Consider the following 144,179-nt stretch of genomic DNA (forward strand, 5'->3'; position numbering starts at 1 on the left):
GTCGACGTTTCGGGCCGAGACCCTTCGTCAGGTCTAACTGAAGGAAGAGCTAGTAAGAGATTTGAAAGTGGGAGGGGGAGGGGGAGATCTGAAATGATAGAAGAAGACAGGAGGGGGAGGGATGGAGGAAAGAGCTGGACAGGTGATAGGCAAAAGGGATATGAGAGGATCATGGGACGGGAGGCCTAGGGAAAAAGAAAAGGGGGAGGGGGGAAAAACCCAGAGGATGGGCAAGGGGTATAGTGAGAGGGACAGAGGGAGAAAAATGAGAGAGAGAAAAAGAATGTGTGCATACAAATAAATAAATAAATAAATACCAGACGGGGTACGAGGGGGAGGTGGGACATTAGCGGAAGTTTGAGAAGTCAATGTTCATGCCATCAGGTTGGAGGCTACCCAGACGGAATATAAGGTGTTGTTCCTCCAATCTGAGTGCAGCTTCATCTTTACAGTAGAGGAGGCCATGGATAGACATATCAAAATGGGAATTGGATGAGGAATTAAAATGGGTGTCCACTGGGAGATCCTGCTTTCTCTGGCAGATGGAGATAGGTGTTCAGCGAAATGGTTTGTCTGCCAGAGAAAACAGGATCTCCCAGTGGCCACCCATTTTAATTCCACATCCCATTCCCATTCTGATATGTCTATCCACGGCCTCCTCTACTGTAAAGATGAAGCCACACTCAGGTTGGAGGAACAACACCTTATATTCTGTCCGGGTAACCTCCAACCTGATGGCATGAACACTGACTTCTCAAACTTCCGCTAATGCCCCACCTGCCCCTCGTACCCTATCCGGTATTTATTTATATACACACACACATTCTTTTTCTCTCTCTCCTTTTTCTCTCTCTGTCCCTCTCACTATACCCCTTGCCCATCCTCTGGGTTTCCCCCCCTTCTTTTCTTTCTCCCTAGGCCTCCCGCCCCATGATCCTCTCATATCCCTTTTGCCAATCAACTGTCCAGCTCTTGGCTCCATCCCTCCCCCTCCTGTCTTCTTCTATCATTTCAGATCTCCCCCTCCCCCTCCCACTTTCAAATCTCTTACTAGCTCTTCTTTCAGTTAGTCCTGACGAAGGGTCTCGGCCCAAAACGTCGACTGTACCTCTTCCTAGAGATGCTGCCTGGCCTGCTGCGTTCACCAGCAACTTTTATATAGACGCTGGCAATAGCAGGTCAGGTAGAGTATGATATACCTTCTAACTCAGCCACGTCTAAGCCATAAGTCAAGGCTATGACTGAATATTATAAATCTGCGTCATAGCGACTTTAAATATCTGTGCAGTTATAACATTGGAGTAACAGAGAATATAAAATATATAGGAGTACTGCACAGAAACAGACTCTTTGCCCCATGATGTCTGTTCCAATTACAATGGCAATTTAAATTGAATCAATCTGCCTGCATATGATTCATACCCCTCGGGTCCCTGCATGTTCTTGTGCCTATCTAACTGTCCCTGAAATGCTGATATCATGTCTGCCTCCACCTCCTCCCCTGATAGTTTGTTCCAGGTACCAATCACTCTCAGTAAAAATCTTACACCTCACACCTCCTTGTAACTTTCCCCTTCTCACCTTAAAGCTACGTCCGCTCGTATCTGACATTTCCAACCTGGTAAAAGGACTTTGAGTACCACCCATGTCTATGCCTCTCATTATCTTATAAGCCATATCAGTTCTCCTCTCGATTTCTGACGCTCCAGAGGAAACAGTCCAAGTTTGCCCAACCTCTCCTTATAGCTAATACGCTCTAGTTCAGGCAGCATCTGGGTAAACCTCCACAAAGCCTCCACATCCGGTCTGTAATGAGACAATCAGACATTGACGCAATACTCCAAATTGGAATAGCACAGAAGGAGCTTGCAAGTTTACTTCTCTCCTTGAAAAGAAATGGCATATTTTATATAATTCCCTATAAAGCAGGGTTCCCAACCTTTTTATGCCATGTACCAACACCATTAAGGAAGGGGTCCATGGACTGCTGGTTGGGAGCTCCTGGTATAAAAGAATTTCAGTGATTTCAGTCAGACAGCTACACTGAGAAATGTGAGGCACAGTGTGACTAGTACAGAGGATATATCCAGGGTATCAGTGTAAGGAGTGGACCAATTCGGACTGCAGTCCCTGTAAAAGTTTCAGAATCAGAATCAGGTTTAATATCACCTGCATATATTGTGAAATTTGTTAACTTTGCAGTAGGAGTACAATGCAAAGCTTGATAATAGAAAGAAAAAAATTGTGAACTACAGTAATTGTGAACATCTGGAGAAACTTCTGAAATGCCCGCTTTGCTGCCGCTGCTACTGTGTGGTAACCCAAATCTCCAGAGCAGAAGGCCTCGAATCCTCGGTTTTGCTTGTTTCAGCGGCCAGGGCGAGGTCGAAGGCGCTCAGCAGAGGTTGGCGCTCAGGAGGCTATATTGAAGGGGCTGGTCAGAGGCTCGAAGTTTTTGGATGGACGGACTCAGTGTCAGCTGTGGTCGGCTGCTTCCAAGGCATTAGCAAGTTGACGGTGCCTGGAGGTTTATGGCTGGGAGTTTCTCCCTTTTTCCGCCTGCTATTGGGGACTCGGGAGTTGATCGACTCGGGGACTTTCAGACTTTTTTTTACCGTGCCCATTGTTTGTTCTTTATCAAGTTATGGTATTGTTTTCCACTGCTGTAACTATATGTTATAATTATGTGGTTCTGTCAGTGTTAGTCTTTGGTTTGTCCTGTTTTCTGTGATACCACTCTTGAGAAACATTGTATCATTTCTTGATGCATGTATGCATTTCTAAATGACAATAAAAGAGGACTGAGTGTTCTCATAATCTAAGGAAAGTATATGTATATAGATCTGTAAATTAAATAGTTCAATTAAATAAGTAGTGCAAAAGAATAAAAATAAAAACAGTAGTGAGGTAGTTTTCATAGGTTCAATGTCCATTCAGGAATCAGATGGAAGAGAATTGTTTCTGAATCTTTGAGTGCGTGCTCTTAGGCTTCGAAATCTCCTTCCCTGATAGTAGCAGGAAGACGTCCTGGTCATCCACTGCGCCTAGTCCCATCTCCAGCCGCCTCGACTCTGTCTTGCCACTGGATCCAGATGGGAATTGGGAAGAGAGAGTGCGGCTGATGCTGCGCAACTCTCCCTCACTTAAATCCAAATCACGTGCTGGTCTCAACACCATCATAATGGTGTCAAGGTCCTCATTGATGTCGACGATGGACGAACACACAAAAGTAATGAGAACAGGGCATAACCTGGGTGGAGGGAGTCATTAATGATGGACGGCACCTTTCTGAGGCACTGCTCCTTAAAGGTGGCCTGGATATTACGGAGGCTAGTGCCCATGATGGAGCTGACTAATTCTAGAACTCTCTGCAGCTTACTTCAACCCTGTGCTGTAGCCCCATGGCCCATGCATCATTGTGCAGTATGACAGGATGTTTATTGAAGAACACACAAAGCAGGGAGATAATGCTACTCTAAATTGACTCAGGTACTTCCACCGTTGTACATAACTGCATACTTAGAGCTATCAAACTCTCAGTTTAACCTAAAGCTTTCAGGAATCACATGCTGAACTCTAATTAATTTAATTAGACTAAAATCTCAGATATTGCAGCAAGCAGCCAGGGAGGAAAATCACCAAGGAATTTAAAAGATCAGTGAGAAGAAAATAAACCACTCAGCTGGCGGTCAGTAATTATCCAATCAAGCAGTCCGTGTTTCCCATCTGGTGCGGTAAGATGGTGTGCTCCGAGATTTCATGGTATCATATCAAACCAGAGCAGATGATTCTGGACTCCTGTCACCAGAGATCATCATGGGTGATAAAAAAGATCAGTGATCCTCAAGACTGCCACTAACCAATACCGGCCCTGATTACCATGCCCAATACTATACCTGAGAACCTCAATCAACAGTATCCCTGACCACAATGACCAACACTGCTTCTGAACACTTCAGTCAATTATATCCCGAACAAGTATTTTATGCTACCCCTGATTATCTAGGCCAGCAGTACAGGTTGACCACTGTGGTCAGCTCTACCCCTGAAGACCATGGCCAACATTATCTCTGACTATAATAGCTAAAACTAGAGTTGACCACTGTGGGCAGTGCTATCCTTGATCTCTAATAGATGCTTAGATTGCATGGCCAGTTCTGCTTTAGCTCATCAAAGTAAATGCTACCCCGATCACCATCGTCAAGAACCTTCGAGGACCCAAACTCATCATGACCAATGTGCTTGTCATCATCATGTCCAACTCTAACCTTGAGTACAAGGGCCTAAACTATCTCTGATTAGCACAGGCAATACTATCCATTATCGCTATGGACAACGAAACTCATTATGAACAATACTATCAAAATACAATGGGCACAACTAACTCTAGGACTGATACTATTTCTTATCACCAAGGTCAGTGCTACATCTGACTACCATGCAAGGCTCTTGATATGATACAATTGGTAACAGTACATTTAAATAGCAATGGGGAAAACAAAACCTCACCAGTACTGGAATTGTTGCCACGAGGGTGTTGGAAGCCAGGTTCCTAAGGTTGTCATAGCTGGCGGTGGTAGTGAGAATAAGTTCCCACTACCTATCTAGTGCTCCAAATGGCGCGCAGCTCTTATGGTCTCTGACGATCATTTCCAACTCTCGGCCTTCACGTGTGGCTTAGCTACTAGGCCCAGCAGAACTGTTTCTACTGACAAGAGAAGGGGCAAAGGCGGACCACTGGCACCTCAAAACCAGCTGCTTCGGGCAGCAGCCTGCTTAGGAGAAAAAAACTCTGATTTTAAACCTCCACTGCCTTGAGGCCTTACCCACCCATGCAAACGGCTTTGGGAGTAAACTCCGAAGAAGAAATTCGGAGCCGGGCTCCCTAAGGCAGTTTGATGTTGTTTACAACTTCACTCTGGCAACCTCTGCGATGACACTGGTGCCAAGCTGTGTCAGCCCTTGCCCTTCCCTTAGACTACATCAGCGACGTGGAAAGGGGGAGCCCACTACATGGGCAATATATGGTTCTTCAACTCTTCCTGCCCAGGCTTGCACCCTGGAGAGGACACTTCAGCGTCGCTACTCGGCGTTGACACAACACAGGAAGAAGCAGTTATCGGTGATAGCCACTGCGCTCAACTGGCGTAGAGTGAGGCATCAGGAGCTGCTTCTAACAGTGGGAGAGGTCCTAGGACCTCACTGAGCAGCTACCACCCCCCTCAAGTTGGGCAGCCCCCAGTCAAATCGGTGCTGTCTTGCCATGGTCCACTTGCTCCACTCAGTGTGTGGGACTCAGGGAACCCCCGACAGGTAGATCGATAACCTTACACCTGACAAAAAAAGGAAACGTCAAAAGTAACCAGCCCTCAAGATAGGTACTTGGAATGTATGGACCATGGCACCAGACCATACAGAAGATCTGCAAGATATGAACAGTGCCCGCAAGACCACAGCCATCAACAACAAACTGAGCAGACTGCAGCTGGACATCGTCGCCCTTCAAGAAACAAGGCTCTCTTACTCTGGAAGCCTTCGAGAGGAAGACTTCTCCTACATCTGACATGGAAATCCACCAGAAGAGCCCAGGGAGCACAGTGTTGGCTTCGCCACAAGAAACCGTCTAGTTGGCACCATCATACCACTGACTGAAGGAACTGAAAGGCTGCTCAGGATGCAGCTTCAAACGTCTGTGGGTCTGGTTAGCATTATCAGTGCTTATGTGCCTACATTAACCTCTGCCCAGGAAGCTGAGGACAAGTTCTATGATGAACTCAGCGTTGCCATCAAAGAAGTCCCTTCTCAAGAGCCACTATTCATTCTTGGTAACATTAAGGCAGGAGTTGGCAGCAACCACCACAGCTGGCCCTCCTGTTTGGGACAGTACGGAACTGGAAAGATGAATGAAAACAGCCAGCAGCTCCTTGAACTCTGCCGCCAACATGACCTCTGTATCACTAACACTTCTTCAACACCAAGTCTCAGCACAAAGTGTTGTGGAGACATCTGAGGTCCACCAACTTGATCTCATCCTCACAAGATATAGCAGTCCTCATGCTGTCAAGGTGACGTGCAGTCACCAGAGTGTAGATTGTGACACTGACCACTCCCCTGTGTGCAGCGAGGTAAAACTTCAGCCGAGAAGACTTCATCATTCCAGAAGGGAGGGGAAGCCACGCAGTGACACCAGCAATACTCGTGACCCTGTAAAGATAGCCAAGTTTGTGCAAGGCCTGGAGGACGATCTGCCTGGCTCACCCAACACCAATGTTAGCAGGAGATGAGAAAACCAGCGGGACACCATCTACAACACTGTGATATCCACCTTCCAAAAAAAGACAGTCAGGTCTGCTGACTGGTATGAGGCCCACTCTGAAGTGCTGTTGACTCTGATTGAGGAGGAGAGAAAAGCTCTGACAACATACAAGTCCGCTCCTAGCGAGAAGAACTTGCAAGTGTTCTGGTCTGCCAGGAACAAGGTTCAACAGGCTGCCAAGTGGTGTGCCAGTGAATACTAGCTCCAGCTCTGCTCCAAGATCCAGGAGGCTGCTGACACTGGCAACAGCAGAGGAATGTACGATGGAATCAAGCAAGCCATTGGTCCATTACAGAGCAAGACTGCCCCACCAAAATCATCAACGGGAGAGGTTATCAAGGACAGAATACAACAGATGGAACGCTGGGTAGAACATTACTCTGAGCTGTATGCCAGACAGACTGTTGTTACAGAAAAAGCTCTGAACATCATTGAACCTCTGCCCACCATGATCAAACTGGATGTAGATCCCACACCGGAGGAACTCCAGCAAGGCACTGGAAGCACTTTCTTCTGGGAAGGCACCAGGAAAAGATGGCATCCCTCCTGAGGTTCTCAGATCTGCCAAGGGCACCCAGAGCTGCACCAAAGCCTCTGCCAGTGTTGGAGAGAAGGCAGCGTACCCCAATGCACGAAGGATGCAAACGTCATCACTCGCTACAAGAACAAGGGTGACGGGAGCAACTGTAACAACTATCGCAGCATCCCCTTCTCGGCGTTGTGGGCGAGCTTTTAGCTCGAGTCGCCCTGAAGAGGCTCCTGCTGCTCACAGAAAGGGTCTATCCCAAGTCTCAGTGTGGGTTTAGAGTTGAGCAGTCCACCACCAATGTGATCTTCTCCCTCAGGCAACTGCAAGAAAAGTGCAGAGAACAGCAGAAACCACTCTACATCGCCTTTATCGATCTTACTAAGGCGTTTGACCTTGTGAGCAGAAAGGACCTCTTTGAGATCCTTGCCAAGATTGGCTGTCCTCCAGTCCTACTCAGGTTGTTTCACAGCGACATGACGGGGACCATAGTGTTCGACAGCTCCACAGCAGAGTCCTTTAACATCTTCAGCGGGGTAAAACAGGGGTGTGTCTTCGCTCCGACGCTGTTTGGCATCTTCTTTTCAGTTCTACTCAAGTCTGCCTTTGGGGAGGCTACTGAGGGCATTTATCTCCGTTCAAGATCAGATGGACACCTCTTCAGACTCTCAAGACTCAGAGCGAGGACCGAAGTACAGATAAGGATCCTCAGGAACTTCCTGTTTGCCGATGTCGCAGCTGTGGCAACTCACTCACTGCAGGAGCTACGAGATCTCATGACCGGCTTTGCGGAAGCCTGCAGAGAGTTCGTCCTGACTATCAGCCTGAAGAAGACACAGGTCATGGGGCAAGACACTGACAACAAGCCATCCATTAATATTATGGATTATGAGCTAGAAGTCGTCCACAAACTCACATAACCGGGCTCCGCAATCTCAGATAGCCAGTCACTCAAAACTGAGATCAACAAGTGCATCAGAAAAGCAGCCACGACCTTCTCAAGGTTGACTAAGGGAGTCCGGGCCAGCAAAGGACTCACCATGAACACCAAAGTCCAGGTGTACACAGCCTGCGTGCTGAGCACTTTTCTCTACACCAGTGAAATTTGGACCCTGTGCACAAAACAAGAGCAGCGACTCAACGCTTTCCATATGCGCTGCCTCAGACGTATACTCGCTAACATCTGGGAAGACAAGATTATCAACAACACAGTGCGTGAGAGAGCAGGCGCCACCTCCATGTTTACCTTCCTCAAACAGAGGCGTATGCGCAGGCTAGGCCGCGTCTTGCGCATAGCAAATGGACGCATACCAAAGGACCTTCTCTTTGGGGAGCAGGAGACTGGAAAGGGGCCAACGGGAAGACCCCAGCTGCACTACAAGGACACCTGCAAGCGCGACCTCAAGGCCTTTGGTATCAGAACCAACACGTAGCAGTCACTCGCCTCAGACAGGTGTGCCTGGAAGCAGGAGGTGAAAAAGGGTCTCTTGAGGTATAAGACCACTCTGATGTAGCAAGCAGAGGGAAAGAGACCCCACCGAAAGCCCTGTGCCCAAGCCGCCCAAGAGGTCAGAACTGCCTCAGCATTCTGCTACACACAGTGTGGCAAGGACTCCTGCATTGGACTCCAGTCACAGCAGACGCTGCATAACCCAGTCCACCAGAGGCACAAACCCATGATCCCCTGGGATCGACAGCTGCCTACTACTACTGGCGGAAGCCAAGTCATTGGGTGGATTTAAGGCAGAGATTGTAAAGGGATTAAGGATTAAGAGAATGGAGTTGAAAAAAATTCAACCATGATTGCATGGCAGAGTAGTTTCGATGAGTTAAATGGACTATTTCTGCCCTATATCTTATGGTATATGGAATGCTACACGACAACCTTATTCAACACTACTACGGATCACCATGGTCAACATCACCACAGATCCCCATCGTTCCACTGCCTGCCATATCCCTGAGCTAAATTAGATTAGATTAGATTAGATTCAACTTTATTGTCCTTGTGCCGAGTACAGATACAAAGCCAATGAAATGCAGTTACCATCGGACCAGAAATGAAAAGAATAGTGTTATTTACAAAATAACTGTGAATAAGAAGTGCTACAGCACACAAATATAAAAGTACTGAGACAGTACAATATGGGTGCAATACTGCTTAGTGCTGTGATGTGAGGTTCAGCAGGGTCACAGCCTCAGGGAAGAAGCTCTTCCTGTGCCTGCTGGTGCGGGAGCGGAGGCTCCTGTAGCGCCTACCGGATGGGAGGAGAGTAAAAAGTCCATGGTTAGAGTGAACTGCATCCTTGATAATGCTTTTTGCCCTGCCAGGCAGCATTTATGGTAGATGTTCTCAATGGTAGGCAATTGGGTGCCGATAATCCACTCGGCAGTTTTCACCACCCGCTGGAGTGCTTTGCCGTCCGATACGGACAATTGCCATACCACACTGAGATCAAGTTGGTGAGTATGCTCTCAGTGGTACAGCTGTAAAAGTCCGTCAGTATCCTGGGACAGAGGTAAGCTTTCTTGATGCTCCGCAGGAAATAGAGGCACTGTTGCGCCTTTATGATCAGCATGGAAGAGTTCAGGGACCAGGTGAGATCCTCGGAAATGTGGACACCAAGGAATTTGAATCTTGATACACACTCCACTACAGCTCCGTTGATGTAGATGGGGATGTGAGTGTGGCTCCTAGCATGCCTAAAGTCCACAGCGATCTCCTTGGTCTTCTGGGTGTTAAGGGCCAGGTTTTTGTCAGCACACCAGGTGGCCAGGTGCTGGACCTCATCCCTGTAGGCCGTCTCATCATCCCCTCTGATCAGGTCAATCACTGTGGTGTCATCTGCGAACTTGATTATGGAGTTAGAACCATGTACAGGAACGCAGTCATATGTGAAAAGGGAGTACAGAAGAGGGCTCAGCACACAGCCTTGAGGCACGCCAGTGTTCAGGGTGAGAGTGGAGGAGGAGAGGTTGTCTAACTTAACTGATTGGGGTCTGTTAGTCAGAAAGTCCAAGGTCCAATTGCAGAGGGATACGCTGATACCAAGCTGGTGAAGTTTGGCAATCAGCTTGGAGGGGATCACAGTATTGAATGCTGAACTAAAGTCAATGGACAGCATTCTGACGTAAGAGTTGGGGCTGTTCAGGTGGGTCAGGGCAGAGTGAAGTGCCGTGGAGATGGCGTCCTCTGTTGACCTGTTGGTGCAATAGGCAAATTGATGGAGGTCCAGGGTAGTGGGCAGACAGGATTTCAGATGTGATAGAACCAGTCTCTCAAAGCACTTTGCAATGATGGTGGTGAGTGCAACCGGGTGGAAGTCATTCAGGCCAGCGGCAGTGGAATGCTTCGGCACTGGCACGATGGTGGCGATCTTGAAGCTTGTTGGGACAACTGCCTGGGCCAGGGACAGATTAAAAATGTCTGTGAAGACCCCGGCCAACTGCCCTGCACAGACTCTGAGCACATGGCCAGGTATTTCATCCGGACCAGCTGCCTTCCGTACATTCACCCTGCTCAGGGTGGCGCAAACATCGGAGGTGGAAAGTGAGAGAGGCAGTTCACCAGGTGGGAGATCCGCTTTGAGGGTGACCTCCTTGTTTTCACCGTCAAAGCGAGCATAGGAGTAATTGAGCTGATCAGGGAGGGAAGCAGAGCTGGAAGGGGGCACAGTACTAGGTGGTTTGAAGTCTGTAATGACCTGTATTCTATGCCACATGCGCTGGGGGTCTGAGGAGTTGAAATGCTCCTTGATTCTCTGTTTGTACATGTGTTTAGCCTGAGAAATTCCCCTCCTGAGGTTGGCCCTGGCTGAGCTGTAACCCTCCTGGTCTCCAGACCTGAAGGCTGAATCTCTAGCATTGAGCAGGAGGCAAATCTTACCAGATCATCGTGGAAAACATCATTAGTGATCATGGCTGGTGATATTACTCCAAATTCAACATGGCACCACTGCCATTTCATCAACTTAACCATCAGTACTCTGACAGCCAGCTTTCAGCCAGAGTAAAAGAGGTGAATGACCTCTTTCTGTTTTGTATGAGAATATAAAAGAAACTTAAGCTGCAGGCAGCACTGCTGGCCGCATCAGAAGTAGGATGTGGAGACTATTGAGTAGGTGCATATGCTGGTACCTTTTTCCCTAAGGTTCTAATGACTAGAAGAGATGCAGTTAATGTGAGGGGAGATAAGTGAAGCAATTTTTTTACATAGAGAATGGTGAGTGCCTGGAATGTGCTGGCAAGGGTGTTGGGTAGGTGTTATGATAGAGGCATTTTAGGAGATCTTATTTCAAGAACATGTGTATGCAGGGAATGGGAAGGCTCAGACCATGTGCAGGCAGAGAGTATGAATTTAATTAGCTTAGCTATTCAAAACAACAATGTTCCTATTCTATACTGTTCTATGTAATGGTGGAGTCTTTAAGGTGATTGCATCCCTTGGATATGATGTACTCCATTTATGCTATCAATGATACTGCAATCCATTACCAACTAGTCCTACCTACTCCTATAGGAGCGTTCTACCTTCAGGTGCAAAGCCCTTCTTGTAAAGAGGATCTCCCTGTGGCTGTCCCAGGCTATCAATGGGTATCTGACTCAGGCAGATTCCCTTAAAGGTAGCTGAAAACTGAATTTCCTTCGGGCTTCCCTGAATACCAGCCAGGCTTGCAAAGTCCAGCCAGTTCAAATACTATCTCTCCCCATCAGCTACCATTCATCCACACCAACCAATCATTGCAGGCTTCCTCCTGCCCCCAACCCCCACCCAGCCATCCCGACCTCCAGGATTCAGCCATTGCATATCTTCCCCTTCAACCCATCCCCACAGACTGGATCATGACCCAGAAATAAATGGAATTTCTCATGTTCTGCATTTATGAAGGGAACATTTTACTTCTCCTTCGGCTGGCTCAGTACTGCTTGGCGCCCCTGTTAGACCTCCATTTGGTAGCCTATGGCATTGCATTGCATGTCCCTCCATTCACTGTCATAAGCACTAAGCAACTTCTGAATGAATATTTTAATAGAAATGATGTAAATACTGCTTCACATCATATATTAATTTTGATATATTGAACGCACAAACACAATATGATACCACATGCTTCTGATAAACTGTTGAGTTATTTACTGATCCAACAGCAAACTGTTTTACAACAAATACCATTATTTGTATAGCCTAGCACATCCCACCACCTTACTAGTAGAAACAGATTACACAGATTTAGAAGAGTAATCTGACTTTAACTGCTAATTGACGGTGTACATTAAGTCATTTGGTCTCACTCTATGTTTCCTTTCTTCCATCCATCTCTCCCCACCTTCCCTACTACTGAAACCTGTTTTTCCCTCTCTTTCCCAGTTCAAGATGTGATATCAATTGCAATGCACACAAAATGCTGGAGGAGCTCAGCAGGTCAGGCAGCACCTATGGGAATTAATTAATGTTGGTGTTTTGAACCAACACCCTGCTTCAGAACTGAAAAGGAAGGGGGAAGACATCAGAAAAACAAGGTAGGGGGTAGGGGAAGGTGATAGGTGAAGACAGGTGGGTGGGAAAGATAAAGTGCTGGAGAAGAAGGAATCCGCAAAGAGAGGAGAGTGGACCATAGGGAAGGGGAGGAGGAAGGGACGTAGGTGGAAGTGATTAGATTATTAGATTATGAGGACACGCAGTCCTCTTTTATTGTCATTTAGTAATGCATGCATTAAGAAATGATACAATGTTCCTCCAGGATGATATCACAGAAACACAAGACAAACCAAGACTGAAAAACTGACAAAAACCACATAATTATAACATATAGTTACAACAATGCGAAGCAATACCGTAATTTGATAAAGAACAGACCATAGGCACGGTAAAAAAAAAGTCTCAAAGTCTCTCGAAAGTCCCATCATCTCACACAGATGGTAGAAGGAAGAAAAACTCTCCCTGCCATGAACCTCCAGCGCCGCAAACTTGCCGATGCAGCACCCTGGAAGCACCCGACCACAGCCGACTCTTGAGTCCGTCCGAAAATTTCGAGCCTCCTACCAGCCCTCCGACATCGAGCACTGAGCATTATCTCTGCCTAGCGCTTCGACCCCGCCCCGGCCGCCAAGCAATAGGCAAAGCCGAGGATTTGGGGCCTTCCCTTCCGGAGATTCTCGATCGCACTTGAAGGGCAGATGAAAAGAGGTAAAAGACCAGAGTGCGGAATAGCAGAAGAGGGGAGAGGGAAGAGGGAAGGAAACATTGTGCCAGAAGGGGAAATTGATATGCATACAATATCAATTATATATACCTTCAGTTAGCTATATCAATACATCATTTACCTGTCTTTTTCACATGCAGACAGGTTGATAATTTGCTTGCATCCTGTGCTCATTTTCAGTGCCTTCCGCAGACCTACACTAGCTGCTCACAGTGATACACAAACTCTCAGTTGGTCTCTGATCCATTACCAGGCACACAGCAGGTTTATTTGCTTTCCAAATAAGCTCCCTATCATGATGTCTGTGTTTATCAGAATGTCCTTGTCCCAGTGAATGAGAGAAGCTTTCCTCACATTTACAGGGGCCACTTCTCGACAGGGATTCTTAGTTTGCTGCTGGTTGAATGCAACCATTCATCACTTCCTCCAATTAAATGCACTTGAAATGCATGAAAAGAGCTTTTGTGATAGGAACATTCTGATTGGCTGGTTTCATTTCAGGCATTTTTTCCAGAAATTACTTGTCATGAAATTTGAATTTTGATGAAATTTGTATTTTGGCACATTAAAATTTATCATTCATTTGAAAGAATAGAGAAACCTGGCTCTCATTTCTTGAGGCATTCTCTCTTGTTGCTAAATGGTAAACGACAAAATCAGAATCAAGTTTAATATCACCAGCATATGTTGTGAAATTTGTTGATCTTGCGGCAGCAGTACAATGCAAAGCAAAATAATAGAGAAAAACTGTGAATTACAGTAAATATATATAAAATAGTTAAATTAAATAAGTAGTGCAAAATAGAAATAAAAAAGTAGTGAGGTAGTGTTCACGGGTTCAATGCCCATTCAGGAATTGGATGGCAGAGGTGAAGCTGAATCACTGTGTGTGTGCCTTCAGGCTCCTATACCTCCTTCCTGATGATAGCAATGAGAACAAGGCATGACCTGTGTGCTGGAGTCCTTAATAATGGATGCCACCTTTTTGAGGTATTGCTCCTTAAAGATGTCCTGGATACTACAGAGACTAGTGCCCAGGATGAAGCTGATTAAGTTCACAACTCTCTGCAGCTTACTTCCATCCTGTGCTGTGGCCAGAAAGTCAGAAAAGGATTATTGGCAGATGACCAAATCAATAATTGAATATAGACACAAGAATAATTGTTTATTCACAGGAGTTTTAGCAGACAATGTTTGACACTAAACCAGATTAGGAGGTACAATAAGACATGTGACTAAAAGCTTGGTCAAAGTGCTGGGAGTTAAGGAGCACCTTAAGAAGAGTGAGCTTAGAAAGAGGATTCCAAAAGGTCAGAACATGACAGTTGAAGGCTTAACAACACATAGAGGAGTTAGGTCTCTTTGAGGATCAATGTGGTGATCTATGTCTGGAACAACAAGAAATGGTAGAAGTTCTAAATGAATGCTTATTGTCTGTATTTAGTGTGGAAAGAAGGTCATGGAAGCCAGTGAGTTCAAAAGACAACAGGTAAAGGCACCCTGGAGTATACCTACAGAACGACGGAGGAGCTATTGGAGGTCTTGAAACACATGAAGGTAGATAAATGCCTGGTGCCAGGTCAGGTCTATCCTGGAATGCTATGGAAGCAAGCGGGGAGATTGCTGGGGCTTTGACAGAGAGTTTCACATCTTCTTTAGCCACAGTTGAGCTATGAGAAGTCTGAAGGATAGCAAATGTTGTGTCTTTATCAAGAGGGCAGAATGGATAAGCCTGGGAACTACATGCTGGTGAGCCTTACAGCAGTGGTGGGAAAGCAGTTGGAAAGGATTCTGAGAGACTGGATTTATTTGCATTTGAAAGGCAGGAACTGATCAGGGATAGTCAGCATGACATTGTGTATGGAAAATCATGTCTTACGAATTTGATTTAGTTTTTTAAAGAGCTGACTAAGGGTAAACATTGTCTACATGGACTTACTCAAGATCTTTGACAAAATCTCCCACTTTGTTGACTGATCCAATCCCCCTAAAATCATCATTCCTACCCCACTATAGAACCAAGTCTTGACTTCCCTGTCCCCTGAATTTCTAGTTGCGTCTCTTGTTTTCCAATACTTTTGATGTTTGGAAGTCTTAAAAGAAGTTATACAAGTGGCTGTTTGCAATTGAAGTACTTTCTAATTGTACACCTCAGCTGCTGATGACTACCTCGGTGCAAACCCTGGACCTGGCTCCTCTTCTTGCTCCTCCCTGGCCTGCCTTGGTCCACCCTCTGCAAACCTGAATCCACAATTTATTATTTATTTATTTAGTGTGAGTCGGCCTTTCTTGCCCTTTGAGTCGAGCCAACCCCACTAACAACCCCGATTTAATCCCGACCTAATCATAGGACCAATTAACCTACCCAGTGTATCATTGAATTGTCGGAGAACCCAGAAACCAGAACTGCTTACAGACAGCGCCATACTGGAACTCCAAACTCCAACACATCGAGCTGCAGTAGCGTCGCACTAACCGCTACACTGCTGTGGAGCCAAGTTGTGCTTCCTAGATGTTATACTATGTTAGAGATGATTTTTAAATTCAAGTTATGGAGTCATAGCATCATCGTTTCATAAAGTCACCTAACACAGACACAGGCTCAACGAGTTCATGTTAACCAGGATTCCCATCTAAGCTAGTCCAAACTGCTCACTTTGCCCCATATCCCTTTAAACCTTTCCTGAGCATTTACCATCCTTTTACCTTTTAAATATTGTTAATGTATCCTTCCTCAACGACCTCCTCTGGCACAAGTTGGACTTGTTTAGGTAAAATCTACTGGGACCAACTGCTTTACCTAGTTCCCGGGTCATAAATATGAAAAGCTAGAGTTGCCCTAAGTACAAAAATCATAAAAGCCCAAGTTACAAGTTATCTGTAGAAAGGCAGGATCATTTTGCTATTGTTCAGAGCTTAGCTGAATACAGGTAGCTAGGAAAAGAGAACATCAGAAAATCAGCTCAATATTGACCTCCCCAAGCCTTTGGCAGCATTTTCTAGTCACCCTCAGAAGGCAACTGGAGATCCCAGAAAACAGGAGGTATGATCTCAGTTGTGACTGTGAACAGTCACCGGAGTGACACTGAAGTTAGTGGATATCAAAACCTTAATTCAGCAAAAACAAGCAGCAGGCATCATGTTCAACACAATCTTGGAAGAAGAGCCCTTCATGACCCAATATTGCAGACATTGTTATATGCTAAAGATCAAAGGTAACAGCAGGACAATTCTATAGTTTCAATGTATCTACGATGTTTCCCTCGAATTACATATAACTTTCAAATACCTCCTTTATCATACCCACACTCCAGACACACAAAATGAACGTTAATCAGCGTTGTCTCTCTCCAGCTGCATTCATGCATATGCAGACATCTCAAGTGAATGGGTGTTTCCTGGTTTGCAAGCAACCCCAATCTGCAGCTCCAGGAAGACCATAGTTCAGGGTTGGATTTTAAATTCAATCTACAATCCACACTCAAATTTGAAGACTGTTGAAACTTGCTTTGCTATATACCCTAAATCCAGAATATGGCCTAACAATCTCCATCTTAATACTGTGTAATTTACAGATGGCAGGCGGTTGAGTACTGAGAATCATCATACAAGGTCTACTTAGGAAACAGCTGCAATCTGTGCTGTCAGGAACTGTTTCTGCTGAAATATTTCTAACATTGGAGTCTATTCTGCCATTCCATCATGGCTAATTTATTATCCTTCTCAATCCTATTCTCCTGCCTGCTCCCTGTAATCTTTGATGCCCTGACTAAACTAGAACCCCCTCCCCCTCCAACTTTCAAATCCCTTACTCACTCTTCCTTCAGTTCGTCCTGACGAAGGGTCTCGGCCTGAAACGTCGACTGCACCTCTTCCTAGAGATGCTGCCTGGCTTGTTGCGTTCACCAGCAACTTTTATGTGTGCTGCTTGAATTTCCAGCATCTGCAGAATTCCTGTTGTTTTTGTTTAAACTAGAACCTATCAACATTCGCTTTAAATACACCTAGTGACTTGGCCTCCACAGCAGTCCATGGCAGTGAATTCCACAGATTCACCACCCTCTGGCTAAAGAAAGTCCTCCTCATCTCTGTCTAAGTGGACATCCCCCTATTCTCAAACTATGCCTAGATTTCCCACTATAGGTAACATCTCTCCATATCCATCTATATCCAGGTCTTTCAATATTAGATAGATTCCAATAAGAACACACTTCCCCATTCTTCTAAACTCCAGTCAGTACAGGCCCTAGTCATCAAACATTCTGCATATGTTAATCCTTTCATTCCATGCCTTTAAGGTTGTAAACCCCCTGAACTTCGTAATGGAAGTGCTGGCAAACAGCATTATCAAACGGGCACAAAAGGTTGGAGTTTACGGAGAGTTCTAAAGGAAGAAACAGAGAGGGAGAAGCAGAATGAGTGAGAGAGGGGAAAAAGAACGTGGTTGGGCCTGGAAACATTCAAGTCAATTGCAGAGAGAAACCAGATTACGGTAACAGTAGGTGGTGACTAAGGCTGTTGTCCAGGAGACAGAATTATTTTCAAAGCTATCTAAGTTATGAAGCTATTTCTTCAGCTGCTGTCTGACCAGCTGAACATCTCAGCACTTCCTGTTCGCATTGCCACTCCGAATGCATTTTTTTTCCATATCTGTAGGAACCTTGAGCAGTGGACTGGGTGCTCCTCACCAGACCAACAACCCACTGCAGTCAGCATTGATCTCAGCATCCACAGTAAGCACCACCTCAGCCTTTCTGTAGGGTAGGTATCTGAAGTGACCCCACCATTCCACAACAGAGCAGAGGAGGTGGCAGGAGTAGAAGAATACTTGCAGTCTTCGAGCTGAGAGGCCAGCCCCCATTGCTTATCAGTATAGAGGAACAATCTGTGCAAAAGCCTTTCTACATCTTAGAGGGAGTGTCAAAAAAGAAAGAAATAACAACTAAAGCTCTGTTATATCTGGCACCAATCAGTTTTAAAGTTCAAAGTTCAAAGTAAATTTATTATCAAAGTACATATATGTCACCATATACAACCCTGAAATTAATTTTCCTGCGGGCACACTCAGCAATTCTTTAAAATAGTAACGGTAACAGGATCAATGAGAGAGCAGAAGACAACAAACTGCAAATGCAAATACAAATAAATAGCAATAAATAATAAGAACATGAAATAATGAGATAAAGAGTCCTTAAAGTGAGATCATTGGTTTTAGGAACATTTCAATGATGGGGCAAGTGACTGTAGGTATCCCCTTTTATTCAAGAGCCTGGTGGTTTGAGTCCTGAGGCTCTTGTACCTTCTGCATGATGACAGCAGTGAGAAGAGAGCATGACCTGGGTGCTGGTGATGTCTGATGATGTATGCTGCTTTCCCACAACAGCATTTCATATAGATGCTTTACCCATGATGCACTGGACTGAATCCACTACTTTTTGTAGGATTTTTCATTCAAACTCATTGGTGTTTCCATACCAGGCCATGGTACAGCTACTCAATATACTCTCCACTAAACATCTATAAAAGTTTGTCAAAGTTTTAGATGTCATGACGTTTGCCTCAATAATTGGCACTTTGGAGGGAGTTCAAGTGCTCTCACTGGGTCAGTGCAGAAAGAACATGACATTGCATCAGGGTAGCAATGATGGAGCCCCCAAACCAATAACGGGACAATTCCAGGGAGTGCCTGCTTTGACGGTGAGACAACACTGAGCAATTGAACAGACTTATAAGGAGCTAAATGGTATGGTTAACTAATAGGCACTAGTCAAGCCTGCCGCCGGTGAGCTTTCCCCATTGTAGCACCTGGTGCCTTTCATAACCTTGACATTCTAAATCAGACAATGAACGACTTTCAGAAGTGGAGGAAATTCAGTGTCACTTTTCACACATCAAGATTCCACCAACAGGAAGGATGGAATCAGAATAAGGTTTACAATCATTGATTATGTTGTGAAATTGGTTGTTTTGTAGCAGTAGGACAGTGCAATACATAAAATATAGTACGTTACAAAAAGAAATATATAAACATAAATCAAAACGAGGGCAAAATACTGAGGTGGTGTTCATGGGTCACAGACCATTCAGACGTCTGATGGTGCAGCTGAAGAAGCTATTCCTTAAACATTGAATGTGTGTCCCCAGACTCCTCTACCTCCTCCCTGATGTCAGTAAAGAGAGGAGAGCCTGTCCTGGATGGTGAGGGTCCTTAATGATGGATGCTGCCTTCTTCAGGCATCACCTATTGAAGATGGAAAAGACCCAGATAAACTATGTCAGAGATTTTGGATTACAGATAAATTCTACGTAGGAAAATTCAAGCAAACAAACCTCCCAATTCCTTATTAATAACAATAGGGTAGACACCTTATGAGGGTAGACAAGATTTTAGTTTAGCATATGCTTAGAAAGATGGCATCCAATGAGGATGTACAAAATCTGATGCTGTCCACCTGATATTATGTGAGGGTTTCTCATAAAAGGAAAAGCAAGCCAATAGCTCCACACATGGATGGTAGCACCTTATTGGGAAGGATGGTAATGCTGGGAGAGGAAAATGGTGAATATTGAGTAGGGCTGGAACAAATTACAAGAGGAAACTAATGGGCAAATAATTGGTAAATGAAGTTTGACACAAGTAATGCTGAGGGAATACACTTCAGGAGGAAAAATAAGATGGTTCCATTTGTTGAGTTTAAATGGGGACGGAAGGATCTCAGAAGATAAAAGTACGAGTACTAAAGATTATACCATCGTCATCATCGTCGTAGCTATCCCTCGAGGTTGAGGATGATGGTCTTTGTTCTGTTGATCTATTTATGGGCTCTCAAGTGGCTAGAAGTGGCCCACAGAGCGAAGACGCCTGTGCGTGTATTTGCTTAATGTGTACTTGATGTTGCACTCCAAGAAGCACACGATACTTCACAAATCAACCAACTGATTCCAATGGCATGGAAACCACAATGATTGGAGCTGATGGATTTGTTGCAGCCTTCATCTGCCTTCACAGCCGTTGAGTTCGAAGTAACTTCATCCACCGTTGAGGTTTTGGTTGGATTGTTCTTTGCCAGGGACTTCACCCTCGACCTTACCGCCATGGGTGACCCTACCAGGAGCATAGCTCCAGATGGCATTGCTCTCGGGATCTCAGGACCGCGACAAGGTGACAATCCACAGAGAAGGAAGATTATACCTGAAGTTAGCGAAATGATAAATCAATCAAGCCATGCACTAAGGTTTACAGTGAAAACTAACAAAGTTTTGCTAATCTCTATCAAAACTTGGTTGGAGTACTGCATTAATACTAATACTGTGGCACCAAAAAGGTTATGGAGAAGATTTGAAAGCAGGATGAAAGCTGGATCTCTTTTCCCTTGCAAAAAGGATGTCAGTGGGTGATCTAAGATGATGAAAGATTTTGATGGAGTGAGTGCAGAGAAAATGTTTCTTCCCGTGGAGAAGAACATTACTACTGGCCATCAATAGCAGACAGACTGTAAAAGATACAATTAAAAGTTGATGAAAAATGCCGTCACATAAAAGGAAATCAAAATGTGGACTTTGCTACCACAGCCTGTGGTTGAAGTCAATAATATAGGGCCACATGGCAACAGATTGAACAAGTTTGTAAGGGAGAAGAGATTAGCCGATTATACCAAGAGATGCAGATGAAGAAAGGCAGAGGAGACTTGTGTAGAGTACAAGTTGCAGCATGGACAGGTTGGGCTGAATGGCCTTTATCTGTTCCATATATCTGATGTAATCCAAAGTAATCCACTTTGTTTTGATACACTTTAAATGTTGCGTGAACATACAACTGAAGGAAACAGGATTAGGATCCAAGTTTATGGGATTGATAGTTTATTTATTTACTTACTTATGTCTGGCAGTGTATCGAGAAGGAACGGCGTAAGTGCCAGAACAGTAGGTGGGACTTTGTAATTGGCGATGCAGTGTGAAACTCTTGACAGCGCTTCTAGTTATCCTGCTACCAGATGCTGGCGAAAGCAAAACAACACATTCAGCTCGTTTCATTTGTTCCAGCATTGGCTGACTCAGAACCTACTGGATTTCAGCCATCTGTTAAGTCTACTTCCAAAGTTCTTTTCTGATTTATTTTTTTCTTAGGGATCTGGACATCACTGACAATGCCAGCATTTATCACCCATCCCTAATGCCCTTTAACTGAGTGAGTTACCGGACCAAATAAAAAGTCGGACCTGCTGGGTCTGGAGTCACCTGTAGACAGTGTGAATCGCAGTTTACAATGCTTGGCAGTCCATAGGAATTTGTTTGACATTTGTGGGGTTGGCACAGTGGACCAGCTAGTGGGGCTGCTGGCTCACAATGTAGTGGCCAGATTCAATCCTGACCTGTGGTTCTCCCTGCGCCCACATGAATTTCTTCCAAGTGCACTGGTTTGCTCTCTCCCTCATGTGTAATCTATATTGCAATTGTTGTAAGTTCAAAAGTCAGTTGGCTGCCAAGCCCTTTGCGTCAGGTCATACTTGTACTGTGAATGGCGCTCTGCAAATGTAATTGATTCCAGGACCTTGTTGCCTCTGGAACCAAGAGTAGAAAATAGATAACAGTGTTACCTGTCCCGTGAGTATCTCGTGAGCATGATGTAATTGTCTTGTAATATTGGCATGATGTAATTGTCTCATGATATTGGCATGACGTAAGTGTCGTGATAGTGGTTTGATGTGATGTCACGTGATGGCATGTTCCAACCAGTATTAAAGGGGAGACCACAGTTTGTGGCGTAGTTGTTTTGTTGGTGGTTACGTAATCGTGGAAGGAGAGAGAGAGAGAGAGAGAGAGAGTGAAGAATTACCAGCTTCGTAGGAACCCAATAAATCAATGGCATTCTGTGATTGACGTTTGGTATGGTCCATACGGGTACTGTGGCACACACTTTTGGTTAACCCCTGCATGGTCTTGGGTGTTGTGTGGTAACCACCTCCGGCGAAAGATCAGTTACTGTGATTGTTACTGTAATCCAGGGAGCGGGAAGCGCAGAATCAAATATCGCTGTGATGATTGTACATTCTAGTATCAATTGTTTGGCGACAATAAAGTATAAAGTTACTGTGAGAAATCTTATTCTTCGTGATCTCTTCAGACAAGGCATTTCTCGGCTGGGATCTGCGTCAACAGTTTCGTCTTTTCTTCATCGCTGGTTCGGGAAGTCTCTCCTCTCACGTATTTCATAAATCACTTGGACTCTTTGAACTACCACCTTAAGACTGTGTTTGAGTAAGATTTGTTAAGAATTGTCTCTAAGTTCGACTGTTTGATAACTATAGATGCATAACACTGTTAACTTCCGTTTCAGTTATTCGTTGGTTTACTTTTCTATGTTTTTGAGTAGAGGTTAATAAATTTTGTTGTTAATGTATGAAAACCGGACTCAATTTCATTTCTATTGCTGCTGGTGCATAACAACAGTAACTGGAGCTCCAGTAGCTGGCTGGCCAACTCAGCTATTAGACACTCACAGTTTTCAAGAAGAAAGGGACAGCTTTAGCCTGTGCAGTTGAAGTAGCTCTGAAGGCAGTTCCAACAACTTCCGTAAACTGGATGAAGAGCTCCTGCGTTCGTCCTCTTCCTGAAGCAAAACACAGAACCCTGGAGGAACTCAACAAGTCTGGCAGCATCAATGAAGGAAAATGGACAGTCAATATTTTGGGTAGAGACCCATTTGCTCTCTTCTTTCTTCAAAGTTCAAAGTTAAAAGTAAACTTTAATATCAGAGTACACATATGTCACCACACACAACCCTGAGATTCTTTTTCCTGTGGGCATACCCAGCAAATCTGCAGAATGGTAACTACAACAGGATCAATGAAAGATCAAGTAGAACATAGAAGACAACAAACTGTGCCAATGCAAATATAAATAAACAGCAATAAGTAAGGAGAGCAGGAAATAACGAGCTAAGGAGTCTTCAAAGTGAGATCATTGGCTGTGGAAACATCTCAGTAGATGAGTGTAGTTATCCTCTTTTGCTCAAGAGCCTTATGGTTGAGGGGTAATAACTGTTCTTGAATCTGGTGGTGTCAGTCCTGAGGCTCTTGTACCTTCTACCTGATGGCAGCAGCGAGAAAAGAGCATAGCTTAGGTGGTGAGTATCTTTGATGATGGATGCTGCAGGGCAGGATGGAATATCCATTGGAACCTGGCAAGGTCACTCTTTGCTGGTTAGTCTGTGGTGATGCAGTTGGAGCCTGACTATCACCTTACGTTTTGGCGAAACAGGGGATGATCCCATCCAGGCAAATGGAGTGAATGCTGAATAGCTTCTTAAGACCGAAGATCGACTTCATAATCTGATGTCCCACCTGCCTGTTCATCAGATCCAAACTGAAATCCATTCTCTGACCTGGTGGAATGTTTGATGGAAGAAGATCGTGCAAGCAAACAACAAGACCAAGGCTGACATCCTCCAGACAGTTCACAAAACTACTTCTTTCACTTCTTTTTTATTTCTAATGAGATTCTGCTGTTGTTGGAGCCTGTGATTTACATTTTGGTGGAGTGTTATCAGGCTGGTTGAGAAATCTGACTCTTTTCTGTCTTCCAGGGTGTTCTGGAAGGCTTCAAACAACGTGTGCAGCCTCAAGGCCAAGAAGCCTGGAGACGTGGTGCAAGCCCATGATTGACTCCATTTCTCTACGATCTCTCCAACCAAGGTGCCGTAGAAGATTGACGTCATCAAGGCGAGTGTAGGAGGCATGAGGGTGTTCAGCCTCTCACTCACTGCTGCCAGAGAAAGGTATCTGTGTATGATGGTCTCTCTCCCTCTCTTTCGCTGCTCCCAAAAGAAAGTCTCTGCTGTTGTGTATTTAATATTTCAATAATACTTGAGTAATCTTGTATATATATTGTGATGGGAGTCCTTGATGAGGATGGTTTGAACCCAAATGTTGGAGTATCTAAGCGAGGATCAAGACACGGTATCAAACTAGATCAAGAATCTGAGCACAAAACAAACACTAGACAATATCACTAGTAGAGTTATGATTGAGCACCGAATCTCAGGTGCTCTTTAAGTACTTGCTTCTTGGTGCCCAAAACATGATTGCCAATTAGCGGGACCATTCTACCCTCTTAAAGGGACCGCGCCAGCTATCCATATTCTGGAGAGTTTGAGCATCTAAATCCTGGAAGCTGGCACAGTTGGGAGGGTCTTGTAACAGGAACACCTCCCCTACGGCTGACTCCTGCCAGCCCGGGCTGCTCGGAGAGGCGGTGATGGTAGTTGTGGATGAGAGCTGGATCCAAGATGTCTCTTTCAGGCTCCCAGCACCTCTCCTTGGGTCCAATTCCTTCCCAGTCCATGAGGTAATGCCGAACACCCAAACTGTATGTGAGTCCAAGAGTCTTCTCACCGTGAAGACCGGTTCCCATCGATAAACCTGGCTGGCAGTGGGCTGACGGTGGTGGGGCTAAGGGACTAGTGCTGACAGGTTTTAATTTAGAGATGTGGAAGGTGGAATTAATCTTAAGGTTCTTGGGGAGCTGCAAGGTGTAAACCACTGGGTTTACTTTCCTCAGGACTTTGAGGGGTCCAATGAACTTGGGCACCAACTTTTTAGACTCCAACCGGAGAGGCAAATCATGAGTGGACAGCCAGACCTGTTGCCCAGGCTGCAAAGCAAGTCCCTGTTTTCTCCTTCAGTTTGTCTTGGTCTCCATCTTCTGGGTAGAGGCCAGAAAAATTTCTCTTGCCTTAATCTATTTTTGCCTGCAACGGTGGATGAGATCTTCAGCTTCAGGGACTCCACCCTCTGCTCCTGTTTCAGATAGAGAGGCAGAGGATAACCAAACTGGCACTCAAATGATGATATCCTGTGTGCCGAATACTGTAAGGTGTTGTGGGCAACTTCTGCCCACGTCAAATGGTTGCACCGCTCTTTAGGTCCTTCTGAGGCCAGGCATCTCAGGGTCTGTTCTAAATCTTGTTTGGACTGCTCCGTCTGGCCGTCGGACTGTGGGTGAAACCCAGAGGAAAGGATTGCTGTTGCCCCTAATGGCTTACAGAACACGCTCCAGAAATGTGATGTGAATTGTGGACCACGATCTGAGACAATGTCCACCTGGAATCCATGGATACTGAAGACCTGGTCCAGGACAACTTTGGCTGTCTCTGCCGCAGAAGGTAGCTTCGTCAAGGCAATGAACTCGCAGGCTTTCGAAAACTGATCAATAATTATCACGATGACTGACTTCCCCTTGGATGGATGGAGATCTGTGACAAAGTCCATGAAGATGTGTGTCCATGGTCTCTTCAGAACAGCTAAGGGGTGGAGGAACCCTTGAGGTTGATTACAGAGCTCCTTGTTCCAGGTGCACACCTTGCAAGCTTTCACGTACTGCCAAACCTCTTTCATCATTCCAGGCCACGAATATCTACCCCACTGGATCCATGTTGCCTTAATCATACTGTGATGGGAGTCCTTGATGAGGATGGTTTGGACCCAAAAGCTGGAGTATCTGAAGCAAGGACCAAGACATAGCATCAAACTGGATTGAGAACTCAGCACACTGGTAGGATTAAGATTGAGCACTGAAACTCAGTTCAGGTGCTCTTTAAGTACCCAATTCTTGGCACCCAAAACATAATTGTCAATTAGTGTGACCATCCTGAACCCTTAAAGCGGTCGTGTCTGCTATCCATATTTGGAGAGTTAGAGAATCTAAACCCTGGAAGCTGGCGCGGTTGGGAGCATCTCATAACATACTGTATATATTGTTAAGCATTTTTGTTCAATTAAATAATTCATTACGGGTCATATGTAAAACAACATTAATTGCATACATAATTACACTACCACGTGATACATGTGTGCTTTGCTTAAAGTAAAAGATGAACTGCATCCGTATTTCAGACTCCCCATGTCTTCTTGGAATTACTTTCACGTTTTGAAGTTGCAAAACATAACACTTGCATTCGAATTGTCTCTCTCTCTCTCTTTCCCTTGATGCTGTCGGAGGATGGTGCCGGAGTTCTTAAGCAAGGTTTAATCGATGTGGTTTGTGGTTTGGACTCTGTAGTTCACGTTATGATGTGTTTCTGGTTTCTGGACACTCTTGTTTTTGTTGCTATTTTGGGCGACTTTGAATCGGGGCGGCCTGCAGATAACAAACCTGGAGCTGAACTAAGTTATGTCTGGACTTCTTCAATTTTGTTACTTTATATTTGGTGTTTATTTTTACATTTGTTTTTTTTTGGGTTTTATTTGCATGGGGGAAGGGGGGTTTGCTGCTTTTCTTTGAACGAGTTCCATGGTTTTCTTTGTTTCGAGACTATCTGTGGGGAAGATGGATTTCAGGGTTGTACACTGCATACGTACTTTGATAATAAATATTCTTTGAAGCGTTGAATTTTTGTTGGGAATTACTGATGACCACATGGCTGGCTGTCTCCTCTCACTAGCTTTATCCAGGCACTTGGATGAGGTCCTAGAGTAATTCTTGGCCCTGATTACTTTGTTATCATGCTGTCTAGCTGTAACAGTCTGGCACTCAGCTTCAGGTAGAATCCATGGTTCTGGTGCCTAGTATCAATTCCTTAATCTTTTAAATCCATTCGCTTATTGCGTATCACACACAAAGTGTTGGAGGAACTCACCAAATCCTGATGAAGGATCTCATCCCAAAACATTGGCTGTTATTCCCCTCCATGGATGCTGCCTGACCTGCTGAGATCCTTCAGCATTTTGTGTGTGTTGCTCAAAGTTCCTTGCATCTGAAAAATCTCTGGTATCTACACTTACCCTATATGGTCTGCACAGGTGCAATTAAAATGCATTTTTGTTATTTATCTTAAAATAACAGCCAACTAAATGGAAATATTGTTGCTCCAACCTTGCTAAAAATGCTGCCATGGTAAGTGAGCCGAGCTTGAACAGAGTGCACGCCCGCTGATTGCACCAGTGAACCCACAGTTTATAGTAACCACAATCCTTGTCGCGTACTTTAAATAGTGCATTTCTGAAAAATAATTAGTGCGATACAACCCATTTACAGAATAAAGGAAGAGACCTGTCACAACAATATGTCTCCCAGAAAAAGCAGGCTCAATTCACTTGGCATTTCCAACAGTTTAATTATATAGTACTGGCAGGAACCGCAACTAGATAATTAGTGAGAAACAGCAGGAACTTCAGTGTAAAACACACGTATTCTTCTAAAGCACTGCGTGCTCCACAGTGCCAGACTGATTCGGATCAAGGTTCCAACTACAAGGGCCAAAGGCATAAACTAATTAAGAACTGTCTGGTTTAAACATACATGTTTCGAAATGGGATCTGTTGGCACCTGCTCCTTATGAACAAATCGAGCATGAAGGCAATTTACCTGGGTTCGACTGCACCAGCAATCATACCCAGGTGATATTGTGCATATTGGGAGACTGGACCAGGCAATGTTCATGTTACAGTGTCTGACATTTCTCTGGGACTTGACAAGTGTTTAATATTGTTACTGTTTACACTACACCTATACCACTAAAAACGGATATGATCTTTGACGAATACTGAGCAACTTCACTTCAGTTAGGGAAACAACATACCGCTTCTTTATTCTCTTCATTATTGAAGAAGATGTTCCTCTGACATAGAAAGAACTGAGCAGACCTCATCAGAACTGACTGCAGGCTGCTCAATGCCATATCGTGTCCTCAGAGCCTCTTACAACTAAATTGGTTCGTTAGAGTCACATGTACCAGGGTACAGTGAAAAACTTTATTTTGTGTGACATCCAGATAGATCATCTCATCGTATCAGGATCAAAAGAAGTTACTGAAATTTGTAAAATTAGTCAGCTCCATAATGGTTACTAGCCCCTGTAGTTTCTAAGACACCTACAAAGAGTGGTACCTCAGAAAGGCAGAGTCTATTATTAAGGATCCCCATCATCCAGGGGATGGGGATCCTTCTCATTGTTACCATCAGGTAGGAGGTACAGAAGCCTGAAGGCACAAACAGTGGTTCAGGAACAGCTTCTTCCCCTCTGCCATCCCATTCCCAAATGGACATTGAACCTGTGAACAGCACCTTACTTTTTTATTATTTCTGTTTATGCACTTTTTAAAATTTAACTATTTAACAGCGTAAGACCACAAGATACAGGAGCAGAATTAGGCCATTTGGCCCATCAAGTCTGCTCCGCCATTTCATCATGGCTGATCTAATTTTCCTCTCAGCTTCATTCTTCTGTATCCCTTCAGGCCCTGTATCCCTTCAGGCCCCGACCAACCAAGAATCTATCAACCTCTGCCTTAAATATATACAAAGATAGCATCCACAGCCACCTATGGTAAAGCATTCGTCAGATTTACCACTTTCTGGCTCAAGAAATTCCTCCTCATTTCCATTCCAAAAGGATACTCCTCTATTCTGAGGCTGTATCCTCTGGTCTTAGACTCTCCCACCAGAGGAGCCATCCTCTCTACATCCACTCTATCAAGGCCTTTCACCATTCGATAGGTTTCAATGAGGTCACCCTCCTTCTTCTGAATTCTAGTGAATACAGTGCCAGAGCCATCAAACACTCTTCATAAGACAAGCCATTCAATCCTGGAGTCATTTTCATGAAGAACTCCTTTGAACCCTCTCCAGTTTCAGCACGTCCTATGTAAGGTAAGGGGCCCAAAACTGTTCACAATACACAATACTCCAACTGAGACCTTCCCAGTCCTTTATAAGGTCTCAACATTACATACTTGCTTTTATATTTTAGTCCTCTTGTAATGAATGCTAACATCACATCTGCCTTCCTCACCACAGACGCAATCTGCAAATTAACCTTTAGGGAATTCCGCACAAGGATTCCCAAGTCCCTTTGCGCCTCGATTTTTTGTATTTTCTCTCCATTTAGAAAATAATGAACCCCTCATTTCTCTACCAATCCTGATGTTGTATTCTATCTACCATTTCTTTGGCCATTCTCCTAACCTTCCTAAGAGCATCTGTAGCCTCTTTAGTTCCTTAAAACTACCTGCTGCTCCAACTCTCTTCATATCATCTGCAAAGTTTGCAAAAAAGCCATCAATTCCATCATCTAAATCTTTGAAATACAACCTAAAAAGAATCAGTCCCAACACAGAACCCCTGTGGATAACGACTAGTCACTGGCAGCCAACCTGAAAAGGCTCCCCATCGTCTTATTTTCACCATGGATACCCCATCGTCTTATTTTTACCATGGATGTCCAGTCCCTATACACCTCCATCCCCCACCAGGAAGGTCTCAAAGCTCTCTATTTCTTTTTGTATTCCAGACCCAACCAGTTCCCCTCTACCACCACACTCCTCCATCTAGCGGAATTGGTCCTTACTCTTAATAATTTCTCCTTTGGCTCCTCCCACTTCCTTCAAACTAAAGGTGTGCCATGGGCACCCGTATGGGTCCCAGCTATGCCTGCCTTTTTGTTGGCTATGTGGAACAGTCCACATTCCAAGCCTATACTGGTATCCGTCCCCCACTTTTCCTTCACTACATCGACGACTGCATTGGCGCTGCTTCCTGCATGCATGCTGAGCTTGTTGACTTCATCAACTTTGTCTCCAACTTCCACCTTGCCCTCAAATTTACCTAGTCTATTTCCGACACCTCCCTCCCCTTCCTTGATCTCTCTGTCTCTATCTCTGGAGACAGCCTATCTGCTGATGTCTGCTATAAGCCCAAGGACTCTCATAGCTACCTGGACTATTCCTCTTCCCACCCTGTCTCTTGCAAAAATGCCATCCCCTTCTCTCAATTCCTCCATCTCCGCTGCATCTGCTCTCAGAATAAGGCTTTTCATTCCAGGACGAAGGAGATGTCTTCCTTTTATAAAGAAAGGGGCTTCCCTTCCTCCACCATCAACTCTGCCCTCAAACGCATCTCTCCCATTTCACGCACATCTGCTCTTACCCCGTCCTCCTGCCACCCCACTAAGGATAACGTTCCTCTTGACCTCACCTACCACCTCACCAGCCACCGGGTCCAACATATAATTCTCTGTAACTTCTGCCATCTCCAATGGGATCCCACCACCCAGCACATCTTTCCCTCCCCCCACTTTCTGCTTTCTGCAGGGATCTCTCCCTACGTGACTCACTTGTGCATTCGTCCCCCCCATCCCTTCCCACCGATCTCCCTCCTGGCACTTATCCTTGTAAGCGGAACAAGTGCTACACATGCCCTTACACTTCCTCCCTTACCACCACTCAGGGCCCCAGACAGTCCTTCCAGGTGAGGCGACACTTCACCTGTGAGCCTGCTGGTGTGATATATTGTGTCCAGTGCTCCCGATGTGGCCTTCTATATATTGGTGAGACTCGACGCAGATTGGGAGACCGTTTTGCTGAACACCTATCCTCTGTCTGTCAGAGGAAGCAGGATCTCCCAATGGCCATACATTTTAATTCCATGTCCCATTCCCATTCCGATATATCAATCCATGGCCTCCTCCACTGTCGAGATGAAGCTACACTTGGGCTGGAGGAACAACACCTTATATTCCATCTGGATAGCCTCCATGAACATTGATTTCTCTAACTTCCGTTAATGCCCGTTCTCCCCTTCTTACCCCATCCTTTATTTATTTATTTGTTTGTTTGTCTGTTTGTTTATTTATTTTCTCTCTTTCCCTCTCACAATAACTCCTTGCCTGTTCTTCATCTTCCTCTGGTGCTCCCATCCCCCTTTCTTTCTTCCAAGACCTTCTCTAGCCTTGTATCCCTTTTTCCAATCAACTTCCCAGCTCTTGGATTCATCCCTCCCCCTCCTGTCTTCTCCTATCATTTTGGGTCTCCCCCTCCCCCCCCCCCACTTTCAAAGCTCTTACTATCTCTTCTTTCAGTTAGTCTTGACGAAGGGTCTCGACCCGAAATGTCAACTGTACTTCTTCCTATAGATGCTGCCCAGCCTGCTGCGTTCCACCAGCATTTTGTGTGTGTTGCTTGAATTTCCAACATCTGCAGATTTTCTCATGTAAGGCTCCTTTTATTCCCACTCTTTGCCTCCTGTCAATCACCCACTGCTTTATCCATGCTAGAATCTTTCCTGTAATACCATAGGTTCATAGCTTGTTAAGCAGCCTCATTTGTGTCAACTTGTCAAAGGCCTTCTGAAAATCCAAGTACACAACATGAACTGATTCTCCTTTCTCTATCCTGCTTGTTATTTCTTCAAAGAATTCCAACAAATTTGTCAGGCAAGATTTTGCCTTGAGGAAGCCATGCTGACTATGGTCTATTTTTTCTTGTACCTTCAGGTACCTTGAGTCCTCTTCCTTAATAATCAACTCCAAAATTTTCCCAAACACTGAACTTAGACTAACTGGCCCATAGTTTCCTTTCTTCAACTTCTCTCCTTCCTTTAAGAGTGGAGTGACATTTGCAATTTTCCAGTCTTCCGGAACCATTCCAGAATCTAGTGATTCTTGAAAGATCATTGCTAAAGCTCCCACAATCTCTTCAGCCACCTCTTTCAGAGCCCCGGGGTGTACACCATCTGGTCCAGGTGACTTATCTAATTTCAGACCTTTCAGTTTCCCAAGAACCTTCTCTCTAGTAATGATAACTTCACACACTTCCTGACTCCTAACCCCTGCAACTGTTAGTGTCTTCTACAGTGAAGACTGATGGGAAATACTTACTCAGTTCCCATTGAAGATGGCAGAATTTGTCATCAAAACATTGGTTATGGTTGATACCTGTACCCGGCTGGAAGCCCAGGAAGAGTTTATTCATCATATACACTGGGAAAGCACTGGATTCCTTTTCACTTACCTTTACAGGGAGAAAGTTCACTGCAATATACATTGATTCATCCCTGATGAAGATGGTGGAGTTTGTCATCGAATCTTTGGTTATAATCGATACCTGTACTCGGCTGGAAGCCCAAGAAGAGTTTATTCATCTTATTCAGTTCATCTGCTATTTCGTTGTCCCCCATTACTATCTCTTCAGCATAATTTTCCAGTGGTCTGATATCCACTCTTGCCTATCTTTTACACGTTATCTATCTGAAGAAACGTTTGGTGTCCTCTTTAATATTATTGGCTAACTTACTTTTGTATTCCATCTCTGCCTTCTTAATGACTTCTTTAGTTGCTTTCTTTTGGTTTTTAAAAGCTTCCCGATCTTCTAACTTGCCAAAAATTTTTGGTCTATTATATGCCCTCTCTTTGGCTCTTACATTGGCTTTGACCTCTCATATTAGCCACAGTTGTGTCATCTTGCCTTTAGAGTACTTCTTCCTCTTTGGAATGTATATGTCCTGTGCCTTCAGAATTGCTTCCAGAAATTCCAGCCGTTGCTTCTCTGTTGTCATCCCTGCCAGTATTCTTTTCCAATCAATTCTGGCCAACTTCTCTCTCATGCCTCTGCAATTCCCTTTACTCCACTATAATACGTTAGCTTCTCCTTCTCAAATTTCAGGGTGAATTCAATCATATGATGATCACTTGCCCCTAAGGATTCTTTTACCTAATGTCTCTAATCAATTCTTGTTCATTGCACAGCACACAATCCAGGATTGCTGATCTTCTAGTGGGCTCAACCATGAGCTGCTCTAAAAAGACATCTCATAAGTACTCTTGAAATTCCCCCCTCCCCTCCCCCCCAGAATCTACCAATCTACCTGCATATTGAAGTCCCCCAAGACAATTGTAGCATTGCCCTTTTGACATGCGTTTTCTATCTCCCACTGTAATTTGTAGGCCACATCCTTACTACTGTTCAGGGTCTGTATACAACTGCCATCGAGGTCTTTTTACCCTTGAAATTCCTTAGCTCTATCCACAATGATTCAACACCTTCCAACCCTATGTCACCTCTTTCCAATGATTTGATTTCATTTTTTTACCAGCAGAGCAACGCTGCCCCTCTGCCTTCCTGCCTGTCCTTTCAATACAATGTGTATACTTGGACATTAAACTTCCAGCTATAATCTTCTTTCAGCCATGATTCAGTGATGTCTCCAACAGCATACCTGCCAATCTGCAACTGTGCTACAAGTTCATCTACCTTATTCCGCATATTGCGCACATTCAAATACAACACCTTCACTCCTGTATTCACCCTTTTCAATTTTGTCTGCCTTTTATGTTTCAACTCACCCTGTTGACTGCAACTTTGCCCTATCAACAGCCTCTCCTCACTACACATTACCTCTGTTTGTAAACCAGCTACCTCATCTTCAGCAGTATCATCCGCCTTTCCTACGATATTTCTTGCATTGAAATATAGACAGCTCAGGACACTAGTCACACCATGCTCAACCTTTTGATGCCTAACTTTGTCTGAGGTCTTACCAACATCTGCCTCTACACCTTTCCATTAAATGCTCTGGAACTCTGATTCTCATCCCCCTGCAACTCTCGTTTAAACCCCACTGTGCAGGATTAACAAACTTTACCACTGGGATTTTAGTCCCCCTCCAGTTCAGGTGCAAAACATCCCTTCTGTACTCTCACACCTTCCTTTGAAGAGAGCCCAATGATCCAAAAATCTTATATCCTCCCTCCCTCCTACACCAAATCCTTAGCCACGTACTAAACTAAATAATCTTCCTAGTCCTGGCCTCATTAATATGCCGCATGGGTAGCAATTCTAGGAACACAACCTGGATGTCCTGCCATTTAACTTAGTACCTAACCACCTGAACTCCCTAAGCCGAATTTTGTCACTTGTCCTAGCCATGTCATTTGTACCTACATGGACCACGACTTCTGGCTGTTCACCCTCCAATTTAACAATGCTGAGGACTCAGTCTGAGATATCTCAGACCCTGGCACCCGGGAGGCAACACACCATCTGGGAATCGTGTTCTCACCCACAGAACCTCCTGTCCATTCCCCTGACTAATCCCCTCTCACCAGAGCCTGCCTCTTCTCTCCCCTTCCCTTCTGAGTCGCCAAGCAGACTCAGTGCCAGAGACCTGTTATATCACCCGCTCCACCCCGACCAACAGTATCCAATGTGATATATCTGTTATTGAGGGGGATAGCCACAGGGGTAGTCTTGATTGGCTATTTAACCCCTTTGACCCTCCTGACTGTCACCCAGCTTCCTGTGCCCTGCACCTTGGGTGTAACAACCTCTCTATAAGTTCTATCTTTCACCCACTTGATCCGGAGTTCATCCAGTTCCAGCTCCAACTCCTTAATGAGGATTGTTAGAAGCTGCAGCTGGATGCACTTCTCGCAGTTGTAGTCGTCAGGGGCACTGGAGGTCTCCCTGCCTTCCCACATCCCACAAGAGGAGCGTTAACTCTCCTGCCTGGCATCTCTACTATGCTAGCTGAGCAGATATAAAGAAGAGAAGGGAAAAAAACTTAACCTTGTGCCTCAAGATCACCACTCTGACTGTCTATTCAGACCACAGATACTACAACAATGGCCACTGCACTTGCCTTTAATTTGCTCTTGCTAGTCAATTCTCAAATGCTAATTGGTTGCTGGTCAAAGCTCTTTTCGTTGTAGCAATCAGCTGCCTCCTTTTGTACTTGGGTCATGGACCTGATTGAAGTCCCCTCCTCTCAAAACTTCTGATGTCCAGACTGACCGCTGGTCAAATCTCTTTTTAATATACGTACACTTACTGTCATTTATTTACTTTTTTTTCTATATTATTATGTTTTACGTTGTACTGATGCTGCTAATTTAACAATTTTCTTGACATATGCTGGTGACATTGAAACTGATTCTGACATCAATACATCTTCAGGAGTGATGCCTCAGAAAGGTGGCATTCATGAGAAAGATCCCCTGTCACCCAGCTCATGCCCTGTTCTCATCAGGAAGGCGGTACAGAATGCACACACTGAACAATTCAGGAACAGCTTCTTCCCCTCTGCCGTCCAATTTCTAAATGGAAATTTAACCCATAAACACCACCTCACTACTTTATTTTGTTCCTATTCTTACACTACATACTTAATTTAACTATTTAACACATATATACTTACTGTTGTTCATGTTTTATCTGTTATTATACAAACGTTTGTATATTGTATTGTACTGCCGCCACAAAGACAACAAGTTTCACAATATAGACTGGTGATATTTAATTTGATTCGGATTCTGCTCAGGGTGCTACAAGGAAAAACAAGAGTGCAGGATGAAGTGTTAAAGTGCAGTGCAGTAAGATGTGAGGCTATGATGAGGTGGATTATGAGGTCTAGACTGATCTTATCATACTAGGAGGCCATTTATCAGTCTCGTAACAGAGGTTAGGAGCTGTCCTTCAGCGTAGTGGTATGTGCTTTTTCAGGCTTTTGAATCTTCTGCCTCATGGAAGAGGAGCGAAGTGAGAATATCTGTGACAGTTGGCGATTTTGATCATTGCACCGTAGCAGCTAAAAGAATACATTGACAGTATTCCCTTCTGCAATGCCTCAGTGGTGATACTTTTGACAGCTCAATATTATTGGAGAGGTCATTAAGGCAGCAGCGGGTCAGTTCTTTGGAGCATGAGGAAGAGTGATATTTACAAATGTAACCCTCTCACCTGGCTCACATACAAACTTGGCTCATTAGTCAGCTCTCCTGACAGCCACGTGACTCAGTGGTGAGAAGTCCACCTTTCGTAGACAATATACGTCTAGAGATGGTATGATTTGGGGTTCAACCAAACAGGAACATTGTGATGTTCCAGTGAAAGAAACCTCGATTTGAGCAAATGCTGTGTAAATATTGCCCATACACAATTATCGGTCAGCAAGAAATAACAGATGGTACACTACGTAAAATTATAAAGAAGGTATATTTACTAATTTCTGCTTTATCACACAAATATTAAGAGAACAGGAAAATAAAAGAGCATTACAGTTAGACCAGTCTAAATAAGCACATAAACATTGGAGTTCATATCTTCCAAAACTGGGTATGCACTGGACCCACTGCCTGCGTGAAAACACCTACCACCTTTTTGAACTTCCCTTGAAAACCATCTAGAGCAAACTGGCTCTCTCTTTCTCAGGAGAATTGTCCTTCCTCCTTGTCCTTCACTCATCTGCACAAAGCACCTCTTGCAACAGGGACTCTCCTTGCCATGGCGTTCTGTGGCATCTTCCTTCCTGTCTTCCCCACAGCTCCCGCCAAAAAGACCCTGGACCAGACTACTGTCCGTCACAAATCTCTCTCTGCCCCACTCTCTCTAGGATGTTTTCCTGATTCCGCCTTCCTGATTGGTTGACACAACATTTCTAAGTTGAACAGTGGGGTTTCTTATCTTTAGCCGAAACCCAAACATTCTATCAGCAGGTCACACTGCTTTTGCAGAAACTGCTAAAATGAAATACCTACAGCAAAACATAGAAACATAGAAACATAGAAAATAGGTGCAGGAGTAGGCCATTCGGCCCTTCGAGTCTGCACCGCCATTTATTATAATCATGGCTGATCATCCAACTCAGAACCCCGCCCCAGCCTTCCCTCCATACCCCCGATCCCCGTAGCCACAAGGGCCATATCTAACTCCCTCTTAAATATAGCCAATGAACTGGCCTCAACTGTTTCCTGTGGCAGAGAATTCCACAGATTCACCACTCTCTGTGTGAAGAAGTTTTTCCTAATCTCGGTCCTAAAAGGCTTCCCCTTTATCCTCAAACTGTGACCCCTCGTTCTGGACTTCCCCAACATCGGGAACAATCTTCCTTCATCTAGCCTGTCCAATCCCTTTAGGATCTTATAAGTTTCAATCAGATCCCCCCTCAATCTTCTAAATTCCAACGAGTACAAGCCCAGTTCATCCAGTCTTTCTTCATATGAAAGTCCTGCCATCCCAGGAATCAATCTGGTGAACCTTCTTTGTACTCCCTCTATGGCAAGGATGTCTTTCCTCAGATTAGGGGACCAAAACTGCAGACAATTCTCCAGGTGTGGTCTCACCAAGGCCTTGTACAACTGCAGTAGTACCTCCCTGCTCCTGTACTCGAATCCTCTCGCTATAAATGCCAGCATACCATTCGCCTTTTTCACCGCCTGCTGTACCTGCATGCCCACTTTCAATGACTGGTGTATAATGACACCCAGGTCTCGTTGCACCTCCCCTTTTCCTAATCGGCCACCATTCAGATAATAATCTGTTTTCCTATTTTTGCCACCAAAGTGGATAACTTCACATTTATCCACATTAAATTGCATCTGCCATGAATTTGCCCACTCACCCAACCTATCCAAGTCACTCTGCATCCTCTTAGCATCCTCCTCACAGCTAACACTGCCACCCAGCTTCGTGTCATCCGCAAACTTGGAGATGCTGCATTTAATTCCCTCATCCAAGTCATTAATATATATTGTAAACAACTGGGGTCCCAGCACTGAGCCTTGCGGTACCCCACTAGTCACCGCCTGCCATTCTGAAAAGATCCCGTTTATTCCCACTCTTTGCTTCCTGTCTGCTAACCAATTCTCCATCCACATCAATACCTTACCCCCAATACTGTGTGCTTTAAGTTTGCACACTAATCTCCTGTGTGGGACCTTGTCAAAAGCCTTTTGAAAATCCAAATATACCACATCCACTGGTTCTCCCCTATCCACTCTACTAGTTACATCCTCAAAAAATTCAATGAGATTCGTCAGACATCATTTTCCTTTCACAAATCCATGCTGACTTTGTCCGATGATTTCACCGCTTTCCAGATGTGCTGTTATCACATCTTTGATAACTGACTCCAGCAGTTTCCCCACCACCGACGTTAGGCTAACCAGTCTATAATTCCCCGGTTTCTCTCTCCCTCCTTTTTTAAAAAGTGGGGTTACATTAGCCACCCTCCAATCCTCAGGAACTAGTCCAGAATCTAACGAGTTTTGAAAAATTATCACTAATGCATCCACTATTTCTTGGGCTACTTCCCTAAGCACTCTAGGATGCAGACCATCTGGCCCTGGGGATTTATCTGCCTTCAATCCCTTCAATTTACCTAACACCACTTCCCTACTAACAAGTATTTTGCTCAGTTCCTCCATCTCACTGGACCCTCTGTCCCCTACTATTTCTGGAAGATTATTTATGTCCTCCTTAGTGAAGACAGAACCAAAGTAATTATTCAATTGGTCTGCTATGTCCTTGCTCCACATAATCAATTCACCTGTTTCTGTCTGTAGGGGACCTACATTTGTCTTTACCAGTCTTTTCCCTTTTACATATCTATAAAAGCTTTTACAGTCAGTTTTTATGTTCCCTGCCAGTTTTCTGTCATAATCTTTTTTCCCCTTCCTAATTAAGCCCTTTGTCCTCCTCTGCTGAACTCTGAATTTCTCCCAGTCCTCAGGTGAGCCACTTTCTCTGGCTAATTTGTATGCTTCTTCTTTGGAATTGATACTATCCCTAATTTCTCTTGTCAGCCACGGGTGCACTACCTTCCTTGATTTATTCTTTTGCCAAACTGGGATGAACAATTGTTGTAGTTCATCCATGTAACCTTTAAATGCTTTGCATTGCATATCCACCGTCAATCCTTTAAGTGTCATTTGCCAGTCTATCTTAGCTAATTCACGTCTCATACCTTCAAAGTTACCCCTCTTTAAGTTCAGAACCTTTGCTTCTGAATTAACTATGTCACTCTCCATCTTAATGAAGAATTCCACCATATTATGGTCACTCTTACCCAAGGGGCCTCTCACAACAAGATTGCTAATTAACCCTCCCTCATTGCTCAAAACCCAGTCCAGAATAGCCTGCTCTCTAGTTGGTTCCTCGACATGTTGGTTCAAAAAACCATCCCGCATACATTCCAAGAAATCCTCTTCCTCAGCACCTTTACCAATTTGGTTCACCCAATCTACATGTAGATTGAAGTCACCCATTATAACTGCTGTTCCTTTATTGCACACATTTCTAATTTCCTGTTTAATACTATCTCCGACCTCACTACTACTGTTAGGTGGCCTGTACACAACTCCCACCAGCGCCTTCTGCCCCTTAGTGTTACGCAGCTCTACCCATATCGATTCCTCATCTTCCTGGCTTATGTCCTTCCTTTCTATTGCGTTAATCTCTTCTTTAACCAGCAACACCACCCCACCTCCCCTTCCTTCATGTCTATCCCTCCTGAATATTGAATATCCCTGAACGTTGAGCTCCCATCCTTGGTCACCCTGGAGCCATGTCTCTGTGATCCCAACTATATCATAATCATTAATAACAATCTGCACTTTCAATTCATCCACCTTATTACGAATGCTCCTTGCATTGACACACAAAGCCTTCAGGCGCTCTTTTACAACTCTCTTAGCCCTTATACAATTATGTTGAAAAGTGGCCCTTTTTAATGCTTGCCCTGGATTTGTCGGCCTGCCACTTTTACTCTTCTCCTTAGTACTTTTTGTTTCTACCCTCACTTTACACCCCCCTGTCTCTCTGCACTGGTTCCCATCCCCCTGTTGTGAACTAACCTCCTCACGCCTAGCCTCTTTAATTTGATTCCCACCCCCCAACCATTCTAGTTTAAAGTCACCTCAGTAGCCCTCTCTAATCTCCCTGCCAGGATATTGGTCCCCCTAGGTTTCAAGTGTAACCCGTCCTTTTTGTACAGGTCACGCCTGCACCAAAAGAGGTCCCAATGATCCAAAAACTTGAATCCCTGCCCCCTGCTCCAATCCCTCAGCCACGCATTTATCCTCCACCTCATTTCATTCCTACTCTCACTGTCGCGTGGCACAGTCGAAAACTTAACGAAGACATTACACATTACACATTATATTTCCAGAGGTACCATATCCCTTCTAGATTTGTCCAATGAAATAAAGGGGCCTATAATTTAAATCTGAGAAGCTTAGAAATTTCTTTTCTCTGATGGTGACAAATTTCTGGAATTCTCTGTCCTCTGAAGGTTCAGCAGACCAGATCATTGGATAAACATTTGAAAGATTGAGAAATTGAGGGTTATGGGGAACTGACACAGAAAAGGAGTTGAGGCCAGTATAGATCAGCCATGTTTACACGCAGTGCTGGGGCAGGCTTGAGGGTCTTCGTGCATTCTGGTGAACAATATATTTACAGATTCAACTTTTCCATGGTTGTCATGGCTGAGATATGTGGTATTTTTCAATTGCTTAATGATATACCTTTGGTTAAATAAACTATATATACAAAGTGTAATTGCTTACATTCCCAGTGTAAATGCTTGCCAAAGAAAAGCAAGTATACAGAGTGCTGTCCTCCAAGAGGACCACATCCTTGTTGTGGTTTGGTGGCCCGTGTGCCTCAGTGACCAGGAGAGCTTTCTTCCCTGGAGTCAGGGCTTTATGCTTTGGCTCTTGTAGAGTCACCCATGCCAAATAGGCCAGACTAAGAGTGGTCCACCAGTCCTCCAGGTTTGGGGGTTCAGCTCAGGGCTAACAACCCTGACTGGTCAAACAAAACTGTTATTAAAATAGCAATGAACAATCCTTCTACATCTGAGTGGCCAAGGACAGACAGAGATGGAGCACCTTCATTGCTGCCCTAAATGCCTAAATAGCGGGCAGCGTGCTGTTACCAAATATACAGAGCAGCAACAATCTCTTCTCAAGTGATTTGCCTGAGTAAGTGCTCATTGGAATAAAAGTTCAAGTGTACTGAGTAGAGTACAGCAGTGTACTCTGGGTGTCTGGCAGCTCTGAAAATTTCTATAGCGCTCAATACCCTCGACACTACTGAAATCTTCTGGCCAACCTCCATGGTCAAAATGTGCCATCAAGAATGAAGAGGGAGAGCGAGGCCTGATGAGAGTGTGGGGTTGGGTTGTGCATCAGATGAGAAACTAGAACTAGAGGTAGGATGATCATCAGACTACAATACACAGGAGTAGATAACTCATAATGTTGTACGATAGGGAACAATATATGTTTGTTTTCAAAGAGTGGTAAATGAATAAGGAGGGATTTAGAGGGATATGGGCCAAAGGCAGGCACATGGAACTAGCTTGGATGAACTTCCTAGTCAGCATAGACTAGTTGGGCTGAAGGGTTTGCTCCCATGCTGTAACATTCTAAGGCAGCCAGGGACATGAAACTTATGATTTATACTCTGGCTCAGTTCCTCTGCTGGAACTTGAGACAATACTCATGCAGCATAAGGACTAGCAGATCATTGCACTACTGCCATCAGGTCCCCTGGCCGGTTGCCCAGCCTGAGCACACTGATATTCGCTCCTCATAATATTAAATCCCTGCTGAACGTGGCTGTTTGGGCATCTCTCTCTCCATGACCCCACTGCCAGCTATCCCAGACTTCTCTTTTAGTTAGCTTTGGCCGGCAGTCTAAAAGTGGTCCACCCACAGCAAAGGACCTTACAGATCACTAGGGACACCTGTGTGGACTTAAAAATAGCAGAACCAGGCCATTCAGCCCATCAATTCTGTTCCATTGCTGATTTATTTTCCCTCTCAACCCATTTTTCTTGCTTTTTTTCCATAAGCTGTATGTGCTTTGTTCCTTTGGCCAACTCCTAGGTTTAATTAAGATAGTTTAACTACCTGGAGAAGGTATAAATAGAGGAAAAGCAAAGAGAAGTAAGGTGACACAGTTACAGAGTACCAGCAATCATCAATTGGGATTTGATTCCCACTAATGTCTGTAAGGGGAATTGGCATAAGCAGCGGCCTGATGAGCCTATAAGGCTCGGGACAGACTTTAACTTTAACTAATGTCTGTAAGGAGTTTGTATGTTTTCCTCATGACCACATGGGTCTTCCTCCTGGTGCTCCATCTTCCTCCCACATTCCACAGAAGTCTGGGCGTGTATCATTAGTGAGTTGTGGGCAGGCTATATTAGCAACAGAAGTGTAGCAACACTTGTGGGCTGCCCAGCACAAACCATGCTGATTTGATTTGACGCATTTCAAACCATATTCAGGGACTTCAACCAGACTTGATTGAAGAAATCCATCAGCATATAACTTGTAGCACCAGAGATCCCAACTTACTAGACCTCTGTTCTACTACAATAAGGAATGCCTTCTGTTCCATGCACAGACTACATTTCGGTAAATCTGATCACTTGGCTGTCTTTTCTTACCTACATTCAAGGCAGACGCTAAAGAGCAAGGCTCCAGAGATTAGGCAACAATGAGGTGGTCACAGGAGGCTATGGAATATCTATGGGATTGCTTTGAGTTGATGGACCAGGCCATGTTCCAGGACTCATTTGTGTATCTGAATGGTTGTCATGGACTTCATAAAAACAGTTGTAGATGAGTGTGTCCTCATAGAATCATTCAGGGTCTTCTCCAGCCAGAAGCCCTGCATGAAGCATGAAATCCACAATCTGCTGAGGGCAAGATCAGAGGCTTTCAAGTCTGGTGACCAAGGAAGTTACAAGTGGTCCAGGTATAATCTCCAAAAAGTCATCTCACTGATGAAGTGGCAATGCCGGACTAAACTTGAATCAACAAAGGATGCTTGACAGCTGAGGCAGGGCTTGAATGCTATCACCTGTTATAAAGTAAAATAAAGTGATAACAGGGCTTCACTTCCAGATGAGCTCAACACCTTCTATGCTCGCTTTGAACATCAAAACATGGAGGAACCATCATGAACGGCCACAATCCCCGATGATCCTATGATTTTAGTCTCTGAGTCCTTCAGGATGGTGGATCTCCGAAAAGCATTCAGCCCAGACAGAAGACCTGGCAAGTACTAAAGACCTCTGCTGATCAAACTGGCCGGAGTCTTCACTAAGATCTTTAACCTCTCACTTCAGCAATCTGAGGTATCCACCTGCTTCAAGCGGGCTTCAGTTATACTGGTGCCTAAGAAGAATATTGTAATCGACCTCTATGACTAGCATCCAGGAGCAGTTACATCCATGGTGATAAAGTGTTTTGAGAGATTTGTGATGAAACATACCAACACCTGCCTGAGAACTTATTGGTATCTGCTCCAGTTTGACAACTGATACAACAGGTCCACAACAGGTGCCACGTCATTGACTCTTCATTCAATCCTGGAGCATCTAGAAAGAAAAGATGCATACATCAGAGTACAGCTTGGTATTCAATACCAATCAATACCTCAAAACTAATCAATAAGCTTCAAGACCTTGGCCTCAAAACCTCCTTGAGTAATTGGAGCCTTGATTTCCTCACTTGCAGACCCCAGTCACTTCAGATTGGCAGCAACATCTCCTTCACAATCACCATCAGTATAGGTGTACCACAAGTCTGAGTGCTTAGCCTCCTGCTCTACTCGCTTCACACTTATGACTTAAGTAGTTAAGCACAGCTCCAAAGACATATTCAAGTTTACCAACACCACAACTGTGGAAGGCCGAATCAAGTGCAGTGTTTCTGCATACAGGAGGGAGATTGAAAATCTGGCTGAGTGATGCCAAAACAACAACCACTTACTCAAGTGAAATCAAGAGCAGATTATTGACTTCAGGAGGAGGAAACCAGGGGTCCATGAGCCAGTCCTCAATAGTGGATCAGAGGTGGAGAGGGTCAGTAACTTTAAATTCCTCGGTGTTATTATTTCAGATAACTTGTCCTAGGCCCAGCACATAGGTGCAATCACAAAAGAAGCACAGCAGTGCCTCTACTTCCTTGGGAGTTTGCGTAGATTTAGCATGACATCTAAATCTTTGACAAACTTCTATAGCTGTGCGGTGGAGAGAATATTGACTGGCTGCATCACAGCTTGGTATGGAAACACCAATTTCCCTGAATGGAAAATCCTACAAAAAGTACTGGATGTAGCCCAGTCCATCACAGGTAAAGTCCTCCCCACTTTTGAGTACATCGACACAGAGCGCTGTCACAAGAAAACAGCATCCATCATCAGCGACCCCAACCTCCAGAACAAGCTCCCTTCCACTGCTGCCATCAGGAAGAAGGTACAGGAGCCTCAGGTCTCACACTGCCAGGTTCAGGAACAGTTATTACACCTCAACCATCAGTCTCTTGAACCAAAGGGGATAACTACCCTTGCCCCATCACTGAAATATCCCCTTAACCTATTGTAGCCCCCGGTAAGCCTCAGGCTCGCTCAGCTCGCTTCCGTCGAGGGGGAGCAGCCTTCAGCCCCGCCAAACTGGGTAATCAAGTTTGTGTGGATGCTGTGTGATGTACCCCACCCCGCCAAATAACAGACATTATACCATATGCGATTAAATGATTACCCTTTATAGATCTTACTGGAACTATGTAATTAATAGAGATAAAATATAAAAGGAAAGTAAAAATCGCCAAACTTATCAAAGTTCAACCACTTTGTGGACAACAGTTGGAGCTCAATTAACAGAGACTTCTTTCCACCATTTGATCCCCTCCGATCCCCTCGACCCACCGCCTGGGACCCACCACGGTGGTCGACCAGACGCTCCACACAAGTCTGTCTTTGTCTCCTCTCCTCGCCGAAGACCCTGGGCCTCGGACTCCCGCTCAGGGTCCGTTCTGCCGCCCAGCTTACAGCATTGAGTCTCCTCTCCCTGTCCCCATTGCGCCTTCTCCCCCAAAGCCTGCTAGAAACAATAGGTTACAGACACACGAGAATGAATAACATCTATTCCAATTGGTTTGTTCTTTCTCTATCAAGAATATAACCCAAACAAGCAGAGAGAGAGAGAGAACTCCTTACATCGCAGTTATTATTACAGAAAAGCCATTTCTATTATAACATAACAAAGAAGCCATTTTGTTAGCCTTTGCAATAACATAAAAGAAGAAACACACTTTGGACTCAGTTTCAAACACTCTTCCTCTCAGGTTTTCGATATACATTGTTACTTATTTATTTGTTTGTTTCTTTGTTTATTTTTTTATTTATTTTGGCATTTACACTGTTTGTCGTCTTTTGCACATTGGTTCAGCGCCCAGTCGGTGCGGTCTTTCATGGACTCTATTATGGATTTATTGAGTATGCCTGCAAGAAAATGAATCTCAGTGTTGTATATGGTGACATATATATATACCCTAATAATAAATTTACTTTGAACTCTGATGCAAAATGATACATTTCACTACATGTTTCAATGTAACGTACATGCGATAAATAAAGCTAATCTTTATCTTCAAAGACTACTGATTTGTAGGTAATAAACAGAGCAGTTGTTAAAGAACTGAATTAAATTGCTGGAAAAGTTTAGAAGGTTGTACAGAATCCATGGAGAGAGGAAAACTGAATCAATACCATAATATCAGAGCAGGCTAGAGCTGATATAGACGGGAAAAGCTGATTGTGTGAAATTGGCAATTTCAATATTGTGGCACCACAATCTGTTTAGTCAAAAGACAAGCTGCTGTTTCTTCAGCTGGTGTCAGGCAGTGTTAGAGGCCAGAGGGGGCTGTGGTGGGAATGAGATGGAGATTACAGTGACACACTTGTCTGCAAACATGCATTGAAATAGATAGCAAAGACGACGATCCCAAAGTTCCAAATCAACCATTGGTTTGTTCCTCCAGCAGACTGTGTTTTCACTCCTGCCTCCAGCATCTGCAGTCTCGTATGTCTCCAACAGAAGTCAGTGATGGGAATAAATGTGCATTGGTCAAGCACTTCAACGGGAAGATGCACAGCGGTTGATCTGCACTGTTAAAGAACTAGATAAAGAGAAATTGCTCTGCCTTATGGCCTTTCCAGTGTCATACTCAGACGCCTGAGAAATGCAGAGCAGGGGTATCAGATAATGGGTTTGGTGGTGGGGGGGGTGCGGTGGTAGGTGTTGTTATTTTTAGTTTGGAGCTGAGGAACATGACTGAAATTGTTGTTACAACATGTGCATGCAATGTGTGATTCTGGATGCTGATGCCAGTGGTCACATAGAGTGTATAACATTCATTCACTTACACACTGCAGTTACTGCATGACACGGAGCCTGCACTGTGGTGGGCAGCTGAGCTCTACAACAGGTAGTTAAAATGGTCCAATGCATCAATAGCAGCAGCTTACCTGCCATCAAGAATAGACATCCAGAAATGTGCCAGCAATATCATAAAGGATCCCATCCATCCTGCTCATGGACTGCTTGTCTAACTCCCATTAGGTAGCAGGCTACACAGCATCAACGCCAGGACCTCCAGACTCAAAAACAATTACTTTCCCCAAGCTGTAAGGTTGATCAGCACCTCCACTCATTAACCCACCCTATCACCACTAATTTATCATTTCCTGTGTTACGTACCCCGTAACTGGGTTCCCAAACCAGCAGAAATGGATCACTCAGTTGGAGTCTGGATTACTAGAACTAAGAAAGTTTTATTAAAGAAACAAGCAACACAGTAATCGAAAGGATAATAAATGCAACAGTTCAGCAATGATAACCACACATGTGCACAGAATTAAGATAACAGCATCAATCAAGCTCTATCGTTGTCTAGGGGTAAATGACCAAATTTCAAAGTGCCTCAAAGTTCAGTCCAGTTTAGTAGTTCAGTTCGTAGTAATCGTTGCCATGGCGATGGACAACGTGGGGGGAGAGAGAGAGAGAACAGGAACAACTGATCACTCAGACACGGCTTCACTCACAGACCGGCGAGACGGCTCACAAGCAGCTTTTGGGTGGGTCCTTGGTGATGTCACCTGAGGTCACCGACTGTGACCCCTCCTCCTCCAGATGCGGTCGATCCTCTGCAGTGAAGCCGGCACCCAGGCAAGGGCGGACACACACCGGGTTCCCGCTGATCGTACCTTTCCACCCTGGCCGTTGTCTGGTACTTTCCACCGACTCGTGAGAAGCGTACCGCTTCCAGGGTCTCGTTACCTCGGGTGGCGTGTGTCCTGCCTTAGCGAACCTGTCCCTTTTTATCCCCCTGCTGGGGCATCGCCTGTCCATCACTTCAAACAGTTCAAGGTTCAAAGGGGGGGACCGCTCCAGACAGCTCTCTCTCCCACGTTCCTTCATTACACATCTCCAGACGCTGCTCCATTGTTCCTTATCTCTCCTTCCCCTGAGGGCAGGTGGCAGACCACTTGCTGATGTCACTGATGCTAACCCAGGCCAGCAAACCTCTTAATTTTATGTGTATTCTCGTCACACCTGTCAGTCATCCTATGTGCTGAGATTCCTGTACCTAGTATCCCTTTATGGACATACTATCAGTCTTTGTATATAAGCTAATCTTATGTGTTTATATTTATTATTTTATTGTGTTCTTGGTGGTTATTGTGTTTTTTTATGCTGCTTTGGATCCGGAGTAACAATCACTTCGTTCTCCTTTACACTTGTGTACTGAAAAATGACAATAAACAATCTTGCATCTTGAAAAATTTTATTGCTCAGGCAAGGGTAGCCACAACCTCTAATTGGCATCTTGGGCCTATTATTTAAAGGGCATCATCCATCCTGTAGAGGAGATTTTTTTGGCATTTGGTAGTGACATCTTTATCTTTTGCTTATCTATGACTGTGACCTTTCCCCACACGGCCAATATCCAACACCCTCAACATCTGCTCATCTCCCTCCATCATCTCCTGAAGTGCTGCCCATCATTATCTCTCCATCCCACGTCCCAATTGTTCGTCCAACACCCAACCCATAGCCGTACCCCCTTCTCACTGATTGCCCCGCCAATGACACTGCCTCTGCAACCTCCAGCTCCACAGGGCATCGCAACAGAGAAGTCAACTGAAAACAACTTTTTTTTAAACTGCAGCTGCTGAACATCTGGAATAAGAAAAGGATGTGCTGGAAACACTCAGCATGTCAGACAGCAACTGTGGAAAGAGAAATAGTGACACAAGGTTTCATACATGAATGCTCTCTGATCTGCTGAGTGTTCCCTTTATCTTTACTACCAGGTGCAGTGCCTTTTGGTGATAGAAGATGCCAGTGCTGGAGAGTACAAGACGTCATTGTCCCTGCTATTGAAAAAAATATGCAACTTAATCTTGAACATCTTTTCAATTTAAGCCGTGATGATAAAGATAGGATAAAATGGCTTAAACTAACACAATGTAATGATAAGACAGATGTAAAGTATCAGTCTACCAGCATGTGGGATGCCAATTCAGCTGTACGAATGGACGCAGTGACAATGGCGCCATTTCAAAGCTCAGAAGTTCAAAGTAAAATTTATTACTAGAGTACATACATGTCACCACATACGACTCTGAGATTCCTTTGTCTGCGGACCTGCTCTGCAAATCTATAGAACAGTAACTGTAAACAGGATCAATGAACAACAAACTGTGCAAATGAAAAAATAAATAAATAGCATTAAATTGGGAGAGCATGAAATAACAAGATAAAGAGTCCTTAATGTGAGACCATCATCAGTTGTGGGAACACCGGAACTAGAGTGAGTGTAGTGATCCTGTTTTGTTCGACAGCCTGATGGTTGAGGGATAGTAATTGTTCCTGAACCTGGTGGTGTGAATCCTGAGGCACCTGTACCTTCTACCTGATGGCAGCAGTGAGAAAAGAGCATGCCCTGGGTGGTGAGGATCTTCGCTAATTTTTTCTCCGATAATGTTTCAGGTAGACATGCTCAATGGTTGGGAGGGTTTTACCCATGACGTACTGGGCCAAATCCTCAACTTTTTGCAGGAATTTCTGCTCAAAGGCATTGGTGTTCCCATACCAGGCTGTAATACTGCCAGTCCATACATATCCCACTACACATCTATAGAAGTTTGTCAAGGTTTTTGATGTCATGCCGAAACTCTGCAGACTCGTAAGGAAGTAGAGCTGCTGTTGTGCTTTATTTGCAGTAACATTTATATGATGGGTCCAGGACAGATCTTTTGAGATAGTGAAACCCAGGAATTTAAAGTTACTGATCATTTCCAGCTCTGATCCTCCAGTGAGTACTGGCTCAGGGACCTCTGTTTTCCCTCTCCTGAAGTCTACAATTAGTTCCTTGGTCTGATTGACATGGAGCGAGAGCTTATTGTTATTATTCAGCCAAATTCTCAATCTCCCTCCTGTACGCTGATTCATTGCCACCTTTAATATGGCCCACAACAGTGGTGTCATCAGACAGCTTGAATATGGTCAAGAACAACTGAACACTGGTGTCTAAGAATCTCTGGATAGATTGATTTGAATGGGGATAAGTGGGTTGCCTTGTAATTAATTTTCTTGTGAACTTGTAAATTGACTATACCCCTCACTCGAGGGAGATTAGAACCCAAGCAGTGACAAGTTCAGAACTGAGCTTCACTGCGGTGGTCTACATTGTCATTACTGGCAATGTTCACACATCCACAGCAGGTGGTTCAGCCGACAGATGTGGAAAAGTCACAAGGCAGGCCTGAGCATGCAGATGCTAGCGCTGGGGGGAAAGCCAACTAACATCAAGCATTAACATTGTCAGAGTTCCAGTTTTATAGGGTGGCCAGTGGAATAGGTACGCTGCAGCTGCACCAAGTATTTCAGCTTGTCCTTTGTCTCTTTGCAGAACATGAAGCAAGGATTGGCAGGTGGTTGTTGCTAGCATTGCGAGTTGTTAACTGGGACTGATGGACTTTCTCCAAGAGCCGGTATAGACTTGATGAGCCGAATGGCCCCCTTCTATATGTAATAAAAAGTAGGAGATCTAACGGATTGTAGACACGTGGGTGTAGAACATACGAGGGGTGATTGATAAGATTGTGGCCTAAGGTAGAAGGAGTCAATATTAGAAAACCTCGCACATTTATTTTTCAACATAGTCCCCTCCTACATTTACACACTTAGTCCAGCGGACATGGAGCATACGGATCCCTTCTTTGTAGAAGTGGTCCACAGCAGGGGTGATTGATAATTTCGTGGCCTAAGGTAGAAGGAGATGAGTTATTAACTTCAAACTTTCTGCATTATCACTCAAAGAGTTGAACTGCACATGCATGTAACGAGAGCACCTTGGACCTCCAGGTGGTCCACAGCAGGGGTGATTATAAGTTCGTGGCCTAAGGTAGAAGGAGATGAGTTATACAGCTCTCGTTACATGCACATGCAGTTCAACTCTTTGAGTGAAAATGCAGAAAGTTTGAAGTTAATAACTCATCTCCTTCTACCTTAGGCCACGAATTTATCATTCACCCCATGCTGTGGACCACTTCTGGAGGTCCACGACGCCAACTTCTACAAAGAAGGGATCCGTATGCTCCATGACCGCTGGGCTAAGTGTGTAAATGTAGGAAAAAGAAATGTGCTAGGTTTTCTGAAAGTGACTACTTCTATCTTAGGCCACGAACTTATCAATCACCCCTCATATGTCCTTCTGCTGATCCTATCGAGTCAATGAAGTCCTCACTGCCAGCTTTAATAATGACCAGCCTGAACATAACAGCATTTAGACTTTTGCTGTTTGCACCACAGTGCATATACAGAGCAATAACCTATTTGAGGTCTCCAACAGCATATGGTTAGAAGCTTAGAAACAGATGGGTGAGACTTAAGTGGCCTCCAGACTCTTCCCTGCAGCTGCTGTTAGTGGTTTTACTGGAGAAACCCTGTTTGAAAGTGTGCTGGTGCTCATAACCAGAACGGCATTACAGACTCTTCCTGGCATCTGAGAAAGACCATCTGTGTTTGTCGCCCGAAGGCTGGTTCACAAGCAGATCCACTGCAGCCAAATGTAACAGTAGGATTCCGTAAGTGTCACCGAAAAACTGTTGAGGCTTTATTTCTACCCGAATTTGTAGCTAAATAACTTTGTATGAAAAGGAACAGTGGTTTTAGTATTTGTTAATTATTGTCACATGTCCCAAGATACAGTGAAAAGCTTGTCTGGCATGCTCTTTATATAAATCATATCAGTACACAGTTTACTGAACTAGAACAGAGGTTACCAACCTGGGGTCCACGGAGCCCTTGCTTAATGGCATTGGTCCATGGCATAAAAAAGGTTGGGAACCCCTTAGCTAGGATCAGATAAAACATTAACAATTTAGAATAAAGCATGAAAGCTACTATTAAAAGTGCAGTGCAGGTAAACCATAAAGTGCAAGATCCTAACAAGGTAAATAGTAATGCCAAAAGTCTATCTTATCCGACAGGAAATCTGTTCAAGAGTCTGAAAACTGTGGGATAGAAGCTACCCTTGTTTGCCTGTGCTTTCAGGCTTTTGTATTTTCTGCCCAATGGAAAAGGGGAGAAGAGAGAATGTCTGGGGTGGGTGGGGTCAGAGAGTCATAGAGAATTAGAAAAGTACAGCACATAAACAGGACCTTTGCATCATCTAGTTGTCGCTGAACTATTTAAACTGCCTTGTCCCATCAATCTGCACCCAGACCATAGCTATCGATACCCCTACTACCCATGTACCTATCGAAATTTCTCTTAACTGTTGAAATCAATCTTACTTGCACCACTTGCACTAGCAGCTCATTCCACACTCTCACAACTTTCTGAGTGAAGATGTTTCCCTTCATGTTCTCCTTAAACTTTTCACCTTTCATCCTTAATCCATGACCTTTTGTTGTAGTCCCACCCAACCTCAGTGAAAAAAGCCAGCTTGCATTTATCCTACCTATACCCCTCATAGTTTTGTATACCTCTATCGAATCTCCCCTCAGTCTTCTCCATTCCAAGGAATAAAGTCCTAAATTATTCAATCTATCCTTATAACTCAGGTCCTCCAGTCCCAGCAACATCCTTATAAATTTTCTCGACACTCTTTTGAACTTATTTCCATCTTTCTTGTAGGTAGGTAACCAAAACTGCACACAAATGAGTCCTCACCAACATCTTATACAACTTCAACAAAACATCCCATCCTCTGTACTCAATACTTTGATTTATGAAGGCCAGTGTGCCTTCATACCTACCTGTGATGACACTTTTACTGACTTATGGACCTGTATTCCCTGATCTCTTTGTTTTACCGCACTCCTCAGTGCCATATCGTTCACCGTGCAAGACCTACCCTGCTTGGTCCTACCAAAGTGCAGCACCTTGCACTTGTCTGCATTAAATTCCATCTGACATTTTTCAGCCTATTTTTCCAGTTGGGCCAGATCCCACTGCAAGCTCTGATAATCTTCCTTGCATCATACCCCCAATCTTGGTGTCATCCATAAATTTGATGATCCAGTTAACCATTTTATCACCAGATCAGAGATATAGATGACAAACAACAATGGACCCAGCACCAAATCCTGCGGCACTCCACTAGTTACAGGCCTCCAGTCAGAGAGGCAACCATCCACAACCACTCTCTGGCTTCTCCCACAAAGCCAATGTTTAATCCAATTTACCACCTCATCTTGAGTGCTGAGCGACTAAACCTTCTTGACCCATCTCTCATGTAGGACATTGCCAAATGCCTTGCTAAAGTCCATGTAGACAATCTCCACAGCCTTGCCTTCATCAACTTTCCTGCTAACTTCCTCATAAAACTCTATAAGATTGGTTAGACACAACGTACAAAGCCATGCTGATTACCCCTAATCTATCCCTATCTAACCTGTCCCTATCTATCCTAATACAGTCCCTCAGATTACCTTGCAATAACCTTCCCATTACTGATGTCAGGCTCAGCCGCCTATGATGTCCTGGCCAATTTTATGAACCTTTCTTAAACAGTGGAACAACATTAGCTGTTCTCCAATTCTCTGTTACCTCACCTGTCGCTAAGGATAATTTAAATATCTCTGTTAGGGCCCCTGCAATTTCTGCACAGGGTCCAGGAGAACATCATGTCAGACCCTGGGGATTTATTCACCCTAAATTTGCCTCAGGACAGCAAACACCACCCACTTTCCCTGTAATCTATGACCTCACTGCCTCTCTGCCTCACTTCTATAGACTCTGTGTCCACTTCCTGAGTAAAAACAAATGCAAAATATCCATTTAGGATCTCCTCCATCTCTTTTGGCTCCATGCATAGATTGCCATACTGATTTTCCAGAGAACCAGTTCTGTCCGTTGCAATCCTTTCGCTCTTAACATATCTGTAGAATTCTTTAGAATTTTCCTCTTTCAGGTTGTTTGCTAGAGCAACTTCATGCCTTCTTTTAGTTGCCTTAATTTCTTCCTTAAGTGTTCTGCATTTCTTATACTCTATAAACACCTCATTTGTTCCTACCTGCCTGTACGTACTATGCACCTCCTTTTTTTCCTTAACCAAAGCCTCAACATCTCTTGAACATCAGAGTCTTTGATTATGTTGCCTACTTTGCTGAGGCAGCAAGAGATATGGAACCCATCAAGGGGATGCTAGTTCATGTGGGGTGCTGTGCTGTGTCCACAGTTCTCTGCTGTTTCTTGTTGTCAGTTGCAGAACCATCCCAAGCTGTTATGAATCCAGATAGAAAGTTTTCTACTGTTTATCGCTAAAAAATGAAAATTGGTAAGAGTAAGAGCAAAATTTGGTTTAAAAAAGGAAGATGAAAAATATGCAAATCTTGACTTCAGTAACTCTGGACTTAGTAATAATTGCATGTAAATGGCTCCTTGTCAGGACAAAATGGTTTGATTGTTTCCTCCAACAATGTGTGTGAGCTTGCTACTGCAAGAACGAGTGGGAGTCATTATGTTTGCTGGCCATCCTCCCAAGAAGATCCGGTTCTAATTAAGTCAAATCCTGTTTGGCCAGGCTATGCTTGTTGAAAGCATTCACATCTGAAATTCATTTTGCTTTGTCACTCCAAGAATTATCAAAGCAGGAGAGCTTTGATCACTCCTAAAGAATGCCATTTTATCATCTACCGTGCCACCTTGGACTTCAAAGAAGAGACGAATCACTGAACTGTTGTGTATTCTGTTCCTTGCTCTGTTGTACCATTTAACAAGGTGCAGCTGGGAGACAATCATTAGGATTCACTTCTCAGAGAATCTGTGGACAAGTGTACATAAATTGCTGATGGAATTTGTAGAATCTGGTATCTTTATTGTTTTTGAAAGAGATCTGATGAAGATATCTTTTTTTTAAGGATTTAAAGTGCATGTTATCAATAGTGCTATCGAATGTGGTGCCTCCTCATTTGTTGGCCTTCTGACGCCTGATAACGAAGACCATAAGTTCAGATCCCACTCCAGAGCCTTCGGTACAGAAGTCTAGGTCGAACCTGTCTGGGGTATTGTAGGATTGTTGGATTGTTGAATTAGTGAAGGTGCTTGTTATTTAATTAAGCTGTTAAACCAAGGTCCCATGTGCTCTCTCTCTCAGCAAGATGCAGGAAAAGTTGAAGAGCAGATGTGTACCAATGTGACAATCAGGCCTTCTACAATGCAACAGGGATAACCTTTTGACAAGAATTTAATTGGCCTGAGGTGCATTAGGGTGTCCTGAGTTCGTGAATAGTACTGAAAGGATTCTTTTTTTAGTTTTATCCCTAACTGTTATTGGAAAAGCATCAATAATCCTGTTCTTTGAGTTGGTGCACACCATGTTGCTTTGGGACCCTTCTTTTTCTGTATACTTAGCAGCTCCAGTGACAATGAAGGAATGTCAATTACAGTTTCATAAAAGGATGGCATGGAGCTTGGACTGGAAATCACTGATAAAGTAGTGCAGATAAATGACCTGTGTTATTGCCCTGAAGAAACCCTGCACCAGTCCCGAGGCAGGGAAGATAGGCCCCAACTAACCACAGCTACCATCCTTAACAGGGGTACAATTCCGGCCATTGGAAAGGCTTTCCTCATAATCCAATTGCAACAACATAGGAAACTGATGAAAAGTCCAGGATTTTTTTTGCCTTTACCTTACTACCTTAAAAGTTTACTTTCAACTGAAACATGAAATTAGAAGATAAACCTACAAAATATGGTCAATCAAACGAATTCAAGAAATTCTACAGTAGTAATAATTGAAAATATTGTGTATTTGCATATAGAAATCCCATGATTGATGTCTGACTGCTTCATCTGATAAGTTCTCTGAATACACTGCCACTGTTTTTGGCAGAAATCTCAGGTTGTGATGAGAACATTTACAGGAGCAAAATAGAGTGGAGTTGCAATAGTGACCTCATCAGCAAGACCTAAAAAATGATTGTAGACTCAGGAAGGGGAAGTCAGGGGGACGCACACCAATCTTCATTGAGGGGCCACCAGCAGAAATGGTGAGCAGTTTCGAGTTCCTGCCTGTCAGCATCTCAGAGAATCTACCCTGGGCCCAATCTATATTGATGCAATCACAACAAGGCACACCGCAGACTATACTTCATTTAGATCTTGAGGAGGTTTGGTATGTCTCGCTTCTACAGATGTACTGTGGAGTGAATTCTGACAGGCTGCATCACTATCTGGTGTGGAGGCACTGGTGTACAGGTTTAAAGGGTAGTAGGCTCAACCAGCTTTAACATGGGCATAAGGCTTAACAGCTTCAAGGACATTTTCAAGAAGTCAAAATCCTTCATTAAGGACTCTCACCAAATGCGACATACCCCTTCTCATTACTACCATAGGAAGGAGGTAGAGGAGCCTGAAGACCCACACTCAGTGTTTTAAGTACAGCCTTTTCCCCTCTGCTATCAGTCCATGAACCCAAAAACACAACCTCGCCATTCCTCTTTTACAATATCTGTTTGTTTATTTTGCTTGTTCATTTGTAAATTATAGTAATTTGTTATGCCAGCGCTGTACAGCTGCCACAAAACGACAAATTTCACGAGCTACATTAGTGACAATAAACATGATTCTGATCCTCAACTTTAAATAGAAGGTTTAATACTGTTCCCCAAAATTAGTCAGATTAATATGGTGCTTATCAGAATGAATATTATAGTTCAAACCTGAATTGCAACATTTCATTTAAAGTAATTTAGTCTGCAGGTGAGACGGGTACTGAGAAACTGAGTGTCTTCATCTTGTGGGAATTCATTGTTCTGTCTCACCACATTTCACATAAAGACTACAATAAAGAAAGAGATATTTCAGATATGAAACCATTCTTGTTTCCTTTCAAAACATAGCTACCCAGACAGGAAACATATTTGTTCCCACCAAGTGCACGTTAGCAGACCAATGATAGTAAGCAGATCATCAGATAAGACTTCCTGAGAAATAGGTCAAGCTAATGCAATGAGGGATCAAGTATCAATCAACTCCTATTGCTGTCAATAGGTAGATAGGTGACTGACAAGCTACAACTAAACACACTTTGCTTGGTCCAGTTTCTGCACGTTGAGAGCATTGCTTCGTTCCATGCGCAAGTTAGAATATCATTTACGCTGGCTGCATTGTTCTGGTTAATGGTCTTCTCTTGAGGAAGTTACTATTTTGTGTAGCACATTGAATTCTTCTCCAATTGTTCAACTGCAATCAACAGGATGGGCATAAATGCATTGTATGCTGTGGTTCTAAGTACTGTTGAACTGGAGGTGGTTAAGCTGCAGATGGATAGGCTTGAGACATTGCACTTCCATAGTTGGCATGCCTAAAGTTCAGGTATTCCTAGAGCTGAAGGCACTCAATGCTCTCCACAAGTCAACCACACTCCAAAATTGCAGTCATCTTCATTATCATTACCCATGGGAGAATCTGAATGTGCCCGGGAAGACGGCACACCACAGGCTATACTGCATTAAGAGTTTGGGGAGATTTGGTTTGTCAGCCAAGACCACTAAGTTTCTCCCAAAGTACTCTGAGAGAGAATTCTGACTGGCGTCGAGGTGCCAGTGCACAAGTCTATAGAAGGCAGAAGGTTGTAGGCTCAGCCACCTCCAGCGTGGGCACAAGCCTTACCAGCATCAAGAAGGAGGCATCCATCATGAAGGAGTCTCTCTGCCTGGGACATGCCCCTTCTTGTTACTACCATCTTGAAGGAGGTACAGGAGCCTGAAGACCCACACTCAATGTTTTAGAAACAGCTTCTTCCCCTCCACCATCAAATTTCCTCACAGTCCATGAACCCACAAACACAGCCTCACTATTCCTCTTTTGCAATATTTACATGTTGGTTCCTTGTTAGTTTATTTTGTTTGCTTGGTTGTAAATTGTAGTAATTTGTTATGCCAGCACTGTACTGCTGCCACAAAACAACAGGTTTCAAGATTTACATTAGTGACACACACAAAATGCTGGAGGAACTCAGCAGCAGCCATGGGATAGAGTACAGTTGACATTTCAGGCCGAGAGCTGATAGGCGAAACTGGGAGGGGTGAAGTAAAGAGCTGAGAAGTTGATTGATGAAGGAGATACAGGACTAGAGACGAGGGAGTCCTATAGGAGAGGACAGAGGGTCATGGAAGAAAGAAAAATGGGGAGGAGCAATAGAGGGAGGTGATGGGCAGGCAAGGAGAAAAGCTGAGAGAGGGAAAAGGGATGGGGAATGGTGAAGGGGGGGCATTGCTGGAAGTTCGAGAAGTTGATGTTCATGCCATCAGGTTGGAGGCTACCCAGATGGAATATAAGGTGTTGTTCCTCCAATTTGAGTGTGGCCTCATCACGACAGTGGAGGAGGCCATGACATGCTGAGTTCCTCCAACAGCTCGTGTGTGTTGCTTGGATTTCCAGCAGCTGCAGATTTTCTCTTGTTTGTGATTTGATTTACATTAGTGACAATGATCATAAACATGATTCTGATTCTGATTCTGAGAGCCCTAGGAAGTTAAATAAAAACAGAAAATACACTTTGCAGTCAAGCAGTATCTGTAGAGAGAGAAAAAGAGTCCAATGGGTCAGTTCTGTGAGTGATTTGGTGGATATTGGCAAGGAAGACAGTACTAGGCAGCTGTAAGAAGTTGTCCTAATTGTTTCCCTGCTCTTATTTATCTACAATGTCATCACATGTCCTGATGAGTCCTGAATCCTGGTGAGGAATCTCAGCTTGAAACGTTAGCTGTTTAATTCCCTCCATAGATGCTGCCTGGTTTGCTGAGTTCCTCTGGCATTTTTTGTGTTGCTCAAGGTTTCAAGATTGTAGAATTTCTTGTGCTTATGAAGAAATCTAAACCCAATTTCCCCCTGCTACTGGGTCCTCTGGTATTCCAACTAGCCCTTCTGCCCCGCCTCCTACCACCCCCTCTCCCACCCATCTCCCCGCAATCCCTACTGCCATGAAAGGAGATGCAAATGTGAGAATAGGGCAGTATTCTGCTCTGAAGAGTAGGGGGTTTCTATGATGTTTTACGGGATGACACTGAGGGAGCTCAGTGAATATATTGGCTTGGACAGAATGCTGCCAATCTATCCATCTCTGATGACTGTAGCTTAACAGGAAAGATTCTCCTGGAAGTTATAAAAGGTTTGGAGGTGGCATTGTTCCTCTAGTTGCTTACTGTTGTTAGGACCTTTTGTGCCAAATTTATTTCTGGAGGAAGTTGTGTGATTCGCAATGAGGAGCGAGCACCAAGTGGATAAGAGTTGGAATAAAAGATATGGAAATGTGGAATCACAGGAGCTGTGGAGTGAGTTAAATCTAAGCCAATGAAAAGCAGAAGTGATTGCCCTGCAAGTTGTCTGACTCTTCCTGGAGAAGCAGTTAGGCTTTTTTTCTTGCATTGTTCTGCAGTGCTGCCCAGGAGAGAGTTGGTTCTCAGTGCTAATGCCATCTCTTTATATTCCTGACAGATCTTTTTTTCCGTAGATTCCCTAACAACATCTCGGGTCTTTCCATCAATTAAGCTTTGTGATCTTCTTCAGATTGGGTACCTCCATTGCTCTTTGACTGGAATGGTTCTTGATTGATCAAGCAAAGCACTAACAATGTTGTAGATGAATTTGCTATACATTGAGAGGAATTATTCAACATTCCTACCAGTTATAGGGGTCTACTACCGAAGACAGCTGGCTGCAGCATTGTTCTAATAGATAGAAGGCAATTCCACAACTTACACTAGTTTTAGTCCAGTTTCACACTTGACTCTGCATTGAAAGGAATGCAAAGGGACCATTCTGGAAATACGTGTATGGTGCCCTCTACAGGGAATTGTCAGCTTCTCCATATTCAAAAAGCATCTGATTGAGTGTGGCAATCCATCTGCAATAGGGATGAGGTCATAAGGGAGGCAGGCACTACTAATAGAAGTCAGTATTGATGAGGAACAATTTAGTTCCAGGCTAGATACTGAGATGACTCCCAATGAGGTTCAGAATAGGAAAGATTGTGTCTGAGATGTCAGGACAATACTCCAATAGAACAGTGCTGGTTTTGGATTCAGAGTTGGCACAGAAATCGCAGATCTAACCAAGGAAACAGACGTTTAAAAAAAACAGAAGTGTGCAGCATGTCAGGCAGCATATGTGGGGAAAGAAAGAATTCATGATTCAGATTGCTGACCATTCATCAGAATTGGGAAATGTTGGAAACTAATCAAGTTTTGGACTCCAGAGAAAGGATGGTGGGATAGATGAAACAAAGGGGACAAGTCTATGATAGAGAGCAGACAAGGAGAGATTGGTGCTGGCTGAGACATTAATAAAGATATACTTGCAGAATATGTTATTAGGACATGAATGAGAGATACAGTCTAAAATAGCTGAAAAGGTCTGGAAGGTCAAAATGAGAATGGTGTTGAGAGGAAAAGTAAATCAGCCTTGATCAAAAGATGAGCAGACTCAAAGAGCCAAATGACCAAATTCTCCTACTATGTCTTCTGGCCTTATGCAACGTGCTTAGTTGGAAGATGAGGTGCTATTTCTTGATCTCACCCTGAGTTTGTTGGACCATTTGTAGGAGATTGTAGGAGGTCAAAGATAGCAATATCAGAGTGGGAGTGGGATTGAGAACTAAAGTAACAGGCAATCGGACCCCTTATCTAAGAAAAGATATGCTGTCATTGGAAAGGGTTCAAGGAAGCTCACAAAAACTATTCTGGGATTGAAAGGCTTATCATACAGTATGAGGAGCATTTGATGGATCTGGGCCTCTACTCACTGGAATTCAGAAGAATAAGGAGGAATTTCATTGAAACCTATCAAAGGTAAAAAGGCATCAATAGAGTGGATGTTGAGAGGATGTTCTCTATGGTGGGGGAGTCTAAGACCATAGGACATAGCTTCAGAATAGAGGGATGCCCTTTTAGAATGGAGATGAGGAGGAATTTCTTTAGGCAGAAAGTGACAAATTTGTGGAATTTGTGGAATTTGTGGACAACATGAAGGGAGGAGGTAAAGGAGCTGCTACTATAAGACCTTAGACCTTTGAAGACGTTGCTGTGTGAAGAGTGGTCAAGAAGATTGCAGAAAGACCAGTCCCTTCAGAAGGCAGAAGGGTTAGCGAAGTTAAAGTTGAGTCTTGTTGGAGTTGATGGAAATTGCACAGCATGATTGATTGAATGTGGTTTGTGATGTGGCTTCACATCTCCATACTTCCCTGAAATTCCCCTGTCCAAAACTCTAACATGATTTCCACCCCGATCTCTTGCCTGTCGAATTAGTGGGGCCGTTATCTGTTGATTCAGTTGTTAGTGCTGGAATTACCTTTCTAATTCTCTCCACTTGTCTCTTAACATCCCCATTAAATATATACTGGTGATAAACTGTTAATTAGCTGCCCTGTTTTGAATCATAATTTGCTTAATAATACTCCCATGAAATATCTTGTTTTATTTGTGTTAATAGTCTGTTTAAACCAAGGTTGTTATTGAGACTAAGAAGTACCTCTGTCCCAAAACACCTTCCTCGTCTTTAATCAATGCCAAGAAACAGTCTACATTAGGCTTAACCATCAGAAACTGTTTCACTTTCTACAGCTACAGATTTACTATCACCGAACTTTTATGACATGAAATTTGTTGCTTTGTGACAGTGGTAAAGTGTAAATTATTATGAATTGCAAAGAAAAATAGAGTAAAATAAAAATGAATAATGAAGCAGTGTTCATGGGTTCATCAGCTGTTCAGAAATGTGATGGTAGAGGTGAAGAACACTGTTTCGAAACATTGTATGAGAACAAAGACAAGCGTGGCCAAAGGTGTTATAAGAAAATGCCACAAAACGCACCAACACAAATGCAAGCCATTAAAATGGCCAGATAGCAACTAGGTCACTCGATACTTCACTCTCATAAGACGCTACAACAGGATGAAAGATATACATCTGTACAATGACTGCCAGCAGCTTCTGGCCCACATTGACCATCAGCAGAATTGAAGCAGACATGTTTAATTAACCCTGCTATCTGCCAGCTGAACCTATAACAATAATGCCTCCCTAATAGATGTTTTCTGCTATGGAAAGATTATGGGATTTGAATTATATTTTGAAATGAAGCATATTACCATCACGGTTACAAACATTTAGTTCACTTATTCTCCTGTCCAGAAGCATAAGACCACTTATTCTTCAGTGCCAACTGTAACAGTTTTATTCTGCCTTCAGAATATTAGAGGTTCATGACGTGATGTTGGCAAAAGCAATTTCTGGCTTCGATATGCTAGACATTTTAATATGCTGTTGTTAAAGGTATTTAAATCAATTTTATGCTCCAGTAACACAGTTTGAGATAAAATTTTACCAGAATTTCTAATCTTTATTTGCACATGTGCACGTTTTACACATTTTTTTTTTGCAAATACACAGTCTTCCATAACAAAATACTGTTTCAGATAGTTCTGCTGAAAAGGAGCCACTGTCACTCTCGATATCACACAATAAAATAGTGCACAAGAGGGATGAGAAAAGCTGCTGCTCTTTTATTGAACTTTCCTTGGAGGAAGTGTACAAGTGGAAAGGGGTGGCAATTTCTGGACATCCAGAGTGTTGGGTATCCTAAGTTTAAATAAGTGGAATATTACCAAGTGTTGCAATTGAAGCATTTTATAAAAATATGGAAATTACTTCATTTCCTTTATCCATTCTTATATTTGTGTCAAATACCCTGAACATATGGGCAATGCTGGTTAGTTGGCAGAGTGACAGCAATAGGAAGGTTTGACATAATTTCCATTATTTATGTTTTACTGTACTTTAATTTCTGACTGATACAGAAGGAATGGTGTGCTGAAATATTTATTTCACAGCTGTGTGATGAGTCATTTGAAGCTTGGAGTTGTATCATTGTTGTTTCAGCAAGCTAGATAACGACCTTCAATTTTTGGTTTTATGATCAAGTATTGTGGCTGGCTGCTGTGGATGATTAAAACCCACTTTTGCAGTTGAATTAAAACAGCTCTTTGCTTTATACACGTTCCCAGTGACAGGTTATGAGAGAGAAAAGGAATATGTGCAAACATCAGAATCTCTGATTTACTGGGAGTAAAACAGCAGAAGACCAGATAACAGCCAAATCTCTCTCTCTTACCTAGTCTGAATGGCATTTAGTCATATGGTACAAAAGCAGGCCCTTCAATCCATTCCCTCCATGCTAACCATCAAGAGCCCATCTACACAAATTCCATCTTTTTCCTGTTGAACACCCATCAACTCCATTCTACCTCCACCCCACACTACTACACTGCAACTCCCACCAACAATTTTACTTCCAGCATCTAATCCAGCCAATTAGCCTACCAACTCACACCTATTTGGGATGTGGGATAAAAACAGAACACCCAGGGTAAAATCCATTGTGTTTCTTTATCCTGCTGCTTGGATACAAAGAGGTGTGTATTCCCTAGGCCTCCTGTCCCATGATCCTCTCCCTTCTCCACCCTTGTATCTTCTTGCCAATCACCTTTCCAGCTCTTGGCTCTGTCCCTCCCCCTCCTGTCTCCTATCATTTCAGATCTCCCCCTCCCCCTCCCACTTTCAAATCTCTTACTATCTCTTCGTTCAGTTAGTCCTGACAAAGGGTCTCGGCCCGAAACGTCGGCTGTACCTCTTCCTATAGATGCTGCCTGGCCTGCTGCATTCCACCAGCATTTTGTGTGTGTTGCTTGAATTTCCAGCATCTGCAGATTTCCTTGTGTTTGTGTATTAACTGTAAACGATTTTACCATACCAAAGTTAACAGCATTAAAATATGCAAAGCCTCTTCCACATTCTTCAGTTTGCAGTAGTTTAAAACTGCACTTTAATTTTTCTTTGTTCCTTTAAAAGATGTGGATATTGCTCAGTGCCAGAATGAAAAAAAATACAAAATGCCCCTGAACTACATATCTTCTTCAGCTATTTCAGAGGGCAGTAGTAACCCCACGTTCTTTGTTGGTCTCAAGCAGGAGTTTCCAACACATACCCCTCAGTTAATAGTAGGGATCCTTAGCATAATAAAGGTTGGGAACCCCTGGTCTAAAGCAACAATGTAACAAAACTGCTTCTGAGTTCCAGTGACTTGAGGTTAATCCTAATCTTGAATTGTGCCTGAGTGGAGTTTGCCCATTTCCCCTGTGATTGATCTAGTTTAAATGGGAGCTCCAGTTTCCTCCCACATACCAACGACATGCAGGTTGGTTGGTTAATTTGCCACTGTGAATTGTTGCTAGTGTGTAATTGGTGGAAGGAAAATGGGGGAAACTGGGTGGAGTTGTTGGGAAGAAATCAGGTGAGCATAAGAATTCATAGTTAGCATCGATGTAGTGGGCTGCAGGCTTGTTCCTGTACTGTATACGTACGGGCATGTAATTTAGAGACAAATTTCTGGAGGTAACTACATTTGTGGAGGGTACCCACAATCACACAAGATGATGGAGTCACCTGGGTATTTATAAGGTCGAGAATTTTCATGTACAGTGGTCAGGGCTGTTCCCTGCATATTGTTCTGCATTGTCACACAGTGAAGATCATTCCCACTGGATGGATGGAATCCTTGGGCACTGGGGAGGCAATTGATGACAATCCAGCAGTAAATTTATCTCTGTCAGACGGCAGAAAGACCTCTCTGCAGTCAGATTAGTCCCCTGCCCAACATCAGGCTTCTGCAAAGTGACTCAATTGCAAGCTCTTTCGCAGAAGAGATCACCAGGGGATGGAGAGAGGAAAAGATTGCAAGATATTCTCAAACCCTTCTTGAGTAAGTGCAACATTTCTACTGATTCTGAGGAAGTTTTGGGCCATGAGCAATCGGATTGGAGAAAGTATATTCTGTGATTACTTTGGAAACAGTACTTTGAGAGTTCACTGAAGCAAATGGTGGAAGGAGGAAACCAACCCATAAACTACTTACCTACCTGTCTCATGCTCCTTGGAAGATGGAGTCCATGGCTCCTACATCAGCCTCACCTCAGAATCAAAGTGGAATCAAATTATCCACCACCCCTATGAGAAGAACACAGGCTTGGTTAAAATGATAATACAATGAAAGACATATGTATCTTTTCAAGGCTACCCAGTAGTTTTATATCCAAGCTTACCTCAAACTATTTCTCTGATTACTTGATTAAAACTCTCATTCAGATCAATAGTCCAGCCGTAGAATGATTACTTCAGTAATTTCACAATTTAGAGTATAATGCGCTGCAGAAAAGTGTAAGTGAAATCGTGGAACTTGTGAACCATGCACTAAGGTTAAATCACCTATAATGCCAGCAACTGTGCTCCTAGTTCCAGGTCTCCTGTCCCTTGGTTCATCTGATACACTGGAGCCCTTATCTTCTTTGTCCTAAGATGTTACAGGCTGAGACAGGAGAAATTACATCAGAGGACAAGAAAATTGCAGAGAAATCAAACAAATATTTTGTGTCCATCTTCATGGAAGACACAGAGGATCTCCCAAAAATGCTGTCGGACAACAGAGTGAAAGCAAATGAAAATAGAAGGAAATTGATGAACTGGTAAATTGAAAGCTTAGTTTATTGTTGTTGCAAGCACCAAGGTACAGTGAGGAACTTGCCCCTGATATAGTCTACACAGATCAATTGATTACAGCAGTGCATTGAGGCAGGACAAGATAAAGCAATAACAGAGTGCAGAATGAAATATTACAGGTACAGAGAAAGTACAGTGCAGGTAGGCAGTAAAGTGCAAAGTCACAATGAGGTAGATTATAAGGTCAAGAGCCCATCTTGTACTAGACAACTACTCTATAGTCTCATAACTGCAGAATGGAAGCTGTCCTTGAGCCTGGTGCTACATGCTTTCAGGCTTTTACAGCTTCTGCATGATGGGAGCGAGGAGAAGAGAGAATGTATGAGGTGGGTGGGGTTTTTGATACGGCTGGCTGCTTTACCAAGCTGTGAGAGATGTAGACAGAGTCCATGGAGGGGAGGCTGGTTTCCATGATGTGCTGAGCTGTGTCCGCAATTCTATGCAGTTTCTTGCAGTTATGGGCAGAGCACTTACTGTAGTCACGATGGTGCATCAACAAAAACTGGTGAGGATCAAAGGGAACATGGCAATTTCTTTAGCATCCTGAAGTAGAGGTGTTGTTAAGTTTTCCTGGCTGTGGCATCAACGCGGCTGGATGAGGGATAGCTAACTGCATTAGTAAACAATTAGCACAAAAAACTAATCTGAACATAGGTGGTAGATTCCCAAGACCTAACATCCTGCACCCTAAACTTTTGAAGGAATTGGCTATGGATCTATTGGCTGTCATCTTCCAAAATTCCGTAAATCCTAGATCTGCTCCCACAGATTGAAAGGTAGCAAACATAACATTTCTATGTGAGAAAGGAGGGAAAGTGAAACCACGGAACTACAGACAAATTCGTCTGACACCAATGGGAGGGAAATTTTGAAATCAATTATTAAAGAAGGGCTTCAGCATCCAAAACATGCTAACAAGGCTGGGCAGGTTTAATATGGACTTCTGAAAAGGAAAAGTATTTGACAAATCTGTTCAGGTGTTCTGAATTTATAATGAGCAGATACGTGAGGGCAAAGTTGTTGATGTTGCATATTTAGACCAAGAAAAACTTTGATAAAATGTCATAGAAGAGATTATTGAGCAGATTTATAGAGTGTGAAATTAGGAGTAAGATATTGATTTAGACTAAGGATAGGTGTATAGGCAGAAAACAGGGAGTAGGAATAATAAGGTCACTTTTAGAGTAGGAGGTTGTTACCACAGAATCAGAATTGGGTTTGATATCACAGATATATGATGTGAAAGTTGTTATTTGCGGCAGCTGAACAGAAATCACTGCCAAATTTCTCACTGTTTACAATCTATTACAAAGACTGAGGTCATTTTTTTTGTTATTATAGGAATTAAGAGATAAGATTAATGCAAGTTGGCTGGTTGGCTGGTGGCACAGTGACATCAGCGCTGGACTCCAGAAGGGATGTTCCCAGGTTCAAATCCAGTCGGGCCGCTCCCAAGTACGCTTTCCATCCATGCCGGGTTGAGTGTTGAGCTCGCAACTCAACCTCGTAAAATAAAGAAAAATACTGTGAAATGTCTGTGCGAGGGTGGCGCCCCACACAGCCTTCCGATCCGCGCCTTGTAAGGCATGAAAATGCCCAACACTGGCCTCTCAAGCCTGAGTCGATGTCATCATCATCATTAATGCAAGGAAGTAGTGCTAAGTTAAAAGATCAGCTATGAATCGTTGACAAAGCACAAGCTGCTGATTCCTACATTGTAATGAGAAGGTGCTCTCAGTTTTCCACATCCTGGAAGTGTGCCCCTTGTAGAACATAGAACATCGAACCGTTCGGCAAAATATAGCTCCTTTGGCCCATGATGTTATTTTGACTTTTCAATCTACGCTACAAACGACCTAACCCTTCCCTCTGACATAGACCATAGTCCTCCATGATGTCCTTCCATGTGCCCAGCTAAGAGTTTCTTCAGTATCAGCCTCGGCTATCGCCCCCCACCCCAGCAGTGCATTCCAGGCATTTACCACTCTCCTTGTAAACAACTTACCTCTGACACCTCCCCTAAAATTTCCTCCTCTCAACTTAAAAAAAAAGTCCTCTGGTATGAGCCATTCTCACTTTGGATAAAAAGTACTGGCTATCCATTATATTTTTCTTTCTTATAATCTGATACATCTCTATGAAGTCCCCTCTCATTCTCCTTCACTCCAAAGAGGACAGTGCAAGTTTATTCATAAGACATGCTCTCTAATCAAGGTAGTATCCTGGTTAATCTCCTCTCCACCCTCTCTCGTGTTTCCACATCCTACCTATAGTGAGTTCACAAGAACTGAATGCAATACGCTTGGTCCAAGGATATGAGCAACACGCGCACAAAATGCTGGTGAACGCAGCAGGCCAGGCAGCATCTATAGGAAGAGGTACAGTCAACGTTTTTGGCTGGGACTCTTCGTCAGGACTAACTGAAAGAAAAGATAGGAAGAAATTTGAAAGTGGGAGGGGGAGGGGGAGATCCGAAATGATAGGAGAAGACAGGAGGGGGAGGGATGGCTCTAAGAGCTGGAAAGTTGATTGGCAAAAGGGATACCAGACTGGAGAAGGGAGAGGATCAGGACAGAGTGAGAAAAAAGTGAGAGAGGGAAAAAAAGGCGGGGGGGGGGATATATATATATAAATAAGGAATGGGGTGTGAAGGGGAGGAGGGGCATTAACGGAAGTTAGAGAAGTCAATATTCATGCCATGAGGTTGGAGGCTACCCAGACGGAACATAAGGTGTTGTTCCTCCAACCTGAGTGTGGCTTCATCTTGACAGTAGAGGAGGCCGTGGGTAGACATAGCAGAATGGGAATGGGATGTGGAAATAAAATGTGTGGCCACTGGGAGATCCTGCATTCTCTGGCAGACAGAGCGTAGGTGTTCAGCAAAATGTTCTCCCAGTCTGCGTCGGGTCTTGCCAATATAAAGGCAGCTGCACCGGGAGCACCAGACACAGTATATCACCCCAGCTGACTCACAGGTGAAGTGTCGCCTCACCTGGAAGGACTGTCTGGGGTCCTGAATGGTGGTAAGGGAGGAAGTGTAAGGGCATGTGTAGCACTTGTTCCACTTACAAGGATGAGTGCCAGGAGCGAGATCGGTGAGAAGGGATGGGAGGGACGAATGGACAAGGGAGTCGCGTAGGGAGTGATCCCTGCGGAAAGCAGAAAGTGGGGGGAGGGAAAAATGTGCTTAGTGGTGGGATCCCATTGGGGGTGGCAGAAGTTACGGAGAATAATATGTTGGGCCCGAAGTCTGGTGGGTTGGTAGGTAAGGACAAGGGTATTTTCATTTTCAACAAAGATGAAGTTTAACACTATCATTTGTAACATTTTTAACTTAAGATTGTTGGGTGAATGTTTAAGATCATTCCTCTACCCTCACCGCTCCTTCACCATTCCCCATTCCTGATCCTTTCACTTATCTCCTTACCTGTTCATCACCACCCTCTGGTGTTTCCCTTCCCCCATTTCTCTTTCTTCCATGGTCTTCTGTCCTCTCCTATCAGATTCCCCCTTCTCCAGCCCTTTATCTCTTTCCCCAATCAATATCTCAGCTCTTTATTTCAACGCCTCCCCCTCCCCCAGCTTCACCCATCACCTGCCAACTTGTACTTCTTCCTTCCCTCCCCACACCTTCTTATTCTGAATTCTCCCTCAAATTTCCTATCCCGATGAAGGGTCTTGGCCTGAAATGTCATCTGTTTACTCTTTCCTATAGATGCTGCTTGGCCAGCATTTTGTGCCTGTTGCTTTGGATTTCCAGTGTCTGCAGATCTTCTCTTGTTTGTAATTGATTAAGATGTTGAGTGGATAACTATTCTCCGCCTACACCTAACATCTCCAACATTGAACAAACTCATTTCTGAGCTAAGCCAGTTCACTTCATGTGACATAATAAAGTGATTGGGAACAATGGACATATGGAAGAATGCAGAATATGGAAGCATACGGCTGGAGTGCAGAAGACACGAGCTGTAGGACTTGCAAAGCAGTTCCAGTAGAGTGACAACATTGGCATCAACCCAAATGTTTGGTAAATTGCCAAAAGTATTCACTGTCCACAAAATGCAGAAGAAATCCCGTCTAGCTAGTTATTACCTCATCAGTCTACTCTCAATCAGTGGCAAAGTGATTGGAGTTCTCGGTGACTGTGCTATCAACTGAAGAGTGTTCAGGGGCATGATATCATTCCAGACACAGCACTCTATGCATTGCAAAGGAACCACTTCCTGAAGAATTACTCCATTACAGCCCAAGTGTGTTCCCTCTTCATCAGGCACGTAGCCACATGAGGACCTTTTTCAGAAGCATCTTCCAAGCACGCAAGCCCTACCACCTAGCAGGACAAAGAAGCCATCAACAGAGCCAAGAACGGAGATGCAATCAATGGCAGAGTGGGCATCCTCCATCACCGTGACCAACCACAGCAATGTAGTCAAGCCAGCCTTGCTACAACATGTGACTCAAAAGAAGATTAGAAGGCCACATTCCCACTGAAACCTGAAAGCTCATCGCTGACGGGCTTCGGTCATGAAGCCACAATCTCATCACTTAAATGTGGTTGAAGAAATCTCAGAACTGGAGAGTTGACAAGTGAAGCAGCAGACAGCTGGAGGAAGTGGTTAACTAGCAAGGGAGTGAGGCACAAATCCAAAGATAGGAATTGGAATTGGCTTCCATTGTCATATGAAATGAAATACAGCGAAATGCTTGTTTTGCCTTGTCCAAAAACGAACAACGTTTCAGAAAGGAAGCAGAGTAAGAAAGAGGCAAAGGAACCAGAAACATTCAAAACATGGAGAGTGGTAAATCAATTAGATTTTAGATTAGATTAGATTAGATTATGAGGACACGCAGTCCTCTTTTATTGTCATTTAATAATGCATGCATTAAGAAATGATACAATGTTTCTCCAGAATGATATCACAGAAACACATGACAAACTGACTGAAAAACTGACAAAAACCACATAATTATAACATATAGTTACAACAAAGCAATACCGTAATTTGATAAAGAACAGACCATGGGCATGGTAAAATTCTCAAAGTCCCTCGAAAGTCCTATCATCTAGAGCAGACGGTGAACCTCCAGCCCTGCAAACTTGCCGATGCAGCATCCTGGAAGCATCCGACCACAGTCGGATGGTAGGAAGTAGGAAGTTTTAAAAAAGATTAAAATAATTTCCCTTCCAATGAACCATTTCTACAGGAGAAGAAAACTCCTGGGAATAGAAACATAGAAACATAGAAAACCTACAGCACAATACAGGCCCTTCGGCCCACAAAGTTGTGCTGAACGTGTCCTTACCTTAGAAATTACCTAAGGTTACCAATAGCCCTCTATTTTTCTAAGATCCATGTGCCTAACTAGGAGTCTCTTAAAAGACCCTATCGTATCTGCCTCCTCCACCATCGCCGGCAGCCCATTCCACACACTCACCACTCTCTGCGTAAAAAAACGTTTCCCTGACATCTGCTCTGTACCTACTTCCAAGCACCTTAAAAATGTGCCCTCTTGTGGCAGCCATTTCAGCCCTGGGAAAAAGCCTCTGACTATCCACACGATCAATGCCTCTCGTTGTCTTGTACTCCTCTATCAGGTCACCTCTCATCCTCCATCGTTCCAAGGAGAAAAGGTCGAGTTCATTCAACCTATTCCCATAAGGCATGCTCCCCAATCCAGGCAACATCATTGTAAATCTCCTCTGCACCCTTTTTATGGTTTCCACATCCTTCTTGTAGTGAGGCGACCAGAATTGAGCACAGTACTCCAAGTGGGGTCTGACCATGGCCTTATATAGCTGTAACATTACCTCTCAGCTCTTTAACTCAATCCCACGATTGATGGGATTCACCGTATGCCTTTTTAACCACAGGTTCAACCTGAGCAGCAGCTTTGAGTGTCTTATGGACTTGGACCCCAAGATCCCTCACGAAGAGTAGGGATACCAGAACAGATCCCTGAGGCACACCACTGGTCACCAAACTCCATACAGAATATGACATGTCTACAACACACTTTATCTTCTGTGGGCAAGCCAGTTCTGGATCCACAAAACAATGTCCCCTTGGATCCCATGCCTCCTTACTTTCTCAACAAGGCTTGCATGGGGTACCTTATCAGATGCCTTGCTGAAATCCATATACACTCCATCTGCTGCTCTACCTCCAGCAATGTGTTCAGTCACCTCCTCAAAAAATTCTATCAGGCTGGTAAGGCACGATCTGCCTTTGACAAAGCCATGCTGACCATTCCTATCCATATTATGCCTCTCCAAATGTTCATAAATCCTGCCTCTCAGGATCTTTTTCATCAACTTACCAACCATTAAAGAAAGTCTCACTGGTCTATAATTTCCTGGGCTATCTCTACTCCCTTTCTTGAATAAGGGGAAAACATCTGCAACCCTCCAATCCTCCAGATCCTCTTCTGTCCCCATTGATGATGCAAAGTTCATCACTAGAGGCTCAGCAATCTCCTCCCTTGCCTCCCACAGTAGCCTGGGGTACATCTCGTCCAGTCCCGGTGACTTATCCAACTTGATGCTTTCCAAAAGCTCTAGCACAATCGTCTTTCTTAATATCTACATGTTCAAGCTTTTCAGTCCGCTCTAAGTCATCCCTACAATCGCCAAAATCCTTTTCCGTAGTGAATACTGAAGCAAAGTATTCATTAAGTACCTCTGCTATCTCCTCCGGTTCCATACACACTTTTCCACTGTCACAATTGATTGGTCCTATTCTCTCACGTCTTATACTCCTGCTCTACACATACTTGTAGAATGCCTTGGGATTTTCCTTAATCCTATCCGCCAAGGCCTTCTTATGGCCCCTTCTGGCTCTCCTAATTTCATTCTTAAGCTCCTTCCTGCTAGCCTTATAATCTTCTAGATCTCTGTCATTACCTTGTTTTTTAAAACTTTCCGTAAGCTCTTCTTTTCTTCTTGACTAGATTTTCAACAGCCTTTGCACACCATGGTTCCTGTGGCTTACCATCCTTTCCCTGTCTCATTGGAATGTACCTATGCAGAACTCCACGCAAATATCTCCTGGATATTTGCCACATTTCTTCTGTACATTTCCCTGAGAACATCTGTTTCCAAGTTCCTGCCTGATAGCCTCATATTTCCCTTACTCCAATTAAATGTTTTCCTAACTTGTCTGTTCCTATCCCTCTCCAATGCTATGCTAAAGGAGACAGAATTGTGATCACTATCTCTAAAATGCTCTCCCACTGAGAGATCTGACACCTGACCAGGTTCATTTCCCAATACCAGATCAAGTACAGCCTCTCCTGTTGTAGGCTTATCGACATGCTGTGTCAAGAAACCTTCCGGAACACACCTAACAAGCTCCACCCCATCTAAACCCCTCGCTCTAGGGAGATGCCAATCGATATTTGGGAAATTAAAATCTCCCACCACAACAACCCTGTTATTATTACAACTTTCCAGAATCTGTCTCCCTATATGCTCCTTGATGTCCCTGTTACTATTTGGTGGTCTATAAGAAACATCCAGCAGAGTTATTGACCCCTTCCTGTTCCTAACTTCCACCTACAGAGACTCTGTAGACAATCCCTCCATGACTTACTCCTTTTCTGCAGCCTTGACACTATCCCTGATCAACAATGCCACGCCCCCACCTCTTTTGTCTCCCTCCTTGTCCTTTCTGAAACATCTAAAGCCTGGCATTCGAAGTAGCTATTCCTGCCCCTGAGCCATCCAAGTCTCTGTAATGGCCACAACATCATAGCTCCAAGTACTGATCCATGCTCTAAGCTCATCAGTTTTGTTCATAATACTCTTTGCATTAAAATAGACACATTTTAAACCATCGGTCTGGGCACGTCCCTTCTCTATCACCTGCCTATACTCCCTCTCACTCTGTCTCCAAGCTTTCTCTGTTTGTGAGCCAACCCCTCTTCCTCTGTCTCTTCAGTTCAGTTCCCACCCTCCCCCCCCAGCAGTTCCAGTTTAAACTCTCCCCAATAGCCTTTGCAAACTTCCCTGCCAGTATTTTGGTCCCTCTGGGATTCAAGTGCAACCTGTCCCTTTTGTACAGGTCACTCCTGCCTCAAAAGAGGTCCCAATGATCCAGAAATCTGAATCCCTGCCCTCCGCTCCAATCTCTCAGCCATGCATTCATCCTCCACCTCATTCTATTCTTATACTCACTGTCGCGTGGCACAGGCAGTAATCCTGAGATTACTACCTTTGAGGTCCTGCATTTCAACTTCCTTCCTAACTCCCTATAGTCTGTTTTCAGGACCTCTTCCCTTTTCCTACCCATGTCGTTGGTACCAATATGTACCATGACCTCTGGCTGTTCTCCCTCCCAGTTCAGGATATCGTGGACGTGATCAGAAACATCCCGGACCCTGGCACCTGGAAGGCAAACTACCATTCATATTTCCTTCCTGCATCCACAGAATCACCTGTCTGACTCCCTAACTATAGAGTCCCCATCCCTGCTGCCGTCCTCTTCCTTTCCCTACCCTTCTGAGCCACAGGGCCGGACTCTGTACCAGAGGCACGGCCACTGTTGCTTCCCCTAGGTACACCATCCCCTCCAACAGTACTGGAGTAGGAGTACTGATTTTTAAGGGGGACAGCCGCAGGTGTACTCTCTAGCATCTGACTCTTGCCTTTCCATCTCCTGACTGTTACCCACTTATCTGTCTCCCATGGCCCCAGTGTGACTACCTGCCTATAGTTCCAATCTAGCACCTCCTCATTCTCCCTAACCAGATGAAGGTCATCGAGCTGCATCTCCATTTCCCTCACGCTAAGGGGCTGCAACTCGACGCACCTGGTACAGATGTGGCTGTCTGGGAGGCTGGGAGTCTCCTAGGCTTCCCATATCTGACACTGAGCACAGAACAATGGCATCACACACATGCTTCCTGTCTGTATTCTACACAGGCAATCTCCCTCTCCTCAACCCATTATCGCCAAAGCCCCGTTGAACCAAAGCTTTCCTACTCTGTCTCCTTCTACTCTGACGCCCATTTTATAAAGCTGTCTCCTTTTAAACTCTTCTCGCTGTTCTAATTGGCTGATGTCCACGCGCTTGCGCAGTCGTGCCCCGATCAAACCGCTGAAGAAATAACCATCTCCTTTTAAATCCTTCTCGCTGTTCTAACTGGCTGACGTTCACACGCTTGCACAGTCATGCCCCGATCAAACCGCTGAAGAAATAACTGTCTCCTTTTAAACTCTTCTCGCTGTTCTAACTGGCTGATGTCCACACGCTTTACAGTCGTGCCCTGATGAAACCGCTGAAGCATAATTCCACTGGATGAAACATCATTCCTACAGATCTGGTTCACTTCTTCTAGATGTGATGTTGAGTGGTTCCTACAGATCAGATTCAGATTCAGATACATCTTTAATCAATCACATGTACATCAAAACATGCAATGAGATGTGTTGTTTGGAATAACAACCAGCACAAGCTGAGGATGTGCTGGGGCAGCCTGCTAGTGTCGCCACACACTTTTGCGCCAATATAGCATGCTCACAATGCTCACTATAAACAACGACAACTGCAACAATACACAAAACAAGCCCTTTACCCACACTCCCACCCATCCACTCTCACACACACGGACAGGTGTCCAATCCTAGGTCAGGCCACCTCCACGCCTCCGACCACCAGTCCACGGCTCCTGACTCTCAAATTCACAGACACTGGGCTTCTGAATTCTAATCCCTGGCTTGGACTCGCAGATGTTGGACCTCCAACCTCCAGACACGCCAAACCAGAGGCTTTGACGTTAGGGCCTCGACCTATTGGCCTTGCTGACTTCAGTCTTCAACCTTCGGTCTTTGAACTCCAGTATCAACCCCAGGACTCAGCGATCATGGGATTTTCAACTCTAAGCCTCAACGTCCGGAATCATATGGACCTCCAACCCCAGGCCTCACAAACCAGCCGTTGTGCCTCCAGCCCACTTGAACTAGATTTATAATTACAGACCAGGAACAATTGTTCTGGTTAGGATACATCCCACTATGGCCGAAACCTTTCCATTAGACTGAGAACCCTACCTTTAGGTTGGCTACCATTCCTCCAGAACAGGAAATGCCTTTTCCAGCCACAAAACTTTCCACCAGACCACATAACACTTGGCCAGATCAGAACCAATTCCTTGTGTCCAGGAAGCAGAGCTCCAAATGAGGAGCAGGTCTTCCAGTACAGGAAACAGGCACCTATGCCAGGATCTCTGCATCCACAAAACATTCCTACAGACCTTGCTATATTTTACTGGGCACATAAATGTTCCATTAGGCTAGGAAACATTCCTACAGGTTACACACCACTCCAAATGATCAAGAACAATTGCTTCAGCCAAGAAACATTTCATTCAATCAGGAAATGAACCTCCAGAGCAAAAAATCATTGCAGCAGACAAGAAGCCCTTCTGTAAGTCTATAAGACCATAAAACATAGGAGCAGAATTAGGCCATTCAGTCCATCGAGTCTGCTCTGCCATACAATCACAGCTGATCCCAGATCCCATTCAACCCCATACACCTGCCTTCTCGCCATATTCTTTGATGCCCTGACCGACCAGGAAACTGACAACTTCCACCTTAAATATACCTGTGGACTTGGCCTCCATCACTGTCTGTAGCAGAGCATTCCACAGATTCACCACTCTCTCGCTGTAAAAATCCCTCCTTACCTCCATTCAAGTAGTCACCCCTCAATTTTGAGACTATGCCCTCTAGCTCTGGAGTCCCCTCACTATAAGAAACAACCTCTCTACATCCACCCTATCTAGTCCTTTCAACATTTGGTAGATTTCAATGAGATCCCCCCGCATTCTTCTAAATTCCAATGAGAACAGGCCTAAAGCTGCCAAATGTTCCTCATATTTTAAATCCTTCATTCCCGGAATTACCCTAGTGAACCTCCTTTGAACTTTCTCCAATGACACCACATCCTTTCTGAGATATGGTGCCCAGAACTGTTGACAATGCTCCAAGTATGGCCTGACCCATGTCTTATAAAGGCCTAGCATTATCATCTTGCTGTTTATATTCTATTCGCCTTCAAATAAATGCTAACATTGCATTTGCCTCTTTAACGCAGATTCAACTTGTAAATTAACCTTCTGGGAGTGTTGCACGAGGATTCCTAAGTCCCTCAGCACCTCTGATGTTTGAACCGTCTATCACTATTGTTCCTTTTACCAAAATGCATTGCTAAATGAAAAGTGCAGGGACATCTCCTTCAGACCAGGAACCATTTCTCTAAGTAGGGATAATTCCTCCTTTCTATGAAATATTCCTTCAGTCTGGGAACAATTCATGATGCAAGGAGTTGTTCTTCAGGTTGGACTCGTTCAGACCGAGAGAAGTCACTTCAGGTTAGAGACAATTCCTCCATTCCAAGAAACATTCCTTCCCCAGGCAAAGAATCAATCTTAGGAGTAGGCTGGCTCCTCCAGAAGAGGAGCTATTTCTGTAGGCCAGGTACCATTCCTGCATCTGCATTTCATCAAATATTTCAGATCCGGATATATTCTTTTAGGACAGGAACTTTTCTCATGTCCTGAGGGCCATTCCACGGCCGTAGCATGCGCTCCTCCAGACACTGGGATTCATTCTTTCAGGCTGGGATTGTTTATTGAGGCTATGAATCATTCCTCAGGAGCAGCGTGCACTCTTCTGGGCTAATAACCACTTCTCGGTAGTAAGATTCATTGTTCCAAGCCAGGAATTAATCTGCCATACAGAGACCGGTTCACCACATCACCATATTGAACACTCTCTTGGCCTGCAGGTAAGAATGACAACTGCAAACTGAGCCTGCAATCCAATCCGGCGCTGAAATTAGTCCAAAAACATTACTTGGCTGGAAAGATTTCAATCCCTAGAGCTCTAGAGCATTTTGACTGGTTGCATCACCGCCTGGTATGGAGACTTTAATGCACAGCATTGCAAAAAGCTGCAGAATGTTGCAGACACAGCCATCTCCATCATGGGCACTAGTTTCCCTACCACTGAGGTGATTCAAGAAGGTGAATCATTAGGGACGCTCACCACCCAGGACATTCCCTCTTCTCACTACCTCCATTAGGGAGGAGGTATGGGAGCCTGAAGACCCACCCTCAATGAATTCAGCGTAGCTTCTTCCACTCTGCTGTTTGATTTCTGAACAGTCAATGAACCCAGGACCACTACCTTGCTATTTTGCTCTCTGTACGCGATTTATCGATTTTGCTTTATAATTCTTTTTGTAACTTATAGTATCTTTCAGGCATTACACTGCACTGCTGCCACAAAATAGCACATTTCTTGGCATGTTTCAGTGATAATAAACCTGATTCCAATTCTGATTCCCATTCTCTCTGGGCCTTGGCATGAGCACAAGCCTGACTTTGCGGAACATCGGTGGTAAGTTTGGGAGAGAATGCAAACCTTACTCAGTGGCTTGCAGAATTCAGAGGTCACTGATGTTGGTCTGGAACAGAGTGAACATGAAAATGAAGAACTCCGCACTTGGGCAACTTGGAGTGTAGCAGTCCTATGGCTGGTTGTGGAGAATGGGTTGTTCAGGAGTGTGGGGAAGCAAGGGTCAGGGATAATAAGGTGGTTTAAATTCCAGAAAGAGGGGCCAAGGCAGTGGGAATTCCAGACAACATTGTTTCTACTTGATCCAGATCTCCAGCAAAATACAGCACATAGCACTATAAATTTCATAATGGTCAAAGTCTATGAGCAAGACGCCAACCCTAACAGTGATTCCCATCCCCTGAGTACAAGCACAAGGGAATCCTACCAAGGAACGTTAAATTAATACAGTTAAAATGCAGTAACTTCAAATTCAGGTTTATTATCATTGACATACATTATGAAATTTGTTGTTTTGCAGCAGCAGTACAGAATTAATCATAAAAAATTACCATAAGTTACAGAAATAAATGAAAATCACTAAGTCCTGTGTTACAGAATTTGGCTGTTAACTCAAGCAATTGCCAAGGAAAAAAGAGATGAAAATGTTAGGAAGCATCCTGGAGGTACTTGAATGTAGAAGATAATCGTTCGAACAAGAACCAGCCTTCAGTTCTTATTCTAAATGTAAGTAAGTTCAGGAAGCTTGCAATCAACTTTCAGTTCTTATTGTAAATCACAGCCAGTAAATTGAAGTTAAACTGACCCACAGACTGAGAGATTGCAAATGCAACAGCCAAATGAAAAGGCAATGGGGTTGTGTTAATTGGCCTGCATCAAACCAGGCAACATGACTAAGTTATTTGCACCCTTGTGACTGAATTCACACTGGCAGACCAGACTGATGTTGTCAGTTAGCGTATCAAACATGTTCACAGGTAAAGGCAATCAATAATTTTTGGGTACTCAGGGTAGTTGTGTAGTCAGGGACAGTCCTGACAATATTAATTGTGAGTGTCTAGCTTTGTCTTCAGAAGATTTTAGAATACTTGTGTCAGAAGGAGTGTATGAATATTCCAAGTTGTCTCCCACTGTAGATATGTAATTCAAAGGAAGAGCTTTCAACCCAAAATATTGAAGTAAACAATATCTCTGTAACCATTGAGATTGTATGGATCACTTGCTGTTACCTTTGATCTTAAAGGTATAAAAATGTGCTGTATATATGGAGCGGAGAACTTCCACCAAGAGTGTCTTGATGAGAATGTCTGCTTGTTGTGATGAAAAGACTTCTATATCTCCAGCTTCCATGCCTCTCCAGTGACTTCAATCACAGTCACAACAAAATGACGAAGGTAATTACCATCAATCTGAAATAGACCTATGAGTAGAAGATCGGGAGGCGCAACCATATTGAATCTCAAAACATTAAAAGGAAATGGTGGTGAGAAACAGGAAAGCTAAGTCCCCTGCCAGGAAAATGTCAAATTAACTTCAAACATTGACTTAGGCCCTTCAGAGGAAAGTTCTGGAAGCATTCTTTCACAAAAAATGTAATGGAATTCTTAAACTCTCTTCCCAGTGTTGGAATTTTGAAGATTGTGACTGTTTTTGTAAGTTTAAATCATCAAGCAGAAAGAACTAAGGTGGGTAATTGGAGCTGAACTGAGACAGAGTTGACTGGGAAGGCAGCCTTGAAGAAGGCTGCACGTCTTTGGACAGTTTACCAGGAACAAGCAGATTTATGCTTTGTAACAAAGATGATAAGCTGAAAGAGAAGATGGAATAACTTCAATTTAGTTATATATCTTTATATCCCCAATTAGAAATGTTTGGAGTAAAATATAGCATTGCTCTTTTTAAAGTTAGACAGGACTATAAATCATGGCTCAACACCATTCTAAGTTTGAGTGTGACATTGCCTCACAGCATGCACTAATAATAAGAAGCCTTGATGAATGTGTCATGGTCCGGTCCATGAAGTCCGCATTCCAGTTCACGGTTCAGTCCATCAACCCTTGCTCCAGGTTTTCCAATCTACCCTGTTTCTGTTCCTGTTTGAGCACTAATTGAGGCAGCTGATTCTCGTTGGGGCTGGCTGCATAAATACCTCCAGAGACCAGGGTGGGGTGCTGGATTGTTCTTGTCCTTACTCCTTGTATCCCTTCCCCTGCCTTCTGTTTCCTCGCCTGGAGCCTAGCCTTGTCTTGCCGGTAACTCTCGCCTCGCCTTAAGTTCTTGTCTCGCCTTGCATTGCCTGAAGCCTTGCCTCGTCTTGCCGGCAACTCTCGCCTCGTCTCGCCTGAAGTCTTGTCTTGGAGCCACCCTGTACCTAGCTCCCTTCCTGTCCATTGCCTCCGTCGGGTAAGCCAGGCCAGATTGCCATTACCCTGCAGTGGGTCTTGTCCCTTCTGTCTCTTGCCTCCGTTGGGTAAGCCAGGCCAGATTGCTGTTACCCTGCGGTAGGTCCTGTCCCCTCTTGTCCCTTGTCCTCCGTTTGGTGGTCAGGCCAGATTGCCGTTACCCTGCGGTGGGTTCTGTCCTTTCCTGTCCCTTGCCTCCATCAGGTGGAGATCCGCACCCTTCCCAGGAGGAGCTTCAAGCCTCCAAGCCTCTAGCCAAGCCTCGCCACAAGTCTCTAACCAAGCCTTGACTCAAGTTCTAGCCAAGCCTCACCCCAAACCACGCTTCAAGACCCCAAGCCTCGAGCCTTGCCCCAAGCCAAGCTTCAAGACCCCAAACCTCAAGCCTCTAGTCTCAAGCCTTGCCTCAAGTCTCTAGCCAAGCCTCGCCCCAAGCCACGCTTCAAGACCCCAAGCCTCGAGCCTCGCCCCAAGCCAAGCTTCAAGACCCCAAACCTCAAGCCTCTAGTCTCAAGCATCGCCTCAAGTCTCTGGTCTCTGGCCTCGCCTCAAGTCTCAAGCCTCGCTTCAAGTCGCAAGCCTGAAGGCTCCAGCCTCGTCCTGCCTGCCAGCCAAGTCACATCCTTACCTAGTTCTGGGGTCTAAGCCAGAGGCAAGACCCAGGTTCTGGGTCATTGTCCAGTCTCTGGCTCTTAGTCCAAGCCCTGGCTCCTAGCTCTCTTGTCCAGTCCTGTTCCGGGTTCCCGGTTTTCGGGTCCATGTCCTAGCCCTCACCCTGTATCCTAGTCCTGTTCCTAGTACTTCAGTGTCTGTGTCTTGCACTTGGGTCCGTTCCCAGCCACCTCCTTATGACAGAATGTGCCTTTGTCTTTGCGTCACTCAGCAATGGGTCCAATGAGAGAGACGGATCACTCATTTCATCTGGTCATCTGAGGCTGGGCTTGTTTTCCTCAGAGCAGAAGATTCTGTAGTGGTACCTGACTGAAATATGCAAAATAAATGAGGTGTCTAGGGTAGGGTTGATACTGAAAAATCCCATACCAGTGAGTGTAGATTTAAAGTAAGGGTAATATTTCAACTATTTTAACATGGAAGAGAGATTTGGATAAGCACATGGATGGGAGGAATGAGGAGGGCTATGGTCCAAATGCAGGTCAATGGGACCAGGCAGAATAATAGTTTGACTAGATGGGCCAGAGGACCTGTTTCTCTTCTATAGTGCTATATGACTCCATGACTGAAAAGTTTGGAGGGAATTTGAGGAAGATTTTTCTTACTAAGAGGATAGTTAAAATCTGGGATGAACCACTTAAGGAAGCGGTGGTGGTGTGACTGTGATCAAAGTCACTGATGAAATACAGGAGTTGTGGATATGAAAGTCTTTTTTCATCTCAACAAGCAGCAATTCTCATGGAGACACCTTCTGTAGAAGCTCTCAAACCCAAAAGTACATCATATTTTAATACTCTTAAGATCAAAAGTAACAGCCAGTGATTCAAGACAATTTTAATAGTTACAATGACATCATTTACTTTAATATTTTGGGTTGACAATGCTTGCTTCGAATTACATATCTGCAGTGGGAGACACCCTTAAATGTTCAAACACCCCTGTTAACACAGATATTCTAAAATTTTTTGAAGACAGAGAGCCAAATGCCAGAGTACACAATAGATCAGCTATTGATTGCAACTATACCTGTGACCATGCTAAGTGACAACATCAGCTTGGTCTGCCAGAAGAAACTCAGTCAAAATGGTGAAAATAACTTAGTCATGTTGTCTGGACTGATGCAGACCAATTAACACAACCCCATTGTTTTAGCATTTGGATGTTGCATATGCAATCTCTTGATCTGTGGGCCAATTTAGCTTTGAATCACTTCTTGCAATTTACAATAAGAACTGAAGACTGGTTCTTGCTTGAATTCATACTGGCTACTTTCACATAACTCCAGAATTTTCCCTAACAGTGGAGGTAGATTCATTCATATTGAAGAAGTACTCAGTTGAGCACTTAAAGCGCCATGAAGTAGAAGTCCAGGGGCTGAGTGCTGGAAAATGGGATCCGTACAGATTAGGTACCTGATAACCAACACTGAATTGTTGGCCGAAGTACCTCCTTCTGACTATAGGACTATATCTGCACAGAAAGGATGTGGAAGATTTAAAGAATATACAGAGAAGATTTACCAGGATGCTGCCTGGATTATAGACCATGTCTTATTAGGAAAGGTTGAGCAATCTACAGCTTTTCTCTTTGTAGCGAAAGAGGATGGGAGGTGACAATAGAGGTGTATAAGACAATAAAAGGCATAGATAAGGTGGACATCCTGCACCTTTTGCCCAGAGAAGCAATAGCCTATAATAGAGGACATTCTTTTAAGGTGAGTAGAAAGTTTAGGAGAGACATCAGAGATAGGTATTTTACACATAGAATAATAAGTGCCTTGAATGGACTGGTGGATGTGGTGGGAAAGGCTGATACATTCAGGACATTTAAGAGAATCTTACATAGGGCAGCATGGTAGCATAGCGGTTAGAACAACGGTTTACAGAACAGGCGACCCAGGTTCAATTCCTGCCACTGCCTGTAATGAGTTTGTGCATTCTCCCTGTGACCGCATGGTTGTAAAAAGACTTTGGTCTTTGTAAATCATCCCATAATTAGGCTATGATTAAGTTGGGGGATTGTTGGGCATCTGGCTCAAAGGTCCAGAAAGGCATAGTATCTCAATAAATAAATAAAAAATGGGCGCATGCATGAAAAGAATGGAGGGTTATTGGTTGTGTAGGAGAGAAGGATAAGATTCATCGTCAGATAGTTTAAAAGGTCTGCACACTGTAGGCCAAAGAGCCTGTACTGTGCTGTACTGTTCTATGATTACAAATTCACACTTGCAAACTGAACTGTAGCTCAAAGGGAGGAGCAATTGTCAGTACAACTTGGGTCTGTGAGATTGCATTTCAAGCTATTAGCCTGAGGCAGCTCCCTTATAGATGCATATATTATCAAGTGTAGCACCTTCAAAGCAAGGTCACTGCTTTCATATTTCTAATGAAAATTTTCCTTTCCACATATATACCATCCCTAGTTAACATGTCAGATGTATGTCTCAAGATTTACATAAAATTGCTAAAAGGCATTTGATCCTAGTCAGTTTGAAGAACATTCCAGTACCATAGCGATCAATGCATCATAAGTGGAATTGTCTTGGTTTCTGGCATGAGTGAGTAACCTTTAAGAACAGCATTTATTTTAACGTTTTCTACAAGGAGAATCCCCAGAAGAAAATATTCTCTCTATTATAATTAATCCTCCTTATTTTCGCGTGCTAATCAAAATGGTGAAAGGCTTCAGTCTCTCAAGATTTATATCAGAAATTCTCGTTAAGAGCTCAACAACACTGAAAAGAAAAATCACTCGTGTTGATAAATGACAGAATATGGGAGCAGGGAATGACAGAAAACAGCAGGGTTTGCTGCTTGAATTGAGATAATTATCTAAAATATTATGTTGCACCTCATGGTGTTTTGCAAATCTTGATCTTTTATCCAGTTTTCCCAATTAATAAGTCTGTGTAATTCATATCAGTGTCAACATTGTTTGTTAACTTGCTGTGAAAATCTGAGATATATGGTGTGGCTTGAGTAAATCATTTTCAATCAGCGGTAGCTTCCTGTTTTAAAATTATAATTGGGAACCTTTGGCTGTGCATTTATTAGCCCCACTCTGCTTAAAAGCTCTGCTTTGAGAAGTAGCTCATGCAGAAATGAGCTCATTGGAGCTGGGACTGTAATTACAGTGATAAGCTGTGGAGTGAGATGATGCTTCTCACAAAGAGATAGAAAAAAAAACGGCTGGAACCTAATGATGCTGGTGTTTTGTAGACTTTCAAAGGTAGGAAAAAAAATGTGAAGGTACTTTGCTGCAAATCAGACTGCTGTGAACAATATTACCTGTAGATTTAAATATTATTTGGGGTAGCTGGAAAAGATCGCAAGGTATTATAGAACATTACAGCACATTACACACCCATGATGTTGTGCCAAACCCTTAACCTAATCTAACCCTTCCCTCCCAAATAGCCCTCCATTTTCCTACCATCCATGTGCATGTGTATTATCCTGAGGAAATTCTAGAATATTCACCTCAGTGTTGACTAACATCTGGCTTCCTAATGATGCATTACAGAGATTATCTTATCATTATACATTTGCATTAGTGTGTACGATTTATCCAGCCGGTTTGTGCACATTGATAAAATCGTTTCACAGTCATGCAAATCTAGATTTTAAAAAGCTTTTAAACTTCAAAATGAAGGTTATGCTCTTTCTTTGGACTTTGTGCTGTTAATTAGTCCCATTTGTTGATGTGGAGGTAAATAATACTGATTGGCAACCCGTTTAACGTCTCCTTCCACCATCTTAAGGAGATTAGTGGCATTGTAAGAGTACGAAATGGTTTGGCACAACAAATGTAAAGAAAGACATCTACTAATTATATGCTAATTCCTGGATAAAATGTTTATGATTGAAATATATCATTGAAATGAAAAAAATTATTCTAGATTTTAATCCCTCCCATGGCCTTCTCCAAGCAATCCTTCTGCCCCAGACCCGACCCTAACAGTCATTCACTTCAGAACTTCTCTGATCTGGGTGTCCCACGCCCCCTCCAGTGTTGCTCCTTGAATCTTCTCTGAATTGAATTGTTGAAAGGAGGGCAGCCAAGGCCATAAACTTCAGAATTCACTCCCTATTCTTTTCTGCCTCTCGACTTTCCTTTTCATCACTCAGGCAAATTCCGTCAATCTCTCCCAACACATCCTTTATCACACTCTATACTGTATGTGGGTTATGACCAAAGGGAAAAAAAGTGGCTGGTGTCACTTAACACTTTAGTGCAAGGGTGTTTATTAGGTGTGACAAAAATCATACTTACAAAACTTAGTAAAAATAGTGAAAAAAATGCCAATATTTACATGAAAACACAATAATAGCTCCCTACATATTGTTGTCCAGTGTGAACTCCTAGGGGCCCCTATCTCTCTTCTACTGAGGGTAACAAACTCCTTTTGTAGGCACTGGGACATACCGTCTTTAATTACCAAGAAAGTCAACTTAAGACTACACACGAATTGGAATATGATGCAGCCCACAATGTAATTATGATTATATTACAAAATAAGCACACATGTCTGCCTTAAGTACAGTATACAAACAACATATACACACTTACACATTCCCATCACTAAAGAACTGAAATATAAGATAAGATAAGATTAGATAGAACTTTCTTTATCCCGAAGGAAATTATTGTTGCAAGGTTGCTCGGTCAGAAATATATACTTTAAAATACAAAATGTACGCATTGAGGTACAAAAAAAATACAAAATGTGCATTAAAAAGTAATAGTGCAAAATAAAAATGTGCAATGAAACCTTATACTTATATACTTAAGGAGGAGGAGTTGTAGAGTCTTATAGCCACAGGGAGAAAGGATTTCCTATGGCGTTAAGTGGTACACCTCAGAGAAATCAGGTGCTCCTCTGTTTGTTCAGTATGTCATGGAGGGTGTGAGTGGGATTGTCCATAATGCTCCATAGCTTCTGCAGCATTCTCCTCTCAGACACAACCACCAGGGAATCGAGATCCACCCCGAGAATAGAACCAACCTTCCTGGTGACCTTATTGATCTTTTTGCCATCAGTTGCTCTCACCTTGCCGTCCCAGCAGTCTACAGCACAGAACAGAATGCTGGCCACCACTGAGTCGTAGAACATCTGCAGCATAGTTCTGCAGATATTGAATGACCAGAGCCTCCTCAGGAAGTACAGTCGACTCTGTCCCTTCTTGTACAGGGCCCCTGTATTTTCAGTCCAGTCCAGTTCTGCCATGTGCGGTGGAAAAGCCAACTCGAGCGCATCAGCTTGGTTTAGGACCCAGCGGACGCCGCTTGACTGCCGGGAAACGAGTGTGTGAAATAGCAGAATGCTCATCAAATCACACACTTACAGTAACGTACAAATAAAGAATGAAATCAAACCAAACCTCGGTGTCTGACTCTGAACACATGCAGTAATGCAAAGAGAAACTGTTGGGTTAACTATACGAATATACCGGGGTAGACATTGAAGTGGACACACTCACCACAGCCACAGTGGAATGACAAGCAATGTTTTTGTGCGAGAGAATGCGTGTGTGTTTACTGAGTGCTCTCCTTCACATACACAGTAACTCTCCTCCTGAGACCTGGGTACTTTGCTCTGCCTATTGTTATTGCATGGAATTCTAGGATCATAAATCTGAGTTCACACAAAGCTTTTTGAGGGAAATGTCTGCAGTTAATGTGACAAATTATTACAGTCAGGGTACATGGATGACTTGAAGGAGAACCATTGTCAAAGTGCAGCTAACTCCTGCTGCAACAGTTAAATGATCAGTAAAAAGTTAGTGAAGTGTCTCCACGTTACCGAAGTGAGAGATCAGACCTCAAGTAGACAAATGGAACACAAGCCCACTTCGCACTCTTACCCTCAGCTCCAACTGCAGAGCTTGATCGAGAACACTTCCTCAAGGTGATTGAAGTTGGGGAATGGAAATCCACTGGCTGCTCCAGGAGAAGGCTCCGACTGTACTGCCTGAAGCTAAGATAGGGAGATGGAGGACTATCTTCTACCTGGCATTCCCAATGCTTTCAGTGTGAGCATACTGCCTGAGTGATACTAACCTGCACTCACATTTCCCGTGCATGGAGAAAGTTGTTGTTGTTCCTCTCCATGCCTTGTGGCATATCGGGTGGCAATGTAACTGCCTCCTTTAGCATGTTTGTCTGTTTTTCACAAGGCCGAGTGGCTCACTTGATGCTCAACCCAGCATGGATGGAAAGCGTGCAAGGATCCTGCTGGATTCGAACCCAGGACCACTCGCCTCGAAGTCTGGTGCAGATGCCATTACGCTGATTGGCTATGGATAGAGTTAAATCATCCCAAATTATCAGTGTTGGGTACACTGATACAAAGTGTGCAAAGATAGCATTTCCTCAATAAAACTTAATGCTATGGTGTGGAGACTCTACGCTGCGATGTGCAAAATCTTCATTAGATTTTATAGTGAGAGTCCCTCTCACTATAACTCCTTGCCTGCTCTCCATCTTCCTCTGGGCTCCCCTCCCCCTTTCTTTCTCCTTAGGCTTCCCGTCCCATGATCCTCTCCCTTCTCTAGCCTCGTATCCCTTTTGCCAATCAACTTTCCTGCTCTTAGCTCCCTCTCTCCTCCTCCTGTCTTCTCCTATCATTTCGGATCTCCCCCTCCACCTCCCACTTTTAAAACTCTTACTATCTCTTTTTTCTTTCTTTCATTGGCACATGGCCAAGTGGTTAAGGCATTGGACTAGCGATCTGAAGGTCGTGAGTTCAAGCCCCAGCCGAGGCAGCGTGTTGTGTCCTTGAGCAAGGCACTTAATCACACAGTGCTCTGCGACGACACTGGTGCCAAGCTGTATGGGTCCTAATGCCCTTCCCTTGGTCAACATTGGTGTCGTGGAGAGGGGAGACTTGCAGCATGGGCAACTGCCAGTCTTCCATACAACCTTGCCCAGGCCTGCGCCCTGGAGAGTGAAGACTTTTCAGGCACAGATCGATGGTCTTGCAAGACTAACGGATGCCTTTTTAATCTCCTCTTTCAGTTAGTCCTGACGAAGGGTCTCGGCCCGAAATGTCAACTGTACCTCTTCCAATAGATGCTGCCTGGCCTGCTGCGTTCCACCAGCATTTTATATGTGTTGCTTGAGTTTCCAAATTCTTCATTAGATTGGTTTAATTTCACATACACAAGAATGCAATGAAATTCCTGGTTCACATGGAACTCACTGAGTAAACAATATACACAGAATCAGATAAAAGTTTACTATAATTGACATATTCAAATTTCAAAATATATTTATTATCAAAGTACATACATATGTAACCATATCCAACCCTGAGGTTCATTTTCTGGTACACAATAAATCTATTGAATAATGATCATAACTGAATCAATGAGAGGTTGCCCAACTAGGGAGTTCAACCAGAGTGCAGGAGACAGCGCAAAGAAAGAAATAGTAAATCAGCAACAAGTATTGAGAACATGAGACGAAGAGTCCTTGAAAGTGAATCTATTGGTTTTGGGAAATTTCAATGATGGGGCAAATGAAGTTGAGTGAAGTTATCCCCTTTGGTTCAAGAACCTGGTGTTGAAGGGTAGAAACTGATCCTAAACCTGGTGGTGTGGGTCCTGAGGCTCCTCTACTGTCATCCTCATGGCAGCAGTGAGAAGAGAGCATGCCCTGGGTAGTGGGAATCCCTGATAATGGACGCTGCTTTTCTACGACAGTGCTTCACAAAGATGTGCTCAATGTTGGTAAAATTGTTGTTTTGTGGCAGCAACCTAGTGCAAAACATAAAAAACCACTGTAACTTACAGTAAGAAATATTTTTAAAATGTAGCACAAATAAAGGATAAAACTGTGAGATAGTGTTCATTGTGTCATGGACTGCTCAGAAATCTGATGGTCAAGGGGGGGAAACTGTTCCCAAACATTATAATAAACCATTGTAATCAATACAATGATATAAAAAAATAGCAGAAATGTACAAATATTGTAGTGCAAACTGAAATAGTGCAAAAAGAAATGCTAAAGAAACAAAAGTTTAACCAAAGAGTTGGAATTAAGAGTCTGAGAATGTGACAGTGGGAGGTATGAAAGAAGTGATAGGTTTGGAAGTTAGAAAGCTGTCGGCCAGAAGCTGCTCTTGAGACTGGACACCTGGACTTTCAAGCTCCTCTGTTTTTTTTCCCAGAAAGCAGCTGTGGGAAAGGGAATGGCCAGGGTAGCAAGCATCCTTGAGTAATGATAATAAAAAATGAATAAAAAAACATGACAGTGTTGATGTAACAGTAACTTTGCTAAGTGTTCTATGTTGATTGCAATGCTTTGGGAGAGTGGTAACTCACAGATCAGCAGTGCCTTGAAGTTAGACATCTTCTGCTGTTAAAATTCCTCCATGCCTCACTCCCACCTGACCTTCAACCTCAAATATATGTGTCTTCTTCCACTTCTGACATCTTCCACACCTCAATTTTCCCCATCACTGCTGAGCATATCTTCATCTGTCAAAGGCCCCATGAAATGGAATGCCCTCTCTTGAGTCCCTCCAAGTTGCTCTCTTTTTCTCTTCTCTCTCCTCTAAATAGCCCCTTGAAGCCCTTTTTGGTAAAAATTTGTTTGAGGCTGTGGATGAAGAAGGTGGCATCCATCACTGCTCCCCATCCAGGACATATGCACTTCTCATTACCAACATTGGGGAGGAGCTACATTCAATGATTCTGAAGAAGTCCATTCAATGATTCAGAAACAGATTCCTCCCCTCCACCATGAGATTTCTGAACTTTCTTTAAATCCCTGAGCATTACATTGTAAGCAGCATTGGTACTGCTTCCTGCACCCATGCCAAATTCATCAGTTTCATCAACTTTGGCTCCAACTTCCATCCTGCCCTCGAATATACATGGTCTATTTCTGACACCTCCCCCCACCATTTCTTGATCTCTCTGCCTCTATCTCTGGAGACAATCTATGCACTGATACATTTTACAAACCCACTGATTCTCATAGCTACCTGGACTATACCTCTTCCCACCCTGTCACTTGTAAAAATACCACCTCCTCCCCTAAGTTTCTCCATCTCCATCACATCTGCTCTCAGGATGAGGCTTTTCACTCCAGAACTAATGAGATGTCCTTCTTCTTCAAAGGAAGGGGGCTTTCCTTCCTCCACTGTCAACGGTGCCTTCACCCACATCTCTTCCATTTCACGCATGTCCACCCTTACCCCATCCTCCCATCGCAATGCCAGGGATAGGATTCCTCTTGTCCTCACCTACCACCCTAGTAGCCTCTGCATCCCACACATAGTTCTCCATAACTTCTCCCATCTCCAACGAGATCCCATCACTAAGCACATCTTTCCCTCCTCCACCACTGTCCGCTTTCGCGGGGATCGCTCCATAAACAACTCCCTTGTCCCCCACCCCCACTGATCTCCCTCCTGGTATTTATCCTTGCAAGCAGAACAAGTGACAAACCTGCCCCTACACCATCTGCCTCACAACCATGCAGGGCACCAAACAGTCCTTCCAGGTGAGGCAACACTTCACCTGTGAGTCTGTTAGGCTCATCTACTGTATCCTGTGCTCCAGGTGAGGCCTCCTTTATATCGGTAAGACCCCATGTTGTTTGGGAAACCACTTTGCCGTGCACCTGCGCTCTGTCTGCCAGAAAAAGCAAGATCTCCCGGTAGCCATCCATTTCAATTCTACTTCCCATTCCCATTCCAACATCCCAATGAGGTCACACTCAGACTGCAGGAACAACACCTTATATTCCGTCCGGGTAGCCTTCAACCTGACAGCGTGAACATCAATTTCTTGAACTTCTCGTAATTGCGCATTCCTGTGCCCCCACTTCACCATTCCCCACTCCTGTTTCTCTCTTTCACCTAATCTCCTTACCTGCCCATCACCTCCCTCTGATGCTCCTACTTCTGCCCTTTCTTCCATGGTCTTCTACCCTCTCCTATCAGATTCCCCCTTCTCCAGCCCTTTATCTCTTTCACCAATCAACTTCCCAGATCTTTACCTCATCCCCTCCACCTCCCAGTTTCACCTATCACCTACAACCTTGTACTTCTTCCTCCTCTCCCTCCACTTACTTACTGTAATGCCTCATCTTTTTTGCCAGTCCTGATAAAGGGTCTTGGCCTAAAACATCAACTGTTTATTCCTTTCCATAGATTCTGCCTTACCTGCTGAGTTCCTCCAGCATTGTGTGTGTGTTATATTGTTAATCTTCTTTGTTCTGCACAATTTATTTATTTTTATATATAATAACATCATTGCTCAATATTCCTGTCACAAAACAACACATTTCAGGTCATATAAATGATAATAAATCTGTTTCTGAATCTGGTGATTTTCCTGTGAAGAACCTCAGTATCTTGGTACAGATTTGACTTGCAAGTTCTTGTGACAATCAGCCTGCACGGAGAGAGGACTATAAATTGTGTAATGTATTCATGCCATTTTTGTGCTTGAGGCTGAGATTAGGTCATAAGAAGTTAACAAAGAAGGACCAGAACGGGCTGTACAGTTCTTCAAAGCTGCACCTCCATGCATTATTGATGTACTGCTGAAATTCACTTACCCACCCAGTCCCTCTGTCCCATGATTCCTATGGTATCCATTGAACTAGCAGTCTCTATAACTAGCTCACTCAGAATCCTCCAAAGTAGATAAAGAAAATAATGGATTATCTAATATGATTCATTTTACACTGTTGTCAGAAGTTCAAATGTTATATTTCTTATATTACTGTTGGTTCAATGTAGTCCAGAGGCAACTGCAAAATGTGTAGGGGTGGGATGAGGGCAACAGTGAGGTTGCCAGTCCATTGGAGGACAGAACCCTTATGATGCCATTGGTATTCGTGAGGCATCACAGCAAACTGACTTCAGTTCCAATGAATATCCACTCAGATCCATTAATGCAAGAGATTCTGCAGATGCTGGAAATCTTGAGAAACACAAACAAAATGCTGGGGGAACTCAGCAAATCAGTCAGAATCGTTACTAGCTTATAACCCTGAATTCTGCTGTAATTAAAAACATCAAAATTTCAACCAAGTTCCTTTTTGACTTAGAAGAATAATTTTGCTCCAGCATTTCGATGGAATGTTTTCATCCAGCCAGGCTGGAAATGCTGTCACAGTGTAGTCTCTGTATCCACTGTGATCTGTTACTCATTGTATTATCTCATTCTTGAAAGCACTTGTGGGTCCTTTGGGATTCAGGAATGCATGTATGGATATATAAGTGCCATATTTTATTCACTGGAGACATCTTATTATTTGGACTCAGTCAGCTTCCTTCTGTTAAATGCTCAGTGTTACTCTACAACCATCAGACTCCTGAACTAGTGTGGGTAACTTCATTCACCTCTACTCCAAACAGATTCTGCAATCTACAGACTCACTGTCAAAGATTCTTTAAAACTCATATTCTCAGAATGATTTTTATTTGCACAATTTGTCTTCTTCTGCACATTGGTTCTTTGACAGTCTTCGTCTGTTTATATATTGTTGCTCCTTTTTGCGCCTTGTGTATTGGGTGGCATTTTTTTGCTGTTTCCTTAGCATCTGTCTGTTTTTTTACGAGGTCAAGTTGCCAGCTCAATGCTCAACCCAGCGCAGATGGAAAGCATGCAAGGAGCCAGCTGGATTCGAACCCAGGACCATTTTTGCCTCAAAGTCCGGTGCTGATGCCACTACACGACCAGTCGACTCTGTTTATGCATAGTTTTTTTTTCCATAAGATTCTATTGCATTTCTTTTGTCCTGTAAACACCTGCAAGCAAATGAATCTCAGGGTAGTATATAGTAACTTATACGGACTTTGATAATAAATTTATTTTGTACTTTGAATACTGAATGCAAAAGTGCGAATTTCTGTAATATTTGTGCAATATTGTTCCTTTCTGCTTGTATTTATTTAATGTTGCAATGATTTCTTGTGCAGGCAGGGCTTTCCATTTTGTTGTAAAAAAGTGAATTCCTTGTTAAAAAGTTATCAAGATACATTGACCAATGTTTGTTCTTTTGAAAGATCTGATGAAATGATATCCTTTCACCATCTCTAACAATTAGCAATCATAATCCATAGAAGGATAGACTAGCACCCTGGTCGCACTTCACCTCAGAACATCCAAAAGTATATTTACATCCAACGAAGTCTAATCATTATGGACTTTTATTTTTTAGATCAGCATGTCACATGGAGCTTCATCAAATGCCTCCCTAAAATCCACATCAAAAGCTCTCATTGGTTCTCCCGTTTTGAAGTGTTGTCGCTATGGTAATATACATACAATTTTTGCATATCAAGTTCCCAGGCAGCAATGTGATAATGACCTGATAATGTGTTTTAGATGTCGTGGCTGACAGATAAATTCTGACCAGCACATCTGGGAAATTGTTCCTGCTTTTCAATGTATTTCCATAGGATATTGAATATCCGCCCGAACCTTTAGTTAAACATCTCTCTAAAATGTACATCCCACCCCCGCCTCCAGTTCTGCCTGTATGTGCACAAGCTTATAACCTTTTGACAGGGATAAGAACGTAACCAATAAAATGCATGGCCTGGATAACAAGCAACTGTAAAAGAGACAGTTCTGACACAAGCTGATGGATCCAGCCTGCACCATGTGCATCACAGTTCACAGATTCCACCTCACGAGTACAACAAAGAAAATGTTATTATTTCCATATTTTGGCCGATTGCTATTTTTACTCCAGAGTTGAACCTAATCCAGATTTTAAATATGACTTGTTTTCAGTTCTAAGGGATAAACAGAGAAGAAAAGAAATCTGCATGAAAGTAAAAGATTAAAACCCGTTTCTCAGAGCTCACTCAGAAGCACTCTGAGGACCCACCGTTCTGTTATTAAAGCCCCACTTTAGCACAAACTGAAAAGCTAACTTGTAACATTAGATTGCATCTCATTCCTATAGTCTAAGTAAATGTAATTGAGTCTAATTCAATAGCCAAGGAAACCATAATGACTCCATTCAAAACAGTCAAACTGCCAACAAGTAACATAACAGACGGCTCTTCACAAATAACAATGCTTCCTTTGTATAATAACCGATGTACAGAGCAGTCAGGGCTCAAGAGGTAAAAGAACAGTACACTCAATATCAGGAAATCCTTACAAAATCAAACAGGGGTCATCAGGAAAGGGAATGCAAATATTTCAATTTATATCTGACATGGATGTTGGCTAAGTTTAAATCATGGCTCAGGTACTGGACAGCTTTACAACACAGTGAAAGTGAAGTGGAAGAAGATGGAATTTCCTCATTTGTTTTTCCCTTCACTCTCTGCCGCCCATATCCTGACAAACATCAGCTCTCATTCCTCTACTTGCTAGCATTCTCCCCTCCAGCACTTGAACTTTGTACATCCTCCATCCTTACCACTGATTTAACAGTCAGAAAAGGAAAGGTCAGTTGAGGACAGTCTGTATGGATTACTATGGGAAGGCTGTGTCTGAGGAGCTTGACAGAATTTGCTGAGGAATTAACTAGAGCAATTGAAGCATATTGTTTTATTTGGTGAAGTTACATGGGTGACTGCAAGGTGTTTAATAAAATTTCACACAAAAGATGAAAAATATAAAAAATAAGTGCCTATGCGACTGATGGAAAATTTGCTCAGCAGCTTAAACCAGCACACTATGGCCAGTGGGAGTTGCACTGACCAGAAGGAAACCTGTATTAATGTGTTTCCACTATGTTAGGTGCCTTTCGTAGTATATATGTCAATTAATTGGACTCAAATGGAGGAGGCATGATCAGAATCAGGTTTAATATGACCAGCATATGCTGTGAAATTTGTTGCTTGCAGCAGCAGTAAAATGCAATACATAATAATAGAGAAAAAATAGTGAATTACAATAATTATATATTTTATATAGTTCGATAAGTAGTGCAAAAATAACAATTTAAAAAAGCAGTGAGGTAGTGTTTATGGGTTCAATGTCCACTCAGAAATTGGATGGCAGAGGGGAAGAAGCTGTTCCTGAATCATTGTGTATGGGCCTACGTACTTCTGTACCTCCTTCCTGATGGTAGCAATGAGAAGAAGGCATGTCCAGGGTGATGGGGGTCTAACAATGGATACTGCCTTTTTGAGATATTGGTCCTTGAAGGTGTCCTGGATACTACGGAGGCTATGGCCCATGATGGAGCTGCCTACATTTACAACTCTCTGCAGCTTATTTCAATCCTGTGCAGTAGCCACAACCACCCACTCCCATACCAGACGGGAATGCAACCAGATTAGAATGCTCTCCACGGTACATCTGTACAAATTGGCCAGTGTCTTAGGTGACATACCAAATCTCCTCAAACTCCAAATGACATATAGCCACTGTTAAGCCTTCATTGCAGATGCATTGACACACTGGGCATTTTGATATGATTTACAGATGCTATCCAGCTATGGTAGCTCAGTGCTGTAGAGTATTTCAAAGAAGGAAGTTGGAGACTGTCAAAGGATTGGCAAATGTAATTCAATCCAAAGTTCTGTGAGATAATGCCTCTTGGAAGGGCTGCAGACTCTGGTATTTCCACCATTCAACTCAGCATTCTACACCATCCAAACTTACCTCAGGCTTTGGGGCCTGAGCCTCCCTACCTGCCTCTGTAAGTGGATCTTCGGCTTCTTTACTGGCAGACTTCAATCAGCATGGATTGGTAACATCTCCTGCTTGCTGACCATTGGCAGAGGAGCACCTAAAGGTTGCCTCTTTGCCACCTGCTTTGTTCCTGATGCACACATGACTGTGCAGCTAAATACAGGCCCGATGCCAAATGCAAATTCATCAATAACACCAGTGTTGCTGGATGAAATACAGGTGGCGATGGATCAGTGTACAGGGATGAGTTAGGATGTAAGGTTGAGTGGTATCACAACACATACCTCTAACTGACTGAAAGATCTGATTGTTCCCTCAACTATCAATCATAACCATGGACTTTTTACTCTCCTCCCATCCGGTAGGTGCTACAGGAGCCTCCGCTCTCGCACCAGCAGGCTCAGGAAGAGCTTCTTCCCTGAGGCTGTGACCCTGCTGAGCCTCACATCACAGTGCTAAGCAGTATTGCACCCATATTGGACTGTCTCAGTACTTTTATATTTGTGTGCTGTAGCACTTACTTTTTATTTGCAGTTATTTTGTAAATAATGCTATTCTTTTGCACTTCTGGTCAGATGCTAATTGCATGTCATTAGCTTTGTATTTGTACTCAGCATAATGACTACAAAGTTGAATCTAACTATCTAATCTAACTATCTAACCATCAACTATCAAGCTCTTGAACAAAAGGGAAGTCTACTTCTGCACTCATTCTATTTCTGGTGCTCTCACAACAGATGGTCTCATTTTAAGGTCACTTTATCTTGTTATTTCATGCTTGTTATTTATTGCTATTAATTTATACTTGTATTTGCACATCTTGTTGTCCACTAATCCTGTTACAGTTACTGTTCTATAAATTTGCTGAGTATGCCTGCATAAAACAATATTCAGGGTTGTACGTGGTGACATATATATCTTCTGATAACAAATTTAACTTTGAACTTTGAACCTTGTTGACTTCAGGAAGGGAATGTGAGCAAACCTACACCAGTCTACATTGGTGGATCAATAGTGAAGAGAGCTAGCAACTTTAACTTCCTGGGTGTTAGCATCTTGGATGACTTGTCCTGGCCCATCGCATGAAAGCAATCACAAGGAAGGTGCTCCAGGTTCCTTCTGAGATTACAGAGATTAGCTTATCACCAAGTACTCCAACAAACCTCTACAGCTGTACTGTCGAAAATATCCTGACTGGTTGCACAATGGTCTGGTACAGCAATCTGAATGCACACAGACGTAAGAAGCTGCAGACAGTAGTGAACCCAGCCCAATACGTCACAGACACATCCCTCTCCATCTTCAGAACTTACTGAACTTCAATACAAGAAACTCTTCTTTGATATTGAGAAACAATAAAATTATTAAATAATCATTGAAAAAACTTTAAATCAGATATTTTAGAAACATTTCAAGTAAAGTAACTAAATTTCTGAAATGTACTGATAAATTATGCAGCCTTTCCTTTCCTTTCCATAGTTCAAGAGTCCTCATTGAAATCAATGTAGTGCTTGGTGAGACCGGATATGGGGCTAATTACCTGACAGAGAAATGGCTAGAGTGTAACTTCACAATGGAACAGTCATTTCACAGTGGCACAGAAGGTAATTTATTATCATTATAATTATTAATATTATTTAAAACATTTTTTTCTCAGCTCAAGCTAAGCATGTTAGTACATGGAACATAGAAAAAAAGAGGGCTACAGGTAACCCTAGGCAATTTCTAAAGTAAGTACATGTTCAGTGCAGCATTGTGGGCCAAAGGGCCTGTATTGTGCTGTAGGCTTTCTATGTTTCCATGTCTCTATGTTCATTTCTCAATTGCTAGAAACTTTCAGACTTTTCTGGTGGTGCTTAGTATTGTGGCTTTCTGAAGATCTACGTAGATATTGCTGTGTAGCTCTATTTGTTTAATGCTATTGTGTAGTGACTTTGGAATATACCAGTTGTAGATATTATTATCAGAACAATTATACTCTGTTCATGGTCTAAAGTCTTTCAATTTCCTCTTTTAATTCAGTATATTTCTGGTGTTTTTCACTTACTGATTTCCATAAGTTATGTGTGTTTGGAGTGTCTATATCTATTAAGTAAGCTGTTCTTATTTGTTTGTCCTGTATTATTATATCTGGACAGTTATTATGGATTGTCCTATCTGTAATAACAGATCGGTCGTAATATAATTTCTGGGATTCTGACTTTAAAACTGGATCAGGCTTGTATTTATAGTAAGGTATGATTTCTTTGATGAGTTTGTATTTTAAAACGAGATTTCGGTGAATTATGTTTGCCATTTGATTGTGTCTGTGTAAGTATTCAAATTGAGTTAAACTGCTACAAGATCCTGTAATGTGTTGGATTGTATCTAGTTTTCCTTGACATTTTCTATATTTATCATCTTAAACTTACTATGTATTTTTGATAGTTTTTGTGTTAACCACCAGGTCCTGTATTCCCAGAAAGAACCCTTCTGCTTCTGGGAAGAAGTCTCCAAACTCCAGCCAGGCATTCGAAGCTTCCTTGTCAGGGTCTGATCTGCTCAGATCATGAGGGTGTCTTTCATGGAGGGTTAAGCTCTTCCATTGGTTAACCTTTTCTTCAATAGTAATAATGTCTTCATTTTTCTAGGTTGTGCTTTCATTTAAGTTTAGTGATGTGTACTTCTTATCAGAATTGCATATGCTTGCTTGGAGTGCTGCATCCATTTTCATTGATGAAAATATATCCTTAGAAGTCTTATCTGACTATTGAGTAGATTTTTAATGTCTGTTATTCCTCTTCCTCCTTCTGTCCTAGGTAGTGTCAATCTAAGCGCATTCAAGTGTGCATAATGTTTTCTGAAATTTGTCACTTCGGTTTTTATTTTTCTTTGTAAATTTTCCAGATCGGTTTCAGACCAAGATATTATGCCAAAAGAATATATTAACATGGGTCTAGCGAAAGCGTTTATTGCTTTTGTTATATTTTTAACTGTTGCGCTCTGTTTGGCAGATTTTCTTAAGCCTTGAAGTAAATTCTGTCAGAAGTTTTTCCTTTATTGCGATATGATCTATTTTCTTTGCTTGTTGATATCCCAGATACTTACATATTTTGGTTGTATTGTATTGTATCCTGCTGCTCTGTTTTGTATTCTATTAGCCTGATTGCACCTTCCTTTATGTTTAATGTTCTGCAATTATCCATTCCAAAGTTCATGTTTATATCTATTATTATTATTGAGATGCAGCATGGAATAACCCTTTCTGGCCCTTCGAGCCACGCTATCCAGCAATTCCTTGATTTTATCCTAGCCTAATCACAGGACAATTTCCAATGAGCATTAACTTACCAACTGGTACATCTTTGGACTGTGGGAGGAAGCCAGAGTGGTCACGGGGGGAATGTACAATCTCCTTACGGGCAGGAGCAGGAATCAAACTCAGGTCACTGGTACAGTGAAGGCATTGTGCTCACCACTACACTACCAGTACTACTCAGCTCCAGTGACCAAGGTTCAGTCCTGATCTTTGGAACTATCATGTCCCGATCTGTGTTGAGCGTGCATGTTCTCGCTGTGACCTCAGGGGCTTTCTGCTTGTGCTCCAGTTTCCTCGCACATGCCGGTTGGTTGGTTGGTGACAGCAGGTGAAGCCGCCCTGAACCAGCCATTGGAAGCATTGTTTCGAAAGAAGCTGCCGAGAGCTGTAAACTCAGTCAACTCCATCATGGGCACTTGTCTCGGTAGTATCCAGAGATACCTCAAAAAGGTGGCATTCATCATTAAGGACCCTCATCACCCAGGACATGCCCTCTTCTTATTGCTGCCACCAAGGAAGTGATACAGGAGCTGGAAGCACACACTCAACAATTCAGGATCAGCTTCTCCCCTTCTGCCATCTGATTTCTGAATGGAGGCTGTTGCCACACAGCAATTAATTTCACGACATATACCAGTGAAGTTAAACCTGATTCTGATTCTGAGCTCTGCGCTGACCACGATGCCAAACTACATGAGACATCTGTTGGCATGTGGCTTACATTCCTCAGCTCCCTGACTGTTCATGTGCCTACTTAAATGCCGGAGATTTGCTATCATATTTACTTCTATTACCCTCGCTTGACAGTGTGTTCCATGCAGCTACCACTCTGTAAAACATTGGATATATTAATCTTCTTTCAACCTTCCTCAATTTTCCTGAATTGAACTTGGGCCACCAGAGTTGTGGGGCAACAGTGCTATTAGCCATCCTTATTTGCACCCGGCTGAGCCTCATTACATCCCTCCTTTACCCTTCCTATTTCCTTCCTCTGGAACAGATCATTCCAGTTGGGCACAGTTTTCATTATCTGCAGGCCGCCCAGATTCAAAAATCATCCAAAAGTAGCAACAAAAATGGAGCGAACAGAACCCGTATACATCATAAACCTGAAGTAGAGTCCAAATATTAAGGAGGAGGAGGAGAAGATGGCGGCACGACGCAGCTTGCGCGGCCACTCCAGTGAATGATATCTGTAATCTGTCAAGTAGGGTGCCGTGCACAATCCTGATTTGATAGAGACAGACATGAGAGAACGGAGGGACATCTGGAGAAACTTCTGAAATGCCTTTTTCGCTGCCGCTGTTACTGTGTGATCCAGAATATCCAGAGGGGAAGGCCCCGAATCCATGGCTTTGCTTGTTGCCGGGGCTGGGGTCGGGGTCGAAGCGCTCGGCAGAGATGGTGCTCGGTGCTCGGTGTCGAAGGGCCGGTCGGAGGCTCAAAGTTTTCGGACGGACTCAGAGTTAGCTGTGGTCAGGTGCTTCCAATGCATCAACAGTTGTAGGTGCCTGAAGGTTTATGGCAGAGAGAGTTTCTCCCTTCTGCCGCCTGCTGTCAGGGACTATCGGGAGTCGATCGGAACTTTGAGACTTTTTTTTTACCGTTCTCATGGTCTGCTCTTTTTCAAATTACGGTATTACTTTGCACTGCTGTAACTATATGTTATAATTATGTGGTCTCGTCAGTGTTAGTCTTTGGTTTGTCCTGCTTTTTTGTGATATCACTCTGGAGGAACATTGTATCATTTCTTAATGCATGCATTTCTAAATGACAATAAACGAGGACTGAGTGTCCTCATAATCTAAAAAAAATCTACAAACCGCAGTGATTAATCCTTGGTCCGGCACCATCGAGGGAGAGAGAGAGATCACTCAAATCCAAGGACCTTCCCTCAGGAGCAGCAAGCGCGAGGGAGCAAGCGAATGCCACACACAGACATACTCCTTCGGCAGCAGCGAGCGAGAGGCTGGGAGACCGCGCTGAACACCCGTTGCCCTCTGCACCCACCCCGACGATCTCAACCTTCCTGACGCTTTCATCAGCGAGATCGACAATAGAAGGAGTCGATCATGGGCTTTATGAATTAAGTAGAAATTGATGGGCATGCGAAAAAGAAAGCTGTGCAGGGCTACAGGGAAAATATAGGGCGCATGGTAGCGTAGTGATTAGCACAACACTTCACAGTGCAGGTTCAATTCCCACCGCTGCCTGCAAAGTGTTTGTACGTTTGCCCCTATGACTGCATGGGTTTCCTCCAGGTGCTCTGGTTTCCCCCCACAGCCCAGAGACCTCCCATTTGGTAGGTTAATTAGTCATTGTAAATGCTGCTGTGATTAGACAAGGACTAAATCTGGGATTGTCGGGCGGCACAGCCCAAAGGGCTGGAAGGGCCTACTCCGTGCTTCATTTCAATGAATAAATAAGAATGAGACTTTTGAGATTGCTTCCCTGAGAGCTAGCATGATAAGCAAAAGGCCTCTTCTGTGTTATTATGGGTTAGATAAGAGGGAACATTTTTAAATTCTGACACGTTGTTCAGGATTTTAAAAATTTCTCACCTTGAAGTTAAAGGCTGCATTTTAAAAAAAAGTCCAGCAACCCAAGGATACACCGATTCAACTATTATTCCAAATATTTGTATGCTTAAAGCACCTAGTTCTGTGCAATGCAGGCGGTCTGATGAAATACATCTATAACCAATGTGGAGCATGATACCTCAGTGTGTCCGTCTCTATAATGATGAATGTCATGAAATTAGAGCTAAACTTTGCATTGTATTCACATGGCAATTTACAGTATGTTGTCCTTGGAGGAGATGTCAGGGGTAAGTTTTTTACGCAGAGAGTGGTGAGTGCATGGAATGGGCTGCCAGTGGATATGATAGGGTCTTTTAAGAGACTCCTGGACAGGTATTTGGAGCTCAGAAAAACAGAGGGCTATGGGTAACTGTAGGTAATTTCTAAGGTAATTACATGTTCGGCACATCTTTGTGGGCTGAAGGGCATGTCTTGTGCTGTAGGTTTTCTATGTTTCTATGTTTCTATCTCAGTCAGGCCTTAGTTATGATATCTCACTTGGTTTGGATTTTGAGCATGTCACAATCAGAAGCAGGTTGAATATCACCAGCATACGTCGTGAAATTCGTTGTTTTTGCGGTGGCAGTACAATGCAATGCACAATAATAAAACTGTGAATTACAGTAAGTATATATATAGTAGTTAAATGAATTAAGTAGTGCAAAAATAGTAGTGAGGTAGTTCAATGTCCATTTAGGAACTGGATGGCAGAAGGGAAGAAACTGTACCTGAATCATTGAGTGTGGGCCTTCAGGCTCCTGTACCTCCCTCCTGATGACAGCAATGAGAACAAGACATGTCCTGGGTGATGGAGGTCCTTAGTGATCAACGACAACTTTTTGAGGCATCAATCTTTGAAGATGTCCTGGATACTATGGAGGCTAACGCCCATGATGGAACGGACTGAATTTACAAGTCTCTGCGGGTTATTTCAATCCTGTGCAGTGTCTGCACCACCCCCCACCCCACCATACTGGACGGCCAGTTGGAACGCCCTCCTCGGTACATCTGTAGAAACTGGCAAATGTTTTCAGTGATATACCAATTACATGGTGTACATCAGGTGATGCTGAAGATTTGGATGTGTACTTTGGACCTATTCTTTATTTAACACTATTTAGATACCCAGACAGGCTTAAAAAGAAGAGACTCCATTTGTTTGACAACAGCGCATTTACAAAATAACAAAGAGATGTGGTTTTTGCATTGGGAGATCAATCATTTAAAATGGATATGTTAGGGAGGAACTGGGTCAAAGAATTTCAAAGGTAGAGCTTACTTAGACAGTGGAGGGTACCGGAATACTCATGGATTACACTGGGTTCTGGACCTAATCCCTATCCTAAGTTAAGCACTGTAAATTTTTTTCTCTGTCCTCTTGCTGTCTATGAGCCTCCCTCTGTCCCTCTATCTCTCTTATGTGCACATTGTCTACTCCTCTCTTCTGTCTACCCTCTTTCTTTCTCCCACTACCTCTGTCTGCAAGGCACAGCTGGAGCCAAACCAATCCTGACACCGAGGGTCAGGTCCATCAGCTTTGGGTCAAGCTCCAGTCAGCAGTTTCCTTTTCTCCCAGACACAATGACTCACTTAGTGGAAGTTGGTTTATTGTGCTTGTTTTAAGAGAGAGTGCTGATCCTAATTCTGGTTTAGACTCAGAATGCAACCTACAAACAGGAGCTGTTGGCAAGTGATGGTCTCCATAAATCAAGGCGATGTACAATATTAGTCTAAAAAGGAAGAAATTTTCAGGTTCTATTCTATTTTATTTGGTTGTAGGCTTTCCCAGGCAAGTACCAGGGGTAATGGATCAGTCTGTGTTGTGATATTGTCGGTAGGTCTGAAGGATCAGAAGTTCATTTTTCTATATTCCAGTGTTATGTTTTTGTTGCATGCAGAGGTAAGTATCTGTCAGCCACTTGAAGCAACCAATGAGGGATCAGTGACAAAGGCAGCCTTTTCTGAACCTTCTGCCTCCATTAATATTACAACTTTTGTCGCCCAACAACATGAGTTGCCCAGGTTGAGGGATATGTTGCTGGAGTTAGTTGTGGTCTCAGGACAGATGTGGACCGTCTGGCCACCTTTGAGCAATCTAAAGCCGAGCACTGAAAAGAAAAGGGCAAGTATGTCAGAGAGAGAAGTAATTATCACTTATGGCATAAACACATTCCAGGTTTTTTTTTAACTTTTGAAGGGGTTTCAGTAACATCGGGACATTTTTCATTTTTAAATCTTGTAGTTGGTGTTATCAGTCGATGAACGTTTCAGTAAAATTTGTTCCCAATTCTCTAAAATTGAAGGAAAGGCTTGGAAAGGCAAAGGGAAAATCCTGGAAATTCAAAACAGAAAGGAATAACGGTATATGATTATAATATTGGAACAGTTATAGAGACATAGAGCACTTAGGGCTCAGAAACAGGTTCTACAGCTCAAGTTATGCCCATGATAACCTGCTTTACTGCCTCGCCCCATTTATCTGCACCCAGACCATGGGCATCCATACTCCTCTCATCCATGTAGCTATCCAACTTCTTTTAAATTTTGCAATTAAATCTGCATCTACCACTCCTGTTGGCAACTCATTCCACACTCACACCACCCTCTGAGTAAGGAAGCTCCCCCTGAAGTAGTTAACCCTAAACCTATGATCTCTGGTTTGAGTCTCACCCAGCCTCGGGGAGAAAATCCTGCTGGTTTTTACCCTATCTATACCCCTCATATTTTGTATACCTGTATGAGATCTCCCCTCTTTCAGAATCAGAATCAGATCACTGGCATATGTTGTAAAGTGTGGTGTTTTGTGGCAGCAGTACAGTGTAATGCATAGAAAGTTACTATAAGTTACAAAAAAATGCAAATACAAAAAGAAGAAACAGTAATAATAAATAAATAAACAATAAATATCAAGAAGATGAGACGAAGAGCCCTTGAAACTGAGTGCATAGGTTGTGGGAACATTTCAATGATTGGACAAATGAAATAGAGTGAAGTTTTCCCCTTTGGTTCAAGCGCTTGATGGTTGAGGGGTAATAACTGTTCCTGAACCTGGTGGTGTGAGTCCTGAGGCTCTTCAAGAGTGGTGGTATTTCCATACCAGGTTGTGATGCAGTCAATCAATATACTGTACTACACATCTATCAAAGTTTGTCAAAGTTTTAGATGCCATGCCAAGTCTTCGCAAACTCCTGAGGGAATAGAGTTTCTGCAATGCTTTCTTTGTAATTGCACTTATCTGCCTCGCCCAAGGTGTATTGGTATCATTTATTGTCACTGAGATTCAATCAGAAGCTTTTGTTCTGCATACCATCCAGACAGATCATTCTATGTAAAAGTACGTATATTGAGATAGTAAAAAGAAACAGAATGCAGAATCAGAATCAGGTTTATTATCACCAGCAGGTGACGTGAAATTTGTTAACTTAGCAGTAGCAGTTCGATGCGATACTTAATTAGAAGGAAAAAATAAAATAATAATAATAAATAAATAAATCAATTACAATATACATATGCAGGTTTCCCCCGCCATCCGAAGGTAGAGCGTTCCTATGAAACAGTTCGTAAGCCGAAATGTCGTAAAGCGAAGAAGCAATTACCATTTATTTATATGGGAAAATTTTGTGACCGTTCGCAGACCCAAAAATAACCTACCAAATCATGCCAAATAACACATAAAGCCTAAAATAACAGTAAGATATAGTAAAAGCAGGAATCATATGATAAATACACAGCCTATATAAAGTAGAAATACTTTTCCACAATCATTACTGAACTGTTCTTCATAGCGAAAATCTCACGCAAGCGCCGTCGGCAGAAAATCTCACGCAAGCGCCGTCGGCAGAAAATCTCACGCAAGCGCTGTTGGCAAGAACACGGCACAAGTGCTCTCCAGTAACCTCTAAGCTATGAAGCTGCCAAATCATATCAAATAACATGTAAAAATACACAGCCGATATAAAGTAGAAATAGTGTATGTACAGTGTAGTGTCACTTACCGGAATTGGGAAGACAGCTTGCCGAGCACACTGATGATGGTGTGTTAGACTGAGTTGTCGCAGGTTGGGATGGTGCAGTGGCCCCCACCCTCCAGGCCGCCAACTGATACATTGCTGCGAAGCATACAAGAATGCAGCAGTAGCCGGGAGGCACACAGCACATCTTTAAGAAAAAAGCCAAAACAAATGTGCTAATTAATTAGGTGCTGCCCGGCATGTAATTGTCAGCCCAGACCAGTGCTGATTGCCGATTGCATCGCCTTTGATCTGGGCCGACAATTACGTGTCGGTGGCACCTAAATAATTGGCATGTTTATTTCGGCTTTTTTCTTAAAGATATGCTGTGTGCCTCCCGGCTACTGTTGCATTCTCCGCGAATCGATACAGTATCTATTCGTGGCCTGGGGGTTGGGGTGGTGGGACACTGGGATGTCATCTCGTTGTCTGTTTTCATTAGAGCAGGCAGCTCATCTTCTCCTATGACTGCCCGGCTCGATGTTGAAGGTCGAGGTTCATCGTCTGCTATGGCTGATGTGGAAGGTTGCTTGACTGCTGAGCCTCGCGCATTTTTCTATCACACAGTTCTTTAATAAGGACTCAAACCATCCTGCAAATATCCCCTAAACCGACGTACCCTTTCAAAAATTAAACTTGTACTTTATCATTACTCATTCGGTTTCGATTGTTATCCTTCTTTCTTCCAATTGCATCAGCTCTTCATCTGTCAGTTCTTGATCATGGGTTGCCAAAACCCCTTCAACATCATGTTCGTCAGCTTCCACAAGCCAAACTCACTTTGTCCTTACTTCGTTCACCATGATCAAAACGCTTAATTATGTCTAGTTTTACGCTAAGTGTAACACCTTTACAAGCTCTTTTAGGCTTTTCTGATACCATAGAACTCATCTTGCAAATGGCTGCTCACAGGCTTGTGTTAAAGCAATGCTGTTTCGAACCCGGGGCAGAGCGGCTGCTCGGGGCGCGTGCTGCCTTTTAGCATGCGCTGATTTTTTCGCGCGGTTTTTCTTCATAACAGTGAAAACACCTTCTGAAAGCGAAAACAGGGTACTAATGTAGGTCTTTCGTAACAGTGAGGTTTCGTAAAGCGAACATTCGAAAAGCGGGGGACACCTGTATTGAATAGATTAAAAATCGTGCAAAAACAGAAATAATATATATTTAAAAAGTGAGGTAGATAGATATAATGTAATTGGTAGTTGTTTTTTTTTTGACCTTTATATATACTTTCTTGTACTCTGTATTCTTTTATGTAGAAACTAATAAAAATATTGAAAGAGAAGAAGTGAGGTAGTGTTCAAGGATTCAATGTCCATTTGGGAATCGGATGGCAGAAGGGAAGAAGCTGTTCCTGAATTGCTGAGTGTGAGCCTTCAAGCTTCTGTACCTCCTATCTGATGGTAACAGTGAGAAAAGGGCATACCCTGGATGCTGGAGGTCCTTAATAATAGAAGCTGCCTTTCTCCTTGAAGATGTCCTGGGTACTTTGTACTTTGTAGGCTGGTATCCAAGATGGAGCCGACTAAATTTACTTCTTTCAGTCCTGTACAGTAGCTCCCCCTACCCCTCCATACCAGACAGTGATGCAGCCTGTCAGAATGCTGTCCACAGTACAACTACAGACATTTTTGTGAATGCAGAAGATAGTATTGCAACTGCTGAGAAAGTGAAGTGTAGCTGGACAGATAAAGTGCACAGAAAAGTAGGTTGGTAGGTCAAGAGTTGAAGTGTTCATTCTTTGGTGTATAAGAAGTCCATTCAAGAATCCAATAGCAGTGGAATAGAAGCTGCCATTGCTGGTACGTGCTTTGAAGCTGTTGTATCTTTTGTCTGGTGGGAGAGGAGAGAAGAGAGAATGACCAGGGCATTAGGAATCAAGTTTCCACTTATATCTGAGGGGCTCGTCTAATTCAGGTAACACCCTCCTGGTTGTAAAAGGAAATGCAACGTTTAAAATCCATTCCAAATGGGTAGTTCCTCAACACCAATAGGGAAAACTAACATTCTCAATCAAGTTTATAGTAGAACAGCAGAGGGATTTAACATATGAACACAATATAAAAAGTTGGCGAAAAAATACTAGCTTTGAATGGTAAGTAAGGATCTTAGAATCTTTAAAATCTGATTACTAATATGTAACTGCATCATTGGCCAAGTGAATTCCTCCCTCACTAGCTCTTCAGAACAGAATATCTGAATCTGAAGCAAATTTGATCTCAGTGGGACTCCACTATAAGTGGAAATACAGACATCCAGTCCACAGCTTATTCTGTCATGTCATGGATAAGCATCTGCAGCCTGGATTTTATTGACTTCGCCCAGGTTCCACATCCCCCAGATCTACTTTATCCTCATCTGGAAGGATGGTCTCGCTGTGTTTGATGGACCCAGATTGGAGAGGAATGCCCCAAGTGCTAGTTATGTTTCAGATGATGTAATGGAGTGACAAATGGACAGAACAACCTCAGATGCACAAACTCCTCTGGAAGTCTTTGACAGGCAATGTGCTTTACTGGCTGTCAGAACAATAAAGATTTCACAATATTCAATCAGATTTTAAAAACTACTAACAAGCACTTGAAGCTATTTTTAGATATTCACAACCACGTAAAACACAATTGTTTTAAACTGATTCTTGCTCTTTCTTTCCCAGTTTAATTAGCCTAGGATCCAGGGGCAGGCAGGTTCCTTTGACAAATCTCAGCAATCTCCTGCCCCACAGCTGGTCCCTTGGAATCAGCTGTGGACAGCATCTGGAACATTGCCAAATACCTGACCAGCAAATTTGGGATTTTCATCTTTGTGCGGAAGTCCCAGAAATGAGCAGTGCTTAATACTGTGAATGTGGGATTGCCAGCAAACATCAGTAACACCAGATCAATCTTAGTAAATATTTAACATTACATACTATTATTGGCTCTAAGCATTGCCACCTATTTTCACCCTCATTGTTATACTCCTAAATCACTTTAGTGTGAGAACTGACACAGACTGCAGATTTTCAATAAAATCAATCTGTATTTATTTAGTGCACATAAAGGAAACAATACAATGACATCATCAGACAAACTTGCCACAAACACAACTAGTACAGAATAGAAAAAGTCGGGCTGAGAGGGAAAGATGCCTTAAAGGAGGAAAAAGTGGCAGAGGAGCAGAGAGGTTTACTTAGGAATTTCAAAGCCTGGGCTTTTATCAATAACACATACAAGTTGCAAATGAGTGATTAAAGTCAAAGACAATCAACAGGTTTGAATTAATGGAGCGTACATATTTTGGAGGGTTGTAGACACCAGAAACGATTATAGAATCAGGTTTTAAAAGTAAGTTAAATGCCAAGAAGGCACTTAACAAGGAGAAAATGCGGACCATAGTTACAAGGGACATGAATAAACAGGACAGTGTGAGTTACAACCAATGGTTCTGTGGTGATTTTGGAAGCAGTGCTGTTAACTTTCATAAAATTGGAATGGGACAGAAACAGGGCTTCTCACCTTCATCGTCCATGCAGTCCATGATGACAACCTGTGCTAATCCCATCTGCCTGCATCTAACCCCTATTCCTCAACACCCTTCTTGTCAAAATACTTATTCAAATGCCTTTGAAATGTTGCTGTTGTATCTGCCTCTATCAGCTCGTTTCAGATAACCACCAACCCCTTTGTGAGAAACATCCCCCTCAGTTTCTCTTTCTCAATAGTTCTATTTAATATCAGAGAAATGTATACAATATACATCCTGAAATTCTTTTTCTTCTCAGACATCCACAAAAAAATAGAAGAGTGCCCCAAAGAATGAGTGACAGTCAAAATGTTAGAATCCCAAAACCCCCTTCTCGCCCTTCCCACGTACAATCATCAGCAAAGGAACCACCCTTCCCCATATATTAAGCACAGTAAACTCTGACAATTTGTCCTATCTATGCCCCCCAAAATGTTATAATCCTGCATTAAAGCTACCCCTCAACCTCCAATGCTCTTGTGAGAATAAAGCCTGCCTAGGCAACCTCTCCTTATAACCACAACCCTCCATTCCAGGCAACTTCCTGACAGATCTCTCCTACACACTCTCTAATGCTACTACAATTGTCCTGTAGTATGGCAGCAGAGCTGTACACAATACTCCAAATGCAGTCTAACCAGCATTTTGACCTGTTGAAACATGATGTCCCAAGTCTTTCGCTCAATGCCTCTACCTATGAGGGTAAGCATGCCATCTTACACTATCTACTTGCACTGTCACTTTCAATGGGCTGTAGACTTTCAGCTCAAATTCCTTTTATAAATCAATGTTCATAAGGCCAATACTACATTTTCTCCTAAAATTTAACTGATGATTTCATTTTTTTAAAACTTAGTTTCATTAGCAAAAAATGTCACCAGGAATTTTCAGGTAAGTAATTCAGCTTTAGAGATGAGTGGTGATTGGTGATTCAGCATCACTTAATAACATTAAAATTCCCAATGAATTAGTCAAATCCCATGATTGCAAAACAATAAACTAAGGTCTATTATTTCTGCTTGCAAGCACAGATGTGAAATGATGGCTCCCTTTGGATTTCACTCTTATGAGAGACAGCATTTTCAAAACTGGGATTATTTTTCTTCCAGGCACATTCTGGTCCTTTAAGAAGTGCAACCTTTCTCAGTGGAACTGTTGGAGATGGAAAATCCAGAAGTAAGGTTTGATCTGGATTATGTTTACCACAGAGACAATATTGTATTGCAATTGTTGTAATATTATAATATAATCAACAACAGGCCTTCAGACTGATTAGAACATTTGGGCACCAATTATCTTTGTTGCACAATATTTTCCTAGTCTGAGATGCTTATCCATCTCACTGTGAAAAATAACTATTTCCTTCGCTGTTCCTTCTCAAAGCTCAGGACCCTCGAGGTGTTTTACATTTTTGAACTACGATTACTGTGGTACAGGATGAAAACAGAAAGCTAATGTGCACACGGCAAGATCTCGAAATGACAATAATCAGGTTAGCTGTTTTACTAAGTTGAGTAGCAAATGTGATCAATGGGGCAAATTCCCTTCTGTCTATTGATTAGTAGCATGGTATCCAGTACATCCAACTCTAGGTGTGGACTGCTACTTGCTTTTACACTTCTGCCTAAAGAGGCCATCTGGAGATTTAATCAGTTTTCCCCCACGTATATCCATCATCAGAAGCAAACTCCCCGTTTCCACTTCTGTAGCATCACTTGACCTGCCCCAGTTGCTGCTGAAACATTTGTACATTATTATTCATCTGAGTATTCTAATTCAGTCCTAACCTATGCCATTCTATCAAACAAAAACTTGCAATCACCCAGAGTGTCTGTCCCAGCCTTACCTCACACCATTCATTCTGTTCACCCATCGCTCTTGTGCAACAAACTACTCTGACTCCAAGTTAAAAAAATCATGATTTTAAGTTCTTATCCTTAAAATCCCTGCACAGCCACACTCCTCCTTTACTCTGCCACCTCCTGAGATATCTGCTTTCCTTCCATTTTGGGCTCTTGTCCGTAGAACATGGAACTGTGCAGCACAGGACAGGCCCTCTGGCTCATGCCGTTGTGCCAACCTTTTAATCTGCTCCATGATCGGTCTGACCCTTCCCTCCCACATAGCCCTCCATTTTCTTCCATCCGTGTGCAAATCTAAGAGTCTTTTAAACGTCCCAATGTATCTGCCTGTACCACCACACCCAGCAGTGCATTCCATCCACTTCACCCTGTTTGTAAAGAAAACTCCACTTCTAACATCCCCCCATACCTTCCTCCAATCACCTTAAAAGCACGTCCTCTCATATTATCCATTGTTGTCCTGAGAAAATGGTACTAGCTGTCCACTAGTATATCAATGCCTCTTATCATCTTATACGCTACTATCAGGTTGCCTCTCAACCTCCTTTGCTCTAAAAAGAAATGCCCTAGTTTGCTCAACCTTTCCTCAAAAGTCATGCACTCCAATCTATGCAATGCCTTGGTAAATTGCCTCTGCACTGTCTCTAAGGTTTACCAATCCTTCCTATAATGAGATGACCAGAGGTGAACACAATACTCCAAGTGTGGTCTAACCAGGGTATTATAAAGCTGCAACATTAGCTCATGGCTCTTGAAAACAATTCCCCGACTAATGCAGGCTGATGCACCCTAACAACCCTGTCGACTTCCACGCAACTTTGAGGAATCACTGTTCCTCCACACTGCTAAAAATCTTGCCATTAACTCTGTATTCTGCCTTCAAGCTCAACCTTCCAAAATGTATCACTTCACACTTTTCCAAATTGAACTCCATCTGCCATTTCTCAGCCCAGCATTGCTTCCTGTCTATGTCTATTGGAACCTATGACAAACTTCTATGCTATCCGCAACACCACTAACCTTTGTATCATCTGCAGACTTACCAAGCCAACCCTCCACTGCCTCACTTAAGTCATTTATAAAAAATCACAAGTGCAAGGGATCCAGAACACATCTAGAACACACCTGTGGAACACCACTAATCAAGGACATCCAGGCAGAACAGGCTCCATTTATTTCCACTCTCTGCCTTCTGTGGGCAAGCCAGTTCCAAATCCGCAAAGCCAAGTTTCCCTGGTTCCCATGCCTCCTGACTTTCTGAATGAGCTTACCTTGGGGAACTTGGTTGAATGCCTTACTAAATTCTACAAACACAACATCCACCAACTTCATCAATTTCCTCAAAAAAGTCAATCTGGCTCGTGGGGCACCGTCTGTCGCTCACAAAGCTATGCTGACTATGCTTCTCCAAATGAGAAGCTCCTATTTTAATTGATTGCTGACTGATGTCTGCTGCTGAAGCTTGTTTTCTGCAGCTTTCTTGCTAAGCCTCTTCTAGGCACCTTCACAGTCATTTTAAGATGCTCCTTCAAAGCTATGTTTTTGATACATTAGCCCTTTAAGTAGTTGTGTACTAAATTTTGTTTGAGGAGATTAATAGGTAGCCAAGGGGTATCTGAACCATATTGTGTCTAACTGACAAGATAATGAAAAGAAAGCAAATTAATTTGATTTTGAAGCATCAATAGAGCATCATATTTTCTCACCGTGTAGAAGAAGGCCAACTGGCTCATTAAATCTATGCTGGCTCTCAAAACTCCCACCAATCCCATTCCCTCTCCTATTTCTTTGTTCCCTTTTCTCACGTGTCTATTAACTCCCCAAATCTCATCCCACCTTCTTACAGCAGCTTTCCAACCTACACACCTTTGGGGTTAGGGAAGGAAACTGGAGTGTCTGGAGAAACCCACATCACAGAGAGAACATGCAGACTCCACATAGATAGCACCAGAGGACAGAATTGAACCTAGCTTTGTTGCAGTTTTGAGACATCAGCACTACCCACTGCGGCCCTGTGCCGCTCAGTAAAATATCATGCACTCGTACCAAATATGTGCTCAGCTGACGTGGTTGAGTAAAGAGTGGCCAGTTTCTTCCCACCCCTTCTTCCAGATGTGACATTAAACCAAGGTCATTCGTAACCTCTGCTAAAACTAAGGGACCCTTCAGAGAACGTAACAGGAAGATTGGAGTTCCCATCACCACCCAGCCCTTGGCCAATCATCTCATTGTTGTTTGTGGAAACTTGCTGTGTACAGAATGGTCACAAGATATGCAATGTGACAACAGTGATTCAACCTCAGTCCCACCCAATAAATGGAAGTCCCTTGGCACAGTGCCATGCCTCTACTCATCCCTCGGGTGAGGATCACCTTACTAGCCATGGATGTTGCAAGCATTAAAATGATGCTCCAACGTATTGGTTGTCGTTAGAGATGATGCTATTGCGGGAACCTCAGTAGTCAGAATACACTGCCACTGAATGAGCAGGAGATGCAGCAACTGGATTTTTAAAGTACGGACAATCCACAGGCTACTAACAAGTGTCTGTTCCAGAGAACTATTCATAACAGAAACTATTTCTGAGTCAGAAATGGTTTGCGGAAGCAGTAGTGACGGGAGAGCGAGCAGGCATGGGTGGAACGGCAGCCAGCCAGCCCCGCTGACCTAGTGAGCTCTAGCCAGTTCGATCCAGCTCCCGATTGCTGCAATCCCGGGAGCAGTCGGGCAGGTGCGGGGAGAGGAGGCACAAGGAAGTGTCCCGCTCCCACCCTGCAGAAGATGCCTGCAGCCCTGCAGCTGCCAGCCGGTCTATCCACGTCTGTGCCGCTGGTCTCCCAGACCCGCGTTTCTATGCCCATAAGTCAGGCATTCACAGGCTGGTGAGGACCTGCAGTGGAGGGACAGGATGATGACCATCTGGCAGGTGAGCTGTTCAAGTGCCTTATGTTATCTTAAACTGTGTCCTATCCGTGAATCCTATTGGAGAGTATGGACGACAGCCCTCTCGCTGCCCAAACTCACCAGCACCTTTATTTGTCTAAGTAAAACGAATTTATATTTATGAATTTCTTACTGATCGGAAAAGGAGTACAATGTCCCAAAGAATCTACAGGAATTTTCATAAAAGTTGCTGGTGAACGCAGCAGGCCCGGCGGCATCGCTAGGAATGTCAGTCGACGTTTCGGGCCGAGACCCTTCATCAGGACTGAAATTCCAGCATCTGCAGATTTCCTCGTGTTTGCGTTACAGAAATTTTCAGTTGTTATCATTACCAAGGACAATATTTCCCTTCATTTCCTTTGGCAAGTATCAGTGAAGAAACTATCGTTTACAACCTGTTGCAGGCCACCCCATACTCAGCTGATCATAGCATTTTAAAGATCCAGAAAGGCCAGGGTGAAGACGGGGTTGGGGAACTGATTTTCTTTTACCTTCTCCTGTTATGCATTAGAGGGTTCCAATCAAAACCTTTGACATTGGCCCTTCGATTAGACATCATCTTCCGATTCTAAAGGAGAGCCAGAATTCACATCACACTAAAGAAGTTGCTGCCTCTCCACGAAGTATAACAGTGCAAAACAGAAGTTACTTTTGTGAGGTACTTTTCCCATCTACAGGGTGCCCCAGAGTGCACTAGAATCAATGAGGTATGTTTTCATTGTAAAGTAGGAAAACAGGTAGCCTACGTGGCAGCAGATGACAACACAGCAGATGACAAGCTTCCACAAACAGCCACTTAATAGTCTTCAGGAAAATGGACTTTAGTTAATGATGTAGATCAAAGGAAAATTATTAGGCAGTATTTTGGTATCTTCTTCAAAAAGATGGCGCAGAATTCTTCATGCCTACTTGAGGGAGCAGATCGAGTCCCACTGTAAGAAAGACAGCATTCTGGGCACTAAAGCATCTCAATGGTAGTGCTTATTTTTCTTCTGTTGTGAAAAATGCAAAGCATTTATTGCTCTGATGGTGTGTTGTACAGTTTTTGCTTGCTGCAGATGATAGATTACTGAAGTAGCATCTGCCTCAGTGATGAGATTGCTATAAGTAGTGACACAACTAACACAGTGACACATCACATGAATAAAAATTGGTCACGTCGATACCAGCAACTGGTTAGTTTCTGCACATAACTGACCTTAACTCAGGGGAAACTAATAAGCCAGCAGTCTCATAGAGACAAAGCCAGCTGCTGGTTTGAAGATGCTCCCTGATGCTAGGGTGAAGCATCATTAATATTCAAGGCAACTTTATCAGCCCTGGAAATGCAGCACACTTCATACAATACAATAGTTGTGGAGATCGGCTCCAATCCCCAACATGACCTCTACATCCTAAACAGTTCCCCCAAAAACAAGCAAGACTATCTGTGATGATATGCCTCAAACTTAATGTTTTTGTGCCTCACCCTGGTTTGTGGCAAGTTATTCTGCTGCTCCGCAGTAAATCACATGTACAGGATCTTAATTAATGGCTGCCTTACAGCACATTTGATCGCTATTCAGCTGTCATCAACTGCTGAATGGAGTGTACTGTGTATAATGCAGTTGCAGCCATCCCCATTCATTGCTGGCCACTAATAACAATCTGGAAAACATGTACCAGTTTGATTGTCCATGTTCCTGCCCATCATTTACTCAAAGACTCAGCCGGTCGCGATCACTCTTTTACAGAGTGAAAGAAGCCGCATTTTTAAACTAAAGTGACATGGCTTCGCTCACGGTGTCACAGTTCCCTAAAGCAGTGGAGACCAGTGCTGAGATTTTGTGAAGATAATGCTTGATTAATCCCACCATTCCATTAACTTAAATAAGGTCATTTGGAAGCTCTCCAAAATTCCTTCATGTGAAGTAAATGTGATTTCCATTAGTAAATGTACTAAATCCCAAGTTTGCAGAAAACACAAAGGGAATATTGTTGAGAAGCCTGTGGAATGGGTGCCCGGGGAATCACTCAGCATGTCCTTACATGGGTGAGGTTGAGGCTGTGTCATTAGTGATATTTTACTGTTTATTAAACATTCATATAAAGTGTTAATATTATTTCTGATGACATTAATGAAGAGCACATTGTGATATCATTGATATTAGAAATAATGTCTAAACAGAAACTGAGAGCACAATGAGTTAAAATAAAATGTCTAGTCTTTCTATTTGTTTGAACAATAATTAAGTATTTCAATCCCTGTTTCAGCTCCTCTCTGTTTACACTCAACATCCTCTTTAACCCAGAGCTGAGTTTTTAAAGCCCATGTCTTCTCTGAAGCCAGATGTCTTCCCCTGTACAAGAACAGCAGGTAAGGTGCGCAACAGTGGGGCTCAGACCGACCTCCAGGCACAAGATAACCAGAGGATAAAGGTCAACTGAGGAGAAGCGTAATTGCAGGACCAAGATGATGAGGGGATGGGGTTCAGATCATTTAAAGGTGTACTCTTGTTGCCTGTCATAATGAGGTGAAACTTATCTTTGTGTTTCAAGTTAACTGCCATGCTGTGGTGAAGCCTGTGTCTCCCACACTACATCTACATCCCATCTATAATCGATGGGATATGATTTGGAGGTCTCTGGTGACGCGACCAATTCACTGGTGCTCAATCTATGAAGAAGAGGGCACTGTGTGGAACTACACTCAGGAGGAGCCCTTAATCAGTTCTGAAGGTGGCATGAGAGCACATAGCACAACCAAGTCATCTCTCTTGTAAACCACTATCCACCCCTGATATGGGGACATGACATTATTTGAATCCAGGGCCATTCTGGCAGTCAACATTACACAACCTACAACTCTCAGGCTTCTGAACCAGCGTAGATAGCTGCACTCACCACAACTCTGAACTGATTCCACAATCTACAGACTCACTTTCAAGAATTTACAACTCATGTTCTCAGCGTTATTTATTTTTTTACTTGCACAGTTTGCCCTTTTGCGCATTGGTTGTTTATTAGTCTTTGCTTATATAGAGATTTTCATAAGTTATTTTATAGTTCTTTATCTTACTGTAAATGTCCACAAGAAAATTAATCTCAAGGTAGTATAAAGTAACATATGTATTTTGATAATAAAATTTAATTAGACTCTGACCATCTAAATTAACTCTTCAATGCATTAACAAGGGAGTGTGCTCTACATTCCCTATAACAATGCTTTGAAATGTACTTAATCAGCTCAAAAGTGTTTCACAATGCTCATAGGTTGTGGGAGATACTGTAACAATTTATTCATTAATGTTTATTTAATGACCAAGTATTTTCTGTTTTATCCAGTTGCTCTTCTGGGGAAAGTGAAGAACGCTCCAATCACTACAAACTGCAGAGAACTGAGTAATGAACACAGGTTGAAGGATCTGGTTTGGAAGCAGAGGTTGGAAACAAACATCACCATCCCCTGACAGTGGTGTGCTGCCAGCCTCTGTGTCATTCACATCCACTGAAGTCATCTGTTTAGTTCTAATACAGAGTGGACAACCACAGCAGAGATCAGTTAAAGTTATCCCTCTTCAAGCCAAGTAAGAGGAGATCTGATGGACAACTATAAAATAAAAGAAGTCAATCCAAGCCACCAATGAAATACAGAAAAAAAAACAGGATGACAGCAGTTGAGGAATATTGCCAGGAAATATGGTGATTCTATGCAGGAAGGTTGGGTAGGAGAGTATAGAAAATAAAACTTCTGAAGTCATTGAAGAGACTTTTCTAACAGAATGTTTACTTATCATGAAAGGAGACATAAGACGGGCTAAATGAGGGCCATCTGTTAGGATTCCAAGTCAGCCATCAATGCAGTGACCACATTTTTATATTGTATAGTGGAGGATTGGGCAGATACTATTAAAATCGCTAGCTAATGTATTAAACCTGTCAACTGGTAGTAATTTCAAGAGCTAGTTGGCTGGTAAAAATCAAGGTCTCAAACAGGAAGCCTGACATCCTGTTATTATTATGTTAATCTCTCCCCTTCCCCCACTTTATGGATCCCAGCTCTGTCTGCAGCCACCAGGACAGGAGTTAGCCGCCTCTCGGCTGCCTTCCCTGAAACCATTACCCCCAGATCTAACTGAGTGTTTCAGTCACATTGCAGAGGGATATGGCAGTGTACCATTACCCCCAGATCTCACTGAGTGTTTCAGTCACATTGCAGAGGGATATGGCAGTGTACCATTACCCCCAGATCTCACTGAGTGTTTCAGTCACATTGCAGAGGGATATGGCAGTGTACCATTACCCCAGATCTCACGGAGTGTTTCAGTCACATTGCAGAGGGATATGGCAGTGTACCATTACCCCCAGATCTCACTGAGTGTTTCTGTCACATTGCAGAGGGATATGGCAGTGTACCATTACCCCCAGATCTCACTGAGTGTTTCAGTCACATTGCAGAGGGATATGGCAGTGTACCATTACCCCCAGATCTCACTGAGTGTTTCTGTCACATTGCAGAGAGATATGGCAGTGTACCATTACCCCAGATCTCACAGAGTGTTTCAGTCACATTGCAGAGGGATATGGCAGTGTACCATTACCCCCAGATCTCACTGAGTGTTTCTGTCACATTGCAGAGGGATATGGCAGTGTACCATTACCCCCAGATCTCACTGAGTGTTTCAGTCACATTGCAGAGGGATATGGCAGTGTACCATTACCCCCAGATCTCACTGAGTGTTTCTGTCACATTGCAGAGGGATATGGCAGTGTACCATTACCCCCAGATCTCACTGAGTGTTTCAGTCACATTGCAGAGGGATATGGCAGTGTACCATTACCCCCAGATCTCACTGAGTGTTTCAGTCACATTGCAGAGGGATATGGCAGTGTACCATTACCCCCAGATCTCACTGAGTGTTTCTGTCACATTGCAGAGGGATATGGCAGTGTACCATTACCCCCAGATCTCACTGAGTGTTTCTGTCACATTGCAGAGGGATATGGCAGTGTACCATTACCCCCAGATCTCACTGAATGTTTCAGTCACATTGCAGAGGGATATGGCAGTGTACCATTACCCCAGATCTCACGGAGTGTTTCAGTCACATTGCAGAGGGATATGGCAGTGTACCATTACCCCAGATCTCACGGAGTGTTTCAGTCACATTGCAGAGGGATATGGCAGTGTACCATTACCCCCAGATCTCACTGAGTGTTTCAGTCACATTGCAGATGGATATGGCAGTGTACCATTACCCCCAGATCTCACTGAATGTTTCTGTCACATTGCAGAGGGATATGGCAGTGTACCATTACCCCAGATCTCACGGAGTGTTTCAGTCACATTGCAGAGGGATATGGCAGTGTACCATTACCCCAGATCTCACTGAGTGTTTCAGTCACATTGCAGAGGGATATGGCAGTGTACCATTACCCCAGATCTCACTGAGTGTTTCAGTCACATTGCAGAGGGAAATGGCAGTGTACTATTACCCCAGATCTCACTGAGTGTTTCTGTCACATTGCAGAGGGATATGGCAGTGTACCATTACCCCCAGATCTCACTGAGTGTTTCAGTCACATTGCAGAGGGATATGGCAGTGTACCATTACCCCAGATCTCACTGAGTGTTTCAGTCACATTGCAGAGGGATATGGCAGTGTACCATTACCCCCAGATCTCACTGAGTGTTTCAGTCACATTGCAGAGGGATATGGCAGTGTACCATTACCCCAGATCTCACTGAGTGTTTCAGTCACATTGCAGAGGGATATGGCAGTGTACCATTACCCCCAGATCTCACTGAGTGTTTCAGTCACATTGCAGAGGGATATGGCAGTGTACCATTACCCCAGATCTCACTGAATGTTTCAGTCACATTGCAGAGGGATATGGCAGTGTACCATTACCCCAGATCTCACTGAGTGTTTCAGTCACATTGCAGAGGGAAATGGCAGTGTACTATTACCCCAGATCTCACTGAGTGTTTCTGTCACATTGCAGAGGGATATGGCAGCGTACATATGCATTATCCAGAGGCCACTGAGTAAGAAAGGAAGCAAGTAAATTATTGAATAAAATAGGAGGCATATGAGATTAAACAAAAGCAACGTTAGTTCCTTGGTCCACTGTCCAGAGAAGTAAATCAGCTTCATTAAAAGATGTTTAAACAAAGTAAATAAGTTGCAGACCTCACTGAATGTCTCAAACACATTCCCAAATGATATCGCACTGTACGTATGGAATATCAAGAGGCAGCTGAGGTAGGTTGGCTTTAAAAGGGGAAAATTATAACGGAGAAGGCAAGATGTTTAGAAAGGAAACTGAGGGTTGAAGCCATTTATAGCATGACTGACAGTGAAGGGGCTATTAAAGCCATCAAAAATATTTTTAAAAGGTCCTTTCCTGAGCTCCTCAGAATCAAAGTCACTCTTTTGTGTCAAAGTGGAAACAAATTTCTACAAATTGGTCCAAATTTAATTTGAAATATTAAGCACAAAATAATTAATAGCATAATTACTCACCCCCCTTCAAGTATTAAGTAGATGCACCTTTGGCAGCAATTACAGCCTTGACTCTGTGCAGATAGGTCTCTATCAGCTTTGCACATACGGGCACTGCAATTTTTCCCCATTCTTCTTTACAAAACTGCACAAGCTCTGTCAGATTACATGGAGAGTGTAACCATTCACAAATTCTCAGTTGGATTGAGGTCTGGACTCTGACTGTCCATTCCAGGACATTAACTTTGTTGTTTTTAAGCCATTCCTGTGTAACTTTGGCTTCATGCTTGGAGTCATTGTCTTGCTGGAAAACAAATCTTCTCCCAAGTCACGATTCTCCTTCAGACTGCATCAGGTTTTCCTCCAGGATTTCCCTGTATTTTGCTGCATTCATTTTACTCTCGACCTTCACAAGTCTTCTAGGACCTGCTGCAGTGAAGCATCCCCACAGCATGATGCAGCCACCACCATGCTTCACAGTAAGAATAGTGAGTTTTTGATGATGTGCTGTGTTTGGCTTATGCCAAACATAACATTTAGTCTGATGGCCTCAATTTTGGTTTCATCAGACCATAGAACCTTCTTCCAGCTGACCTCAGAGACTCCCACATGCCTTCTGGCAAACTCTGGCCATGATTTCATGTGAGTTTTTTTCAACAGCGGTTTGCTCTTCACCACTCTCCCATAAAACACCCGGGCAGCAGTTGTCGTATGCACAGTCTCTCCCATCTCAGCCACTGAGGTTTGTAACTCCTCCAGGGTTAACATGGGTCTCTTGGCGGCCTCCCTCACTAGTCCCCTTCTTGCACGGTCACTCAGTTTTTGAGGATGGCCTGCTCCAGGCAGATTTACAACTCTGCCATATTCTTTCCATTTTTTTGATAATTGAATTAACTGTACTCCAAGGGATATTCAGTGACTTGGAAATTTTCTTGCATCCATTCTCAGACTTGTGCTTTTCAATAATCTTTTCATGGAGATGCTTGGCGTTTTCTCTTGTCTTCATGGTGTAGTTTTTGCCAAAATACTGACTCACCAGGAGTGAGTGGTGTATTTTTACTACAATCATTGAAACGCCTCGACTGCATGCAGGTCTCCAAATCAGACCTCTGTTTAGCTAATTATGTGACTTCTAAAACCAATTGGCTGCACCACTGATGGTTTGGTGTGTCATATTAAAGGGGGTGAATATTTATGCAATCAATTATTTTGTGTTTATATTTGTAATTAATTTAGATCACTTTGTAGAGATCTGTATTCACTTTGACACGAAGGAGTCTTTTTCTGTTGATCAGTGTAAGAAAAAACAAGTTAAATCCAGTGTGATTCGACATTGTAAAACAATAAAACATGAAAAGTTGCAAGGGGTGAATGCTTTTTGTAGGAACTGTATGTCGTGAAATTTGTTAGCTTTATGGCAGCAATACAATGAAATACACAATAAACATAAATTTTTAAAACTGATTTACAGTAAGTATATATATGTCTATTAAATAGTTAAGTTAAAATAAGTATGCAAAAAAAAACAGAAATTAAAAAGTAGTGAGGTAGTGTTCATGGGTTCAATGTGCATTCAGAAATTGGATAGCAGAGGGGAAGAAGTTGTTCCTGAATCACTGAGTGTGTGTCTTCAGACTTCTGTACCTCCTTTCTGATGGTAACAGTGTGAAGAGAAAATGTCTTGGATGGTGGTAATCCTTAATGATGGATGCTGCCTTCCTAAAGCATCACTCCTTGAAGATGTCTTGGATGCTACAAAGGCTAATACCCATGGTGGAGCTGACTAATTGCTTTAAATCACACATTTCATTCTCTGGGATGTGGTCGTCACTGGAAGGTTAACTTTGATTGCTTTTCCTACTTCCCTTTGAGAAGATGTTGCATGAGACATCTTTTTCAACCACAGCTGTTATTCTGGTGCATATACCCCCACTGTAAATATATTAAGTAGAGACCAGCAATTAGACTCAACGATGAGTAAGGGACTGCAATATGCTTCAGAGTCAGAGTCATGGAGTCACAACAAATGCCCTTTCAGAGCCATGCCCATGTCACACATTGTGCCTGTCCATAATAATTCCATTTACCCTGTATAAGGCCCATAGCCTTCAGCGCTATGGTGATTCAAGGACTTGTCATGCTTGCTTTTAAATGTTGTGAGAGCATCTGCCTCCACTACCTCTTCAGGCAGTCTTTTCCTGAGTCCAACCACCTTCCATGTGAAAAAAAGTCCCCCTGGGGTCCACAGAATATCCTGTCTCTCATAAGATAACTTTTTGCTTTTGATATCCTCACATTTGAAGATTTTTTTTTGATCTACCATTTCATTATTTTGTTTATCTTTGTCAAGTCCGTCTCTAATTCCCCTGTTCCAGGATTTTGAGCTGCTTGGAGAGGAACCTATAGTTAATGTGGTTCCTGTGCACCTCCTGCCTTTGCCCTCCTCGGTGCTAGAGGCACATGGCTTGCAAAGTATTGTTGGAGGCTGGGTGAGCTCCTGCAGTGCATTTTATAAAGGGTGCACACCGCAACCTCTGTGAACTGGCTGTGGCTCCAACAAATCTGTATCCTTTGTCCTGCCTAGTGTTGGAACGGCTCCCATCCAGGCAAGTGGAGAGGATTCCATCATGTTCCCAGGATGTGTTTTATAGATGGTGTAAAGGTTTTGCAGTATCAGGAAGTGAGTCCCTAGTCACAGGATATCCACTCTCAGACATGAGCATATATATAGTCGCAGTATTAAACAGAAAGTGTTGGAAACACTCAGCAGGTAGGCACCATCTCCGGAAAGAAAAATAGAGTTAATGCTCCATTTCATAGTATTTATGGAAATGGTCCAGTTGACTTTCTGGTCAGTGGTGATATCTGGGGTATTGATGGTGCTGAGAGACTGAACAGGGTAATGCTATCCAACATCATAGACTCAATATTGTTGGCGGTGTATAACATACCTGTCATTTATCGGATTTCATTCCATCTCTGAGTGTGCTCTGTGCACAGATATAGACTTTTTTCATTTTTTGACCTTGAAGGAAGGACTTTGATGAAGCAGCTGGAGATGGTTGTGTAGAGGAATTTCAGCATTGCTATCATACGGACTGGGGTGACTCTTTCTCCTCTCCTATCAGATTCTTTCTTCTCCAGCCTCGACCTTTCCCACCCACCTGGCTTCACCTACCACCTTCCAGCTAGTCACTTTTCCCTCCCCACACCTTTTAATTCAGTCATCTCTCCCCTTTCCTCTCAGTCCTGAAGGCCTGAAATCATGACTGTTCAGTCTTTTCCATAGATGCTGCCTGACCTGCTGCGTTCCTCCAGCACTTTGTGTGTACTGCAATGATTAACCATCTGTATTCCGTATAATCATAAATCCTTCAAATTCTTAGTACGGAGAAGGGGGCTATTCAGCCCATTAGTTCACGACAAGCTCCAAGTCCATTTCTTCTGTTCTTTGCCACAGACTTACAATTATTCTCTCAAACATACATCCAGTTACCAGTTGATGTCCGATGCACAGAGAACCCAAAAGAAAATTTGCAGACTTTCTGCAGCTCACTGTAAATTACCAATACATTTTATATTTATTTTTTTATTAAAGCTGAGTGATGTATTCCAAAAAAATCCTAGCAGAGTGCCAGGCTTTGAGAACATCTAATTTAATTCAATCAGCTTAATAAATTATACTTCAAGTCATCAAGAAATTCATGAACATGCTCCCACAAGACTACAACCCCTCAAAATAAGAGTATGCAGGATGTGCTCGCACACTCTGTTGAATCCATTTGGAGAGCATTCATATGAATTTGCCATGTCCACTGCACAGTCTGTGCTGTCCTGAGGTTTAGCACTCTCTTTCTCACTGTTTTGTAACTGGCTAAGTGGTGTATCACTGTGAAATTGTACTCCTCATATCTGACCAGCCCATTTATATAGAATAAGCAATGATCTTAATATCAGATGCCACATACTACCTTCTAGTCAGAATAAACACATTAATTCACCACCAAACACTATAATATAAGGTACTGTCAGAGGAGTTCTGCAAATATCCCCAATAGCCTTTTTTGGTGGCAATGAATGGGATACTGATGCCAGTCGCACCGGCTCCCTCTGCAATCCTTCAAGCTATGACTTCAACCATCGCAGTGTTTTCCACTTGTGCTTAAATCTCTCATTTTTTGACCCCAGAATCTCTGTAACTCTTTCCCAACGTATCGCTTTTCTCCGGTCTCCCTTCACCCTCATGCCTTGCTTCCATGTCCTGAATCTCTGTTCTTCTGATCCTTCCAAGAGCCTCTGTAACAGGAACTGCTCAGACCACACTTCTTCAAACTCCATCCCAATATCTCCATATCAAGTTTCCTCAGCATCTGTTTTTGCTTTCCAGACATCATTATGAAGCACCTTGGGCCATTTCTTCAGTGCTGGTTATCATTGCCTAATTCTACAGATCAACAAAAGCAGAGTTATGAAGGATTTTAATGCAGTTTGGGGCATGGGCATGGATGGTAGGGTGGAGAAAAGTGATACAATATTTGGAAAGTATAAAACAAAAGGAAATTGACTTAAATTATTTCTTTCATTGCTTGTTTGTGTATCATGCTCAGATACTGTAATGTAGATTGATATAATCAGTAATACCTGCTCCAAAAAAACTGAAGCAAATTTTGAAGTAAATTTATTATTAAAGTGCATATATCTGGTTCTATATATTACCTTGTGATTCATTTTCTTGCAGGCATTTACAGGAAATTGAAGAAATATAATAGAATTTATGAAAAACTATACATATCAAAGACTGACAAACATCCAAGGTGCAAAAGATGACAAACTGTGCAAATAATAAATCAAAATTAGTAAGTAAATAAAACAGAGAACATGAGTTGTAGAGTCCTTGTAAGTAAGCCTATTGGTTGCGGAGTCAGTTCAGCGTTGAGGTGAGTGAAGTTATCCACACTAGTTCAGGTGCCTGAAAGTTGTAGGGTAATAACTCTTCCAGAAGCTGGTGGTGTGTGATGTAAGGTTCCTGTATCTCCTGCCCAGTGGTAGTAGCAAGAAGATAGCATGGCCTGGAAGGTCCGGGTCCTTGAAGATGGATGCTGCTTTCTTCTGGCAGCACTCCTTGTAAGTGTGCTCAGTGATAATGAGGGCTGCATCCAACACTTTTAGTAGACTTTTCTGTTCATGGACATTGCTGTTATAACTTGCCAGTCTATAATGCTATCCAATTGGCGTATCTGTGCAATGTGATAGAGTTTAACCTCATTATTCACATCATTTCTCCTAATAATGTTTGTAAACTTAAACTCAGAGTTTTGCAGGGAGGTAGGAATTTCCAGGGTTATCATGTTGATCAGTTTTACCAGTGGGATGGCTTGCCAGTCTATCGTTCGTCCAACCTATAACCAGAATCAGATTTAATATCACCGCACATGTCATGAAATTTGTTGTCTTTATGGCAGCAGTAGCATGCAATACATAATAACAGAAAAAAAACATGAATTATAGTAAGACTATATATATATAAATGTTAAATTAAGTAAGTAGTACAAAAATAAACATTTTTAAAGAAGTAATGAGGTAGTGTTCATTGATTTAATGTCCATTCAGAAATTGGATGGCAGAGGGGAAGAAACTGTTCCTGAATAATTGTGTGTGTGCTTCCTGATGGTGGTAGCAATGAAAACAGGATATGACCTGAGAGGTGGGCGTCCTTAATGATGGATGCCTCCTTTTGAGTCTTCGTCCCTTGAAGATGTCCTGGACAATATGGAGGCTAGTGCCCATGATGGTGCTAAGTTTACAACTCTGCAGCTTAGTTCCGTCCTGTGCAGTAGCCACTCTGCCCCTCCCCTCCACCCCACGACCTTCATACAGGATGGTGATGCAGCCAGTTAGAACGCTCACTACGATACATCTATAGAAGCTTGTGAGTGTCTTTGGTGACATACCAAATCTCCTCAAGTTCCTAATGAAATATAGCTACTGTAGTGCCTCCTTTGTAGCTGCATTGATATCTTTGGCCCAGGATAGATTCTCTGAGATGTTGACATCCAGAAATTTGAAAAGGGGTTTAACTGAATCAAATGGACCATGTCCTTAGGAATCATGACATTAGGCTCCATGTCTTTGTTACTACAGGGCCCAACATCAGCTGAAGGACCACATAATAAAAACATTCATAGTGTAGGTAATATGATTGGTGGAAACACACAGAATTCATTAAATGATTATGTAAAGTATATTTACCGCACTTTGTGTTCTGTTTTTTGGAGTTCAATAAATGAGTTGTTAAGGTTTTTTTCTTAAACATAAAACACCTCACAGCATTTTATTTGCGAAAACCCACAGTGATGACACCAGTGCTCATGGACAATTCTAGAGTTATTGAACATGTCGGCCAACACAGTCGCTTTAAAAATGCTGGAGCTTTAGGAGCAAAATGCCATCGGTTGGTTTGTGCAAGCCAAGACCCAATTCACACTGCGGATCACACCAAATTCTACCATGTAGTAACATCGCTCAGAAACTCCATGACTACAAGAGCGGTGGATCTACAAGAAAACCTGCCTGAACACAATAAATACCGATCACTGAAAACTCACCTTTTACAGACTTTTGGACTATCGGGAAGCTATGCTGTCCTTACCCAGCCTCAGTGGTGTTAGGCCTTCAGAGCTAATGAAGCTCTGACCCTCCTGGGAAATCACCATCCTTGTTTTATTTTTAAAGAACTCTTCATGCAGCAAATGCCCAATCAAATTCGCTTAGCCCTTGCTAATGTACCCACAAAGGACGATAGGGAGCTTGCTAAAATAGCTGATCGTTTACACTCAGCCAGGCAGAGGTGCATAATTCCTTTCATTTCCCCGCAACACCTCCAACAATAGCACACAAAAACAGGCTACTAATTAAAACCGTGAAACAGTTAATGCCGAGTCTGTGCTTTTACCATGCCTGCCTTGGGACAAACACCAGGAAGTGCCGACCGCCTTGTAGCTTCAACAGTGCCAGCACATTGCGACATCAGAGGTCTGTGAGCACCATGGGTTCCAGTTGCCAGGGTGGTCTACTAGTCATTACGGACACCCTTTTAGTATGTCGCTTCCTGTCTGACACAGGTGCTCCAGTGAGTGTGCTGCCAGCATCACCTACAGATGAGAAGGCAATGAGTAACAAAACGTCGCTGGAGGCTGCCAACAGAAGTAGGATCCAGACTCACAGGTCACGATGGGTGATGCTCTGCTTCAGTGGGCGATGCTACACATGGGACTTCCTCCTGGCTAAAGTGACTAGATCGCTGCTCGGTGCAGATTTCCTGTTTGCCCAAGGCCTATTAGTCAATCTTAAGAACTGCCGGCTTGTGGATGTCAAGGACTTTGGGTCATTGCCCTGCACCCCTGTAAGTTCCCCACAATGACTCTATCAAGTGCATGCACCACCACAAGTGAGTTATTCAACTGCTGGGCAAATTCCCAAACCTCACCAAGTCCCCCATTCCCACAACTACCCACCAGTGTATTCCCGCATGCATAGACTGGACCCAGGAAAGCTGGCAACCCCGAAGGCTGAGTTTGCGGACATGGAAAGACTTGGCGTTGTATGCGGATTGAATAGCCCCCGGGCTTTGCCTCTCCATATAGTCCCTAAGTCCATTGGTGGTTGCCACTCATGTGGCGATTACTGCTGCCTTAACAAGGCCACCACCCCCAATCAATATCTAGTCCCACATACTCAAAACTTTTCAACATGTTTAGCTGGAAAGTTAATTTTTCCAAAATCAGTCTAGTTAGGGGCTACCATCAGGTGCCTGTGTGCTCAGAGGACATTCCCAAAATGGCTGCGGTAACCCCATATGGCCTCTTTGAGATTCTGCACATGCCATTTGGGCTGAAAAATGCAGCACAGACTTTCCAACATCTGATGCACTGTATTAAAACACTTAGATTTTCTTTTCGTTTACCTGGATGACATACCTGTGGCCAGTACATCCAAATCTGAATACGTATCTCATCTCTGAACACTTTTTGAGCAATTAAGCCAACACGGATTTTAATTAACCCTGCTAAATTCCAGTTTGGGTTGTCAACAAATGACTTTCTCAACCATCACATCTCCATAGAAGGTGCGAAAACCCTCCCATCAGAAGTAGCTGTTATTATGCATTTCCCACCACCCGCGCTATTGGAAAACTGAGAGAATTTTGGGCATGGTGGATTCCTATCACCGCATCATTCCACAAGCTGCTGAACTTATGCTCCCCCTGTATAGCACGCTTAAAACCAACAACCCTTAGCAAGTTCCTGACTAGTTGGCGGACATGTCCAGGGCATTTGATGATACCAAATGAGCTGTTTTCCACATGACCCTACTGGCATACCCGCTCCCCAGTGCACCCATAGCCATTACTAATGACACCTCAGACTATTCTGTGGGTGCTGATCATGAACAGTTGGTTGGAGGCATATGGCAGCTACGTGCCTTCTTTGGCCGGTAGCTCCTTCCTTCCCAAAAGGAAGTACAGCACGTTCAACCGTAAGCTTCTTGGTCTCCATCCAGCTGTCCGCCATTTTTGTTTTCAACTGGAGGGTCGCTATTTCACAGCATTCATTGGCCACAAACCCCTTGTGCACATGTTGGCCAAAATATCAGACCATTGGTCTGCACGGGTCTGCCACCTGACCTACTTATCAGAGTTCGCAACTGATATAGAGCAAATCAAGGGGAAAATAATGCCGTGGCTGATTGCCTCTCACAACCAGCTGTTGAGACCATACATAAGTGTTTTTAAGAATATAAAGGGTAAAAGAGAGTTGCGGGTAGATATAGTATCAATAGAAAATGACGCTGGAGATATTGTAATGAGAGGCGCAGCGATGGCAGAGGAACTGAATGCATATTTTGCATTAGTCTTCACAGTGGAAGACATCTGCAGTATACCGGACATTCAAGAGTGTCAGGAAAGTGATGTATGTGCAGTGAAAATTACGACTGAGAAGGTGCGCAGGGAGCTTAATGGTCTGAGGATGGATAAATCTCCTGGACCTGATGGAATGCACCCTTGGGTTCTGAAGGAAGTAGCTGGAGAGATTGCAGAGGCATTAACAATGATCTTTCAAGAATCGATAGATTTTGGCATTGTACTGGATGACTGGAAAATTACAACTGTTACTCTGCTATTTAAGAAGGGTGGAAGGCAGCAGAAAGGAAACTATAGACCTGTTAGCCTGACATCAGTAGTTGGGAAGTTGTTGGAATTGATTTTTAGGAATGAGATTATGGAGTACCTGGAAGCACATGACAAGATAGGCCAAAGCTAGCATGGTTTCCTGAAAGGAAAATCCCGCCTGACTAACCTACTGCAATTTTGGGGGGAAATTACAAGCATGGTAGACAAAGGAGATGCAGTAGATGTGGTGTACTTGGATTTTCAGAAGGCCTTTGACAAGGTGTTGCACATGAGGCTGCTTAGCAAGGTAAGAGCCCATGGAATTACAGAGGGGCTACTAGCATGGGTGGAGCATTGGCTGATGGAGAGAAAACAGAGAATGGGAATAAAGGGATCCTATGCTGGCTGGTTGTCAGTTACCAGTGGAGTTCCACAGGGGTCGATGTTGGGACTGCTGCTTTTTACCATGTATGTCAATGATTTGGACTATGGTATTAATAGATTTGTGGCTAAATTTGCCGATAATACAAAGATAGGTGGAGGAGCAGGTAGTGTTGAGGAAACAGGGAGTCTGCAGAGAGACTTAGATAGTTTAGGGAAATAGACAAAGAAGTGGCAAATGAAATGCAATGTTGGAAAGTATATGGTCATGCACTTTGGTGGAAGAAATAAACAGGCAGAATATTATTTAGATGGGGAGAGAATTCAAAATGCAGAGATGCAAAGGGACTTGGGAGTCCTTGTGCAGGATACCTTAAAGGTTAACCTCCAGGTTGAGTTGATGGTGAAGAAGGCGAATGCAATGTTGGCATTCATTTCTAGAGGTATAGAATGTAGGAGCCGGGATGTAATGTTGAGGCCCTATAAGGCACTTGTGAGACCACACTTGGAGTATTGTGTGCAGTTTTGGGCTCCTTATTTTAGAAAGGATATACTGACATTGGAGAGAGTTCAGAGAAGATTCACGAGAATGATTCCAGGAATGAAAGGGTTACCGTATGAGGAATGTCTGGCAGCTCTTAGGCCGCATTCCCTGGAGTTCAGGAGAATGAGGGGCGATCTCATATAAATATTCTGAATATTAAAGGCCTGAACAGATTAGATATGGCAAAGTTATTTTCCAGGGTAGGTAGTCTAGGACAAGAGGGCATGAATTCAGGATTGAAGGACGTCCATTTAGAACACAGATGCGGAGAAATTATTTTAGTCAGAGGGTGGTAAATCTGTGGAATCTGTTGGCACAAGCAGCTGTGGAGGCCAAGTCATTGGGTGTATTTAAGGCAGAGACAGATAGGTTCTTGATTAGCCAGGGCATCAAGGGGTATGGGGAGAAGGCAGGCGAGAAGGGATGACTGGAAGAATTGGATCAGCCATGATTGAACAGCAGAGCAGACTCAATGGGCCAAATGGCCTTATGGTCTTATATAGGGGTTGACTAGGCCAGCTTGGCAGCCGACCAAGCTACTAACCCAAAGGTCCAGGCCTACCAAAAAGCAGTTAAGGGCCTGTTGCTGGCTGACATTAAGTCTGGGAAAGCTGGGTTTCTCTCTTGTGTGATATTTCAACTGGCCGCCCTCTCTCCATATTGCTCACAAACTGGAGGCAGACTTTTTAAAACTCCATACATGGCCTCTTGCATCTGTGCTGGAAGGCCACACAGAAAATAGCTGCACGAAAGGACATGCATGATTGAAGTGCAGCCAGTGGAGACTGCCAGTGGGCAAAAATTAAGCATCATATCCAAGCACCACTGACACCTTTTGAAGTTCCTGTGTGATGGTTTGATCATGTCAGCATGAATCTGGCAGGTTATATTTTGCCTTGTTTGTTTTTGCCTGCAACGATGCACACCAACATTCCCTTAGGCCCCCTTACGATGGTCCATTCTGTGTTTTGGAAAGAGAGAAGACTTCTATCATTGATAAGAGGGGTAAGCCTGAATACGTTTCGGTAGATTGCTTTAAACCAGCCCAGCGAGATTGAGAGCATTCCGCTACCATGCCTCTGCCATAATGACATGACCATGAGCCAATGGCACCTACTGTTCTTCCATAAATGGAACAGAGGATCTGAGCCGGGCGACTCATCCGAGCCCGGACAGGCTCGCAATGTTGGTTTTAGTGAATTGTGGATGTAGGGGTCGGGGGGGGGGCAGTGTAGGGTAATGTAATTGGTGGAAAAGTACAGAATTCACAATGACTGACATTGAGTTGGGGTTCACTTTAAGAGGTGGGTCTGACATGATTAAGTAGAGCATCTTATCATGCTTTATGTTCAGTTTTTGGAGTTCAGCAAATTAGTTCCTACTTTTTTCGTAAACATAAAACGCCTCACGTCATTTTATTTGCAAAAAACCTACAATAGGACAGGCAGCAACAGTGTAAAGAAAAATAGTATTTCAAGATCAGGATACCTTCCTTGATACGGATCGAAGATGTAAAAGAGATTTACTGGAACACTCCCTTGTCGTAAGAATTGTGACCCAGAGGAAAATGGAATTTTTTTCCTTAGAGGTTATGTTTACAGATTTATTCAAAACCTTGAGTTGTTCTGATGAAGTAAATGGAGAGAAACTGCTCCCAGTAACAGAAGAATGAGTAACTGAGGACTCAGAATTAATGTACTTCGAATGAATTGTCTTTCTCAATTCTAATGAAAGGTACCAGAGCTAAAACTGTTTCTCTTTCCAGAGAGGCCTCCTGACCAGCTTTGTTGAGTTTTTATTTCAGAGTATTGTAGGAAAGGCATTGGTGAGACTTGGTCGCAGGACGGGCAAGACTGGCAGCTCAGTGTTCCAGGGTTCCATTGTTTTAGACATATAGAGCAGGAAAGATTAAAGGGGGAACAGTGGCATTACTAGTCAAGGAAAATGTCATGGCAGTGCTCAGACAGGTCAGACCGGGGAGCACATCTACTGAGGCTATATGGGTGGAAATGAGAAGTAAGAAAGGGATGACCACGTTAATGTGATTATATTACAGACCACCCAATAGTCAGCGGGATTTGGAGGAGCATTTTCATAGAAAGATGGCAGACATCCCACAAACTGATTGAGACTCACATACTGTAAAAGGACTGAATGGGATAGCGTTTGTCAAATGTGTTCAGGAAAGATTCCTTGATCAATACTTAGAGGTCCCTACTGGAGGCAGTGCGATGCAAGATCGACTATCAAGGAATGAGATAGGGCAGGTGACAGACATTTATGTAGGGGAACTCTTGTCAATTAGTGATCATAATGCCATTAGTTTCAAGGTAAATGTAGAAAAGGATTGTTCTAGTTCTCGGGTTGAGATTCTAAATTGGAGAAGGGCCAGTTTTGATGGTATCAGAAAGGATCTGGCAAATGTGGATTGGGACGGGTTGTTTACCAGCTAATGTGTACTTGGTAAATGAGAGGCCTTCAAAAGTGAAATTTTGAGAGAATGGTGTTTGTACATTCCTGTCAACATAAAAGGCTAGGATAACAGTTCAGGGAACCTTGGTTTTCAAAACATATAGAGGCCCCAGTTAAGAAAAAGGAAGAGGCGAATAGCAGGTATAGGCAGACGGGAGCAAACAAGGTACTTGAGGAGTATAAGAAATGAGGTACTTGAGGAGTATAAGAAATGCAAGCGAACACATAAAAAGGAAATCAGGAGGGCTAAAAGAATGCATGAGGTTGCTTTAGCAGACAAGCAGAGCAGAATTCCAAGGGCTTCTACAGATATATTAAGAGCAAAAGGATAGCAATGAACAAGTTTGGTCCTCTTGAAGATCGGAGTAGTCATCTATGCATGGAACTGAAAGAGATGGGTGAGATCTTAAATAGATTTTTCTCCATTTGTACTTACTCAGGAGATGAACACAGTGCCTACAGAAGTGAGGCAAAACAGCAGTGAGGTCATCAACTGCATACAGATTGCTCGGAGATGTTTGCTGTCTTGAGGCAAGTTACGGTGTATAAATCCACAGGGCCTAACCAGGTGTTCCCACAGACCTTGTAGAAGGCTAGTGCAGAAATTGCAGGAGACCTAGCAAAGATATTTAAAGTGTCCTTAGCAACAGGTGAGGTGCCAGAAGAATGGAGGATTGCTAATGTTGTTCTGTTGCTTTAGAAGTGCTCTAAAATTAAGCCCAGAAATTATAGGCCTTTGAGTGTGACATCAGTAGTTGGTAAGTTATTTGAAGTTATTCTAAGGGACCAGACGTATAAATCTTTGGATAGACAGTGTCTGATTAGGGATAGTCAATATGGCTTTGTGTGTAGCAGGTCATGTCTGACCAATCTTTTTTGAGGAAGTCACCACGAAGATTGATGAAGGCAAGGCAGTGGATATTGTCTACATAGAATTAGTAAGGTCCCGCATTGGAAGGTTGGTCAAGAAGGTTCAATCACTTTGCATTCAGTGTGAGGTAGTAAATTGAATTAAACATTGGCTTTGTGGGAGAACCCAGAGAGTGACAGTAGATGGCTGCCTCTCTGACTGGAGGCCTGGGACAAATAGTGTGCCATAGGGATTGATGCTGGGTCCATTGTTGTTTATCATATATTTCAATGATTTGGATGATAGTGTGGTTAACTGGATTAGCAAATTTGTAACTGATGGGGGTGTAGTGGACAGTGAGGAAAGCTATCAAAGCTTGCAGCATGATTTGGACCACCTGGAAAAATGGGTTGAAAAATGGAGATGGAATTTAATGCAGACAAGTGTGAGGTGTCACACTTTGGAAGGACAAACCAGGGTATGACTTGCATGGTGAGGGGAAGAGCACTGAGGAGTGCAGTGAAACAGAGGGATCTGGGAATACAGATCCATAATGGCATCATAATTGGATAGAGTTGTATAGAAAGCATTTGGCACATTGGTCTTCATAAATCAAAAATATTGAGTATAGAAGTTGGAATGTTATGTTGAAGTTGTATAAGACATTGATGAGGCCTAACTTGGAGTATTGTGTGCAGTTGTGGTCACATTCCTACAGGAAAGATATCAATAAGATTGAAAGAGTGCAGAGAAAATTTACAAGAAATCCATCGGGACCTGAGGACCGGAGTTACAGGGAAAGGTTGAATGGGTTACGTCTTTATTCCCTGGAGTGTAGGAAAATGAGAACTTTGACAGAGGTATACAAAATTATGAGGAGTATAGATAGGGTAAATGCAAGCAGGCTTTTTCCACTGAGGTAGGGTGAGACAAGAACTAGAGGTCATGGGTTAAGGGTGAAAGATGAAATGTTTAAGGGGAACTTCTTCACTCAGAGGGTGATGAGAGTGTGGAATGAGCTGCTAGTGGAAGTGATGGTTTGGGGTTTGATTTCAAGATTTTAGCGAAATTTGGATCAGTACAAAAATGGGAAGTGTATGGAGGTCTATGTTCCAAGTGCGGGTCAATGGGAGTAGGTTGATTAATAGTTCAGCATGGACTAGATAGGCCAAGGGGACTGTTTCTGTGCTGTAGTGTTCTATGACTCTATGACTATTTCCAACATCTGCATTTTTATTGAGTTTCTTAAAACAATGTTCGCCAGACATATTGTATGGACCTGGTCTCTTTGCAGTGACTTTTAATTGATTCTCATTTTGCAACATTACAGAATAGAGTTATAGAGAGAAATGGTCTCTTCAGTCCCTTGCTTCCATGCTAACTGTCAACAACCCACTTACATCAATACCCCTTTGTATTCTCTCATATATTCACCAGCTCTCCCTAACTCTCCCCTCACCCTACACACTCGAGGCAATTTACAATGACCAATCAACGTACCATCAGGCACATCTTTATGGGGTGGGAGGAAACCAGACAACCCTAGTAAAACCCACACAGTCACAGAGAGAACATGTAAACTGCACACATATGCAGGTCAGGGTTGAACCCATTTGCGGGGCTGTGAGCCAGCTATGCCACTATGACACCCAATATTGTATAAGGGGAGGAAGCTATGCACACCTTACCCTGGGTAAAGCTCTTGAAAGTGTTATCTGAAATATTCTAATCCCCTGCTCCTTTTCGAATCCCAGAAAGGAACTAATTTTCCAAGTTGAGGAATACTACTGAATATGCTTCAGCCTTTCAGAGATCATTTTCCACCTCGACACAGAAGAATGTTTCTGCATCATATCTAATTCATTCATAAGTAGTTAAACTCCTTCTGCAACTGGGAACAGTTTCTCTCAATTTGCTTCATCAGAATAATTCAACGTTTTGATTAAACCTGTAAAATTACCTCTAAGGAGAACAAACCCAATTTCTCAGTGTCAAAACAGAACTGAATTCTTACAACCAGGGATCATTCTACGTTTGTAGTAAATCTCCTCTACATCCTCTTTAAGTCTTTAACATTCCTTTTAAGCTCCCACAATTTCTACTGACAGGTTTTTTATTTGAGAAAGTAAACTTCTGGGCTGAGGAAATGGATCTCCTGATAGGAATTTTCTCACGGATTTAAGGATGTTGGAAAAATTAATCGAGGGCTTTAATACTTTCCTCTTCAACTGTGACAAGACCTACACCTGTCCCTACCCCTCCTCCCTTACCGTCATTCAGGACTCCAAACAAACACTTCACCTGCAAGCTGTTGACGTCGTCTATTGTATCAGGTGCTCCGAGCGCAACCACCAATGAGGGGAATTTCTTTGATGAGCACATTTGGTCTGTCCACCAAAAAATATGGGATCTCCCAGTAGCTATCCGTTTCAATTTGACTTCCAGCTCCCTTTCTGGCATGCCTGTCCGTGGCCTCCTCTACTGCCATGATGAGACAAAATTCAGGTTGGAGGAGCAATATCTCATAGTCTATCTGGGAATATTCTGACTCCAAACCGATAGCATGAAATTCGATTCCTCTAACTTCTGGAAATGTATTCATCTTCCTTCCATTTTCCATTCCCCATGCTGGGTGCCCTCTCATCCCTCCCTTCTCCTCACCCCCCTCTGATTATCCTCCTCCTTCCTGTTCTTCCATGGTCCACTGTCCTCTCCTATTAGATTCCCTCTTCTTCAGCCCTTTACCTCTTCCAAATATCCCCTCCCATCTTCTTACTTTATACCCCCTCCTCAAACTCGAAGCTTTCCCCTCACCTAGTCTCACTTCTCGCCTGCCAGACTGTACACCTTTCCATCCGTCCATCTTCTTATTTTGGCCACGGCCCTCTTCCTTTCCAGCCCTGATGAAGGATCTCGGCTCAAAATATCGAATGTTTATCACCCTCCAAAGATGCTGCCTGAGATACCGAGTTTTATTTATCTTTATTTTATTTAGCAATACAGCACAGAACAGGCCCCTCTGGTCCAGTGAGCCACATTGCCTAGCAACCCATCTATTTAGCACTAGCTTAATCACAGGACAATTTACAATGACCAATTAATCTACTAATCTACGTTCTTGGATTATGGCAGGAAACCAGAGTATCTTGAGGAAACCCATATAGTCATTGAAAACATGTACAAACTCTTTAAAGCTGGTGCCGTAATTGAACTCTGAACACTGCAATAGCATCACACTAACCGCTACGCTACCGTGGCGCCCACATTTTGTAAGGATCTGCAGATTGTCAGGATCTGCAGACTCTCTTGTGTTTATTAAGGCTTTAGAAGTCCTTTTCTTAAAGAAAGCATTTGTTTAACCATATAACCATATAACAATTACAGCACGGAAACAGGGCCACCTCAGCCCTTCTAGTCCATGCCAAATGCTTACTCTCACCTAGTCCCACCAACCTGCATTCAGTCCATAACCTTCTATTCTTTTCCTGTCCATATATCTATCCAATTTTACTTTAAATGACAATATCGAACCTGCCTCTACCACTTTTGCTGGAAGCTCGTTCCACACAGCTACCACTCTCTGAGTAAAGAAGTTCCCCCTCATGTTACCCCTAAACTTTTGCCCCCTAACTCTCAACTCGTGTACTCTTGTTTGAATCTCCCCTACTCTCAATGGAAAATGCCTATCCTCGTCAACTCTTTCTATCCCCCTCATAACTTTAAATACCTCTATCAAGTCCCCCCTCAACCTTCTATACTCCAAAGAATAAAGACTCAACTTGTTCAACCCTTCTCTGTAACTTCGGTGCTGAAACCCAGGTAACATTCTAGTAAATCTTCTCTGTACTCTCTCTATTTTGTTGACAGGGAAGATTTGCCATAGTTTAATGCCCATTCCACAGGAATGCAAAGTAGAAAATGCTGGTAAACACTCAACAGCTCAGGCGACGTTGGTGGATTGGAGGCCTTTCACCAGAAATGAGAATGGGTGAAAGCAAGTCAATGTTGAAGTGTGAAAGAGGTGGTTCAAGAATGAAAAGGATAAAGGGAACATCTCTGGATGGGTGAAACCAGAGTTTTCAATGTTGATTTCAATGTTTATGGACATAGACAGAGAGAGAAGACAAACAAACAGAATTGGTAAAGCTGTGAGACACTAGCCAGAGTTTCTGCTGTAACCCAAAACTAAAAGGAGAATGTTGGAAATGCCCCACAGATCAAGTAGCAGCCAGTCCTGATATAAAGAGATAAAGTCAGTCACCACCAATTGCTCAAGAGGGTGCAAAATGACCAAACTGAATTGGAAACCAGAGAGAAATCAGAGGGGGAATTGGGTTGGAAAATTAAGATGACGGAAAGCTTGGAGTTAACCTTTCATGCTGAATGGATGCACTATACAAAGCACTCACCCAACCTGCATTTGGTTTCTGCCAGTGTGGAACAGACCACGCTGGGAGAAGCAAATGCAGAGCACTCTGGTGACACTGTAGCATTGTCAGAAGAAAGTCGTATTTTGATCCTTTTGCTCATCAGTGACCCGAAGTCTCATGCCCACCAGAGGACCAAGGGCAGTTTTACCATTCCCTAGCTTTAGCGTAAAACGCAATAGTAGAATATTCCTTCTTCCTGTCTCCTCTGTCAGTCAGGCAGCGGCTCACCTTTTGCTTAGTGTGTGATCGATATTCACTGTCCAGGGCCTGGGGGGTGGGGGGTGGCTTTTTTGCCAAGCTCAGCTTTCTAACACTGCAGCTGATACTTCCAGGGATCAAAGAGCTGTTTTTGAAAAAGTTCGACTCCCAACCAATATTCCTTGCTCAGCTTCGTGTCATAAAGAAGAACCAGTCTTCAATTCTTAATGTAAATTGCAAGCAATAATCAGTCTGAAGTTAAAAGGACAGCTTTGCAAACAAACAGCACTGTCTATAAAGGACAGGTTGCTGTCCCACAACATGGGGCTGGCTGCTCAAGAGATGCATTGTAAGACAATGGGGTTATATTAATTGGGCCTGCGTCATACCAGACAACACTGGTTAAGTTATTTAGTTCAAGCAAGCATGTAGACTAGATTAATACTATCTCTTAGCACAACAAATAGCTGATCTATCAATAGTTGGGAGATTTGTTTACTCAGAGTCAGCCCTCACAGCATTGTTTTTGGTGTCTGGGATATCTGTCCCCAGAAGCTTTTAGGCTATCTGAGTGAATTTCCCAGAAAAGGTATCAAAAAAATTATCACATTCATGTGGAGTCACAAAATAGCAAAAAACAGTATAAAAGTAAGAGAACAGTCCTGCTTGTTGGGAATGGTCAAGGAATGATAAGAAGAATAACAGAAAGATCGGGTGGCTAGAATCCATTCCACTGTCTTTGATGTCGGTGACAGATGATTTGTTTGTCTACAACTCATTGGTATGCCTTTTTAGCTTATAGGAATTGTGCCCTTTGTCTTGGAAATCCTTTGTGACTTAGAAATCATGTGTAATTTGTAAATCTTTTTGTCAGATAGAAATCCTTGTGAGTTTTAATTCTGTTTTAAGAACTTCATCTAAATTGAAACATGTATCACTAAAGATAAAAGAACTGTGCTTAAAGTACTTCGCTAGCGAGAAGTATCTCCTCGTTTTAGGACAGCAAACCCAATCCCATCACATTTGACTCACTACTTATGCAGGTGAGCCTCAGTTCCTGCTTTTATCCTGCAATTAGATTAAATTAGATTACGTTTGTAGATTCTGAGGACACACAGTCCTCTTTTATTGTCATTTAGTAATGCATGCATTAAGAAATGATACAATGTTTTTCCAGAATGATATCACAGAGACACATGACAAACTAAGACTGAAAAATTGACCAAAATCACATAATTATAACATATAGTTACAATGGTGCAAAGCAATACCATAATTTGATAAGAACAGACCACGGGCACGATAAAGTCACAGAGTCTCTCGAAGGTCCCATCATCTCACGCAGACGGTAAACCTCAGGCACTGCAAACTTGCCGATGCAGCATCCCGGAAGCATCTGACCACAGTCTGACTCCGAGTCCGTCCGAAAACTCCGAGCCTCCGACCAGCTCCCCGACACCGATGCACTGAGCACTATCTCTGCCGAGCATTTCGTCCCCGGCCCCAGCAACAGGCAATTAGGAACCTACCTCCTAGCTCAACAGTGCTCAACAGGCCCTTTCCCCAACAATGTCTTCCCATCCCTTCAGCTGGCAAGGTTCCAATTACAGCAAAACGTTGTATGATAGACTACTGTCATTACTACAGTCATTACAATATTTAAACTGTAATAGTCTTCCTTGGAAAATTTTTCATTGCCCACCCTGAAACCTGGAAGTCAGTGGGTTTGAGCTGGGTACTTCTAACATTCAGGAATGTTTAAGCTTTAATCTTTCACTGTCACTGAGGCCAAGCTGAGTAATAGATGGACATTCTTCTACAATGCCCTTTTGCTTCTGATGTTTCTTGATGGACAAGGCCTAGAAGTGACAATAGAGTTATCATGGAATTATCAACCATACCAGTAAATCTCTGTTTCAGTCTCACTAGTCAGGTTTCCAGGCTTGCTACTTCACTAAAACTATCCCAATCCAAGTCCCACCTGGCATTTCCTTTGACTTTTACCATGGGGCAGCACCTGCTGCTGACCCCAGATGTGAGCAATCAAACTATCTCCCCTCGGTTGCATAGTTCCACGTGACTGCTCTTATTTGGCTTCCCGCCTGCCCACCTGAACTGAAAAATCTCATTGACAAATGGTTGTCATTCTGCCATTCCCAGAACCTCCCAAGGCTCTTTGCTTGAGCTGCCAATTTTTTGTTCTCTGCAGGTGTTTGCACTAAAATTCACGGGCTAGGCCTCAGTGTTCATATGCACCCTGACAAGACCCAACAATATTCCTCCATAAGCTTACACTGCCTTCTCTCCCTGGGTCTTTAGAATTCTTATCTGCAACACTTAGGCTTGAGCTGAAGGTTTCCAAGTCTAAACACCAGACATCCCACCCTGCAAAAACTAATTTCAGGGAGGTAGCACCCCTGCCCCCCGCAACCCCATACCCCCCCACAGTCGACCTCCAAGGGTGTATGTAATACTTTGTTTGGTGATTTTGTCTAATCTGTAAACCAAGTTGGGTATATGCAGAAAATGTGACATTAAAATATGTACATATATTATATTATATTATCGTGTTTATTCTATTACAACTTTAAGCAAGTCTACTGGGAGTTTGGCATCATCACATAGCAGCCAGCCAGCTAGTTTAAATAACGTTAGCTATGCTAATGAATGAATGACACCTGTTAAACTCACCCCAACATGTCTTTTACATTTTAACCCACCATGGGCAATAGAAAAGTCACTGTTGCAAACAGTGCAGTGAGCATCACTGTTATTATTCTTGAGGACGACTGTAAAGCCCGCCCACAGAGAAAACTGATAGGTCTACTTAGCACGAAGAGAGACCAATCAGGATGCTCGCTCTCGCTCTCCCTCTCAAAAAAAAATCTGTGGGATATTGTATATAATTTCCGGGCATCAGGGAGCCGCTATCAATATGCGGGAGACTCCCGGAACTTCCGGGAGAGGTGAGATATCTGAAACACTGAAGGTGCTGAGACAGTGTGACAAATTGCAAGGATGCTGAGTAAAACTCTGCTTGTGTTTTAGTGAGTGTTGCTCAGATCACACTAAGTAACAACTGTCAGATGAAAACATTCCCACCTGTAGCCTTGTAAAGTAACATCCCTCTCATTGCATTTCATTATTGTATAGAGTGCAGACTGCAAGAGAATGCCACAAGCTTATGCAGTAAGTTTCTTAGCAGCACTGAAATAAAGCAGTGACCTGTTTCAGCTGTAAGCCTGTAGCCACACTCCACCATTATTGAACACCTGTAAGATGAACTCCAAATCTCACAACAGGCACAAAGAAGTGACTTCTGCCTTGGCCTGGCAGAATGTCAACACAAGTGCCATAACAGCTGGTATTACCTGCCTTTTGGCATCAGAATGAGGTTGACTCATGCTAGGGCTTCCCTGTTCCATTCAGCAAGAACTCTGAGTAGGAAATTATGTTGTAAGTATTTTCAATTCAAACTTTGCAGTGTAGAAGAAAGATGATCACCAATTGTCTTGTGAAAGCAGTTATGTTCACCACAAGGTAACACATTTCCTCTTTCCACCAATCCTGTTTGATCAGCTGGGTAGTTCTAGCATTCTCTTTTGTTTCAGATTTCCAGCAACTACTTTTGTGTTGTTTTGCTCTCCTAACTGCTGGCAACAAGAGCTATGTTTGACAACCTAGGTTTATGCTTTGCTCCCTATCAGAGGCACACCCTGTGTTCTTTCCACTTTCTCTCTAAACTGCAACTTAAACTTGTTTTCTTATATTTCAAATTCTGATGAAGTGTTATTGCCTTGAAACATAAATTATGTCTCTATCTGCCTGGCAGCCAAGTAACCCCAGCATTTTCTGTTGTTACTTCAGATTTCGAGAAATTTCACTTCTTTGCTTCAATGAGCACTTTGCAGTTCTGTCAAGATGCAGCAGATCTGAGGAAGGTGCACTCAGTGGCCACTTTATGAGGTACACCGGCACACCTGCTCATTAATGCAAATATCCAGCAGCCAGTCATGTTGCTGCAGCTCAATGCATAAAAACATGCAGATATATTGTTCAGAGCAAATGTCAGAATGGGGAAGAAATGTGATCTAACTGACTTTGACCATGATTACTGGTGCCAGATCGGGTGTTTCGAGTATCTCAGAAACTGCTGATCTTCTGGGATTTTCACACACATCAGTCTCTAGAGTTTACAGAGAATGGTCTGATAAACAAAAAAGAACATCCAGTGAGCATTAGTTTTGAGGGTCTTGTTAATGATAGAGGTCAGTGGAGAATGGCCAGACTGGTTCAAGCTGACATGAACATGAAAGTAACCAAATAACCATGTGTTACCACAGTGATGAGCAAAAGAGCCCCTCTTATAAATTGCTGGTTTATTGGTTATTCATGAAGCAGTTAGCCAGAGGAAAACTAGTACTTTGGGAGAGTTTGCATAGCTTTCCAAAAACTTGTGTAGTTTTTATACTCACCTAGTTATTATTAACAACCAGTAATTGTCCCAAACCTGAGCAGCACATCAGGAATCAGTGAGATTCCACCACACCACAGTGGTTTAGAGATCAGTGAGTAAGGTAGCTGCTTTTCTTCTCTGAAGAACGTTGGTAAAGCAAATGGGTCCTTACAGCTATCAGATATCTTCATGGCTGACATCAGAAATAATCAGAAAAATCCAGACCTTCATCAACAAATGCTTGCGTCAGATTTTGGGGCTAACATGGACAGATTATGTGAACAATACAGAATTATGGCAAAGGACCAACCAGACACCAATTGAGGCAGAGATCAAGAGAAGGAAGCGGTGCTGGATAGGACACATGTTGAGGAAGCCCCCGAATAGTGTCACCAGACAAGATCTCACATGGAATCCTCAGGGTAAGCGAAAGCAAGGTAGGCCCGAGGCCACATGGAGGAGGGAAGTGTTAACCGACGCCAGGAGAGTGGGAATGACATGGTCACAGCTGGTTGATCTGGAAAGAGGTTGTTGATGGCCTATGCTCACTAGTGAGTTGAAAGGCAGAAAAAGAAGAAGAATCTTAATAACGCAAGCCTTTCATGCAACCTTCATTGAATTTAAATTCCCCATGTGTATGGTGTCATTCAAAAGTTTGCCTCATATCATAGGTGGCATAATGATGCAGCTAATAGAGCTGCTGCTCACAGCTCTAGCAACCCAGTTTCAATCCTGACTCCTGGTGTGGTCAGTCTGAATTCTGCCCATTCTCCCTGCGACCTCACGATTTTCCTCTGGGTCCATCCACACCCCAAAGACATGCATGTTGTGTGGTTAATTTGCCATTGTAAATTGCCCCTCATATGGCGGTGAATGGTAGAATCTGGAGGCTGCTGATAAGAATGAAAAACATAGGATTAGTGTGAACGGGTAGTGAATGGTCACTGTGGACTGTTTCCCTGCTATATCTCTCAATGGCTTATTGCCCCAGGAAACCTTCCCGACTGGACCAGGACCACATTTAATTTAGGGACTGTGTTCAATCCACATCTCTAGTTGCATTCACCTCTTGTCTGGATTGGTCAGTAATAGAAATAACTTGATTTGTCTCTTTATATGGAGAAGCAACTTCAAATTGACTCATTGCTCTCTGCTGCCTTTGTCTTTTGGAGGATCATGTAACTTCATGCCTCTTGCCTGCTCGTGACAGTGTAACAGAAATCATACTGTGGTTGTGCACTACCATGATGTCAGTCCACTCCAACCCAACACTCAGAGCTCAGTATCTAGAAGGTAAATTAAAGCATTGCCATCCTTATGCTTCTTACATTTGTTTTTGGGATTGGCCAGTAGTTCAAGCTCAAGGTTATTGACATGGACATATATACCCAGGGCATAAATGCTCTGAAAATATGCTCTGGTAAATATCAATTATGTAAACTTAAATTAACATAAATTATGAATGATTTACATAACAGGATCAACAAAAATAAACAGAATGGCATTTAGTGTAGGTTAAGGTGGACTCAGGAGTTTTCAACTTGATATAAGAGCCTGATGACATTGGGAAAAAGTTACTGTTCAGGCTTGAGATGTGAGGCTTCAGAATCCTCTACCTCCATCCTGAGAGCAGTATTGAGAAGAGACCACGGCCCAGGTGGTGGTGTGATTTTTAAAAATGGATGTCACCTTTCTAAGACATCGCTTCCTGTAGATATCGTGCCAAAAATGGCTACATTTATTCCCCAATGCTAAGGGCACCAAGGGTTAACCATAGAGTGTAAAATTGAAATTGCAACCAGACTAACGGGATCTAGGTGCCAGGTTCTTCCGCTGAGAAATATTGAATACAAATTATGAAACAAGTTTGTTTGGCATACATCTCCAGAAAAGTCTGTTGCTAAGCACATGTCATAGGAGGCTTTAACTGTTCCAACTCAAATCAGACCGTCCATGCCAATGATATTATAATCTCAGCTCTCTCTCTCTCTCTCTCTCTCCCTCTCTCTCTCTGTTTGAATTATCAGTTGCAGTATAAACAGAAGAGATAAGTAATTATGGCAGAAAAATCTGAAATTTCAATGATGTTTTGTTTGCACTTGATTTTTCATTGAATTCCATTTGCAGAATAGGAGGCTGAAGATATCACAAGAGGCTGTAGGTTCAGAGGTTTCCAATGAAAAGGCAAAGCCATAGAGGAATTGAAGACATGAATGAAATGTTAAAGTGGAAGCATTGCCAGAGAATGAGCCAATGTCAATTGTGGATGAGCTCATGTTCACAGAGCGCAGAAGATGGAGAGAAGCCAAAAGACCATTGTAAGTTTAGACAGCATCCCTTTAGAAGTTCCAAAACTTGGCCGAAAGAAACATCAGACATAAATTAACTGCCTCGCCTTCCAGACTGGCA

This window comes from Mobula hypostoma, chromosome 13, assembly GCF_963921235.1.
Source record: "Mobula hypostoma chromosome 13, sMobHyp1.1, whole genome shotgun sequence".
NCBI lineage: Eukaryota > Metazoa > Chordata > Chondrichthyes > Myliobatiformes > Myliobatidae > Mobula > Mobula hypostoma.